The 144,179-nt window shown below is 39.9% G+C and overlaps 2 protein-coding genes across 4 annotated transcripts; both read left to right on the top strand.

The window, feature by feature from the left end:
* Positions 1-6,449: 6,449 nt before the first annotated feature.
* TLCD4 (TLC domain containing 4) lies at positions 6,450-66,087 on the top strand. Its single transcript, XM_060085578.1, has 7 exons — positions 6,450-6,507; positions 27,579-27,744; positions 31,943-32,032; positions 33,772-33,830; positions 36,241-36,335; positions 51,072-51,145; positions 65,769-66,087. The coding sequence occupies exons 2-7, from the start codon at positions 27,590-27,592 to the stop codon at positions 66,085-66,087; spliced, it is 792 nt and encodes a 263-aa protein (XP_059941561.1). The 5' UTR covers positions 6,450-6,507; positions 27,579-27,589.
* A 43,866-nt stretch (positions 66,088-109,953) lies between these two features.
* Positions 109,954-121,355, top strand: RWDD3 (RWD domain containing 3). Of its 3 annotated transcripts, none has more exons than XM_060090161.1 (4): positions 109,954-110,064; positions 118,034-118,515; positions 120,645-120,760; positions 120,859-121,355. In XM_060090161.1, the coding sequence occupies exons 1-4, from the start codon at positions 109,980-109,982 to the stop codon at positions 120,971-120,973; spliced, it is 798 nt and encodes a 265-aa protein (XP_059946144.1). In that variant the 5' UTR covers positions 109,954-109,979; the 3' UTR covers positions 120,974-121,355. The 3 variants fall into 3 exon arrangements, with proteins under 3 accessions (XP_059946144.1, XP_059946143.1, XP_059946145.1); XM_060090160.1 differs by having other exon boundaries at positions 118,028-118,515; positions 120,859-121,353; XM_060090162.1 differs by having other exon boundaries at positions 118,028-118,468; positions 120,859-120,946.
* The last annotated feature ends 22,824 nt before the right edge of the window (positions 121,356-144,179 follow it).

The raw sequence follows: 144,179 nt of genomic DNA on the forward strand, positions 1-144,179 counted from the left end.
TATATGTGTAATTATATATGTATATATACACACATGTACACAGTTATATGTATACATATATATCTATATATATCAGATTTCCACAAATTAATTTTATATCCTGCTCCCTTACTTAATTTTCTATTGTTTATATATTTTTTCAGTTGATTTTCTTGGGTTTTCCAAGTATATAATCATAATCTACAAATATTAACAACTTTATCATCTTTTCCCCCAATGGTTATTGTCTTTACTTTTTCTCTTTCACTAGTACCCTTGACTGATACCTCCAGTACCACTGTATTAGCAGTGGGAGAGTGGCCATCCCCCTTGTCTTCCTCTTTTTTTTTTTCTTCCTCTTGATCTGAGCAGGAATCCTCCAGTGTTTCCCCGTTAATCTTGAAACTGGCTTTGAATCTTAAAATTAATTTCTAGTCAGACATTACTACTTTACTGTATCGGGAAAACTGAAAATTTGGTCCAACAGTAAGGTCTATAAATGTCTAACAGTAAGAGATAGGTTAAATACATTATGGTGCACCCATTGAATGGAATAGTCTGAGCAATTACACATTAATATGTACTGTTTTAATTCGTTTTGTTGTTTAAAAAATCCTAAAGTATATGCAAGTATGCATGGAAAAGTATCTGGAAGGATATTCAACAAACTGATCTAAAAGTTATAAACATATATGTAAACTAGTGATTGTTAACATCTATTTAATTTAAAAAAATTTTTTTTAATTTGTGAAAATATTTTGGCACAATTAAAAATATAAGTTAGAAATTTAAGAAAAATAGATCCATGTTCTTCCCCTTCCTCTGTTTTGGGTCCCTTTCTGTTACTTAATTTTTTTAAATCACTTATTCTTTGCAGAGTAGCACTAAAATGATAGTGTACAAAGGGCTTTACAAGATATAAGCCACAAGAAAGAAGAGGACGGGAGAAAAGTACACAGCAGATGGGAGATCTCAGTAAATTTTGGAAGCCAGAAGTTGGATGGAGTAGAGATGCAGTTATACCTCGGTATCTTTGGGGGATTGGTTCCAGGACCTCCTTTGGATGTCACAATCCATGGATGCTCAAGTTCCTTACATAAAATGGTGAAGTACAGCCTGCCCTCCTTATGACTGGGTTCCATATCCACAGAAATGGCAGGCCGACTGTAATTGACTCGGCAAAGTGGGAGAGGGGCTAACTTAAGTGCTTGGAGGAGACATAGCATTTGGAGGTGCAGTGTATGGTGGAAGGCAGGTTGAGGAATAAACCTGAAGAAGGGGGATTGACCAAAGCTGTTTACAAAGCTCTTGGACCACTGGTTCTCCTCCCCACCTCATACAGCCAGCCTGCACTCATGCACACCACCCTGACTGTACCACTACCAACACAATCTTTCTGTGAAGTATGAAATTTCTTTTCTGGAGAAAGGAGTTTATTTTTTGATGGAGAGTTCCCATAACAAAAGAGCTAATCAGAGAATGGGAAAGAAAAATATGTTTGAAATAGAAACTTTAGAAGGTTGGAAGATAAAGTTAAGTAATTCTCCTGGTCCAGAATTTCTCAGTCTTGGAATGACTGACATTTCGGGCTGGAAATCCTTTGTCGTGGGAGGCTGTCCTATGCATTGTAACACGCTTAGCAGCCTCCCTGGCCTTTACTCACTAGATGCCAGTGCATGCCCTTTTTTCCTGTGGTGACAACCAAAAATATCACTAGACATTGCCAAATGGCTGGGGTGGGGAGAATCAACTCTCCCTCCCCCCATTTTTTAAAAATTATTTATTTATTGGTTGTGTTGGGTCTTTGCTGCTGCGGGCAGGCTTTCTCTAGTTGCGGTGAGCGGGGGCTACTCTTCGTTGCGGTGCACGGGCTTCTCATTGCGGTGGCTTCTCTTGCTGCGGAGTACAGGCTCTAGGCACACGGGCTTCAGTAGTTATGGCGTGCGGGCTCTAGAGCACAGACTCAGTAGTTCTGGCGCATGGGCTTAGTTGCTCCGCAGCATGTGGGATCTTCCTGGACCAGGGCTCGAACCCGTATCCCCTGCATTGGCAGGCAGATTCTTAACCACTGCACCACCAGGGAAGTCCCCCCCCTCAATTTAGAACCTCTGTCTTAGACAGTAGAAAAGAAAGATGCAGAGATGATCAATCAGATAAAAGGACAATAAATCTAGAGAATAATATTGAAGTCCCAACATCCTAGTAACAAGAGCTCACAAAGAGGGAACAAGAAAATGGGAGGGAGGAAATTAGCAAAGAAATAATAAAAGAAAATAATTGCAGATAAAATCAAAAGAACCCCTGAGTATCCAGCACAATCAATGAAAAAAGAACCATTCTAAGGTACATCACTGTGAACTTTTAGACTACTAGAGATAATGGGATGATTCTAGAAGGAAAAATAGATCAGATACAGAGGAATGGGAACTAGAAAGGTATTAGACATTGCAGTGGCAACGCTGGAAGTAAAAGACAGTGGAACAATGTTTTTAAAATGCTGAGGGAAAATGATCTTCAGTTTATCCAAATTATCAATCAAGGATGAGAATAGAATAAAGACATTTTCAGACAGTCAAGCCCTCTAAAAATTTACTTCTATGCACCCCTTCTGAGTAAGCTACTGGGGTCTGTGCTTTAGCAAAGTAAAAGAATAAATGAAAAATTATGTGTTTGGGCATTAGAAGATATTATTGATGGGCATTTGACAGTTAGATTGAAGCATCTGGATAAAATTCAGTTTAGGTACATTTTTTTTAAAGTGAAAAAATAAAGCAATTTTTAACTCCAGAAAGAACAGGAGATTTTCAAGAAAAGCATTATCATAGTAACTTACTTGATTCAGCAACACCCTATATTTGTATTGTCAAGATGATACAACCCTAAGTGCTGACTTGAACGAGAGTTGGGATGTGGCTATGTCAGAGGAAGGGTGAGGGCAAAGTGGGTGGTGGTGTGTATAAAAGAGCTAAATCCTCAAATACCATGACAAGAAGTCAATCAATAATGTCTAAACCTGAAAATCAAGAAACATTGGTATAAGTTTATCATTTAGGAAATGAAGAACACCTAGCAGGGTTGTGGGGAACTGGGTGAAGCTAGGTGGCGGAGAAGTTGGTCAGGGGACTGATGGGACTCCTGGGTATTTTTTGTTAAAAGCCTTTAAGAACCACTTGAATTTTCACTTAACTGTATTACTTTCATTAAAAATAAAAATGCAGGGCTTCCCTGGTGGCGCAGTGGTTGAGAGTCCGCCTGCCGATGCAGGGGACACGGGTTCGTGCCCTGGTCTGGGAAGATCCCACATGCTGCGGAGCGGCTAGGCCCGTGAGCCATGACCGCTGAGCTTGCGCGTCCGGAGCCTGTGCTCTGCAACGGGAGAGGCCACAAAAGTGAGAGGTCCGCGTACCGCAAAAAAAAAAAAAAAAAAAAAAAAAAAAAAAAATGCAGACAAATGTAAGACATATATATTATGGGAAGAAAGTCTCATAAAATAAGAGAACCAAAAGAACACAAAAGACATAGAATCTCACCCACCCAGAGATAGCCACTGTTAATATCCTGAAATAGTTTCTTCTTGAAAAATTCTGAAAACAAATGAAAGTACTTTTACTTATTTTAAAAAACCTTACAAAAAAACTTCTTAACATACTAAAACTACCAATTAAGGGAAAAGTTGTGCCCGGGGCTATTCATTTCTGACTAAATCAACTTTTCTATCAAAATGTTTGGTGCCATTTTGGTTATAGCTTCACTAACAGAGCAGAATGGAGAACTGAGGCAGTTTCCCCAGAATACTTTTGCTTTACTTATCTTATAATTTCAGGAAGGAGCAGCTTTTGGTCTCAGTTTTCCAAATAATTGGCTCTAATTAGAAGTTTAGGAATTTTTGGAAACAGACATTTATCAGGAAAATTTGCCTCAAAAGAATTTTAGTATTTTTTTTCTCTTTTTAAGTATGGAAAATTTCATTTCTCTGAACAGTTTCTTTGAACTATTTCAATGAACAAAAATATAAAAAGTACAATCCAGCTTTGAGGCATATTCAAAATGCAGAAAAACTGAGGTAGTAAATACAGAATTTGTGGGAACTGTCCTTGGAAAAACAGTATTGGTAAAACAAAGGTAAGAATAGTAATTAAAGATGTAAATGTGAATAACAAAATGGGTATTTTTGAAGAAATTAAGCTGCATTAAAAATTTGAGGAAAAATGTGCAGTTGATGTATTCTTCTACCTCCTAAGGTCATTGAGTTTTAATTAGTTTAAAAGCTTCAAAATTCAACTAATATTTACTGAATTCCTTTCATATATCAGGCCTTATCCTTGATGTGTTCACTTACGCACTCTCTATAATCCTAAAAACAATCCTGCAGATTTGAGGATGTATTTGTAGAGGTCTAACATGAAGGAGTATGGTGGGATAAGAGTATGCTGGATTCCTGTGGGTTTACTTTGTCTTGGCTACTGCTGTGGGTGTTAGAGAATATGCATATAAAAGATAACCGTGGTGTGTTTATCAGGAAAGAACAGAGCAACTATCAGCCACTGCAGACAAGCACAGGACAAGAGTCTGGAGGAGGTAATCTTTTTTTTAAAAATAAATTTATTTATTTTATTTTATTATTATTATTTTTTAATTTTGGCTGCACTGGGTCTTTGTTGCTGCGTGCAGGCTTTTTCTAGTTGTGGTGAGGGGGGACTACTCTTCCTTGTGGTGTGTGGGCTTCTCATTGCAGTGGCTTCTCTTGTTGTGGAGCTCAGGTTCTAGGCACATGGGTTTCAGTAGTTGCCGCACGCAGGCTCAGTAGTTGTGGCTCGCGGGCTCTAGAGCGCAGGCTGAGTAGTTGTGGCGCATGGGCTTAGTTGCTCCCCATGTCATGTGGGATCTTCCCAGACCAGGGATCGAACCCATGTCCCCTGCATTGGCAGGTGGATTCCTAACCACCTCGCCACCAGGGAAGCCCCTGGAAGAGGTAGTCTAGATGCAGATTCCTGAGATAATGTGTGTAATCTGTACTTGCAGGGCTGATCCCACTGATGTGCACCTACAACCATCCTGTCCGTGGATAGTTATGAAATACCTGAGTGAGTGCATAGACAGGTATGGGGCAAACCAAAGTTGTCAAGGACTATGCACACTGTGAAGCGACTGTGATGGGACAGATTGTTGTCAAAGGTCATTGGTACCCTGGTATGTCCTGAGAATCTTGGGGAGAAAAAGGGGAACATGCACTTGGGGGCCTGCAAGATCTTCCTCCCTGCTTGACTACAGGGCAGGTTTCTGTCACTGTAGCTTGGAATGGGTTTTGTCTTTTCTAAGTCAGTCTGAAGTCCATTTGCCAAGACACTTCAGAGATGTCTGTGAATTATTATCCCCATTATAGAGATGATGAAATTGAACCTCAGTGAGGTTCTTTCTAAAAAAAGTATTTGTGATTTTTTTTTGTGCAAATTTTAACAGCCTAAATGTATTTCTTCATTATTTTGTTCTATTCAGAACAATTCTATCTTTTTGATCCAGGACACCTGGAAGTTTTTGAGGCCGTATTTAACAGGTCAGAAGAGTTACTATTTAACAGCAAACTTTATGCACTGGGCAACTTGGAATTCTCAGCCAGCACCCAAAAAATTCCAAATCCTACTCCCCCCCCCCCAACAGCAGAGGGGCTCCGCGTGTAGGTGGTGTTTTTCAGGGATTCCGGAGGAGGCTGCTCCAAAGGAACTTGCCTCTTCCACACACGCCCCCTACCCAGTTTGGAACGCATCTGCAGCCCCAAACCAAAAACTGCGAGGGACTTTGGCTAAGAGAGACGTGGCAGGAAAAATCAGCAATTGCCCTTTCACCTCCTTTCTGATAATCAAATCGTGCGCTTCATTAACCAGAATTTGGGCATCTAAGGAAAAATGTAAACTCATAATCTGAAAAGAATTTTGGTTACGTGGCTAGTCCAGGTACTGACCGCTGCGGAAGTGGACTCAGACCAGTGTCCCACTTGCTAGTTTTTTACTTGCTTTGGAAAGCCGAGGAACCTTACGCTCTGTCCCTGGCGAGGTGTGCTCTTCCAGGATCCCACCGCAGCCCGCCTCGGGTGTTCCCGGTTTTGAGCCCTTTCCGGGACCCAAGTTCCAGGACCCGAAGGTCTGCCCTACTGCCGGCCTCGGGGCCCCGGGCCCCGCCCACTTTGGCCTGGGGTCGGAGCCTCCTTGAGCCGGAGCGGGAGCCTGAGCCCAAGCGCCGCGGCCCCTTTAAGGAGCCGCTCTGCGGTAACTCGAGCCCGCAGTCCAGGCGGGCGCGGCGGCCGCGGCGGCCGCGGCGGTAGCAGTATCCTCCGCGGCTGTTCCTCCCTGCGGCTCGGAGCCCGCGGCTCCCCAGGCTCCCCTGGCTCCCAAAGAGCATCTCGCGGGGCGCCTCTGGCCGGCGCCAGCCCTCGGGCCGGGCCGGGTGACCAGGCGACTGTAACCGCTCGCCGCCCTCTCCCGGCCCGGCGCACCGCTGCCCGCGCGCGAGTCGCCCCGGGACCCGGCACAGGTGACGCCGTTTGGAGAGGGCTCGGGAGGAGGGCGGGCTCGCTTTGCCCCGTGGCTCTCCTGCGCCGCCGAGCGCAGCCCGCTGGCAGGGGCGCCGCGGCTTCCCGCCCCCGGCCTAGCGCGGCCGAGAGCTCCGGCGCCTGGAGGTTGGGTGGGCGTCCCCGGCGCGGGAGGCGGCCCGGGGCTCCGCGGAGGGCTCCAGCAGGTGTGTGCTGCCGGCTCAGCATCCTCCTAGCCCGGCGGGCTCCGGCGCAGCTCTGGGCGCAGATAGTGTCCCGAGGCCCGCGGCCCCAGCGCTGCCCAGACGCCCAGCATTCCACTCGCGTTTCCCGTGCTGTGTGATTCGGGCTGCTGGGGCTGCCTGGGGGTGCCTCCCGGGTCTCAGCTCAAAGGGATGGGTGCTTTGGGCATCCAGGGAAAGCTTTCTTGTTAGAGGCCGGTACAGGATCAGGTGCATCAAGTGGGTAAGTCTCCCCCTCTTCCACCTTCCCACAACTAAATAAAACAAGAAGCTTTTATTTACGCTTGCAGTTCTCAAGTGGGTCCCATTTTTAGCTACCGAGTGCTGAAGAGTCTAGTGGGAGAGGGACTGGGCGCAGAATCAGAGGGAGAAATTGGTTTCTGTTTCCATCTCTACCACTGTATACCCGAGCAAGTTTATTGAACTAAGTACCTCGGTTTACCCAGCCATGAAATGGGATCCGTAATGCTAGCATTTTCCTATCGCCCTCCGTGAAAGCGCTTTGAGTTGTCTAATTTCATTAAAGGTTCACTGTTGCTGGCCAGTATTTTCTTAGTTGTACACATCTGAGTGTGAATGTGGTGCACATTTTTATATGAAATTATAAAATTATTCTTAAAGAGTGATCTTTGATAATGTTTAACTGAATCTGATTCCAATTTTGGGACAAGTTGGAAGAGTCTGTGTGGATGTTAGGAGTTGATGTGTAGTAGGAAAAAAGACTCACTTTAGTGAAATCTTTACCCATTCATAAACGGAGTTGAGAAAAATGGATCTTAGATTGTGTATTTTAAGTGAGATACTGCTGTGTGAGCACAGGGTATAGTTTGGAATACAGTTTCATCTTTTTGTAGCCAGTTAAGGTAATACGGTAGAATTAATGCCAGTCCCCTTTTAAGTGTGCTGTATGTGAAGTAGAGAGTTTTTCCCTTGTTTATCTTGTCCTTAAATTGTATGGGTGAAACTAAATTAGAAAAGTGGACTCCTGCGACACTAGAAAATTTGAAAGATTGGCTTGAGGAACCATGGATTTTAGTTTATTTGCCATCCTCCTTCCTGTGCCATTAGGTGATCCTGAGGATAATATATTTTGAGGATGCCTTTTTTTCCCTACCCCTGCAGCTCCCTTTTGTCACATTACCTCCCGCCAGAGTTTGAATCCTTACTGTGTGATCTTGCGTGAGTTTTACCTATCTAGGGTGGATGCCTCACACCCAGCTGCTCAGTCAGTCATGATTTTTTACACTATTAGCTTTCTGTTCCTGTCCTTTCACTCTAATCCTTCTTTACCTTGTTGGAAAGAAGAATGGCTTTTTGCAGCTCAAGCTGTATACTTTGAGGTGCCTAGGAATGGCAATGGTCAAGGGGCTGAAACTTTATAGTAAATTCCAAAGAAGGAAGCCTTCTACATAGACCCTAGAGTATGGATGCAAGAGTTGGCCTATCTTTTCCTTCATTTTCTGAAATCTCCATCGGAGAGAGATTCATTTGATTAACAAGGTAAACAGACGCCTCCGGAGCAGGGAGCCATCAGAAAAATAACTCAGTGCTAGATTGGTTAAGAGCTTTCCCAGCTAGGAGAGGGGAAGGAGGAAGAAAAGACTTGGGTGGGGCTGGAGGGCCTGTCCTCCCAATAACCAGGTGACCAGAGAGGTGCTAAAGGAGCCCTGGATTCCTGACTGGGAAATGGGAAAAGGGCCGGGTCGCAGAGAGCGAGTGGTGGGGCTGCGAGGAGAATTCTGGAATGTGCCCTAGATGTGACTTGCCCTTTTTACCTTTCCCTTTGAGAGTGTTTCTCGCCCTTCAGAGCCTAGCACAGCTGTCCTGCAGTTCTCAGACCTGTTCACTCTCTCCCTTGGTGCTCTAACCGATGCCCCACGTTTATGTTCCTCCCTCAAAGCTGGCCTTCCGTGTAAGAGAGGAAACTGAGCAGTTTGCTTCATAAGAGACCTTCAGACCTCATTGTCTCCCCACTCCCTTCTTGTCGAACTAATGTCCCACATCCTGCAGATTAAGGACTCATTTAGCTTTGTTATCTCTTGGAAGATTAAAAAGTGGGATACTCAGTTTGACTGAGAAAAGTAAACTGAACGGTCTACAGGAAGATACAGAAAACGAGTTTTTCTGTAGAGGAAGATAATGAATGAATTGTCTGGGTGAGAATTGTGGGCAATTGGACATGGGAGGGCAGGACCGGGGGTGGAGCTGTGCTGGACAGCTTTTGCCCTTGTCCTTGAGAGAGGAGAGGATGCCCCCACACTCCTACAATCACCTCGTTGGGCCTTCTCTCCTTCCATTTGCCTTGTGAGAGGAAGAAGAGAGCAACATGGAGGTGGAGTAGCCATCTGTTCTCAAGGATGGCAGACAGGCTTTAGGGATGAGTGAGCTCCTTTCACCTGGTGTTGGTATCAGGCACTGGCTGTATTACATCAGGGAACGCATTACATCAGAAAAGTGAAGTTAATTTTGTAAGAAAATCTAAGGTGTTTCAAGAGTGACTTTGGTGATGTTTTTTCTCATTGGAGATGAAAGGTAGCATACAAAGAAATGGAGTCCTACTGCTGTGGGTTTGTTATTCATAGTGAGACAGTTGGAGGTGCTGTGAGCAGATCCTGAAAAGAGGGCTAAGGATAGCAAATGGGTGTGTGTGTGTGTGTGTGTGTGTGTGTGTGTGTGTGGTGCGTGCGTGTGCGCGCGCGCTCAGAACATAAGTCTTTTCAAGGAGAAGGCAGTCCTGTGGCTACATGAGAAGGAGCTTGTGAGTCACTCTAAAAGGCCAAGGTTTGTGCAAACAGCCGATGAAGAAGACAGCTGGCAGTCTATTCAGAGCTTGAGCCGGCACGGGGAAAGGAGTCGCTGAGCAGCCGGCCCAGTAGCAAGGGGGAAGTCTGACTAGATGGACAGAGACTTGTTTCAGGCATTTCTGGATTACAACACAGTACAATTTTCACATTGACTCAGGGCACAAGTAAGTGTATGTGTATCTGAAACAGGTTTCATGAAACAATATGTACCCTTAACTGTGTATTGTTTCTATTTTCATTTCTATTTCTACTCTATTTCTGTTTCTGTTCTGTGTTCTGAAAAACTCATCAACTATTAATGGGTCACAGTCCACTCTTTGGAAACCATTTGTCTGCTGGATGGAAAAACAGGTTGCAGTGGAGCAGCCTGGGTCTTGGGGTTGGAGACACTGGAGGAAGTGGGGGGCGCTTAGAGTGGTTGGGAGATCTCTGGACCCCTGTCGGTGGGGACAGGGGGGAGTGTGGGAGCTCATCTGGTGTCTGGAGGGTCAAGGACTCACGTTAGTTAAAGGCAGCTGGATGGGCAGGTGCAAAAATAGAACTTCCTACCAGTTCTGTCCACTTCAAAGCAAAACAGTTCGTTTTGAGGGAAAAGGAGGCGTGGAAGGAGTAAGCTTCGATTTGAAAGTAGTATCCTTAGAGCAGTAGATTTTTCTCTGTAGGTTAAATAAGAAGACAAATGGATCCAGAACGAATTGGCTGATAGATTTAGGCCACTTTGATCAGCTGGGTAGGGAGCAAAGGGCATCACAGTGCAGAGTGGGTGGGTAGGCAGCACACGTCTCCCCTTCCAGCTTTGAGAAGTTCTTTGCAGAAGAAGCGGATGGATGTGTTGTTTCAAAACCCCATTTGCTGATCAAACTCCTTAGGAAGTTGGCTGCTTGCCTCACAGTGAATTGGAAAAGTATTCTCATTACATTTTATAAAAGGGTTTATCAAGACTTCCTTAGACATCTATTTCAAGATCTACAGTCAAACTGGAATCATCATTCATAGTCTTTGGCATTGCCAAAAAAGCTTCTTGGAGAAATAGGTGAGACAGCGTCCAGCATCCTTGAGCTAATTCCACTATCTGTGCCCTGGATGTTAATCAAGGGCAGAGTCTATCTGTAGGCCTCTGATTTCCTTTTATAATAATTAACGTCTGACTCCAATACCTAACACACTCACCAGTGGACAAATACAACAAAGCCGGGAGGAAAACGTACACAGGTATCAGAGATCACCCGGGTTGCTTGGTTACTGCTTGCTTTTATCATCCACATTCTGACCTAGTTGGATCCTTCCTTTGACCCATCCCTGCCTTGTCTGATTTTCTTAGTTGATATATTTTCAGTGTCTGACTTTGCTGCTCCTCCGCTGTCTGCTATCTATCTGATGCTTTCAATCCTGGTTTCTCTGACATCATCTCTGAGCTCCAGACGTATAGTCTCCACCTGACTGTTCCCATGGAGCCCAGGCTTGGAGCCCACGTTGGATCCCGGCCTGGACTGTGTTGGTGTCCACTGTGACATGGCCGCTTTAGAAATAACTGGTACATTGGTAGATTCATACATCGGCTTTGATTTAACTTTAAAATTTGGGGGACATGGAGAAACTATCTTGGTCAAGTTAATTTAATTAGCTTTCTTCAAATAGGCGTAAAAAAACCTTTAAAAAGTACATTTTGAAGGCATAGAAAACTTCTCTTTGTTTGGCACATATTTATTTAGTGGAAGAGGAGGAAGGAGGAATTTTCGTTTGATAAAAAAATTGAGAACAAATGAAAAACCACCCTTTACAAAGTGTTTCATTTTAGGGGTATAATTCCCCAAACTAGTCTTTCTCAATTAACATGTTTTGCTCTAATACATGTGAAAATATTGAGCCAATTATGAATTTAAATGCTTTATAATTTGTTATATGCTGTTTTAAGGACTTATAAATTCTATAGCTATGTTCCGATGGAGAAAGATTCTTTGCCTTTTCATATTTTAACAACCTGTATGAGTATTAACTGAACACATCAATTTCTTACAATTTCTTTGTACAGAAATCCAGGGCAAGATAAAGTCGATAGGGAGGAAGGCCAAGTTGCAGGAAGGGGAGGCCTGGCTGCTTGGAGCAAAGGCAGCATGTTTGGAGTATCCCAGTGGAGCCTCTCGGAACAAACCCTTAAGACATAAGGCATTTTGAGGATTTGAGAATGCATTATAGCCTCAAGTCTCTAAATGTTTCCTTCAGTGTTTTTTATTTTTGAATTACAAAAGTGACACTTGCACATTATAAGAAACATTACAGGCAGTCAGTGTTCAAGAGAATGAAAGTTCACTTCTTCCCCTTCCCCCAGCTCCCACCTCCTGGGGCTTCACCCCCAACCTCAACCAGTTAGCAGTTTGGGGGGTATAGCTCTTCAGACCTTCTTTCTGTACAAATGCCAGAGCGTGCCAAGCTATGTATTTATGACAAATGTATCGTTTCGCAGCCTACTTTTTTTCCTACTTGGTAGTATGTGATGGACATTTCTTTTGTATCCTCTTGTTCATTTCAGTGTCTGTGTAACTTGGGATAGTGTGCCTGTACCAATATATTTAAGCATTTCCCTAGCACTGCACCTTAAGGTTGCTTCTGATAACTAATGCTATAGTTAATGCTCTTGTACGTGCATCCTTTCACACTCATGTGAGCTTGTTTTGAGGATAAAAGATAAAATCATTAGTATACTGTGTATTTCATAGTTCAGGTAACATAGTGCTATCAAAATGTACATATTCTGCCATTTAATTCCCCCCAATATTTTTTTAGCAGTAAAAGCACAGCACTGGACACTGTAGGGATTTTAAAGTGGGGCAATGCACAGCCCTTGCTTACAAGGGCTCTCTCTCTAGAGTAGGGGGATTAGGCATACACACTGACTATAATATCTTTACTTTTATTTATACCCCACCTTGTTCCAAAAAAGATTAGGGAAGGGGCTTCCCAGGTGGCGCAGTGGTTGAGAGTCCGCCTGCCGATGCAGGGGACATGGGTTCGTGCCTCGGTCCGGGCAGCTGGGCCCATGAGCCATGGCCGCTGAGCCTGCATGTCCGGAGCCTGTGCTCCACAACGGGAGAGGCCACAGCAGTGAGAGGCCCATGTACCGCAAAAAAAAAAAAAAAAAAAAATTAAGGAAGGCTTGCAAAGATGCATACAGTATGACAAGATAAAGTAAACTTAGGATGAAAAAGAAAAATAAGTCAAAGGAAAATAAGATGGAGGTATGAGGGCGAGTGTACTTTGAAGCACTGTTCTCTTCTTCCTGGAAGTTCTGGCTATCAGCTTTCCAGCAGCCAAGGAAAAGAGGCAAACAATCCAGAACAAGCTTCAAGGTGTCCAGAAGAGAAACCAAATTGGAGAAGCCCATCTAGTCCTGATTCTAGGAGGTGAAACAAATTTCTCCTTTGGATTTGCATCAAGAAAATGCTGCATTTGCAGTGGCCAGCCTTCTCAACCACATTCCTGGTATTGTAGTACAGTAAAACCTAGTGACCTTGCTTTATGATGCATTTCATATCATGTTCCTCAGTTCTGGCCAGGGGTGTCATGCCTTGGCACTGAGCAGTGAAGGATCATTAGGATGAGGTGTAAGTTCATGGGTTTAATCCAGAAATAGCTTTCAGAGGATGCATGACCAATGAAAATAGCAATCTGATATTGTTCCTGGATAATTTTTTTCTACAAGGTAGTAGAGAGTATCTAATTTTAGTGGAATTTCTGTGAGTAGAACCCATTTGCCCAAGAATACTAGGCTTGCAACTTAAAAAGCAAGAAGTGAAGATGTTTTTGATGGCATTAATGTATTCGAACCATAAGAAAGATTGAACAAAAGGTTTTCCTTTAAAATAAAAGAGCGGGCTTCCCTGGTGGCGCAGTGGTTGAGAGTCCGCCTGCCGATGCAGGGGACGCGGGTTCGTGTCCCGGTCCAGGAGGATCCCACATGCTGCGGAGCGGCTGGGTCCGTGAGCCATGGCCGCTGAGCCTGCGCGTCCGGAGCCTGTGCTCCGCGGCGGGAGAGGCCACAACAGTGAGAGGCCCGCGTACCACAAATAAATAAATAAATAAATAAATAAAAGAAAAGAAAAGAGCAAAACTCTGCATTTGATCCATGTAGGAAGGATGGTAATCTTCACATAGATCAGCTCCACAAGTTAGAAAGGTCAGAGCCATCATTCCAAGAAGCCTTGAGTTCATCACCAGGCTTAAAATTGTTAATAGGTTATAGAGTGAGTATTTCTGGGATTAGGGGGTCTACAAGCTGGGGCAGCTTGATCCTGTTTTGTAAAGCTGGGGAAAGTTCAACTTTCCTGAGCCATCTGGATCTGAGCTTCTATAACCCCATTCACTTAAGTCTGGCCTCAGGAACATTGCCCCAGAACAGTTCTTTATTACCAAGTCTATGGGCCAAGCTTAGGTATTTGACAGGGCTTAACACTGTATTTAAACATGACGTTTGTAATAAATGTTAAACTTGAGGTCACCTGAAGCCACATCAGATGTGTTTTGTGCATCATCACCTCTCTGGCCCGTGAAATGGTTCAAAGAAACATGTCACTGCATTTAGATTTTTTGGCTACCTGATAGTGTCCAACCAGATACAGAGTCAGATAAGTACCATGTTTATTGGAAAATAGTGCAGTTGGAATCACTGTGAAGCAACAGCAGTCTTATGGGAGGAGGTCAGCAGAGAAACCACTCGCAAAGTACCCCGGGTAGTGTTTTAAGTTGCTCTTAGGTAACAGGATAAAAGTCTGCTTAGAGAATTTAGTAACTCCTTGGCTGTCTTCTCATTTAAGCCACCAAATTTCCCATTTGGATCATAGGTGTAGACAAGCTTCAGGGCCCCTAGGCCAAAGGTTAAAAGGAGGCGGATATGATCATATTGCTTAAGATACAGAATACCCTATCCCTGTGTGACTTGGTGCCATCGGAGAGATAGGTGTAACCTTTCCCCATTAGGAAATGTGTTAGGAAAGGGTGGTAATAATAAACGATATCCTTTATGGAGTGGTGTTTGGATCTATTGCCAAACGACAAACCACCCCAGCACCTTGTGGCTTAAGACAATTTCTCATGATTCTGTGGGTGGCTGGGCAGTTACTCTGCTGGTGATAGGCTCACTCGCTCATGTGTGTGCATTCAGCTGGGGGGTCAGCGGAGCTGGAAGGTCCAGGATGGCTTGCCACCATGGCTGGCAGTTGGGCAGCCTCAGTTCTCCGTGTGGCCTGTCATCCTACAATAGGCTAGACAGGCTTCTTTACACGGCAGTTTCAGGGCAATGCTCTAAGAGGGGGAAAGGCAGATGCTGCAAGGTCTTTTGCTATGGATGGTAGGATGGCAGTGTCACATTGCAAAGGAATGTGTGGTCATTAAATGATCTACCACAAGTGGCTGGATGTGCCAGGCACTGTGCTAGGTGTATTTAACTTGTCTCACTTAAGTCTTGCACCATTGGCGTTCTTATCTCCATTTTGTAGCACTTGCAGGTCAAGAGGTCATATTCCTCTTGTGCAAGACCACTTGATGAATACTGGGACTAGGACTGGGTTCTAGCTTGCTCTCTCTAGCCAAATGGAATTTGGCTTAAGAACTCAACAGGTGGGAGAAATTTGCTCAATTGCTCTTCAGCCCCTCTAACCCATTTAATGCAGTCTCCTGTTTCCTGTCGGGAGCAAGCAAAAGAGAGAAATGGGGGCAGGCAAGCAGAGCCCTGCCTCAGTCACTTCCTTGCATCCTGAGGACTTTCTCAGGGGTTATCAGATCGACAATTTGGAGGTGAGAAGACCTCCCTGTCTCCTTAGGTTCTGTCTTCCTAGGTTGCTTGGCAGGTGTCCCAGTGATTCCTTTAAAAAAAGAACAAAACATAGTTGCCCTATTATAAATTGTGTTATTTTAAGTTTATAATTAAAAAAAAACATAGTTGCAAAAATCTTGCTCTGTCCAGCTTTTCCTTGATTTCGTAGTGTTGGCAGAAAGCCAAGAGATGTCCCCAGCCGAGAGGCTTCTTCTGTGATCCCTCCAGGAAAGGAAGAGCAGAAATATGGAAATAAGTACATCAGAAGCTGGTAGAGGTTGAATGCAGAACCTCTTGCCTCTTCCGGAGTCCCCCAGGTGATATGGTGTCGCCCGGTCCCTACTTCAGCTTCAGAGCCCCTCACTCACACGGACCCCGTCTGAGGCTCAGGGAGTGTGTTGTATTTGAAATGTTGAGTTCCTTAAAGATGGGCTCTCAAATTATATAAACTTCCAGCACCTTACTTTTTATTTGTGTCAGATACTGTATTCGTGTGACCTTCTAATTGCCATTGTCTCTGGCTTAAGACATTCTGGTTTATCCCAAATCCAGTGGCTGTGGTTGGAGCTCATAGGTTTAAAAAACAAAGACTTCTTTATGAAAGTTTTGAGTGGAGTAAGATGCTAAGAAGCAACATTTACCAAGTAAATAAAATGTGCTGTCTGTGCTTTGAGCCTTAAGACCCTAGAAAATGAACTTTTTTTTTTCTTTTTTTTGCCTGCCTTGGGTCTTTGTTGCTGCGTGCGGGCTTTCTCTAGTTGCGGAGAGTGGGGCTACTGTTCGTTGTGGTGCGTGGGCTTCTCATTGCGGTGGCTTCTCTTGTTGCAGAGCACGGGCTCCAGGGCTCAGTAGTTGTGGCGCATGGGCTTCAGTAATTGTGGCACGCGGGCTCTAGAATGCAGGCTCAGTAGTTGTGGCACACGGGCTTAGTTGCTCCGTGGCATGTGGGACCTTTCCGGACCAGGGATTGAACCCGTGTCCCCTGCATTGGCAGGTGGATTCTTAACCACTGCTCCACCAGGGAAGTCTGAAAATGAACTCTTGAATTTCCTAAGGGGAGAATTCTTCAGTGGGTTGGGAGCTGGGAAAGAAGGGCTTTTTTCATTAGAGCCACACTTCTTGTTAGGCATTATAAAAACAAATTCCAAGCCAGGAGTCAGTGTAAAATGAAATAAAAAATTTTAAATAAGAACAACAAAAAAGTTGCCATGACAGATTAACTATATTAGATTTCATTTGATTTATTTTTAAGTTAATAGCTAGAACATGTAAAAAGTATCAGTAAATGTAAGCTAGGAGAATAAGAATAAAAGTTTTGTTAAGAATCTAATTAAAAATACCTATAATAGGAGGGAGAATTGATCAAGTGTGGTAGGCAATTAAGGCGAAACATTATTTCTTGAAAGAGCAGGAATTCTCAGGGAGGGTTTAAGGATATGGGATAACCCCTCACCCTTGTTTTGTCAGAACCTCTTGGTGGGGACCCTGGGCTATGTGAAAAATATATGTCAAGAAACCTTATCCCCCCCACCCCCTGCCCAGGAAACAAACTATAGAAAGGAGACTATAGAATATTCTTGACTGGTAGGAATAAGCAGAACACATACTGAGAAAATATTGTGTGATGCAGGAGGGGTTGGGGGAAGCTTTGGGATATGAACATTTTAAAACCACTGAATTAGAGATCAGAGATTCCTAGAAAGCATTTAGCATAGGATGTAAAGGGACAGGATTATGAGAGATAAAAGGGAGATCTTGTATGAGGAGATAGGTAGCAATATGAACTAACTGTCAAAACAGTTCTCTGAGTTGTGGTACAAGATGGGGCCACCCCAGAGCCCCTGAGTGAGGGTGTTTCTTGCTGTGGGTGGATGACTCTTACAGCCCGTTTGGGGAACAGAGTTCTCTCTTTCCTGTCCTAACACACTGTGATTGTAATTACTATGTAGAATTGTGGGGAAAATAAAGGCCAGTTAGAAATGACTATTTAACCTTAAATGTTTCATTCTTTGTTTTCATCAAACAATCGATAATCCAAAAAAATCGTTTCAGGGGAGTATCCATCACCAAGGTCTGTAACAGGAGGAATCAAACAGTTTAACTTGAATTCTGTTATATGCTTTTGGAAGAGAAAGGGTTGAAAGTATGGGAAAAATATAAAGGACACCCTTATTCAGAGTTTAGGATCTTAATTGACAGGGAAGAACCATGGAGAAATCTTTTCTATAGTAATGAGCAATTCCTTGTTGAATCTTAAGTAACATCATATCACCGAGAGAAGGAGTGTAACTTAATCATATTAATGTAGGGTTCCTTAGCCTTTCCTGGTTTAGACTTCATTTCTTTCCATTTGCTTCAGTTTAAAAAGCAGCACCATGAATATTGGAGGATTTATAGAAGTTAGGTTGACATTTATGCCCCTGGCTTCCTTTAGACTTCCACTCTAACGCTAATGGTTCTTGAACTTGATGCTCAGAAAAGAAAAAGAGGTGGAATTCTCCTAGCTTTTTTTCATATAGCTCTCAATGCAGAATTAACAACAGCAATGAAAAATAAAAATGGTGACTGCAGTTACCTGAAAACTTTGTACACATTTGATTAGATGCTTAAATTTTTACATGAATGAAAAGTCAAAAGTGGGTAGTATGATGAGTTATTCTTTACTAAGGGGTTTTAACGTCTCTGGTTAATTATTGACATTTCGTGAGCATTGAGAAAGATGATTGCAGTGTACCACCTGTATGAAAATGCAAATAAAACCAGAATGGGTGGGGAGCAGGTATTTTTCTGGTAGGGTTTTTGTTTGGTCTGGTAAATATCTCATTTTCTGTAGTCATGTGTTCATTTACAAATGATTTACAGTTTGCTAATAGAGACTTTTTTTTTTTTTTTGCGGTATGCGGGCCTCTCACTGTTGTGGCCTCTCCCGTTGCGGAGCACAGGCTCCGGATGCGCATCGGCAGGCGGACTCTCAACCACTGCGCCACCAGGGAGGCCCGCTAATAGAGACTTTTAAAAAACTTTTACGTGTTAGAGCTACTGACATGGTAGATAAGTTCAATAAATAAGTACATCTGTAACTGATAAGAGTATGAAAATACAGTGCAAATTACAGTTAAATATACACATGAAGCCTTTGAACATATATCACACGTTGTAAGGAGTTTGGCATAGACAAACCAAATATCATACTGCTGTGGTCTGAATGTTTGTGACTCCCCCCCACCAAAATTCATGTGTTGAAATCCTAACCCTCGAAGTGGTGGTACTGGTAGGTGGGGCCTTTTGGGTGATTAGATCATGAGGGTGGAGTCCCCATGAATGGGATTAGTGCTGTTGTAAAAGAGATGCCACAGAGCTTCCTCGCCCTTTCGGCCATGTGAAGTCTGTGACTTGGAAGAGGGCCCTCACCCAGCCATGCTGGTACCCTGATCTCAAACTTCCAGCCTCCAGAACGATGGGCAATAAATTTATGATGTTTATAAGCCACTCAGTCTGTGGTATTGTGTTACAGCAGCACAAATGGACTAAGGCACACACTCAATATTATTTCATTTATAACATTGGTACTCTTAGCTTTTGGATATTTGGAACTGAGAATCCTTTTGCAGTGAATATGTGTTCATACTATACCACTAGGGTTGTCAATTTAGAAAATTTTCCTTTCCAGTGTTCTGATTATACTGGTAAAATGAGGGACCTGTGACTGATCAGGTACTAGCAGAATGGAAAGCACCTGTGAGAATACGAATGTCTGTTGTTATCATTATTATATTTCATAGACATTTATTGAGCACATGCTGTGTGGCAGGCACTACGTTAGGTATGGGGACACCATGGTGGGGGGGAAATGTTTGTGTTTCCCACCCTCATGGGGCTCACATTCCACTGGGGGAAGGAGATGTTCATTTAAATTGCAGCTGTAAAGGAGAGGGACATGATGCCATGTGAGCAGACCAGGGCGGGGATTGCTCCCAGAAGGCTTCCCTGAGGAAGTGATGATTGACCTGAGAGCTGAGGGAGCATGAGCGTTACAGTGGGGGATGGAGGGGCAGGGTGGGAGTCGGGGCATAGCTTAGGCAGAGGCCTTGTAGAGGGAGGGAACATGACATCTTTAAGGGTCAGAAAGAAGGCCACATTAGCTGGGGTGCAGCAAGCGAGGGCAAGTGCCACTTGAGGCTGGGGAGAGCAGGGCCCTCATCAGAGGACTGGGCAACCAGTGAAGGTTTAATTTGGGGGTAAGTGAGGAGGTGACATGACCAGAGACAGCTTTTAGAGCCGATTCCCTTGGAGTCCTCCAGTCTGTTCTCCACACTAAGGAGACCAGTTTGGAGACAATTCAGAAAAGTGGTGGTAGCAGCTTGAGAAAAATGGATGTTTTTGAAAGCTGTTTATAAGAAGGGGAAGGATATGGTGGCTTAGTAGGAGGGTGCAGAAAGCAAGTTATCGGGGATGGCTCCTAGGTTTCTGGCTGTCAAATGGGGGATGTACAGTGGTACCATTCACAGAATGAAGAATCTGCAAGAGGACCAAGTTTAGAGATTAGGCCATGAGCTTGGTTTGAAATGTGTTTGAAATGCTGTGTGGTGCTGACAGCTAGGCAGTTGGGCACACATGTCAAGAGCTCAGAGAGGAGACCTGGGATGGAGATTAAAACTTGAGATTTTTCTGCATGTAAGTGATAACCTAAGCCACAGGTATAGGTGAAATCATACAGGAAACAAGTAGAAGAGAGTCTGGGACTGAGGCTTAGGGAATTCTGTTACTCATTGTCTGGGCAGAAGAAGAAGTGTGGTGTCATGGAAACACAGAGAAGAAAGTGTTTCAAGGAGAAAGTGGTCAGTGGCGTCTAATGTTGCTGAAATGTCAGGTGACACGAAGGCCACACATAGAAGTCATTGCTGACCTTAGCCATAGCTATTTCAGGGGAGCGACGAGGGTGGGGACAGGAATGGAGTGGGCTGAAGAGTGAGAGACCTGAGAAATGATGACAATACGGAAAAACCATTCTAGAACTTTGTCCTTAAAGGCGGGGTAGGGGGGGAGAGAGGGCAAGAGCCTATACTGGAAAAGAGATATAAAATTGAAGAAGAGGTGGTGGGTCTGTTGATTTTTGTTTTTACTGGGAACTTGAGCCTGTTTAAAAGCCAATAGAAAGGTCTAGTTGAGGAGAGAATAAAAGATAATGGGGGGCCTCCCTGGTGGCGCAGTGGTTAAGAGTCCGCCTGCCGATGCAGGGGATACGGGTTCGTGCCCCGGTCTGGGAGGATCCCATATGCCGCGGAGCGGCTGGGCCCGTGAGCCATGGCCGCTGGGCCTGCGCATCCGGAGCCTGTGCTCCGCAACGGGAGAGGCCACAACAGTGAGAGGCCCGCATACCGCAAAAAGAAAAAAAAAAAAAAGATAATGGGGAAGAAAAGTTTCCCAAGAAGGCCAGAGAGGATGGCTCCAAAGTGCACAGGTTAGGTTGTCTCGAGATGGGAGGACAGGTGGGTAGTTTGAATGGTTGATAGTATGACATTGAGACTTTTCATATGTTGACTTCTATTTTTTGTGAAGTAGGATGGGGGTTATCTGTTGAGAGTGGGGGTGGATGGTTGGAAGTTTGAAAAGAGTAGGGGCAACTTGGAAATTTAATTGTGGAGTGTGAAAGGATTGGTTGGCGAGGGCAATGTGTTAGGAGTGCAGGGCAGAGTTGAGAGCTGTTTGATCCCTCTGTAATTTCACACTCACCAGTATATGACTGGTATAAACTTTGGTATATGGCGTTTTCCAACAGTGCTCCGACTGTGTTTGCCTTGTCACTGAGTAAATTGTTGGACATATCCTTTGTTGGAGTTTCACCGGCTCTTGGCAGTGGAAAGGGGATGTGGGGTGTTAGAAAGACTGTTCTTGAAATGATGTGCTCTAGGATCTAAGCTGATTAAAGAGGGAAGTAAAAAGAGCAAAGGGCTACTGAATTGAGGAAAAGCTGAGAGGCCAATGTAACTTGAGAATGTCGTAATACTGAGCACACTTGAAGGAAAGGTCAACAAGGAGAATTCTAGAAATGTTATTTTGGAGGCAGAAAAAGGATGGGTAAGGGACAGCAAAGGTCCATGAATGGTTGAGGTGGCATGGAAGGGGTACCATTCCAGATGAAGATTAAGGGACTGAGTTGTTAAGGAAACCTGGGCCTTCTACATATATAGGAAGTCATTCAGGATAATGGCAGGGCTTGAGGACCATAAGTGAACCAGGACCAAAGTCTTTGAATGGGAGGAAATGTTCAGGAGGTTGGAATATCATATCAGTGAGAAGAGGGAGAAGATGGTATAACTGAATAGCAGGACCAAAACACCCTGCGTGTTTATAGGAGGTGAGGGAAGGGAGGAGTAAGCCCTGAAGGGAACCATGAGAGCAAAGAGGCTATAGGGCCACTCCTGATACTGAAGGATGAGGGCCTAGGCAGCCACTAGCTGAGAGGTTGCAGAAGAAGAGGGGTGTCTTCAGAGCAGGCCGAGGAGAGGCCAAGCATAGAGCATTGTTTTCTGGGTGTGGAGCCCAGTCCCAGGGGACCAGTGGAAGCATTTGGGAGGTAGAGGGGGTAATGGGCTGGGTCAGGTGTCTGGGAAGGAACGTTGGAGCATGACAGGGATAGTCCAGTGATGGAGGCTAGATCTCTGCAGTGGGGCTGCCTACATTTTGAGTGTTGACTAATGTAAAGGGGATGAGTTAGAGGCATAGGGCCTAGTGGCCAGAGAATGGTCTTGTTTCCCTGGGCTGGAGTGGTGACAGGCCCAGAAATTGCATGTCTTGCATGCTGCTGGAGGTGGTCGATGGTGGAAGGAGAAACAGTACTCCCGAGTGTGCACCGCACGCCAACTACTGTTCTAACCGCCCAGCGTTCTGTGGTTTATTCCCCATGTCAGATTAGTACTGTCATTATCTCCATTTTCCAGATGAAGAAACCAAGGTGCAGGTAAGGCAAGGCAAGTTACTTGCCCCAGGTCACACAGTGAACAAGTGGTGGAACTGAGGTTCAAACTCAAGACTGTAACAGAGCCTGTGTACTTCCCAACATGTCATACGTACTTACTATTTTCTTACACGCGTAACTTTGATTTTGTAAAACATAAGTGATAGACTGTTGAAAAGCTAATGTAGTATTTAATACAAAATTATCTTTTTAGATGCCACAATTAAGTTCAGTCCTAGAATCCCAGAATCTTACTTTGCAAGTGCTCTAAAGGTTAGACCAGCGCCCAACCCCTTTGCAGACCAACCCTCCTTGTGGTCATTTTACCACTTCCGTGACAGATGCTTGGGCACTTCTAAATTGTTAGAAGGGTCTTCCTTAAATTAAGCTGAGCTCTTCCCTTTCTGTAATTTTTGCCCATTTGGGCCATTTAGAGTGGTGCAGAGTAAGTTCCCTCTTTCACTTTTCCACATGACAGTTCTTTAGATGACCGAAGAATGCCCTTCAGTCCTCTCTAAGTAATCTTGTTCCCAAGCTGACATTACTCAGCCCTTCAACTCTTCATGGTATGATATGGTTTCTAAAAATCACCATCTTAGTTACACTGCTCTAAAGGTACTTTGACATGTGAGTAATTCAGAGTAAAATGGGACTGATACGTGTCTTGATCTATACTCTCTGATTGTAAGTGGTTCTGAGGTTTGTTTTTTGTTATTAGTATCTTCATTACATTATTATTTCTTGTTGGTTTGTGTAAATTAAAATGCTAATATTACGTGTGTGTGTGTGTGCGCACACGCGCGCGTGCGTGTGTTATATAGCTATTATGCTAAGTCCTATACTTGGGTATTGCCTTTTAAAAATTTATTCAGGTTTTTATCTTTCTGATTGGGATTCATTATTTCAGCTTCTGAAGATCATTTTGAAGCCTGATTCTGTTAACTGATTATATTAGCTATCTTTCCCAGCTCTGTGTTATATGCAGATTGAGTAAACATATAAATATTTGTAAAAATATTACTGAAAGGGGCTTCCCTGGTGGCACAGTGGATAAGAATCCACCTGCCAATGCAGGGGACACAGGTTCGATCCCTGGTCTGGGAAGATCCCACATGCCGCAGAGCAACTAAGCCCGTGCACCACAACTACTGAAGCCCATGTGCCTAGAGCCCGTGCACCGCAACGAAGAGTAGCCCCTGCTCTCTGCAACCAGAGAAAACCCGTACACAGCAACAAAGACCCAATGCAGGGAAAAATAAATAAACTATATATATATATATTACTGAAAGAGACCAAAAAGAGAGAACCTTATGGGATAGCAGGAGATATTTCTCAAGTCTCTTTCAGATCATTGATCTAAATGCTGGTTCTAGTTTTTCAGCTAACTCTAGATTTACCTAATTTTGTTATTCAGCCACATTTCTTTGTGTAATTAAAAGGATCTCATGAGAAACTTTCAGAACTTTCCTGGAATCAAGTTGTTCTTCATTTGGTATTCTTCGGTCTACAAGGATTTGGCAGTCAGTTAATTATGTGAGTAGGAAATAGGAAGGAGACCAGGATGACTGAGCTGTTATAGATTAAAGGTGAGGAGGTGTTTGCGGGTGATAGTGTCATCCTCTGAGATATGGAACCCTGAGGGGAGGACTGGTTTGGGGTTAAGTTCAGCTTGGGTCACGTAGAGCGTGTGGACCTCCAGGATGCCCTTATGGAGCCATCCAGAGGGTAGCTGACCATCCAGGACTGGTACATTGGGAGATGGTGGGGTTTGGTTGCATACAATGTAAACCATGTTGAATGTGTGGGGCATACACCCCAGCAGAGCCTATAATGTACAGAGAAAAATTCTGGATTGGGGCGAGGGGAGGTAGTAAACATTGCCATCATCAGGAGTTTATGCTTGATGGCCTCCATTTTTTGGTGAAATGGGAAGAAACCTCATCTACTGTAAGACAGGGAGAACTGGAGATTTGAGATCAATGAGTATTTGGAGTCAATGTGGGAAAAAGGAAAAGGATGGGAAAAGGACTGCTAAGCATGTGTAGGGCATTCTTCCTAGCTCCCCCTTCCCTGCTGCCCTTAAAGACAACCACATAAGACTTTTTCCCCCTGTATTTAAGGATTTTTACTGCTAATCAGTACAGCGGTGGTTCTTCCCTGGAAGTTGTATCAGAACGTGAAGGTTGTGTATGTGTATTGATGATTGGAGGTGACATTGGTGATTCCAACGCACTCCCTAAGGAATCCCTTGTGCTACAAAGAGATAATGAACATGGGGAAATGAGAGTAAAGGTTGTATTCCCAGGTCGGTATTTCTAGAGTCACCTGGCGGAACTGAATCTTCAGGCGTTTCAGCCTTAAAGCATCTTGTTGGGATTTTAATAGATGAGAAGGTGTTCTCTTGGTTTAGCTTGAGTACCTTCAGATATCTCCTCGCTGTTTATATGTCTTCTCTGCTGGGTATTTATTCCCAGGAAAGCAGGGAGTGCCCCCCTTAGCACCATGAATTTACCACTTTATGTGGGGGTGATCAGTTTCTTGCTTCCCTACTGGCCCATGAGCACGTCTCCCATTTTGTATTCTGAGTCCCAGCACAGTGCCTGGTATGTGGCGGACTCATGACAGGTATTGGGTGAACTGTTGGCGGAAGTAAAGACTGAATCAGCCTGGCTGGGCTGTTCCCAGTGGTCCTGCTTCTGGGAGTCCTCCTGGAGAAGGGCCCTCACAAGCTGGTGGTTGAGAGGCATCCTTCAAACCTTTTCATGGTTTTCTCTACCAAGAAACCAACTTGAATTAAAGTTTATGGAAACCATCTTGTGGGGAAAAGTACAAACATCCTTTGTATTCAGGAAGCCTCTGGAAGAGTTTCTTTGGTGTCCATAATTCCTGTGAATCAGGATGGGCTAATTAAATTTCATGTCTAGACACTCACCTTGTAAATTGGCATAAAAATATTTCCCACTTCTGTTCTAGCTGCTGTGTTCTAGGATAGTATCCAAGCCTTCTGCCAGCTACTAGCCATATGTAGAGGTGTATGAACCAAGTCTAATACTTTTCTACTTTTACAGTGTATTCCTCTACTTAATAATCACTAAACTCTACAAGGCCCTTAATCTGTGTCAGTAATGAGCATTATTTGGTTTTATCCATTTTCTTGCCTGATTCAGTGAATGAACAGGGGCAGTTGCTTCCTACCGGAAGCTTTGGTTTTCTGGGAAATTTTTTTTTAATTCCTTAGATTAGTCCCTGACTTGGCATGAGTGATGAAGCAAGCAGCTGTTTAATAAGAAGCAAAGGTGGGAGTAGAACAATTTAATTAGCTTCTGTCTGTTGAGCCTTTAATGGAAGCCATAACTTGAGTATGTGGAGCTTTTTAGTTTTAAATGGAACATTTTTGCAAAGGGAGATTCTCCACATGTACCCCCCAAACTCTAGTTAACTGCAAGTCTGTTGAAAATATAAGATACCCAGTATAACAAAGACTTAATAAAAACTAAATTTTTTTAGGAATGAGGAATTTAATAGTGAATTGTTTGATTTTTTAATGTATTGCTTAAATTAACAATTCATAAAATGGATAATGTTGCATGACACATACTATGTTTTATAACATAACTTTTAGCAAACATTCATGAAATAAATACTCATTGTATACATTGAATTTTAACTGAGGTAAATAAGCAGCTCTTGCCTAGCCACCCTCCATAACCTCCAGGAAACACACAGAACCCTCCAGGACAAATCATCCTCACAGTTAAGATTAGATTCTCCACTCACTACTGGTTACTGGTTTCATTGTCTTTGTTTAGCTGCCCACCTGACATGCAGATCCTTATTTGCTTCATCTTAGAAAAACATTTTCCTTTTTACATCTCACTTAGCAAATTACAGTGATGTTTAATTTATGTATAAAACTTACTTTTATGTATTATTTTGTTAATATTAAACCTAGGTTAAAAGACCAAGATAGGTTAAAATTAAATTTTGTAATGCCCAATAAACAGATGTTGAATTAAAAACAATTAAATGAGCAATAAAGTTAATGGAATCTCACAGAGAAGAATTGTGATATCAATATTTTTACTGTGCACACACACCAGAAAAAAAGAATGAGGAAAGAATTCATTACAGACACATGAATTCTGTCAGAAGAGGCCCTGTGGGAGACTGATTCTTATTATGATATCCTGGTTGGAAGGGAATGAAGTGGGGTTATTGCTAGTGCAGTCAATGATGTGGTTTTTCTCTAGTGAATTGACTTCAGTAGGTGACTTTATTTCTTCACATTAGGCAGCTGGAAATATGTATTGATTCATTTCCTTTTCATTTGAGGGTCAGCTCTATCAAAGATGGAGCCGTAGAAATGCTGTATTTGCTGGATATGAGCAAATGCTTCAGTGTCTTTTTTTTTTTTTTTTTTGGTCTGAATGTTCCTAAGATTTTTAGGAGCCAGATAAAGTTTAGCTCAATGAGATAGAAAACATACTTTGAATGTGTATATATGCATATTACCATTCTTTGCGCTAACTCTATCCTTAAAACTTGGAGCTCTTTTATAAAAATGTTTTCTTTTTAGAGATAAAAAGCCATGGAGGATTTTTGGTTCAAGGATATGTGTGATTACAAAATATTTTTTTAAAAGTTAAATACTAACTTAAGCAGTAACAGTGGTATGATTATTTTCCAAGATAGTATTATTCTTCTTAAACTTTAAATGTTTGTCACACTGTACAATTATTTTTTTCTTATATAATTGGTTTTTGTTTTGCTATAGCAGATAATGTTAGTTCTATTCTTATTTTGGCTTAATTGTTTCTTAGAAATTATCTAACCAACTTTCTTATTTTATAGATGAGAAAATTGAGGCATAGAGAAATCAGGTGATTTGTCCTTAGTTTAATTAAAAATATTACTAAAAGAATACCTTCAGTTATAGTACTTGAAATCCCCTCTTAATGGTAAACTCTAGACTTAGGTAATTTTGAGTATCATGATGTTAAATTTGTCTCCTGACATTTATCATATTGAAACCTTTAAGATAATAGATCTTCCCCTCTTTTATTTTAAGTACAAATATAAGATACATGACAAATAGCTGGTAAAGGCTTAAAATTCATATAGTTTCCTTGTATTCTTACATTTGTGCTAAATTAAAATAAATCACTAAAAATACAACCACATACTCTTTTAAAATTAAAAATTAATTTAGGTGTATTATGAGCAATTTAAAGGATTTTATAGCCAACATTTCTCTTAACAGGTTGAAGAAATATGGATACCAACACCATATTGGTCATCAGCGCTGGTTTTACCAGCTTTTTCACCTTTCAGCTTCTTTTCCACTTTGTAAGTTATTGGTTTTCAGCAAAAGTTTCTCCAGGTTTTAATAATCTCAACTTCGAAAAGAAGATTGAATGGAACTCAAGGTAAAGCATACGAAAATGTAAATGACTGATTAAAAAAAACCTAGTCTTATGAAATAAAATTATGCATTTAAAATATTTCCAAAAAGTCCTTTTCATTTAGGATCTAACAAAATCTTAGGTCAAATTTTTTTATTTGACATTAGGAATAAAAGGAAAGACAAGTTGATAGATCTCATACAAGAAAAAATTTTCAATTCTTATTCTGAAAGATGTTAGGAAAAATTTATTTAACTGTCTAGGGAAGTGTTAAGTAGACTCTGGTGGATTGTGGTGGAAGGCACTGTTTTGCATTCTCCTGTGAAATATTTATGATAACAAACACATGTTCTTTGGAAATGGTAACAGAAGTAACATTAGTTGGGGCTGTGAGTAGCCTATATATAGTATCAGGCTGGCTTAGCCCAACCTAGGACAGTTAAACACTACACACCAAAGAACCTGGTGCACAGTTAGCACATCTGTCTCTCTTTTAATGAACTTTTCATTTTAATTCATAGCCCTCCAGAATCTGTTCTTTTGTTATGTAATTCTAAAGTAAAAATTGCTTTTTAGATCTTTTAAACAAAAAAGTAAATGGAAAACGAATAAGACATCTAAGGATATAGAAACCTGCCAGAGTTTTAATTACTTGGTTTGCTAATTTTTTGTGTATGTGCAACTCATTAATCTCTCACAAGGTTTCAAACACAGACGGACTCTGATGACTGCTTCACTTGCTTTAGAGCATTTCAGATGCCCAAACACCTCTGTGCATTTGCAAACCTCAGTGAATTAGAGCAGCTATGGGATACTGTTTATTGTTGAAGTTAATGCTAACTATAAAATGAACTCAGCAGACCTCCAAAATTGCTATAATTATTTTTTCATTGAAATTTCCTTTTAGAATTAAAAACTTCTGCCAAAGTCTATTTATTTGAGAATGGTCATATGTGACCTGAAATGCCCTATCTGTTTGAGCCAAATTGTTTTACAGGCATTCACTTTTATAACTCAGACTGTGAAGAAGACTAGTTGTTTTCTTCCGCACCTTACACTGATTTGTCTGGTTCATACATGTTATATATAGCTCTTCTCCCCAAAAGTGAGAATTATTTCTCCACATATTTTTGAAAAATAAGAGATATGATTCTTTTGTCTAAATAATAGCACAAAAGTATCGTTCAAATGTGGGATACAAAAGATACTAACCATTATTTTGTAAAACCATTTCTAACGTAAAGATAGAATAGTTGCGAAAGAGAAGGAGAGGGATATGGAGGGGGACATAACATTTTCTGTGGCTAAATTTTGAACTATTTCCATTTCAACATGGTTAAGGTAGATAAAGGCATTTGAATCTTGGTGAGCCGTAAGCCAAAGAAACAGGGAGGGTACAGATAGATTGAAGCAAAGGTAAAAATGAAATGAAATGAAATGATGCAATTAAGAAATACTTTGCATTATTCAGTCTTATTATCACTGCCATTCTATGAGACATGGAATCACCATTTGGGAAACTGAGTTCCCATTTGAAAAAGGAGTCTGGGATTATATGATTCATTACGCTATTCAAATACTATTATGCTATGCTATTCTCTCTTAAATTTACTCCTGTTTCCCATTCCAGCTTGGTTTACATGGGACTTAAACTATGAGGTGGAGAGTGCAAAGAAGGAAAAACAGTTGGCTGCTTTTTGACTACACATATATGTCTTGAAATCCAGATTCCAGTCTTAAAACAGATCAACGCAACCCACATAATTCTCTCTAGTAATCAGGAAAGAGTCTCTGAACGATGAGTGGCCCAAATCATCTAGTAGTAAAAGGACAGAAGGCAGAAAAGCTCTCCAGAAAATTCACACCTGAGAGTAACAGTTGAGTTAATTATAAGTGAGAAAATCTTATACTTAATTGTTACTTTTCCTGCAAACATACATACTTATAGATGTTATTAGTATTATATAATTAAATAAATTTTTTATTTCCACTTGCTTTCCTATGGCATGGAAAGTCCTGTTGTGCTGAAATATTCCTAATTTTTAAATCTGTTTCTTCAAGATATAACTCTTTTGTCTGATTGAGCTATGTAATTTCTGTTGGTAATACTCATACTACTTGCGAGTGATTACATCAGTAATTTTAAAGTGCTATTCTAAAATTGTCATTACTTCCTTAAAAAAAAAGAAACCCACAAATATTCCTTTTTAACCTTCTTTAAACAAAATTGAAATATTTTATCTTGGTGTTTTTCTTAAGACCCTGAGGAATCTACATTTTGCTTTGCCAGGAATCTGATTTTAAAGAGTGAAATATGAAATTTTTACTAACAAAAGTTTCTGAACGTATAGACTTTTAATACAGAATAGCATGTAAGCACAGTGTGTTTGTTTCTCCTGTTCATTATAGTGGGAGCTATTTGATCCAAGTAACATGTAACTTTTCTCTTGTGAATTATATGCCATTTCCATCAGCTGAAGGCTTGTAATTCTTCCCTTTTACCATATAACATCTCAACAGAGTAGGGAATTTGAGGCCTGAGTATCAAGAACAAAAATTCAGATTTTTTTCAAAAGGAAACTTTTTGATAGAAGGTTACTAAGCCAACAGGTTAGTAAAAGGTTATGCTTTTTCCTTTAACAGAATTTTTGAATGGCAACAGAAAGCTGTTTGTCTGATTATTTAGATGGCCTGTTTTATTTGAGATCAAGGAACTTACATTTTTATCTTGCTATGTTCAAATGGAACACAGGTGTGCTTGGCGTGAAAATTCCAGACTTGTAAACCAGGTTAATTGCGCTAATTATCACACTTCAAAATGTATTTTGGTATTACAAAGGACTCAGTGCCTTTAAATTAGTGAGACTCTTTGAGCATTTAAAATATGATTTGATTTAATTTGATATGTTTACTTAGGACCACATCATATATTAGATCAGGTATATTGATTTTTCAAGTTACAATGAGATTTTTAAATATCAAACTTTGTATTGGTTGATATATTTCACTTTTAAAGATTTGGGTCATATTTTAGAGAGATTCATTGCATACCAATTAATTTCTAAAGAGAAAACTTTGCTATTCCTCTCATCCTTTATTCTAATGAAGAGAAGAGAAACTTCATTACTCATAAACTTTTTCATTATGTGAGTAAGCATATAGTATCCTGTATACAGTTCTTTAAGTAGGATATCATAGAACTTGCATATTGGTTAAGTCATTAAATTTTTAGCAAGATATGTTCATAGAAACTGATGTTTTTCAACTAAAAGTTATTCCTTCTATAAAGAAAATGCTACGTAGATCATGTGAACATTTTGTTTCACTTGGGCATTTCTTTTAAAAACAGATTTTTTCTGAATAAATTCATGGTCCTCCATTTTTCTATTTAGAAGTGATTTCATAATAATGATGAGACACTAATAATAGCCACCTTAGCTTTCTCACAGATTTGTTACAAGAATCAAGTACAATAATGTGTGTATTAAAACTGAAATTTCCAGGGCTTCCCTGGTGGTGCAGTGGTTGAGAGTCCGCCTGCCGATGCAAGGGACACGGGTTCGTGCCCCGGTCCGGGAAGATCTCACATTCCGCGGAGCGGCTGGGCCCGTGAGCCATGGCCGCTGAGCCTGCACGTCCGGAGCCTGTGCTCCAGAGCCGGAGAGGCCACAACAGTGAGAGGCCCGCGTACCTCAAAACAAACAAACAAACAAACAAAAAACCTGAAATTTCCAAGGGAATACATTTTCATTTCATGATCCATTCCAATTCTGATCCATGGATATAGAGTTCGTTAAGGCTAGTAGATTTGGAAGTCATTCCTAACTGATTGGAGCAGGAACTAATCCCTCAGTGATGCTGCTGGGGATGGAGCAGGGTGCAGGGTAGTGTGCTTACCAAATGTCATCTGTTTACACAAAACTCTGTCAACTGGTTCATCAGATATGCTTCTGCTTTAGACCCTTTAATCAATAAGTGATTCATCAGTTGTCTAGCAGGAAATTGTAGACCTGGGCATCTTTCTTGTTATTGATTCCAAAGTAAAGTTGTGGCCCTTGGATTTCTAAATAGCAATTTTGTATTATATTCTCAGATGTACTCCAATCCTATATTTAAATGCTTCCAGATTTAACTTCTTCAGAGTGTTAAATGTCTTGCCAGAATTAGTTAAAATTTATTGCACAGATTCTAAAATCTTTGTGTCTATTTCATCTCATTGCAGGGTAGTGTCTACGTGTCATTCTTTGGTGGTTGGGGTTATTGGCTTGTACATTTTCTTGTTTGATGAGGCTACTATTGCTGATCCACTTTGGTAAGCTGTTTCTTTCCAATATAGTCAATTTGATTTATGTTTTGATTTTAATTATTAATAAGAACATCTCTTTACTTTAAAACAGAAAACATATTGATGGTGTATTGTTTTTTAAAATGCTGTGTTCAGACATATTTCAGCAAGGTGCATTAGAATGATTTATTTTAGATTTAATACAAATAATGAGGGCCATTTTGCATTAGTATTGCAATTATTATCCGAAACAGGGAGAATATGATGATTATGTAAACGTTTATACCGTGTTAGTGAGTCACTAAGTTATTGTAAACACTTCTGAGCAAAAGTGAGTTATTATTGAGATAGGATAGTCAGATAGATAGGATAGACTTAGTCTTTAAATTTATGTTTGACCCATCATTTGATATCAAAGATAGGAAAATGAGAATTATAGATGTCCATGTACGAGGAATTTAGTACCACATGAGATGATTTGAAGCACGAATAATAATTATGTTTAGCCATAACACGACAATTTGTAAGATGATTCTTTTTGAAGAATTTAAATGTCATTCCAATGGCAGAAGTTTTACAAACTGTACTTCCTGACATTATATGAGAAGACTTAGTTCAGTTTAGTTTGAGGGATTGGGAGTGTTTTGAAAAAGCACTGCACAAGGATGTGATAGATGTGGGTTCTGAGGGATGTGGGGCAATTTGACCAGGTCTTTTGACCATCTCTATTTGACTGCAATGATGTTGTTTTTTATTCATAAATATGGAATTATGCTGGTCAGAGTTATACCAGTATTCATACATTTTCACTGAGAAGGTATTTTTCAAAGTGAATTAATTTAGTGAATTTCATTCCTTGACCAGGTTTTAATGTGCTCTACCTAAACAATTACTACTTTTTTTTCATATTTTTATTTTACCCACATGATTGTCAACAGAACCAGTTGTTTTGGGAAGTAAGTTTTATAACAAAGATTTGATTCGTTGACCAATTTGTCCTTATCGAACTTTTACCTATTATACTTTTTGATATTTTAACATTTTCTTAGATACCATAATTTATTCCAGGTCCAATTTTCCTGGATCATATTTACAGATCAAAATTTGTAAAGAAAACATGACTTCTACTAAATATTTCCACTTGTAGTTTACCTGTTGTCAGTTTTATTTTATGTTCATTTTACCAGTAGTTCACATTAAAAGTCAGATAAAGGACTGATAATTTGTATTTGTTTCTTGGAGCCAAGAGCATGAACAGGGCAAAAGTGTAGGATCTTGATATGTGTAAGGGTCGAAACAGCAGGATTAAATTGTTCTGTTCCGATCATTTTCTAACTTGTGATAATAGGCAAATCTCTCCAGTCCTCAGTAAAGTGAGGATAACAGTATAGTGCCTCTAAATCAGGGGCAGCCTAGATTATTTCTTGAGGCTGAGTCTCTGATTCAGAATAAGGAATCAAAACAACAACAACCAGCGTCTGGAATTCCATTTGAGTCCTTTCACAAACAAATCATATGAGAACACACTTAGAAAATGTCTTTTGGTAATATTATTTTCATAAAACTTTGGGCTAATAAGTATAAGCAATTATGATTATTGCAGTCAGAAGCATTACAGCTAACACAGTACCTTGTGCAAATGACAAGTTACCATTTGAGCGCCTATAGAGAACATTTAAATTATATTTAAATCTCAATAGAAAAAAAAGTAGCTGTCATCTATAACCATGTGCTAAAAAAAGGAACCTGTTTTTTAATATTTATAGGGGTGATCCATCTCTTGTGAAAGTGAATATTGCTATTGCTTCAGGCTACCTCATTTCTGGTATGTGATATGTTGTTCACTGTCTGTTTCTTTTTAGACTACTTATGGAATTATGCAAAGAATATATACATAGTCTATGCTTTTGGTTTATTTATTTAAGAAGCAACTTTTAGGATCCATACTGAGGGGAAAAAATATCTGCTGTAATGGTAGAACATGAAACATTTTTCATGTTGGCTCTCTGGTTCTCAAAGATCAGAGCTGCAGAGTGGGGCCTCAGTTAGGCCTGGATGTTTTTTTTTTTTTTTTTTTACTAGTGATGGTTCCTTTTTGGACTAAAGAGTCGCTCAGGTGCAATTACCATGACGCTAAGGAAGTTTAAGCCTCAGGGTCCTCACTTGCAAGGGCCCTTGAAATGTGCTCCCATGGTCATGGTTTTGTATTGTTTTGGTAAGGTTTGCAAAAGTAAGGTATTTTAGTCATAATCAGTTAAGATCATGGACTCTTTCTACTTCACATTTCCCTCTGTCATATTTTCTCTCATGTTGGATGAGGTTGGAATAACCTTTTACACAATGAGACAGAGGGGAAGTTAAGTTGAGAATATGCCATTTAAACTGCTCTTTGAAAAGACATTTTGGACTGTCTCAATAAAACAAGAGAGAAATAAGAGATCTCTGATTTGGACATTTATGCAGGGAACCCTATTTTGTAATTTTCAAATTTAATAAACAGCTGAAAGAAAATCCAAGTAAAAATAATGGACTATGAAACAAAAGTGATAAAGATGAGTGATGAACTTGGTAGAAAATTTTCTGCCATCAAGGAGTGAATTGTAGGGCCTCCCTGGTGGCGCAGTGGTTGAGAGTCCGCCTGCCGATGCAGGGGATACGGGTTCGTGCCCCGGTCCGGGAGGATCCCATATGCCGCGGAGCGGCTGGGCCCGTGAGCCATGGCCGCTGAGCCTGCGCATCCGGAGCCTGTGCTCCGCAACGGGAGAGGCCACAACAGTGAGAGGCCCGCATACCACAAAAAAAAAAAAAAAAAGAAGTGAATTGTAAAAAAAAAAATTAGATTAAACCAAAACACAGTAATTTATTAAGAGGAAAAAATACATTTGGGATAGAAATAATGAATAGGCTATTGGATTATTCAACGGCCCAATTAAAAGAAGAGTGAATCTTGTGGACATATTGGGAAAAAATTTGCTCTTTGGCACAAAATGCTGTCATTGACAAGGTTAACGCAAAATTTATAATATGCCTCATACACTGGTTAATGAGTATCAATTCAGAGAGTAGTTACTACCCAGGAAATCTTGTACAAAAGAAACTTGATAAAGATTTTCTCAAATAAGGTAATAATTCAAAACACTTAAAAATAAGTTATGAACTGAAACAAACTTTCTAAACCAAGCTGAATGAAAGGTGAATTCTTTTATTCTCTCTATAGAAAATATTATAAGATCATTATCATATAAATTGGTGACCAAAGAATATATAGCCAAATATAGGAAAAATGTATCTAGAGAAGCATATCAGGCAGTTAATTACTAATAGTTTTAAATTTTCTTGATTTCCACATTTGTGGTATTTTTCCCTCTCCTTAAAATTTATAATGTGATGATTTATTTTACCTTTATATATATTCACATCTAATTTTATATTCGTAATTTTTATTTTTTATAAAAGAAGCTCCTCATGCTATAAGCTCCAAACCCACAAAACCTGAATCATCCTCTGGTTTCCATCCATGATAGCCATTTGTTTCCAGGTTTAAATTTCATGTTTAACCATTTGGTAAAGAAAACACTTGTGTTCACAGTTTGAGATGTTTCTGTTTTATTAAATGAAACAATTTTCTGAATTGTGGTATTGATTTAGAATTTAAAGAAAAATTGATGCCTTGAGCTCTTTTTTAAGATATCTTTTTAATAGTTATAGTTCTTTGTGTTTTGGAGGGTTTTTTTTGCTATTTTGAATTAATATTTAACCACATTCTTTGTTAACTTTTAAATTTTTTGCTGAATTTGTGTTATAAACGAGTTGGTCGTTTTATACCTTTTCTGAGATCGTCTTATCCGTTTGAGTTATTATAGTGACAAAAATCAGTAATTTAGTCTTATTTTAAAATTATTTTTATTCTGTAATATTTTCATTTTATTTAACCCTTGTAACAAGTTAATTCGTTTATACTTTCAACAAATACGTTACATTACATAGCTATACGCCTTGCACTGTGCTGGATGCCCACACTTGGTCCTCTTCCTAGAGAAGTCCCAGTAGTTTAGGGGAGACAGTTATCTGGAAGCACATACTTCGTGGTAAAAGGGGTAGTTGAACTCCTGATGTACGAGATGAGTGCTGTGGGCTCAGAGTGGACTGTGATGTGATGTCAGGAGAAAGTTAAATACACTTGAAAAACAATGAAGCTTTCTTCCTGTGTAATATCTTATTTTTCCTTGTTACAGATTTGTTGATTCTCATTTGGTATTGGAAAGTGATTGGTGACAAGTATTTTATAATTCACCATTGTACAGCGCTGTATGCATACTACTTTGTACTGGTGAGTGCCAGGATTTACAGTGGTCTGACAAGCAGACAAGATTGGGAGTAATGACTCAAGGGTGAAGATAAATCTAAACATACAATTCTTAATTTATAAAGATCAACCCCAAATGCATTCAGGAATCACTCTTGTGATATTATCCTGTGTATTAACAAAAATAATAGCTTTACATACACGTTTGTATTAATGTGTCTGTTTGGATTCACAGACTTTGAGAAAGTCAGATGACCCCAATTTCCTGAATGCTCACTCAAAATCTTTAGGATCATGTGGCTACTGATATTTGTCTGTCTTTCTAGGTGCATGTATGTTTTAACAGCCGGAGCTAGGTATAGATTCCTGTATAACCAGCTGAAGTATTTCTTTTCTGTTTAATTTCATGTACAGTTCCACGTACATGCATAGTTACACTTAAGTATGCTAGAGCAGGAGGGGAGGGGGAGGGGGAGGGGGAGCCTTGTTCAGAGGCTTCATCAGAACTTCCAAACTGAGCTATTAGAGGATCCAGCAAATCTGGGGCACTAGTGCATATTAATGTTTATTTCTAACATTATTTTTCTACATTATACATTTGTAAATTAGCAATTTTATATCCCTTGCATCTTTGTTAGGTTTCTCCTCAATCAATTATTTTTCAACCTAGATATACCACCAAACCCAAGATAGATACTGGGAAATAATAGACGTATGTAAACTTGAATAGTATAAATTTTATGTAATACATGTGGTATACCATTCCATGTTTTTCCTGTTTTAAAACATAAATGTAACCACTGGCTTTTTTTTTTTTCTTGTTTGGTATTACTAAAATCTGTATATTACTGGACATTTGTGATGATTTTGAGGGCTTTTAAAAAACTCATACAAATGTGTATTAATAATATTCTTCTATTTTTCTTTATATTGCCCCACACAAAGATAGCTGGTGAATAAGACATCAGATTACATTATTTCTGCAAGAATAAGATACATCAAAGCATCTCTTTATATCACCCATTTAAGGTTATAAGTTTAAATAATTAATGTAAATGTTTTAAAAACTATGCTGGTTTTAATGTTATAAATAAGTAGGTATTTATAGGATCCCAGTAGGTATCCATAATCACTTTATTCTTCTGAAGCAATAGGCTATTTTTACTGGCATTTCCTACTGTTTATTTCCTTGTCTTCCTTTTTAGATTTTAATATAGGTAGTTATAACATATAGACTTCTACCTTTTACAGGTCTTAGATAGTTGCAATACATGCACTTTGTTTCCTGAACACTTTTGCTAAAAAGACGTGGAAACTGACTAACAAAATATTGGTTGACTCAGGGAAGAATGTGTGTGGGTACTCGTGTGAGTTTAATACCCTACTTCAGGTTAGGAGTATGGTCTCTAAACATGAGTCACAAATAATCACTGTCCTATGAAAAGAATATAAGCTGGTGAAAGATAACAGGTCATTTTCATGCATTTGTAAATGTGACTAGTATGAACTGCTGTTCTCTCTCGGCCACTGAAGTCACAGGCTTGGCAAATGGCTGCTGTACATGGAATGGCAAGTTGAATATTTCATTATATGGGAGGAATACTGTTTTCTCTTTGGATTTTTATGCCTTTATAAAATGTTAGTGAAGTGAATGCTGGATTTTTAAAAAAGAAATTAACTGTTGCCTTATTTAGTAAAGTTGATAAGAAAATCAACTGCAATTTTTTCAAGAGATGGTTGCTTTTTTGATATGTCTTCCTGTGTTCTATTGTATGAAATAAATGGTATGAAAGAAAATTATCTAATTAAAGTGAATCTCTTCATAGGGAAACAAAATAGAAACAAAATTGATGAAATAAATATTTATAGATATAGAGATCCTATGTCATTTATAGATCTTACATTTACTATTTGAATATAAGAAAATTTTTTCCCATGCAATGAATTCCCAGGTTACTTTGTGCATTTTAAGTAAGGCTAACAGAATACCAACAACAAGTACTACTACTATTATTATTTTGTATAAACTTTTATGAAATTCTTATCCCTTATGCAATGAGAACTGGCATTTGGAAAGCACTTCGACTTGATACTTCTGCAACTATTTAAGCTGTTTGTAGTAAGCTTTTTTTCTTAAAAGATTTTCTAACTGGAACTAATTAAAACTTAAAGTGAAGAATAGAGGCTAATTACCTGTAGGTTTTAAATGTACGCCCTACTGAATAGTTGAATGTAAATAACAACTTTACCTTATCTGACATAACAAAAGTAAGAGCCTTTTTTTTTTTTTTTTTAAGTAAGAGTCTTTTGAACTTAGGGTATTGTAGGTTGTAAATAGGTTATATAATGTCTTGATCCTCTCTCTAATATATTTACTGGAGTTTTAAAATTATCTCATGGAATAATTTAGAGCTTAAGAAATCTTCTCTTCTGCCTACATAGAAAGGTAAAAATCCTACAGCTTTTTTCTTGATATTCAGCTTTCATCCCTTGGGCAGGATACTCATTATCAGGGAAAATATGACAGGTTAATCTCTTATCATAAAGGAAGTGACACATTTAGGCTTTAATGTCCTATGTTTAGGGATAAACCATCCTCTTTTGTTCTCCCTTTCTGACTTCTTGGATAACGTTAGTTTTCTCCTGTATGCCTTGTGAATCACCTCCTCTCCCCAATCAAACCACATCTTTAGATACTGAGTTATAGTATATTTGGAAAACTTTTAAACTTGACAAGAAAATCACTGAGTCTCTGCGTACTTTACCAACTCTTCTGCATCTTTCCATTACCCTAGGATCTAATCATTAAACCATTCTGCTGCAATTTAAGAAGAAAATTTGGTTTCAAATGCCTCTTGTTACACTTATTTAAGGGTATTAGTATTAGGTGTGATACTTTGAAGGTGAAGATTTTTGATTTTTGTTTAATATTTTACCCCAGTTATCTGTGTTTTAAAAACATTTTGCAAGCAATTGTATATGAAGTGGTACTGAAAAATGAGATTCGTTATGTAAGATAAGGTAAAGTTGTAATTTACGTCAGGAGACAAGAAGTAGAAAAATACTGGTCTTATGTTTAGTCTAAACAAAAATTTCCACAGTGCTGTGAAACAAATGCCATGACTCACTAACATTTTATCATTAACAGTGTTAAAAAAGAAAAGCTGTTTTAAGGTGAGTTAAATAGTGTTGCATGTTCTCAGTTACACTTAAATAATGTATTTCCTTTTTTTCTCCCATTAAGATAGCCTTAAAGAAAAATTTTAGGTAACTATAGTGGCTGTTACAGCAACATTTTAAGATAACAAAATTTCAAAAATTAACATTTCTGTAGACTAGGTATGTATTAAAAATAGGTACTTAATATAGCTCACTAAAGCAAGATTCACTAGTAAGGTCTTTGTGATTTCTATTTCCCACTAAATTTATATATAATAAGACATCTTAAGTATTTAAATCAAATAAAAATATTTTTAAAAGTTGTATAATATGTTAGATAACTTTTTTCCTACTGAAATAAAAGATTGACAGCTTTCTTATACAGTAATAAGTGATAGACTAGCAGAAGTAAGTCTTAGAAATTGTTTTATTAGTATTTCTATAGTTCACTTACACAAATCCATATAAAAGTGCTATGATACAGTTAGTTTATTACTTTTACTACTAACTGAGGGATTAGCCATCGTAAAAATATTAAGTGCTCAGTTTTTTATTCATAAAATATGTGTTCTATATGTGTGTGTATATGTAAAGATACATACATATTCCATATATGTATGTGTGTTTTTGGTTATACCTGATGTGAGCATTTCCCATATTTCACGAACATAACAAACCTCCTCTAAGGCCTTCCTCAGTTTCGGTAAGGAGGAATTCTTCTCTTTCTTCCTGGTTCTGTGTTTACTGCTTCATGCTCTTTTATGGGCACAGAGCATCTCCTCAGATATGCGTAGTGGGATTACCTTAGCAGAGCTGTGTCCCTTTCTTTCTCTAAGCTGGCTTGATTTTTTGAAACCTATTTCCCTTTAATAACCAGGAAAGAAAACAGTTCATGTATTGGACTTGATGTGTGATGATAAAATAGATGTCAATGAAGAGGATTGCCATGTCCACTCTAGTCGATATTTTGTTCTTAATTAGGTTTTTTAAAAAGAAATCTTATCGTATGATTCTTCTTACATGAGGTAACTAAAGTAGTCAAATTCCTAGAGACAGAAAATAAGATAGGGGCTGGATGAAGGGGGTGTTGGGAAGTTACTGTTTGTGGGTAAGAGTTTCAGTTGGGAATATAAAGAAGTTCTGGAGGTGGATAGGTGATAGCAGCACAACATGAATGTACTTAATGCCACTGAACTGTACACTTAAAAGTGGTTAAAAGGGCCTCCCTGGTGGCGCAGTGGTTGAGAGTCCGCCTGCCGATGCAGGGGATACGGGTTCGTGCCCCGGTCTGGGAGGATCCCATATGCCGCGGAGAGGCTGGGCCCGTGAGCCATGGCCGCTGAGCCTGCGCATCCGGAGCCTGTGCCCCGCAACGGGAGAGGCCACAACAGTGAGAGGCCCGCATACCGAAAAAAAAAAAAAAAAAAAAAAGTGGTTAAAAGGGTAAATTTTGTGTTATGTATGTTTTACCACAATAAAATAAAGTTTAAAATATGCATGCTTGGGGCTTCCCTGGTGGCGTGGTGGTTGAGAGTCCGCCTGCCGATGCAGGGGACACGGGTTCGTGCCCCGGTCCGGGAGGATCCCACATGCCGCGGAGCGACTGGGCCCGTGAGCCATGGCCGCTGAGCCTGCGCGTCCGGAGCCTGTGCTCCACGGGAGAGGCCACAGCGGTGAGAGGCCCGCATACCAAAAAAAAAAAAAAAAAAAAAAAAGCAAGCTTATCAATTGACTGAAGCAAGGTTAGGAAGAGGAACTAATAATATGTTGGATGATGTATTACATTTTTTAAAGTTGCAGGCTGGAATAATCTGAAACAAATAGATGGAACTGAATAGTAATGAATGTCAAGTTTTGGACTTGACAATGTATAAAAAGAGGGGAATGACTGGGAAGTGGCAGATGACCACAATTGTAGTTGTACTAATTGCATGTCACATCTGCTAAAAAAGAAAGCTGTTTTTAAATGTTTATTCTATTAGGGGAGGTACGGTATCCAGTTCAAACAAATTACAGTTTCCTAGTTAGACCATACCCACAGCATCTGGAGTCTCTAAAATTGCATATGTTCTGGGTTGAGCTGCCAGATAACTGTAGAGGGGAGATTAGATTAGGTGGCTATTGCCCTGGGATAAACAACTGAAGGACCCAGAGAGGTCAGCTTAGAAAAGATAAGTTGTAGGACAACTACATGGCTTTGAAATGTCCTTGGAAATGTGAAAGGACTGTTAAGTGGAAGAGGAAGTAGACTAACTCTGATTTAATTCAGACATTGGAATTAGGACCAATGGGGATGGTAAAGAGAGGTAGGGGAGACTGCTGTTTTACAAAAGGGACATTCCCAGCGAATAGAAGATTATAACAACAACCTTTTAAAGTGGTTCTTTTTACCATAAGATATCTTCAGTCAGATAGATATAAAAATAGATATAATAAGTAGAAGCTTTAGGTCGGAGCTTATACTAAATCGTCTTTAAAGTTCTAAGTCTGAGATTCTGTGATTCAACTGTTTTGATGAAATAATTGGATTTAGTTCTAATACTGGAGAGCTAGGCAATGGGCAAGTAAGAATAAGCTACGTTTTGTCACTGATTCTTAAGTAACCCAGGGAGGAAGGGGTGAAAGCAGCTGGTCTGCAGATCCATTCACTTCCTTGGGAGAAAGGGAGGGGAAGAAAAGAAGGCAAGTGACCCAGGTCTAATCCCCTTGTCGACAGGACCTTTGGGTAAATAGGGTATGTACCGACATTTGTTAGGAGAAAGAGGTCTTAACTCTGGAATGCTCTTAGCCTGTTCCTGGCTAAGGATTCCCTATAGTAAAGAGAACCCAGGCTCTGTGAGGCCTGGCTCTTTGGAGAATGTCATGTAGTCTGTGCAGGTTTTTGGAGGTATAAAATGGAGATGTTTTATAAGATAAACTCTCACTGCATGTGAGGAACTTGGTCAACCTCACCTAGTAGAGCCTTCACATCTGGGCCAGTGCTGCTTGTTCAACACAGGAAGGACCTGGCTTGCCAACTGCCCTTCACGTCCCAAACCTCTCTCTACTTCCTCTGAATTATCTGATAGCCTCTATCCTTGTAGTCATTAGCAAAGCTTAATTCTAGGTAAGATCACTTTTTCACACGAGCCAGATTGGGCAATCCAATCCGGTCCTGTGTGTTAGCTCAAACCTTCAACTCTGTCTTATAAGTAAATCATCAAAAACCTTGAATGATTAAAGTTAGGCAAAGAGTAATTAAATATAGGGTGGATTTTGTTCCCAAATCTCATTTCTAGATTCATGGTGCTCTGAAAGGGTTTCCCGTGGAAATGTCCTAAGATTATGGGTCAGTCTAAATAGCCTAGAAAAAGTACCTCATAATTGCTACAGTAGAACATAGTCACATTTTTATATAAACCCCAGTGCCCATAACTTCCCTCACACCAATTACATAGCCCTAGTGGTGGGAAAGTGTGCCCATCCCACTCCAAGCCATTGATAGTGGCACGGTATTTAGTATCATGCTAGCAGTAGTAGGTGCGTAATAATTTTATTTATCTTTCTCCCTCACCTTCTAAATTCCTGACCCTAGCCACTCTTGGCTGTTAGAAAATTAAATGTCCTGTGATAAGAAAATCCAGATTTTCATAATCACTGGCTGAAAGGAAAATTTTCTTTTAAGCTCTGGAAGAGATCAGACAAATCTTATTTTGTTTTCCCTCATAGAGTCATGCAGAGGCCATGGCCAGTATGAATTTTACTATAGGCAAAGCTCCTTAAAGATAGATGGCAGAAGTGGAAACACCACATTGACCAGAGTCAGTTGTGAGTTTTGCCATAATTTACTAACAGTAAAGTATCAAAATGTATAATTTATTAGAGCTGAATTAAACCTGTCCTCTTACTAGTGTCTATCTCACTTGTATTTTAGTAGGTTTTGTTGGTGGGGTAAGGATAAGGTAACAAGGAATTATACATAACCTGAATCTTATCTAATGGCCACCTGTGCCTGTGGAAGCCTGTGCCACACGTGATGCTGACTCTCATGGGTGAACTGGATTAAACAGGTCGAGAGTCATTGATGTACAGGATCAGAGACTATGGAAGCCAGGCTACTGACGCATAGTTCACTGGCTCGCAGTGGTTTTGAACTGAGGAGGTGGTGGTGGGGAGAGGTAAGGAATAAGAATATGATAGCTACCTAATTCAGTCCCGTGGGTTCCAAGATTTAACTATGGGAAACTATCTTTAAAAATTCAAGTAACACATCACCCAGTGACAACTCTGTAATGCTATAGCAATCTAGGAAATGGAAAGAATGTGTTAATTTCCATTATTTTTTTTGTCTGAATATGCACGTTTATAAAAAAATTCCGAGTTTGTAGACATACAGGGCTTAGTAAGTATAACATTTTCTATGTCTGAGTCTCCAGAGATAACTACTGACAATACTTATGTATATTCTTGAAGTTTATATAAATTGTGCAGGAATTTTCATATATATGTGTATATATATATATATATATATATATATATATATATATATATATATATATATTTATATTTATATTTATGTTTCTTTAAAATTTTCCGAGAAAGCTTTTGAGGTAGATGAGACTTAGTCTTCCAAAAAAAAAGATAAAAGCATGTTTAGGTCAGCAGAAAAAAGTAGGGAAGGCTTTCTAGGTTGGAAAACATGAGGAGAAGAGGTCAGATCTTCATGGGTGGTAGGAAGGACTTGAGTTGTCAGCCTATGGGATTCATGTGGGCTCAGCGGTGGTTGTACGTTTGGATGAGTCAGATGGGGTTGCCTGATGGAGTGAACATTCTAACTCATCAGCCTTGTGTTTTACTTTTCACAGAATTGTTGTAGGACCTTTGGCCAAAAGATAACTTGATGCAGTTGGCATATTAGAAAAACAAATCTGGTGGTGATAACATAGGAAAAAGAAAGCTGCGTGGGAGAGGATCTCTTAGAGGAGGTTATTGGAATAATGTAGATGACAGATTATGAAGAACTTAGCTTTGGTGGTTTTATTAGTGAGGAAGAAACTAAACTAAAAGCCATTTTGTAGTCAGTAGGTCATGGTGACTAATTTTGGATTTCAGAGAAGGAAGGGAAAGAAGAGGGCAAAGTGACCCAGGGCACTAGAGAAATGTGAGACCCTGAAGGAAATGGGAGAAAGAGTTTGGGCAGGAATATGCTTGTAGATGTTGTGAGGTTTGTGGTGATACATGGTTATTCCAGGGGAGAAGGGCCCATGTGCCATTAGAAATAAGGTGTGTCTTGTGGGGGGAGGGCGATCAGGGTCAGGGACCAGAAGAAGGTTGGTCCTGTAAAAGAGGCAGAGGAGAATTTCAGAAGGGTAGAAAGAAAACCACAAAAGAATACATTTGGAAAACAGTGGTTAAGGGCCCTTACAGCAACACTGTAAGTTAAAAAGCTATGATAAGTAATGTACAAGCAGAGGGTATTTGAAAAAATTAATTAGGTCATTCACTGTTATTTGAAGATTAGAATATATTGACAAGCTAAAAAGAAAAAACAATGTCCCAATCCCACAACCCAGAGATAACTTTATATTTACTTAATTACCATTTACATTTAGGAGTGTATCCTACTTGTATATATGCATAAGTAAAAAAATAGCATTCTGGGTATGAATATATATTACAAAAATGGGATCAAAACTAAAAATTTTAAATTTGTTTTACATATTGAAGTATTGCATACAACAAAATAACTGGTAATCTTGTGTCAGAAAGCAAGGAACCTATCAAAGACTAATAGGGTCTTGGTGAAAAGACACAGGAACCAACATGATGGCTCTCACTTTAGCTAAAAATGTGACATTTTGATCATCAGTTAGAATACTGACTTTGGCCAGTGAAACCCATTGACTCGTGAGATCTTAATTATATTAAAAAAAAAAAAAAGAAAAGAAGAAGGAAGAAAGCTTGGTGGTCCTTGCACGAGGTCTCATGTGGGTGCTGTTAGGTAGCTGTTGGGACTGGATCATCTAAAGGGTCAACTGGGTTGAAAGGGGCTCATTTAAGTAGCTGGTGGTTGATGCTGGCTTCCTGCTTGGACATCAGCAGGCTTGTTGCCTAGAGCTCCTGTATGTGGCCCCTCCATGTGGCTTGAGCTTCTCACAGCCTGGCTATGGTGTTCAGAGAGAGAGCATCTCAAGAGTGAGTGTTCCAACAGACCCAGGAGGAAGTTGCATGGCTTCTTATGACCTAGCTTCAGAAGACCCAGAACTTCACTTCCACTGCATTCTGCTGGTCAAGTGAGTCACTGAGGCAGCCCAGATTCAAGGGGAGGAAAGTAAGACCACCTCTTGATATGAGGAAGGGAAGGAATTGATGGTGGTCACTTAGGTGACTGCCAGCCACCTCTTGATTTGTCAATGTTAGACACTCTTAATTATCTTCTTGCCATGATGGGTAAGAATTTAACACTCACACCTCTATTTTCCTTCCCTTCTTTTTTCCCATGTAGTTAAAGTAATTTGATTTTCTCTCTCCATTCCTTTGGAAACTTTAAACACTTTTATTTCTGGTTTGTGGCACCTCTTGATCCTTTAAAGTGAAAATGGCTGTGCTTCTGTCCTTCCATCCACTTCTGCCACTCCCACTGTGCTTCCCAGTTTCTGTCATTTGTACTTGTACTCTTGTATCACCAAGATTTTAAAATATTTGCCTTTTATTCTATAATCATATTGTTTTCCTTTATATCCAGTTGATCCTACACAGAGAAAATAAAGTGTTTATTATGACTGTATTAAAATAGTTCACTGCACAACCAGGATTACATTTCCTGTCTAATTTTTGCTTCGAGTTTCTAATTGCCTTCCTTTTTTTCTTGTAACATATGCCTTTGTCTTATATTTGAGTTGTTCCATATCTTGGAGGATAGCATCCCATCTCTGCAGTTGTCTTTCCCCCAGATACCTGCTCCTGGAGCTCTCCATTCTCCTGCTCTCTAGGTCTGCTACTTGATGTCCCAGGCTTCCTGCCATTACTCCCCTGGTTTGGGGTCACTGTTTCCTGCATCCCATATCTGTCTTGGTTTACTGACTTGTGCTGCAGCATATCCTCAAAGAATTGTCTAAGAAAGAGGGTAAAGGAAGTTCACTCTCTAAGCCTTCAGCAGGTTCTGAAAATGTTTTTATTTTCAGGCTATTTGGTTGTATCATTATCTCTGTTGATGGCATATGGATATATAATCATATTTAATCAATTCCCTATTGTTATGTGTTTGTTCTAAGTTTCACTATTGTATATAACTTGAGGAAACATTCTCATGTTTTCATATTTGTGCCTATACATAATTATTTTCAAAGACTAATTTTGTGGGATTTCTGGGCAGATGGTATGTACATTTTTAAGGGTAGTGACATGTTCTTCTAAAATTCTCTTTAGAAAGGTTACCCTGTCCCCTCAAAAAGATGTATGTGCATATGTGATTTAACTGGTTAATGTGTAGGGATTATCATGTGTAAATGGTTCTTTTCATCAAGAGATTGGTTGGTTTTTGTTGTTGGATCTGTTTGTTTTTGTTTTATGAATACTGGCAGTTCATAGGGCTCAGAAACTTTGAAGAGGGTGGGCCAGAATTTTCTGAGCAAATTGGAAACGGTATCTGGAAAGAAGATAGACATGTACTTGGACAGTCATTAAATATTTGAAGAGTTATCGTATGAAAAAAAGATTTTGGATAGTCAGGATCAGGAGTAGGACTGGCAGGTGGACGTCAAAGAGGGTGCAGTGTAGTTCTGGAACTTTTGGAAAACTGCTTTAGTGAATGCTACTCTACTCACCATGGAGTTGTCCATGCTGGGGGGCAACCTGGCAGAGCTTTTGTAGAAGGGATTTAAAAAATCTGTGGGTAATTGAAATAGGCAATCTTCAGATGCCATTTTAACTCTACCATGCTGTGATGGTCATGAGCATAAACTTGTGGTGAAGAATTAAGTTTGGGTTGGGTGCAGTATAGTTGTGCAAAGTGAGGTAAAAGGTTGATATAACCTATTGGGTAAATAAAACAGGTGAGTCTTCTCTTAGAAGTATTTATTTTCCTTTTCAACCTGGATTTTTTTCTGCAGCAATTAGAAAGTAACATTAACTATTTTTGAAGGAGTGATTATTAATATGATTTACCTTTTATAGTAAAATAGCAGTAGTGAACCTACATTTAGTCCTTACTAATTGTGATGGTGATCTGTCTTTCTTATCATCTGTTCATCATCATCATTTTAGGCGTGGCCCTTAGTCCTGTGTAGTCATCCAAGGATCAGGGATCAGTGACTAGAGGTGGAGGCTTCTATCTAGGAAAGAAGGAATAGGTCCTTTTAGGACTTGTTCAAACTTATTTAATCTTCTTTATAGCTATAGTAAGAAAAATTACCTGGTTCAATTTCACTTTTAACTTAATTTTTTTTAGAGTGCCTTTTCTGTTTTAGTATTTTTCCTGTTTGCCATTAGTATGCATTTTGTCTTTTTAAATTTTTTAAAAATCTATTTATTTATTTACTTTTGGCTGCATTGGGTCTTCGTTGCTGCGCACAGTCTTCTCATTGTGGTGGCTTCTTTTGTTGCCGAGCATGGGCTCTAGGCACGCGGGCTTCAGTAGTTGTGGCTCACAGGCTCTAGAGCACAGGCTCAGTAGTTGTGGTGCACGGGCTTAGTTGCTCCACGGCATGTGGGATCTTCCCGGACCAGGGCTCAAACTCGTGTCTCCTGCATTGGCAGGTGGATTCTTAACCACTGTGCCACCAGGGAAGCCCCTGCATTTTATCTTATTCTCACATCAATTCTGTCATAAAGATGGTATTCTGCCTGTTTTACAAATGGAGAAACTGAGGTTTTGGTCAGCTTTGCCCAAGGTCACTTAGGAGAGCTAGGGTTCAAATCCTGGCCTGCACACCCCAGGCCCATTATCATTCATTAACTATGCCTGCCTCCCCAAACTTAATTGCTTAATTATAATGAATTGCCCAAATAGAATATCTGCAGTGAAACAGATATTCATGGACTGGTTCTCCAAAACTGATGATCATTGAAGAGGCCACAAGGAGCTAGAAAAGGATGAACTCTCGGAACCTGCATTGCTTGATGTTATGTGCAGATTGTGACAAAAACTCATACAGTGAAATAATGGCTCATTTTTTGGAAATAAAACTGCTTCACAACTCAAAAATGGGGGCTTCTCTGGTGGCGCAGTGGTTGAGAATCCACCTGCCAATGCAGGGGACTCAGGTTCGAGCCCTGGTCCAGGAAGATCCCACATGCTGTGGAGCAACTAAGCCCATGCGCCACAACTACTGAGCCCATGTGCCACAACTACTGAAGCCTGTGTGCCTAAAGCCCATGCTCTGCAACAAGAAAAGCCATTGCAATGAGAAGCCCACATACCACAATGAAGGGTAGCCCCCGCTCGCCGCAACTAGAGAAAGCCCGTGCGCAGCAATGAAGACCCAATGCAGCCAAAAAAATAAAATAAATTAATTAAAAAACAAAAAAACACAAAAATGTTACCAGAAAAGGGTAGTTACATTAAATAGTACTTTTTTTTAAAACTAAAATTGTAACTTATTGGAATCCATCTAGGGTACTCTAGAGTGTCTTAAAATGATAGATATTTTAGAAATAGATGGCATATACGATGAATTTATACATACAAATGACCTTACAAACAGCTGATCTACCAGAACAAGCCTGTAGATACAAAGTGGATAGATACTCTTAGAGAGCTGGAAACTTAATTCTTATAATTCTAAAAGCCTGCTATTGCTAGTAAGTAAAATTTTATGTATTTTATGCTTAAACACCTTTCTTGAGAAAATATTTAGCTTGAGATCATCATACTGGACTGATAACAGTAATGTGGGCCTCTAAGAGCAGAGTTACAAGTCAAAGTGAATTTTACATTTAACTGTAGTTGTTTTACTTCTGCAGAAAAATAAGGATATCCTAAAGGCCGCAGGCATTTCAGAAAAGTATTATTGGAAAAGTAAATAAGGAGTAAAAATATCCTACTGTGTCATGGATAGAAAGATATCATTATTATTTAGTCCTATTGTATTTACATTCTCCTTTTTAAAAGTCTTACATTTATTCTTCTTAAAGACATAATAAAAAAAAATAATATAACCTACTACATTTAAATATCTGACAAAGAAAAGTAAAAGGCCAGAAAGAAACATTATAAAAATATTATATTTTTCCACAATTTTATTTGTTTAGTCCCACTATTAATTACTAATTGCCACCATTAACTGGTCCTGTTGTTTAAATAAATTCATTTATTGTAACAGAAAAGTAAATAGTACAAAATAATATATAATTTCAAATTTACACGTATTTCTGTGTTAAAGTAATAACACACACGCGTAGTTATTTCCCGTGTATTGTCATGTGGTTTTGGACTGCTGTGGCTGTGTCTGGTTGACTCTAAAATGTTGAGCATCCTCCTCTCCCGCCACCTCTGTGCACAGTGCTCGTCTTGGCCACTGTCTTTGTCTCTCTGCTGTCCTCCTCTTCTTCCTCATCACCCATTTCAGTTTCACTAAGGACAGTGAGTTTGAGATTATAAAAAGTTTTAGATTCATTTTGGAAAGCTAACTCTTGCAGTCCAGCTCTCAGTTTTTAATCCCTAAAATAATTTACACAGAGGAGAACTGAGAATCTTCAAATAAAAAGTCCATTCATTATTATTTTTTTCATTATTGCTTTATATTTTTCCCATTTGGAAGGCAGTGTGGTATAAACAGTAGGAAAAGTATTTCTGAAGTTCTGGTATATCTAATGTTTTGAGAGCAGGTTCTTTTGGTGTGTAATCATAATTGATTTAATTGGAAGTGCTAGAATGACTCCATTTACCTAGTAACACTTAAAATTACATAAAATTTTTGGAATGTATACTTTCAGTTTTCTTTCTGATGCTTATTAACTGTACTATACTTTTCCGATTATTAAATTAGTGGAAAGTACTAGGTATTATGTTTCTAAATTCAGAAAGGTCCCCAAAGTGTGTGTTTTAGCTATAGTATCTTCTGATTGACAAATATATTTTTCAGGTCAAATATGACAGATATGGTTTAACATGTGTTGTTATGTTTGACAAATGTGTATCTGCTCACAGGCTTATGTATTGTTACTTAGGAAGTGAAATACACTCTTGAGATTTTTAAGGTGCTCCTAATGGATATTAAACTACATTCCTATTTGATATTTAATTGCTATAAAATTTCTCAACTTCCTAAATGCACACTACTTTAATCATTATTTCTACGGTAATTTGAGAATGCTGTTACTAATGGCTATGTGCAGAATTCATTAGTTTAGCGTGAGACAACTGCTTGAAATCTGTTTTTCTAAGTGAATATGGTATACATAAGTGAACATAAGTGTACAATACGTTGTCTTTAAAAAATGCTGTAGAATTCTAATGACATTTCTGAGTTTTCACGGAGAAGAAAATCTGTTTAGCAGACTTGGTTTGTGTTTATATTTATCATTATTTTATGCTGAGAAGCTATTGAATGTTTCTTCGATGTTTGGAAATTTTGATAAGAATGTTTTCCCTGACATTATGTTTTATGTTTTATCACCCAGAGGGATGGAGTGCTGGGATACATTGGGAATTTTCGCCTGCTTGCAGAACTTTCCAGCCCTTTTGTGAATCAGCGGTAGGTTACTGATATCACTAATTATTTTAAACTTGGGCTGTTTGGTTTGGGGAAATTTTTCCCCAAGATCCTAAATATAAAAATGAGAGTATGTGATATGAATTATCACCACTGTACAAATGAGGAAGCTGAGCCTTGGAAAGGTTAGGGAAACTTATCCAAGATTCCCAAGCTAGAAGGTGGTGATCCTGGCTCTTGAACCCAGCTCTCTTTGTGGTATGATGATACTTTCTTTTACTGGATTTATCTTGGGTCCAGTTAATATTCCTGACACCAACTTCCTCCTGTTCCCAAATTCTGACACCAACATTATCTTATCATTACCTCTTTTAAAATAATCTTTTCATTTTATATTTACAGGAAAGTTACAAAGATAACACAGAAACTCCCATATACCCTTCACCTAGTTTTCCCTATTAATATCTTACATTATCATGGAACATTTGTCAAAACTAAGAAACCAGCATTGATACTTTACTATTAAGTGAACTTCAGGCTTTGTCAGATTTCAGGAGTTTTTCCATTAGTATCTTCTTTTTGTTCTTCGATTCAGTCTAGGCTGCCATATTGCATTTAGTTGTCATGCCTCCCCAGTCTCCCCTCGTCTGTAACAGATTCTTAGTCTTTCCTTGTTTTTCATGACCCTGACAGTGCTAAGGGTTACTGTCCAGTTATTCTGTAGAATGTCCTCCAGTCTGGATTTGCCTGTTTTTCTCATAACTGGACGGAGGTTATAGGTTTTCGGAAGGAATCCTATAAAGGTGAAGTGCCCTTCTCATCACATATCGGGCTACATGATATCCATGTGACATCACTGGGGATGTGAACTTTCATCATGTGGTTGAGGTGGTGTTTGCCAGGTTTCTCCACTGTGAAGTTTTTCCTTTTCTTTACTCTCTTTGAAAGCAAGGCATGAAGTATAGCCCACTCTCAAAGGTGGTGGGAGGAGAGAAATTAAGCTCCACCTCCTGGAGGGAGGTAGTTGCTCATTTTTGACAATGGGTTTATTATTATCCTTTATTACCCTTGTCATTTGACAGGGTCTGCTGACATTTTTTCTATGAAATGTTTAGCTGCTCCTTTCATTCCACATCCATGGTCCCAGTTTAGGGCCTTCGGGATCTCCACGGTTGATTACTGCGATAGCTTTCCAACTGACTTCCTAATTCTAATTCCACATTCACCCACTCTTCAGTCCTTTCCTCACAGTGCTACCAAAGTCATCTTTCTTGTGTTCCACTTTCAGTGCCTTACTTTCTTACTAAACACTGCATCCTCTTTAGATTCTTCTCTGAACTTTCGAAGTGCTCTGTGATGTGGGCCATGTCTCCAGCCTTATTTCTTACCACTCATTAGAGTTAGTTTTACACCCTTACTGTCTCGCACCTGTGGATTTTTCTCACTTTTCTTCCTTTATTCCCATCCTCTATTTTCCCTCCATCTTCTAAAAATTTACCTATCTTTCAAGTCTTAGGTCAAAATCCCAAACCCAGGGAAGGCTCCCACAATTACATGTAGCCTTTTGTCACTTAGTACAGAGATAACCCAGAGAATTGGGGGTCAAATCAGACTCATGTGAGTTAGGGAGCTTACCCTGTATCAGTCCTTACTAATTATCTCAAGAATACAAGTAATCATGAGATACTGGCAAAGCAAGGATATGTTCAGGACCATCAGTATGGCTCCCTAGGTCTTTTTTGCACTGGGCATGCTCTGGAATGAGGTTACCTATGAGGTCTCTAAGTGATATGTATAGTTCATATTGCTGACAGGGAAGGAGCTCTCTTGGTTATGAAGCCATCTCCATGTAATACTCAGATAGTTACATAGCTTATATAACTTTCCTGGGGCAGGGGTCAGACCCCATAAATCCATACATTCTAGGTTCATTTATCATAAGCAATACTAGACTAGGTATATCCTAAAAGCATTCCATGGATGAAGACTCTTCTACTACAAATACCATTAGTATGCTTACCAAGCAATTACCCTCATCACCCTTTTTTCTTGCCAAAGGTGGAAGGGATGGTCCTTCCACCTCCAAACAGGAGAGATTAGATTACAGATCTGCTGCTTTCCCAGGTACTTATGTACTGTTTTATATTGTTTGCCAGTGTTTCATATGTTATAATTTTATTTCTTCAAGAAGATACTAAGTTCCTTAGGCTTGGCCATTTAAAATTTTTAAAATAAGAGTTCTTTTGCAATTTTTAAAGACTCCGATGATGTGAAAGTATAGAGAGCAAAGAGCATGTTCTTTGAAGGCAGAAGACCTGGATTTAAATTCAAGCTCCCCCACTTACCATTGTGTGTGAGTGGAAGATTATTTAATCTTCCTGAGCCTTAGTTTTCTTACCTATAAAACAGGGATAATGATACCTATAGGCCTTACAGTTTATTGTGAAGATTCTATGTGGTTATATGTTTTGTTATATGTTTACATATGTGTGTAAAGCACCTGGCATAGTGCTTGTCATTCAGTACATATGCAGTAAGTGTTAAATGTAGTGTATATTCAATATGCTAAAATTTACTCAGCACTAGAAGTGCATAGTTTATGTTTGCTTTATCTACTTTGTAGTATCTTTTTTGTTCTTTAACCCATCAAAATTAGGTTTCCTCTTGTGTCATTTTGCTGGAACGATTTCATTAGAGGTACCATTGACTTCCAGATGCAAAATCCAGTGAACTCTCTTCGGTGCCTATCTTATTGTATCTCTCTGTGGACTTGATGCTGTTGGCCACCTCCTTCTTGTAATGCCATAACTCCCCTTGCTTTTGTGACCCTGCACTCACCTGGTTCTTGTAGTTCTCTGACCATCCTCTCTCAGTCTTCTTTGTTGAAGACAGTTCCTTAAATGCTGGTGCTCCCCAGGGTTCTCTTCTGGGCCCACCGATCTTCTCTGTGCTTCTCCCTGAGTGAGTTGTACTTTCAGGGTTTCAGCTATTACCCATTTGCTCAATGTGGTGTAATGGACTATGCATGAATTTTAGAATCATATAAGCTCAAGCTGCAATTTAACCTTGCCGCTTACTTGCTCTGACCTTGGTTGGCTAAGTTATGTAACATTCCTGTACTACAGTTGCTTTCTCTATAAAAAGAGCATATTTAATATTACCTACTTCTTTGTATTATAGTCAAGTGTTTTCTCCTCCCAGGTGGCACATCAGAATCAACATGTCTAAAATAGAATGCAACATATTTCCCTCTGTATTCTCTTATATGCTCCTGTTCAGCATGTGGCCTGGCCATTATCTTGGTTATCTCTGCTCAACATGTGGGAATCATCTTTGTTTCTCCCTCACCTGTGTTTGGTCCATCCCAGGTCCTACGTATCACCTCCTAAACATTTCTTGCCTTGGCCACTTCCTCTCCATCTCTGCTGTCAGTGCCCTAGTTCATCATCTCTTGCCTGGGCTCCTGAACCAGCCTCTAACCCTGTACTGTCCAGTAGAGTAGCCACAAGCCACATGTGACTATTTATAGTTAATTTAATTAAAATTAAATAAAATTAAAAATTTAATTCCTCAGTCTAACTTGTAACATTTCCAGTGCTTCCTAGCCCCATGTGTCTACCGAATTGGGTAGAACATCTATAGACCATTTCATTATTGCAGAAAGTTCTTTTGGACAGAAAAGAACTATTCTAGACTGGGGTTGGCAAACCAAGGCGTGAAGGCCAAACCTGCTGCCTGTTTCTACAAATAAAGCTTTATTGGGGCACAGCCATGCATATTTGTTTACCACGACTGCTTTCACACAATAATAGAGTGGATTAGTTGCCACAGAGACGGTAGAGCTTCCAAAACCCCTTACTTTGTGTTACTCTCTGGCTCTTTGTGGAAGAAGTTTGCTGATCCCTGCTCTAGGCAGTCTGCCTGCCTCCAGGCCTATACCCCTTTCATCCTCTCCTGTATTATTATCTTCCATGGTGATCTCCCTAAAACACAAAAATGAACACGAAGTCTCCTGGTTAGATCCTCTCAGTGGCACCTGCTGCTTCCAGTATAAAATATGGGCTCTGTAATGTGATGCAAGAAAGCTCTCCAAGTAGAGCTATCTTCTGTCTTTCTGCCATATTCCTCCTCAGAAATCTCCTCTCACCCCAACTTGTCCCTGTGCTAGAAAGGCCTCCTGGCTCCTTGCTCATCCTTCATGACTCAGCCCAAGTGTCATTTCCATCACAAAACCCCATCTCTTCCAGGCTGGGCTGGGTGTCTCTCACCCGTGCTTCCATAATAGTGACACACAGTTATACCATTATGATTAATAAATTAAATTATTGTAAAGTTCTCTTTCTCTTTTTCCTGTTTCTTATTTATCTCTGCATTTCATTAGGTCAAGAGCCAAACTTTGTTGAACTTTGCATGGTTCAGCATCCACACATTGTCTGGCACATAGCCATTTAATTGCTTTTGAATGAATGAGTCCCAAGAGGTGATCAGTTAAGCTTTAGCAATGTCTGTCTCTTGAAGATGATTCAGATTTGAGATTTTGAAGCAGGAGAAAATTAACCTTGACACTTAAAGGAACTTTAATTTGTTTCTGTTTGAAGCTCTTTTTGAAAAATCATAATATTAGAGAGTTTAACTTATTCTTTAATTTTGTAGTAAAAAGCTATGCTATACCTTTATTTAAAAGCTTCAAGTCTTTTGTAAATTAAGAAATTGAGAAGTGGGGTTGGAATATGAGCAAGAAATGGTATAATGGAACAGCAAGGAGATTATGACAAAATTTAGCACAGCTACTTAAGTACTGTTAGAGTTTTCCATAGTTTAATTGTTTTCTTTAGTTTGTGATATTTTATGTTCTATTTTAGAGCTTTGTATAATTTAAGAAGACTCATGGAATGCATGTGGTGGGGCACAAAGGTTAGACACCTGGGCTTCAGTTAATTTTCAGCTGCTGAGTTATACCCGTGCCTCAGGTTTCTTTTTGTAAAAAGTAATTTAATGGTGGTAACTTCTTTTTTGCCTAAATGCCCTTAACTGTTATGAGGACATGTTTTTGAATTGCTGTTAAGGTTAAATACCTTATAAAAACTTGTACCTATGCTCCTTAATATGTTCCTTCAGTATTTATTGAATACCTTCCCAGTACCTAAATGTTCCATTCCCTGCCTCAGGGAGCTTCACTAGAGTGTCTGGTGTCATGTCTATGTTTGAGAAAATAGGACTTAATAATACAAAATAATGAGCTAGTAAAATAAGACATTGTGTGAAAAAGGGCAAGAAGAAAAGTGCTGTTATTAATGGTTTAAAACAGCCATTCTCAGACTTGTTAATCTCATAAATTATTGAGGACCTCAATGAACTCTTACTTCCTATAGGCTGATAGCTATGGATATTTACCAGATTGGAAATCAGAACTGAAACATTAAAAAATATTTATTAGATCATTTAATATTAACAATAATATTTCACGTTAATGTAATTTTTGTGAAAAATAAACTACATTGCCAAAATGAAAAATTTTTTGTGGGAACAGTGTTGTACATTTTTTGCAAATCTTTTTAATGTCCAGCATGATAGAATTCAGCTGGATTCTCAAGTTTGTTTCTGTTTTCAGTCTGTTGTGAAATGTTATTTTGGTTGAAGCATATAAAAAAATCTAACTCTCAGGGTTAACAGTGTAGTAGGTAAAGGAGTATTTTAGTAGCTTTTTCAAATAATTGTTGATATCCTGCTTTAATACTACACCAGAATATACCAAGAGATAGCTTCTTAAAGATTAGTTAAATGTGGAATCTCAAACCATATCACTGGACTTTTGATACACTGTTATATTCAAATCCATTGGTCTGTCATGTACTTTGAAATCTTTTACTCATTCATAATTTTGTGTCATCATGCCTTGGTCATTTGGAAAATATTGGTTCACTGAGTTATGTAGGTCTTATGATAAATGCTGATACAGTTATTAGGTAACATTTTTTTAAAAACCCATTACTGACCTCATCAGAAAAGTTTTTAACTCTTCAGAGGCTATCCAAGAGTTTTTCTTGGATAAGACAACTGTGCTTTGTGCGTACTTCCCATTTTATCACAGAATATTAAAAAGACATGTACTCAAAAGACATGATTTAATATAATTGATCATTCTTACTGCTTCACCCAGGACATTCTTAAGTGAAACTTCTCCACTCAACCCCTCTTTTTTTGTTTGTTTTTAACTGCAAATATGTGGCATAGATTACAATGATGACTAGTACCATTTTGTACCACTGCTATGATTCGTGCTAAGATGCCAACGGTCTTATCCATCAGTACTTTACGTCATCAGAATAGAAGTCAGCACAATTAAAAGGCAGATAATATTTTAGTATCATTATGAAAATAGTTTTCCCTTGTAGACTCCCCCAAAAGTCTCAGGGGCCCATGAATCACGTTTAGAGACCTATTATTGATTGATGTTTGTCATGCAAGGCTTCAAAGGGAAATTGGGACACATTCTTAAATGTTTTAGGATTTTTTTAAAGAAGTGGATGGGAAAGGGAGAAGGGAGAAAGGCGTGAACATAAGGTTTTGAAAAGTGGAATAAACATGCCATGTGAAAGAGAAACTGCATAGACTTGTAGGATCAAAGAGTATGTCTTAGGAGGATAGAGGATAGAGAGGGTGTTGAGTGCCAGGGAAAGCTGATTGAACTTGACCAGTGGACAGTGAGAATGTATTGTAGTGGAGAAAGACATTCTGAAAATAGCACTGAGTAATTCTAGTTTTTGGTATTTGTGGGATATATTGTAAGATGGAAGGCAAAAGCTTGGGTTAGAAGGTTAGCATATAGCTCTTAGTTGTGTGAATGACTGGTGTAATTTCATTAGTCCAGGAAATAAATAGGAGCCCAAATTAGGCTGTCATGATAGAGTAGATATGATGGAATAAAGATTTTTGAGGGAAGAAAAAGTGAAATTGGTAATAATAAATTAGAGATAGAGAAAAAAAGACAAGTTTAAGATATTTTCTACAGTGAACTTAGAAGAATGAAAAAAGATGAGGATCAGGAAGAATAGACGGGAAGATGATGAGTTTGCTTTGGAGATGCTGCGTTAGAGGACAGAGCATCTGAGTGGAAATGTAGTAAGAGGTAGAGAGGGATTTTGAAATGATCAGATAGAGGTTACATTTGAAGCCATGAGAAAAGATGGTGTTTAAAAGGTGTAAAGTTGAATGTCTAGAATTGAGAAATAAGAGAAGGAAGAGTAGATACAATAAAGGAAAAGTTTAGAAGTAGAAGGGGAGCCAGAATAATATTGGGATGGAGGACAACTTTTCTAAAATTACGTTTTTGAACTCCTAAATTTCCAGAGTTAATATTTATTAAATACAGTGTTCACATGCCTGAAAGAATTACATTTGCAACCAAGATAAAACCCATGGGGCAGCTCACAACCCAGTCTCCATGTAGAGTCCCAGCAACAGTATAACATGTAAATCTTTATTGGAGTTTTTCCAAGGATGTCAACAAAGGTCCAGTTTGTTACAGCAACACTTCTTAAAAGTCTCTCCATTCCTCTTGAACTCACAGTATCTCCTGGACCCTGTAGCTTTCCCAAAGCTCACACTTCTGACTCTCAACTCCTAAAAGTCACCAAACTGGTCGGTACCATATAGGGGGATGGATCCTTTGCTCCCATCCTCTTTTTTTCTTTCTTTCTCTACCTGAAAGTAGCCCTCTCTCCTCTTTCCAAATGTGAATTATACCTGCTAATGCCTTGTTTTTACACTGCATGTGCTTAGTACCACACTCTGCACAATTAACTCCCAGGGAACTTAATCAAAAGCTCCAAGTCCCTTTAGAAGAGCAGGAGGAGGAAGAAATGCTAAATGACCAAAGACAGAGTTTTCTCTATGGGGTTGGGGAGGATTACACACACATACAATCAAATATGCCTAAAACCCAACATGCATAAGACCAATACCCTACTCTTTGCCTAACCTCCCTTTCCTCCATGACCACCACCACAGAAAGCTTCCAGTATGAATCAGTGGGATCACCATTGACTTAGTCATCCAAGTCAGAAACCTGGAGTCACCCTAGACTGTTCCTAGGCTGGAAGCAAGCCCGATCCATTTTATCTCCTAAGATTGTTCCTAATCCTTCCCCGACTCATACCACTCCACCTGCTGTCATTATAATTTTTGGTCCTCGGTGTCTTTTCTTCTTTACCCATCTAAGTAATAACTGTGGATGGTGGTGAAAGACAGTGTTTTCCCTCTCTCCTTCCATCCCACATGCATGTCTTCTTGCTTCCTCCTGCTCCTCTCCCTCTCGGCATCAACACATATATTCCCAAACTGTTAGCCCTTATTTGTTGGAATGAAGAGGTGTTCTCATTAGGTAAGACAAGGTAGATTCCAATAAAATAAGTGGTCCTTCTGACATGAGAGAGAAAGATAAGGACAATTATATAAATATTATTTCAACTTGAATTAATATGTGAGTTCTTTCCTTTGAAAGAGACTGGCTTAAAGATCAGGCACCAGTCACATGGAAAAATTGGCCGAAGATAAATGCAGTTGATTGTACAGTAAAGCCAAAGCACAAGTTCTTAAAGTCTAGATTTTTAGATAATCACCTTTCCAGACAACGAAAAATTTGGAAAATGCATAAAGTGCCGGAGAACAGGAAGTAGTCTAGGCTAAATATAATGTAGGACTTGTGGCATCGAAGAGAAAAGGCTAGAAATGTAGAGTTAAGGGAGACCAGTTGGGTTATTGCAGTCATCTAGGTAAGAGACGCCGATGACCACAAATTATAATGGCAGAAGGTGGAATGGAATGAGTCGGGGAAGGATTAGGAAGAATCTTAGGAGATAAAATGGATCGGGCTTGGTTCCAGACTAGGAACAATCTAGGGTGACTCCACGTTTCTGACTTGGATGACTAAGGCAATGGTGATCCCACTGATTCATAATGGGAGTTTTCTGTGGTGGTGGTCATGGAGGAAAGGGAGGTTAGGCAAAGAGTGGGGTATTGTTTTTATGCATGTTGGGTTTTAGACACATTTGAGAATTGGTGATTTGTCAGGTGAGGATGCTCAGCAATAAATCAGAAATATGGAACTACAAGTAGAACTTAAGAGAAGACTTGAAACCAGAGATTTCTGTCAGGGTGTTTGAGCCTTTGAGGAGGAAGAATTTTTCCTCTACTCATCAAGGTTCTTTGGTGGGTCTAATAATAAGTTTGACATAAGGCAGATTTACAGAAGAAAAACATTTAATTACATATATGTGAGGGTCCCACAGGACAATGAGACCCAAGGACAAGCTGGGCAGTAGAGGCTTATAAGCTGTCTTGAGCTAAGGAGTGGGATAGAGGCCGCTTGGAGGAGGGTGATTCACAGGATGATAAGAAGAGCAGATGTTTGGTAATTAGATGTTTGTCCTGCCATACAGACAGATCATTCAGATAAAAAGTTATCTCTTGGTAATAGCTCTCTTTGTGGGCCAGGACACCTATCTAAATTCTTTCAGGTAATTCAGGGAGAGGTAGGAGTTTTTCTTGAGTCTGCTGGGTCTTAGTTGCTTTCAGCTCAAAATATTCTGCATGCCAAAGTGGCACATTTTGGGAAGCTTGTTCTGAACCCCTTTAAGCCCATGAGAATGTATAAAATGGCCTTGGTAGAGCATATGGAAGGGAGTGTGCCTGGGAAGCACAAATATTTAAGGGACAGGCAGAGGAAACGGAGACTGAAAAAGTATAGGTAGGGAATCAAGAGAAAACAGTATCATGAAAATCAGGAGAGGAGAAAGGTTGGCAGTGTCATATGCTATAGAAAGGTCACCTGGGATGAAGGCTGAGATGAATCCACTGTCTTGGTTATGGGGATGCCACTGGTGACCAATTTCTTTTGTAGGGGAATGCAATCATATTGTACTGGGTTGTGAAGTATAGCCAGAATGTCTGTGAATACACTGTTGACTTCTCTTTTTAAGAGTTTAATAGGGAAGAAAAACAAAAGGAGAGATTTTTTGGATTAGAAAGAATCAGGCATGTTGGTAATAGAGAAGAAAGAATCAATCTGTACATGGGGAACTGGATGGAGCAAGGGAAAGGAGATAACTGATGGTCTAAAGTCACAGAGCATGGGTACAGAAGCAATTGGCCTTGGAGAGGGCAAGAGAAACCTCTTCATCTGAATATAGAGAAAAAGGTGCTTGAAAAGAAGATTTGAGGCCTTGGGGTCAGAGTTTGAGGAATTCATTTGATGGACTCAAATACCTTAGTAGTAGAAGAGGCCAGTTCCTCTGATGGGATTGAGAAATAGAAGTGAATAAGGAAGGGAAGTGACTTGATTGGTGAGACAGAGGTTGGGGAGCAATTCTATGGAGAATGTGGAGTTAAGTAAAAGGAATGCCAAGCAAATTTGAGAATTCAGTTGAAATTTAGAGCTCTTTAAGTTACATTTGTGCTATTTATGTTAATATCAATATTGGTGAGTAATAATAGCTATTGATTGAGCTCCTAGTACAGGGGAGTTCTTACGTGTCAAAACAGCTTCATGGTATAAGGGAGGTGCTATCATTATCCCCATTTTGTAGGGATCAAACTGAGACATAGAGGTCAATAACAGAGAGGTAAGACCACACAGCAGCTAAGGGGCAGAAGCAGGTTTGAACCTGGGCCTTCTGACTGCAGAATACAGTACCCACCTTCCCTCTATACTCTGCCTAAGGAAAGCTGGCCTGATGAGAAGCTGGGGATAGGCAGGGTGAGTGTGATGGATGAAGGGGCAAGAGAACTGAGGGTGCTGATGTGTGTTCTGAAGGTAAGTGAGTTCAGGTAGGTAGGAAAGGAAGTGAATCAAAGGCTGATAGTGAGGGATTTGTGAGTGGAGGTCAAAAAAGAGATTTAGATGGAATTGGGTAAAGAGAAATATGGGGTACTACCAGTTGTGCTTAGAAGGGGATGGGTTATTTGAGGTATAGCATTTCTGATTAAACCCAAGGCCACCATGTAATCAAAGAAAGGAATGGCTGAGGATCAGAGGGGAACTCTTTGAAGTAGAGAAGTCTGGAGGATAGGAGATCTGGATAGAGCAAAAGATGTTGACTTTACTGCTTTAGTGACATTTTTCCTATTCGTGATATTATTTTATTAATTTGAACATTGCTCTCTAAATAGTTTGTTTTTAACTGCGTTGAATAATTTAGCCCTTCTCTTTTCACACTACATATACTTATAAATTGTAATACCCCTCTTATCCTACAAATTATTTCTGTTTGATATTTTAATATCTCAGTAAAATATTTTAAGGTTTTTTTAACAGTCAATTTTTAGTTTCTGAAGTTGAGCAGTTTCTAGCTTAGTCATGACTAATTCTGTCAAATTGAATATTAAGATACATGGATACATTTTACTACATTTACAACTTAACCTCTAAAATATAATGAGGTAACATTAGGCAAGATAGTTTTTTTTAAGGGGGAAAAAGTAGAATACAGCAAATACTAAATTTTTTAAAAAATAAACTTTTTACTTAAGAATAATTTTAGACTTCTAGAAAAGTTTCAGGGATGATTCAAAGGGTTCCCATATACCCCACACTCAGATTCTCCTATTGTTAATATTTACATTTATATGGTACATTTGTCATAATTAATGAACAAATATTGATACATTATTATTAACTAAAGGCCATAGTATTTTCAGATTTCCTTAGTTTTTACCTAATGTCCTTTTTCTGCCCCAGGATCCCATCCGGGATACTACATTGGATTTAGTTGTCACGTCTCAGACTCCTGGTTGTGATAGTTTCTCAGACTTTCATTGTTTTTGATGACCTTGTCAGTTTTGAGGAGTCCTGGTCATCTGTTTTGTAGAATATTTCTCAATTTGGGTTTGTCTGATGTTTTTCTCATGATTAGACTGAGGTTATGGGGTTTTTAGAGGAAGACCACAGAAGTAAAGTGCCATTCTCATCACATTATATCAGGACTACATGCATAAACATGGATTATCACTCTTGTTGTTTACCTTGTTAACCTGACTGAGGTAGGGTTTGTAAGAGTTCTCAATTTTAAAGTTACTGTTTCCACCCCACCTGCCTTCTATACTGAACTCTTTGTAACAAAGTCCCCCCTTGAAGAGTGGGGAGTTATGCTTCACCTCTTTGAGGATGCAATATCTACATAATTTATTTGCAATTATTCTGTACAGGATATTTACCTTTTCTCCCCTATTCATTCACTCATTCATTCATTTATATTACCATGGCTTCATGGATATTTATTTTATACTTTGAGTTTGAATCCAATACTACATTACCTATTTTGTTCAAATTGTTACAACTTTTGCCATTGGGAGCTCTTTCAGTTGTCTTCTGTGTCCCTTTGACATAACTTCATCATCTTTTTGGGAGCACTTCTTTACTTTCTGACACTAAAAAAGTACTCTAGATTTATATTGTGTATTCTCTGTCCCAGTGCTAGAATCAGCCATTTCTCAAGGAGTCTTGTTTTCTTTTATTGGACAATGGTATTAGAAACCAAAATATGGGCCCTGGGTGTGCTCATTGCTAATGGGGCATCATTGTTTCTATGCCCTCCCAGCTGACAACTTGGAAATGTACTAACCTGTGTATACACACATATCTATAATTATTTCTATATATGTCCATCTGTATATATGTATTAAACTAAGCATGAGTTTATACTGAAGTTTCCAACTCTAATCCAGTATCACATGGATCAATCTAGTCTTTTGCACTCAATTATCTGTAACTTTCCACTCCCACGATGAGAAATCTGTTTCCCACTTCACCATCAGACAAATTTACTTATTTGTTAAATCTCAGTATACATGTATAATGGTTTCAGAATTGTTAACCTCTTCCCCCATGAGATAATAATTTTACCAGCTAGAGCAAAGTGCCTATGTACAGTTTCTTTTGTCTTTAGTCTTACAGTCTTAATTCATTTTCAAAGTTACTTAGGTCACCTATTTTTACCCCACTCCCTCCAGTGAGGTTATGTCATGTATTTGGAATGCAGTTAGATTCTTTTGTCACAGGCTACATTCTGCCTGGCATGCCCCAACCTCCTATTGATTTTTTTTAAATTTGCATACTCTCTTCATCTGTTCTGTGGGTTTTGACAAATGCATAATGTCATATATCCCCCCCTACAGTATCATACAAAATTGTTTCACTATCCTAAAATATTGCCTGTGTTTCACATTTTCTACCCTCTCCTGCTCTCCCTGAACCTCTGGCAACTGCTGATCTGTTTTTTTGTCTTTATATTTTTGCTTTTTCCAGAATGTCATATAAATGGAATCATACAGTAGGTAGCATTTTTCAGATTGGCTTCTTTGATTTACCAATATGCATTTAAGATTCACCCATGGTGTTACATGAATTGATAGTTTGTTCCTTTTTATCGCTGAATAGTATTTTATTGTATGTACATACCACAATTTCCTTATCCATTCACGTACTACATTGTGAATAACATTATGAAGCAACCTATAACATTCTGGTTGCTTCCAGTTTTGGGCAATTATGAATATGGCTGGTGTAAACACTTGCATGCAAGTTTTTGTGTGGACATATATTTTTAAATCAATTGAAAAAATACCTAGAAGTGTGATTGTTGGATTGTGTGCTATGAATATGTTTAGCATTATAACTGCAATGCTGTCTTTTGAAGTGGCTTTACCATTTTGCATTCCCACCAACAATGTATGAGTGTTCCTATTGTTCCACATCTTTGCCAACAATTGGTATTGTCAGATTTTCGGATTGTAGTCATTCTAATAGATATGTAGAAGTATGTCATTGTTTTAATTTACATTTTTCTAATGACAAATGATTTTTAATATCTTTTTATATGCTTCTTTTCCTTTTGTTTATCTTCTCTGATGAGGTGTTTAAGATCTCTTGCCCATGTTTTAATTAGGTTGTTTCTTTATTGCTGAGCTTTAAGAGTTCTTTATATATTTTGGATATAAGTACTTTATCATATACGTATTCAGTAAACAATCTCTCCCAGTGTTTGGATGTCTTTTCATTTTCTTTTGACAGTGCCTTTCACAGAGCAAGTTTTTAATTTTAGCGAAGTCCAACTTATATTTTCTTCTATGGATTGTGCTATACTATCATCAAACCCAAGACCATGCAGATTTTTTCCTGTTTTTTTTCTAGAAGTTTTACAGTTTTGCATTTTACTTTTAAGTCTGTGGTCCATTTCAAGTTAATTTTTGTGTAAGATGTGAGGTCTCTGCCTAGGTTTATTTTTCTGCATATGGATGTCTAATTGTTCCAGCACTGTTTGTTAAAAAGAGCGTTTTTTCTCCACTGAATTACCTTTACACCATTATCAAAAGTAAGTTGAGTATATTTGTGTGGGTCTGTCTATGGGCTCTCTATTCTGTTCCATTGGTCTGTCTGTCTGTTCTTTTACCAATGCTGTGCTGTCTTGATTATTGTAGCTTTATTGTAGGTCTTGAAAGTGAATCTATCAGCTTTATTCTTTTTCAGTATTATGTTGACCATTCTAGGCCCTTTGTCTTGCCATATAAATCTTAGGGGGGTGTTCTGAATTTTAAAAATGAAAAACTAGAAATTGTTAATCCTCAGAGATGCAGAATAAATGTGATGTTTCTTTAATTTTTTTCCCAGGTGGTTCTTTGAGGCTCTGAAGTATCCTAAGTTTTCCAAGGCTAATGTCATCAATGGAATACTCATGACTGTGGTGTTCTTCATAGTGCGGATTGCCTCAATACCTCCTTTTTATGGCTACATTTACTCTGTGTTAGGAACGGAAGCCTACCAGAGGCTTGGATTTTTAATTCAGTGTTCCTGGATCTCTACTTGTGTTGTTTTGGATGTAATGAATGTCATGTGGATGATCAAAATTTCAAAGGGGTGCATCAAAGTCATCTCTCTCATAAGACAAGAGAAAGCCAAAAAGAGTCTTCAGAATGGAAAACTTGACTAAAAGTGGGCTATTGATAAACATACTTCATTCCTACCCACGTTATATCTTCTGATAGGTTGAATTCTTGGCATGTTCTTGTGCTTCTTTATTAATTATACTTGTTATTCTCGGTTTCAACGTCCTTTTTTTCCTAACCGTTAGAAAAGAGAAACTAAAATTTAGTTTTTATCTGAAGATTTATTTTCTGATATTCTTCTGCATTATAAGCATGGATAAAATCTTAAAGGTTTAAATAAAAATGTATAAATATGGTGGTGAATCTTTTTAGAAATCTGTTAACCGGCATTGGTATTTTTCTCTGTGAAAACATGACTATGCTAATTTGGTGCACTTGGTTTTATGTCACCCATTTTGCTGAAAGAATGGGAACTGCTTTTAAATCTGTGGATAGCTCTCCACATTTTGTTGTATTGCACTCATTTCTTACTATGGCTGTCAATACCTGTGTAGTGTTTAATTTCCAAATTGTTGAAGTGTTCTTTTTCTTAGGCTGTTAGAAGTGATGTCTTTTTCATTTAGATATGCTGTCATCTACTAATAATGAAGTATTTTGCTTATTTTCGGAATCTTTAATTAGTTAAGTTATGGAAAATATTTCTTGCATTTTCAGATTTTTCTGACATCACTTTATTATTTCTATTTTTAACATTTTATCAAATTATTGCTTTTTTCTTTTGTAGTAAAGCTTAAGACCGATCTAATAGAGCTCCTTAAGAGATGAATTCTTCCTTCTAAACACGCATGTTCTAGATGACTATTTGGGCTAATAGGAGGAATCATTAAGAAAAAAGCTTTAACACTGCTGTCTCTATCTGCATCCCTTGCACTTTTTCTATGAAAAATATATTATTTCTACTTGCAAAACCTCCCGAGTTCAGAACCCAACATCATTAGTACCAAATCTTATGTAATATGTATTTATCATGCTCCTAAGGTAGGCCTCTTCTTGATGAGACCAAAACTACAAAAAAAAAATCAGTATTCATATTTTACTCACAATTTACACCCATGCTTTTGCTTAACCAGCACTTTGAGTGCTTTGAATTTGTGTCTTTCCTAAAGGATAGGAAAATAATAGATAATTTAATCCAAGCATTCTGATTATCAATATTATTGCTTTATCTGAGGATAAATGACTGGTGACTTATTTTTTCTGTTTGTGTGTGTGGGTATGTTTGTGTTTGCTTTGGTCCTTACAACCCAAATATAGAATTATATAGTTAGCTATTATTGCCTTTATTTATTTTTCTCAAGTACTTTAATGATCATTCTTACCTAAGGAAAAAAATTAATCAATGGTAAATACTTGAATTTAGTTGAACCCAAACCAAAAGATCTAATTCATTCAGTTTCTCAGTTTGAAGGAGAATGTGCTACTTACTCTTATTGTCCATGTTATGATGATGAAGGGAGGGTAGCTGGATATTTCAGGACTTTTGATTTGATGTGATTTGATTGATTTGGCTGTCCAATGCAGATAGGGCCTGACCTGATACATTGTAGAACATTTGAAGAAGGTAACTGAGATCTCGGTCAGTAACTAAATGAAAAATAGAAATTGATCTGCTTATACCAGGTACGTTTATTTTTGAAAGACTTAATTAAAGTAATATAAAATATAGGTATTTGTTTTTAAATCTGCTAATATTACATTGATAATTTGTTACTAAATTTAGTGCCTTCTACACATAGGCACTTAAACATGTATTGGTTGTTTAGCAGGGGTAGGAAAGCACGTGGTTTTATCTTGTTCTTTTCTTGCTCTTTTGCAAGAAAAAATGGCTTTTTAAAAGGAAAACATTTATATTAGAAAACTATTTTGGAAATTCATTCCTTTATGAAGAAACAAAACTTGAAATAAATATTTTTGACTTTGGATATTTCTGTAGATTCTGAACACAGATTTTAAACCCACCATCAAAAGGAAGACAATATAAAGATATATATTAGTAAATTTCCATATAGAAATGTCCATTTTTATAGTTATTTCATGCTTAAAACTTCATTTTTACTTTCACCAACAGCACCTTTCTGCAGTATAACCCCTCACTAAGTAAGTGTAATTAAAATATCAATGTGTTGAACTAAAGTTTGTTATTCCCTTAGTCAGCAATTCTTATTTTATGCTGGCTGCACGATAGTTAGTTTAATATCCAGATTCAATATCCAAAAATAGATTCTATGCATTTCCTCATAAAACAGACATGAAATGAAAAAGACACTGCAAGCTGCCATGCTACTTGAAGTCAGATCTTTACAGGAGCTATACTTTGCTATTCTGTGATTGTATCCACCTACGTAAGATACAAGTAGTTAACGACAGAACATTTCATTTATTAAATGATGAATTTTTCATTTATTAAATGACAAACTTTTGCTAGACATTTTACGTATTAAATATTTTGACTACATGGATTAATTTAAATGATTCTATTAGGCATTCTGATATTTAACAACTGTTAAAATATTTATAGAAAATGAAAGCAAATTGGTATAAATTTTTAAGCAACTCTATTTTTGTAGAAAAAGATTAGTGACAACCTGTAACTATAAAGATGTTCTCTGAACGTGTAGTACTCTAGAAAATAAAAATTCTTACAAAATTTTGAAAAGGAATGAAAATCAACTAAATAACATGCAAGATCATAGACTCTGCATTAGATATTTTATTTGGGAGAATTTAGAAATTATGAGCTTGAGTTTATAGCATCTGCATTATTGTGCCTAAAATCTTTTTAATGAATATTATTTGCATTTATTTAAAACAATATAGAGTTATATCTGAATGCAAAGAAATAAACTCCTGCTTAAATTGTCTTGATACATCATAGTAAGTTGAAATGTAATTTTTATTCCAACTGTTCATTTTGGTATTTCATGGATTAGCCCTATGTTAAGAGAAATAATGTCTTCACCATTCCTAAGAGTGACTGATACACTGTGGATGACCCAGTACTCTTGTAAAGGACTAGTTTTAGAAACTACCTAGTTTATAGGTGTTTGAATCAAATTCTTTTCTAAATTTTAATAACCTATTTGACTCAAATCAAAATTTTGCTAAAAGTATCCGTTTTTAAATTGTATGCTTTCTCTGAGGTGCATTGGGCATTTGGAGAATGGTTCTTCCCTTTACTGTTGGTTACACCAGTTGTTATGTATTTAGAAATATTCTTCTCATGGAGATATACAGGGGAAAAATGTGTTGTAATATTCATGTTTGTTTTGCTTCATTTTTAAGGAAAATAAACATGTTCCAAAAGGCACTATTAAAATAAGTGTTTGAACAAATCTCAGTTTCTAGGTTACTCTTCACTCCAAATATGTAAATATACATTTGAATTGGCTTTAAGTGGTTTAATCTGTTGGATGAAATTGAAAAGTCCATGTCATTGTTGACATCATCAGTTATACTTCATAGAAGACTATGTATTTATGTGTTTTGGATTCTATAAGAAGCAAACTGGTATAATTTTATCAGAAGTGTGGTACAGTATGTCTCAACAGGTACAGACCAGCACAGCAGCGAGACCCCTCCTGTGCTGAGAGGCCTGGGGCACACACACACCTTCCCAGCCTTAACCGCAGCTGGTTGACAATAGACACACTAAACCTACTGAAAGTGAATTCTCACATGAAAAACACGTGTGATATGTGTGAGAACAAGGAAAAGCCAGCAGGACCTGGGGTTGGAGGAGACAGCACCACTGATTTGCCCTTAAAAGCCATGATGCTCCTCCTTCAATCCAGAAGTTTTCTGTCTGAATCCTTTGAGCCTTCCATCTCTTCCTCCTAATACCCTAAAGACTTCATCAGCACCTCCCTCCTTTATACTAACACCTTTCTATGTCAACTTTTGAGACCTCCCCATACCTGTAAGCTTGCCAGTCTATTGTGGCAAATTTAAAAGTTCACAAGTGTGTCCTTTCACTGAAGAAAAACCCCAAAAAACATTGCAGTAAGTTTCAGTAGTGAACAAACCATAATTTATTAAGAGGCTATAGGAAGCCACTTAACATTTAATACTTATTTACAACAACAAGCAAAGCTTACAATGTTATGGTTTTATTGAGAAACATCCGTAGTCTCTTTCTTAAACTGGCTTAGCAATAAGAGCTTTATAATATGTTTCAGCTGGGGATTCATTACAAGCATGTAAATTATCTAAATGTTCTTCCTCAGACCCTCTGACAGGCAGAGGAGGAACCGAGGTAGCTCTGTGTTATGAGGAGGGTGTGCTGGCCTGTGGCAGCATTACTGAGTCCTGCTCTTTAATCAAGCAAACTTAGTTATGGTCCTGTTTCTTTTAAAAACAAGCTTATAGCGAGTGGATTACTCAGGGTGTTTTCCAAAGTACAACACCCAAGGATTTGAGCCCTGTCCCTTTTTAGCCCAGACCTCTTAACTATCTCTGTTAGCTTTGATAAGGTCATACCTTTCCTTGGAAGATATTTCGGGTGGCAGTGAAGCTAAAGATTGATTTGTTTGCATTGAAAATGTTTACACTGATTCCCTGTAAGCAGTAGACAGTTTTGAAATCAGGCCCGATATTTAAGACCAAAAAAAAGAAATTTCTAAATCTCAAAGATATAAATACCTCTGGCTGAAAACTCGTTAATTATTACCTGTATGTTTTGTCCTTTATATCTTTATGTAATTCTTTCTGTAATTAAGTGTGCATTAAGGTATTTGCTACTTCTTGGTTAATGAAGCATAAAAATATAACTGTAAATAAAATATGCTATATATTTTTCTGTTTCTTGCTTGGTTTGCTTCTAATATGATTATGTCTACTTTTTACTCAAGGAATTTTTGCATAGATAATACTCTTACTAACTTGTAACTGGGATGAGTTATGAGATTTTGGGGTAATTATTTGATTTTGTAATAATAACTTTTAGACATAGATTTAATTTGAAAAAGTTACTTGAAAACTGAAGTAAATGTGACAGCTATAGTGATACACAATTTTTCTCTGAGAATATATCACATTAATATTTAATTGTCAAAGATTTTAGAAGTCTTTCAAAATACATTTATTAACTTTGAGAACACACCTTCTAATGTATTTCCATAAGGCTGAAGAACTTTTATTTACAGAATGTATGACTTGGTAATTTACAAATCAGTGTTACTCAGATTTATCAGATATTAAAATAGCAACTTAGTATCCTTGTTTCTGGTTGTGCTTTGGAGGGATTAGTAGACATCTTTAGGTATTTCCCTTAAAAATTTGAAATGTCTGTGTACGTTGTATGTGTGCCATTTTAAAGTATATGCAAGTTCTAAGCAATAATCTGCATGTTATACAAGGTTGGCATTACTTTGTCATGACAATTTTATTATTTTAAGAATGTATAAAATCAATATCCTATATATAAATCACTCCAAACCCACCCCCCAATGAAAACACTGGGATTTTCTTGTGTTAGAACACTACTATAATGTGGTGCAAAGCTTTGTATTTTGTGAAAAAAATAAAATCACAATTATTTAGTGCAAAAGTTTGAGTCTACAAGGTGTGCGCTTGAATAATAATTAATGGGTGATAAAAATTGCTTTTCTCACATCCAATCATCTCTCCTAGCATCTGAATCCTAACGTTAATATTCACTCTTCATGATGCTTGTGGAGCTTGTTTACCCCCTTCCCTCCCTTCTTTCCTCCCTTTTCTCCCCGAGGCCCCATCCTTGTAGCAAATCAGAAGGAACAGTAAACATTTTAGTCCTGCTTGTTAAGGAAAGGAATGGTGCTATCTAATCAATAGGCTCCTTTAGATTGAGTAGAACTTTGGCAATTATGTTTTCAGTCTCCTTCCCTTTGTCCCTTAGGCCTCTCACGTGGTCTTTAGTGTTTTTCCCAAATGTCTTGGCTGGAATTCCTACCTTCCCAAATTGCCTATGGTCATAACGTTGCCTCTTGGTCTGAGACTATCCAGTAGATCAGGGAGCAGAGTGCTAATTGAATAGAATACTGAAGTGGTTTGGCCTTTGGAGAGTAGCATGAGTCATGCTTCAGAACATGCCTAAAATGTTGTGTCAGGACTGCCAAAGGAACAGCTGAATTTCAAAATTAAAATAGTCACAGCTGTCAGTGGAGGCAGGTCACAGGTAGAATTCCAAGGATTCAGAAGTCCTCTAAGCAAGTGGAAATGGGCGCTCTTTCCCCTACCTCAGGCTGTCTCAAAGATGAGTCACCCTTTATTCTGCTATTTTCCAGTCTTCATCAAAGCCTGCATACTGCTTTCCCTCCCTTTTGATTGTCCTTAAACATACACAAAATAAGCGATGATGGCAGATTGGCAACTTTTGCTCATGTGAGTAACTGATCATCTGACATGTTCCTGGATGCTCCCACAAAATGAGGCTCTTCATCTATGGCCTGTGTACCCCCTTCTGCCCAATGAGCCCATTGTTGCTTCTGGCACAGTGCTCCTAGGTCCTCCCCGCCCTGGCTAAACAGCCCCTTCCTCTTTTCATCTACCCCCAGCTAAATTTTACTGCCACATCTAGTTTTATTATTTTCCGCAAATCTTTGGTTTTACCACTCCAGAAAGTACCTGAGCAGAACTTTCAAAGAAGGTGACTTGTAGGAAGAAAGGAAAAGTCATAGCAATGGTGGGCTGCATTTCTGCTGAGGATAAAGTTCAAGGATAGATGAAATTTGGAAAGAATGACAAAGGAAAGGAAGGAAAAGGACTTCAGAGAATAGGAAGAATAAAGAAAATGCTATGTACGTGTTCACTGCATTGGGTGACATGAACTCATCAAGAAAAATGAATATAGTGAAATTCCTATACGTGGTATAAGAATTTTAATGTCTTTTCTGTATTAAGATAAAATATGTACATTATTCATTTTAGATGCCTTTTTATATGTATGTGTTTATATGTAGGGATATGTGTGTGTGTGTGTGTGTGTGTGTGTGTGCGCGCGCACATACAAGAGAGCATATCTTAGCAGTGTTTCACCCACTGCGGACAATCAGATGCCTTGGACGCAGGAATGAGGAGGTGGCCTTTGTGGAGCAGTGGTCCTAGTGGGCTGCCTGAGCCTGCAGGAAACTCCACGTCCTGAGCTGTTGTAGTTACCAAAAGCCAAACTATGCCCAACAATTCAGCTTCCTGGAATGATTTGTATTGTCAGGTAGCCTCATCATGAGAGGTTTTAGAAGATGATGAGCAGTTTCTAAAGTCTACTGTGCTGTGGACAGAAAGGAGGCATTAATGGATGCGGCACAAGAGGGTAGGATTTTGTTTGAATTGTAAATTGGAAAAGAACAGTTTGGAAAGAGCGAGGTGCCTGAGAGCCTAAGGGAACCAAGAAGATGTATCTTTTTATTTTTTTTAAAGAGAGGCATCTTTTTATTTACTTATTTATTTATTTATTTTTGGCTGTGTTGGGTCTTCATTTCTGTGCGAGGGCTTTCTCTAGTTGCAGCAAGCGGGGGCCACTCTTCATCGTGGTGCGTGGGCCTCTCACTGTCGCGGCCTCTCTTGTTGCAGAGCACAAGCTCCAGACGCGCAGGCTCAGTAGTTGTGACTCACGGGCTCTAGAGCGCAGGCTCAGTAGTTGTGGCTCACGGGCCTAGTTGCTCCATGGCATGTGGGATCTTCCCAGACCAGGGCTTGAACCCGTGTCCCCTGCATTGGTAGGCAGACTCTCAACCACTGCGCGACCAGGGAAGCCCTAGAAGATGTATCTTAATCTCTGTGAATCTTAGTTTACCTGTAAAAACATTTGAAGTATCTCTGATGTTTCTTCCAACTCTTGCGTCATATTTGTAAGAGCTTCAATTTGAACAAAACAACTAGGAAGGAGCAGAAGTAGCTGTAAGCTTGGTCATGTGATTGAAATAACATTTGAGGGAGATTCTCAGTGTCCAGTGAATGGGAGGACAGTGATAGGTTAGTGATGGAGAAACCGGCCAAGCAACTACAAAGTGGTTAGTTAAGCCAGATGTGTGCCCAAGACGAGGAGGAAAAAATAGATGGGCCAGATCTGATAAATATTGCAGAGGGAGAGCCAAAGAGATTAGAAAAACTCAGTGTGACTCACGAATGAGTCTGTGGAACTGAAAGGTGACAGATGCTAGTGGTTGTGACATCAGAATGTGGGGAGCCATGGACTGAGTGGGAGGTTGGAAAGTAGGCAGCTCTTAGGGGACGTCGTGGATGAGACGGAAAAGGGGGAAGTAAGGTCTGGGGTCTTTTGCCATGAATGAGGAAAGAGAAGGTATTATAGTGGAAGGGCAGAATGGAGCCTGTGGTGGGTGTCACATAACGGCAACGTGAAGAATTCAATCTGGGTGAAAGAAAATGTCCCTCAAAGTGCCTCACTGTTACTGTGTGGTTTCAATTGCTTTTCTCATTTCGGACCCACAGTCTTGCCTTGACCCCTCGTGTCTACGTTGCAGGTTCCTGACTGGTCACTGATTCAGGCTCTCCACTCCATCCTCATGAATCATTACTCCCCATGGTGTCTGCCCAGTGCCATCCAGAGTTTAGGAAAGGTCTAGAGATGATGGTAAGAGGCCCAAAGAACAAGGCCCTTCTATGGAGTCTGTCTGCAGGTCCCTGGAGAGGGCGCAGCCTTGCAATGGGGTTGACTCCTCAGGTGAGCTGGTCTTTGAATGGTGAGAGGAGGGGCAAAAGTTCCAAGAGTGGGGGGCTTCCCTGGTGGCGCAGTGGTTGAGAGTACGCCTGCTGATGCAGGGGACACGGGTTCGTGCCCCGGTCCGGGAAGATCCCACATGACGTGGAGCGGCTGGGCCCGTGAGCCATGGCCGCTGAGCCTGCGCATCCGGAGCCTATGCTCCGCAAGAGGAGAGGCCACAAAAGTGAGAGGCCCGCGTACCGCAAAAAAAAAAAAAAAAGTTCCAGGAGTGTAGCAGAAGCTGGCGTGTCCTGGAGCAGGGGCAGGGAGGCTGCAGTGATTGTGCTAGGGCTCCAGTCTTAGTTCATGAATCGCCAAGGGGTTCCCTCTCGGACTGCCGTAGTCTCCTGATTGGTCTCATCCACTCCACGCTCTCCCTGCTCATCCATCACCCCTGCTACTGACCAACACATTTAAAAACACAGCTTCAATTTGTGTCACAGCCCTCCTCTACTCCCAAGTCTAAATTCCTTAAACCAACTTTCAGGATTTCGGGGATTTTACCCGACTGCATCTACTCAAGCCCCACCAGCTGGGTACCATGACCAGCACCTGCTCATCCAGCCACAAGCCTTTGCACTTGCTGTGCCTCTTTCCGCTCACCCATCTGTCACCTACTTATCACCTACTCAGACACATATTAAGAGTACTGGTTCTTTTTTTACCAGCAAAAAACAAAACAGACGGGCTTCCCTGGTGGCGCAGTGGTTGAGAGTCCGCCTGCCGATGCAGGGGACACAGGTTCGTGCCCTGGTCCAGGAAGATCCCACATGCCTCAGAGCGGCTGGGCCCGTGAGCCATGGCCGCTGAGCCTGTCCATCCGGAGCCTGTGCTCTGCAACGGGAGAGGCCACAGCAGTGAGAGGCCCGCGTACCGCAAAAAAAAAAACAAAAAAACAAAAAAAAAAAACCAGACAAATGCGTTCAGGTAGAACTGAGAGGAATAAGCTCATCGAATCATTTTAATATTTATTAAGCACTGGCTAGATTGCTAAGTGGGTTCCTGGAACAACCGGGGTGAAGAAACCCATTCTTGCCTGAGTCTGGATCTCAGAATTTCCTATCCTGAGTAAGCCTCTGAGCCACAGCCAAGCTGTTATGTTTTCTCTCAGCCTAAAGGTCAAAATTAGTTCACCCACCTCCACTGATTGGGCAAGTTGTGGAAGCTCAGCCCTCTTCAGCCTTCTGCACAGACTTTGATGTTTTTGAGTAACGTAGAGGAAGGACTTCATCTGGGAGCCTGGAAAACTGAATCCCAGTTCTGGCTGTACCACCGACCACTAGCCATCTTAGCCAAGTGCTTTCACCTTGCTGGCATTTGTTTTTTCATCTGTAAAGAGAGGAGTTGAGTTGGGAATTGAAGGCCCCTTTTCTTTCGAATTCCATCGTTCTATGATGCTGGTAATTAGAATCAGGGTTAGGGTTTAGCCCAGGGTATGGCAGACCCGGCAGACTGCAATTCTAGTATATTGGTTTAAGTTGTGTACGTTTTTGGGAGCCGGCTTAGATTCTACTTTTGATTGTGAATGTATACCCTTGAGTGAGGTCCCTTGTTTATGATTCTACCTTCCTCACTTGCAAGAGGAGATGGTATCACTTGCAGTCAATGAAGCTAGCCAAAAAGGCTGAGTATAATATTTGCTGAGTGCTTCAACATTTTTAGGGGAAAGAGATAAAGTTTTAATGATGTTCTTTCCCACTATAATTGAAGCCAATTTTTAAAATGCTTTTCCTAGTGTTAACCTTTGGAAGATGTAAACATCTTGATCGTGGTATCCAAATATGGAACCCATTTTCTTTGTTTCCCACAATGAAATATCAGAAAGGAAAATAGATGACTGATGAAAATGTAAATAGTAAGTTATTTATTTCTTTCTCTCCAAAACAAAAAATCTGAAAATCTGAATCGAATTATTTTGAGAAGCCAGTTACCATCAATGGGTCAATTACCTTGATTGACTCAGTATTGTGTAATTAGACTTTCCATAAGATTTCTGTGTTCTTAGTGACCCTAAGTGTGGGCTGCTGGAGTTGTTTGGTGGACTCTGTGCAGAGGCCAGGATGAACTGGGGTGGGGGAATTATGCTGACAGTGTTTATTGTCTGTGACTTGGTTGGGTAGTATACTTGTTTCCTACAACTTGATTGGTCTTATCTGACTGGTGATGGAATTATCTATAGTAAAGATCCACTCCAGATTTTTCATTCAGTAGATGGACTCTCTAAGGCACTGTATCATGAAGAAAGTAATGTAAGAAGTAGCTCTGCATTGCTCTAGGGGAAAATGTGAATGATTCCTTAGCATTGTAATGAGCTAATTGTAAACACTAATTAGAATTTATATTCTAAAGAATGGAAGAGAAAATGGATGTGACATTATGTTAGTTTTTTACTTTAAAAATGACTAAAAGGGGGCTTCCCTGGTGGCGCAGTGGTTGAGAGTCCGCCTGCCGATGGAGGGGACACGGGTTCGTGCCCCGGTCCGGGAAGATCCCACATGCCGTGGAGCGGCTAGGCCCGTGAGCCATGGCCGCTGAGCCTGCGCATCCAGAGCCTGTGCTCCGCAACGGGAGAGGCCACAACAGTGAGAGGCCCGCGTACCGGAAAAAAAAAAAAAAAAGAAAGAAAGAAAAATGACTAAAAGGAAAACTTTTATAACCTGGGACCATTCTTTTTAGAAAGGGATCTAAGGTTTTTATTAAAAATGCGAAGCCAGAAGGAAGATGTTTACACTTCATTGTCTATCCCTTTCATGACTCCCCAATCATTAGTTTCAACTCTTAAATATCCTTATCCTGGATCTAACCAAATATATACATTTTCAGTGCTTAACTAATGCTTCAGAGACCTGCTGGAAAATCATTCAATCCTGTGTAATTGGAGCCGCCACAAACTCATGATCTCGGTCATTCACTTATAAAACATTTATTCTCTAGGTACCAGGCACCATGCAAGGCAGAGGATATAGACAGTGAACAACACTGTTGGGGGCCTTGCCCACAGAGAGCTGGACGGGAATAGAGAGGTAAGGAACAGGAAAGCATATGGTATGTCAAGCGACTCTGTAGGGCGTGCCTTCCCTCTTTGATCCCAGATCTCTCATAGTGTTTCACACATAGTGATTCACACAATCAAAAAACGTTTCACCAGCACTTACTATGTACCAGGATTTATTTCAGGCTCTGGAGATACATCAGGGAACCAGGCAGGCAAGGAAGTCTGCTCCCTTAGAACTTACATTCTAGCAGTTGGAAAATGGCAGTAAACAAGTCTGAAGAAAAGAAATAAATATACAAGGTAATTTCAAGTAGTCAAAAGTGCTAAGAAAGAAATAAAAGACAGGAGAGATTGGGGGCATTTTAGAAAGTCCACTCTGGTGGAGGTGACCCTTGCACTAAGACCAGGCAGAATCTGCAAGTATTGTGAAGAGTATTCTAGGCAGAGAAAAACAGCAGGTGCAAATTCCCTGAGGTGGGGATACTTTGGTGTGTTTAATGAAAAGGCAGCCAGTGTGACTGGGGCACTGTTAGTGAGGAGGAGGAAAGAGATAAGACATGGTGAGAGATAAGTAGGCACCAGACCACATTGGGCCTTTAGGCCATTGTGAAATGGTTGGCTTCTCATCATGCTTAGAATAAACATTCCAGGTTTTAAGCAATCCAGGTGAGAAATGAGGGGGGCTTATGAAGGCTTTCAAACATTTTTTTACCACAGTCCACAAGAAGAAACATATTTTTTATGGTAACTCATTACATAAACACATATTCATAAACAAAAATTTCATGAGACAATACTCTTACCATGAGTGATGCACCCTGAGATTTTCTATTCGATTTCTCTGTGAAAGAAGAAATACTGGTTGTTACCTATTAAACTGATTTCATAACTCACCAGTGGGTTGCAACTCACAGTTTGCAAAATGCTGGTTCAGACTAAAGTGCTGACAGTAGAGAAGGAGAGAAATGAACATATTCAGGAGGTATTTTATTATTATTTTATTTATTTATTTATTTTTATTTTTGGCTGCATTGGGTCTTTGTTGCTGCACGCAGGCTTTCTCTAGTTGCGCTGAGCGGGGGCTACTCTTCATTGTGGTGTGCGGGCTTCTCATAGCAGTGGCTTCTCTTGTTGCAGAGCACGGGCTCTAGGCATGCAGGCTTCAGTAGTTGTGGCTCACGGGCTTTGTTGCTCCTTGGCATGTGGGATCCTCCCAGACCAGGGCTCAAACCCGTGTCTCCTGCGTTGGCAGGTGGATTCTTAACCACTGCGCCACCAGGGGAGCCCTCAGGGCGTATTTTAGAAGCAGAGTTGACAGTGGTAGTTGATGGACTTGAGGGAAAGTAAGGGGAAAAGCCTGATAAATGATGATTTTCTATGATTTTGGCTTGAACAAATGGGAGAATGGTGGTCCTGTATCATAATATGGGGGAGACCAAGGAAGGAACATGTTTGAGGAGTAGAGGGGAAATCGAGAAATCTTCACTTAAACACTTCAAAAAACTCTGATCGTAAATGTTCACGTGCATAGAGATCTGTAATATTAATTGCTCAAATTACAAGCCGACAATAAAACAATCTTTTTATGTAAACTCTTAAAACTAAAAACACTTTTTAAATGTTAATTTTATTTTTATCATAGAAAAAAAATCTGCTTACTAAACTAAAAATGAAAGAAATGTGATCCATGGTCTACCCACAAAAAAAGGACCACGCTTAATTTTTTAATGTAATTTTTTTCATGCGTTTTGTTTGTTTGTTTGTTTGTTTGTTTTGCTGTACATGGGCCTCTCACTGTTGTGGCCTCTCCCGTAGCACAGGCTCCGGACGCGCGGCTCAGCAGCCATGGTTCACGGGCCCAGCCGCTCCGTGGCACGTGGGATCTTCCCGGACAGGGGCACAAACCCGTGTCCCCTGCATCGGCAGGCGGACTCTCAACCACTGCGCCACCAGGGAAGCCCTCCATGCGTATTTTTTTGGTCGTTGTCTAAGCTTTCATAAAGATAATTGTTTAGGATTGGAATTATATAAGCAGTTTAGAGATAATCAGTGGTTTTGGAGGCAGAGAAATTTATGATCATTGATGTTTAATGAGTAGCCTTACTTTTGTAATAAAATCATTTTAATGAGGAACCCAATATTCAGTCCAATGTTTTTTCAAACTTTAAAAATCCATATACATGATCACATCATAATTTATAACCAGCTTTGGATATGTGCCGATATTTGCACATCTATACTCATCCTTCCGTATCCTCAGGGGACTGGTTCCAGGACCCGCTTCAAATACCAAAATCTGAGGATGCTCAAGTCCCTTATACTGTATGCTGACACATATATATGGAATTTAAGAAAAAAATGTCATCAAGAACATAGTGGTAAGACAGGAATAAAGACACAGACCTACTAGAGCATGGACTTGAGGATATGGGGAGGGGGAAGGGTAAGCTGTGACAAAGTGAAAGAGCGGCATGGACATATATACACTACCAAACGTAAGGTAGATAGCTAGTGGGAAGCAGCCGCATAGCACAGGGAGATCAGCTCGGTTCTTTGTGACCGCCTGGAGGGGTGGGATAGGGAGGGTGGGAGGGAGACGCAAAAGGGAGGGGCTATGGGAACATATGTGTATGTATAACTGATTAAATTTGTAAAAAAAAAAAAAATGGCATAGTATTTGCATATAACCTACAGACACCCTCCCATATACTTTAAATCATCTATTACTCATAATACCTAATACAATGTAAATGCTATGTAAATAGTTTCTGGCCCACAGGCAAATTCAAGTTTTGCTTTTGGGGACTTTCTGGAATCCTTTTTTCTATGTATTTTCAGGCTGCAGTTGGTTGGATCCACAGATGTGGCACCTGTGGGTATGAAGGGCCAACTACTTCACACACTCTCCAACATCCATCTTTGTCCCCACTGAGAATCCTGGCTACACAGGCTTCCAAATTTTTCAATTATAAAATAATTAAATATGCTTGTCTGAATTACATGTGCTCTTTCTGGCCTCTTTGACTTCCCATCTGATGCATCCCTTAAAAAACTTCATGCTTGGGACTTCCCTAGTGGTGCAGTGGTTAAGAACCCGCCTGCCAATGCAGGGGACACAGGTTCGAGCCCTGGTCTGGGAAGATCCCACACGCCAAGGAGCAACCAAGTCCACGCACCACAACTACTGAGCCTGCACTCTAGAGCCTGCATGCCACAACTACTGAGCCCACACGCCACAGCTACTGAAGCCCGGGCGCCCTAGAGCCTGTGCTCTGCAAGAAGAGAAACCACTGCGACGAGAAGCCCACACACAGCAACCAGAGAAAGCCCGTGCGCAGCAACGAAGGCCAATGCAGCCAAAAATAAATAATAAATAAATATATTTTAAAAAGCTACATGCTTCTCAGCCTCCTCCAAGACTCCATTCCTCTATGACACATGATTACATCAAGCCCAGCTGGGCTTTCATACAACAAAGCGTATTTCACAGTTCTGATAAGACTGTCAGATACTGTGTTTGTGGTAACCTGAAATCCACAAAAATATTTTCTCTCAGACTCAGCCGTCTGTGAAGCATTGTCCTAGGCTTTATGTAAACAAATATGAGGGCGAACAAGGCCTCTGCCCTCAAGGAGTTTATAATCTGATCTCATTGCCAAGCAGCTTTTTGAAAAGAAATTTTTCATTTTAGAGCAATTTAAAATTTACTTTAAAATTATGAAGATAGTACAGAGTGCCCATATACGCCAAACCGTTTCCCCTATTATTAACTTTTATATTAGTATGGTGCATAATTTTACAGTCAATTTAAATCATATCATTGATAAAATTTTGAATTCTGACCTTTTCACATTACAGAATATCCTAAACATTGTTTCCACTTAAAATGAACATAAATGTTGGCCAGATACTCTAGATATTACCTGTGCCAGCCACTTCCTTTATTAGATGAGGAAACAGAGGCATGGAGAGATCTTATGTGTTTTGGCAAAGACCAGAGTAGTGTATAAAACCACAGCTGCAGGTCCTTCAGTGTCATGTGGCTGCTCCTTACCTAGCAGGGAGAAGACGTGAGGACGTAGGGGATACTTTGTGCATTCATTCAACCAAGTCACTGAGTGCCCACGGAGTATCACAGATTATTCAGGTGGTGGGGAAAAGGTAACCAAGCTGTTCAATCCCTACCCACCAGGAGCTGATGTTGTAAACGTCTTTGAATTGAGGTCACAGGGTACGAGGATATTGAGTGTCTGCTTTACTTCAGTGAAGTGGCCAGGGGAAAAGTGTACTGGGAAATGGAAGCCAAACATAATTTCAGAGGGTTTGTGTGGTAGGATGACTAATGGTCCCCCAAAGATGTCCGTGTCCTAATCCCTGGAATCTGTGAATGTGTTACCTTACATGGCAAAAGGGACTTTGCAGATGTGATTAAGGATCTTGATTATCCAGGTGGGCCCAATGTAATCACAAAAGTCCTTATAATGGAGGGAAAGAGAGAGGCATGAAAATCAGAGGAGAAGGGACAAGAGATGCAGCTGGCAGTGATGGGCCTCAGAAGCTCACAGGAGGCCAGGAGATGAGGAACATGGGCAGCCTCTAGAGGCTGGAAAAGGCAGAAAACAGACCCCCCTAGAGCCTCCAGAAGGAAGGCAGGCCTGCCAAAGCTTTGATTTTAGCTCTTTAAGACCCATTCTAGACTCTGACCTCCAGAACTATAGGAGAACAAATTGTATTGCTTTAAGCCACTAAATTTGTGGTAATTTGTTACAGCATCAATAGAAACTAAAAAAGTTGCTAAATTGGCTATGTAGAGACTACTTTTTATACAAAGAAAGGTTATTAAGATTATATGATTATAGATTATTAGACTCTAAGTTTCATCTGTGCTCTATCTAATCCAATAACCTCATCTTTTTAAAGGAAAATAATGATGAGAAAAAAAGTATTGCCAAACATTTCTTTGTTCAAACTGATTATGTAACTTTCGATTAGAAACTATAATGTGGGGCTTCCCTGGTGGTGCAGTGGTTGAGAGTCCACCTGACGATGCAGGGGACACGGGTTCGTGCCCCGGTCCGGGAAGATCCCACATGCTGCAGAGAGCAGCTGGGCCCATGAGCCATGGCCGCTGAGCCTGCGCGTCCGGAGCCTGTGCTCCGTGACGGGAGAGGCCACAACAGTGAGAGACCCGCGTACGGCCAAAAAAAAAAAAAAAAAAGAAACTATAATGTAGCAGCACGATTCATAATAGCCTTAAACTGGAAACAACCCAAATGTCATCAATAATAGAATGGAAAACCAACTGTTATATATTCCCATAATGGAATATTATACAGCAATGAGAATGCATGAACTACAATTACAAGCAAATATGGATGAATTACATGAACTCATGCTATTTTTGAGCAAAAGAAGTTCAATACAAATAGTGAATACCATATGATTCTGTTTACATAAAGTTCAAAAACAGGCAAAAGTGATCTGTGATGTTAAAAGTTACATTGATCCCAATCTGTTACTGAAACTCTAACACCTCCGTGAAAATTATATAATTCAGCAACAGTTTCAAAAATAGATTTCAAAAGCATGACAATTGTAATCATTGTATCCAAAACAAATATCAAAAAATATTGACAAGACAAGACAAATGGTTAACATGGTAAGGTGCAAAAGTATTACATGATGAGTGAAATTAAAAAAAAAACAACAGTTACACTGGAGAAGGGTGAGGGTAATGACGAGGCAGGGCAGGATGGAGGCTCCTGGGATGCTGGCAATGTTCTGTTTCTTGATCTCAGTGCTGGTTACATGAATGAGTTCACTTTGTGAAACCTCATATGATTTGTACAAACTTCTGTATGCTGCACATCAGTGAAAAGATTACTTAAAATAAAACTATATAAATGTGTGGCCTCAGTGGTTGTTTTAACATTGGGGTTGTGGCCCCAATGGTTGTTTAGCTTGATAGAAAGACTAAGAGCCTTTAGAGGGAAAATAATGAGCAAGCCCCGCCTCTGGGCCCTTCTTGGATTCATTGCCCCAAAACAAAGCCAACAGCCCTCCCTGGCTTTAGAATGTTAGATTTAAGATTTGTCCTAAAACATTTGAAACACTTGCTTTGTGCTGCACTTATTAAACTCTCTCCCCAACTTCCCCCAGAACACTTTATTTCCAACTGGTGTTTAAAAATATTATTTAATTATTGGTAAGTAGGCTGGAAGGAAAGTCTTTAATAAGTTAATGATAAATAACAATTGCCTAATTATGATTCTGTGGAAGAACGAGGCTTTCTGGTGTGCTTGGAATTTTATCTACTCTGGGCACCCCTTATTTTGAGCAGGCTGCTGGTGGAATGCTAAGCCTAGAGTCTGACTAAATGACCCTTCACGCTCAATGTCGTGGGGGAAGAATTTGTACAAGGCTGTTGAGTTCATTTAAAGAATGGTGAACAATTTAAATTTAACTACTAAACCATCTGTAAATTAAATGGTTTAAATAATAAGCATTTAAATAATAGATATCCTTTAGATGCCATGGAAAAAGATAATTTCCTATAACAAATATGATTTCTAAGATGTGCGGTCCTGACATAATTTTTGATTGCCTGTAAGAATCAAAATTTTGTAGTTAATAGTTGAATATCTTGGGGGAACTTCTTGCCCTTCAGCAAACATTGAGAACGGCAATTAAATTTAAGTAAGTCTTGGGCTTCCCTGCTGGCGCAGTGGTTGAGAGTCTGCCTGCCGATTCAGGGGACACGGGTTTGTGCCCGGGTTCGTGCCCCGGTCCGGGAAGATCGCACATGCCGCAGAGCGGCTGGGCCCGTGAGCCATGGCCGCTGAGCCTGCGCGTCCGGAGCCTGTGCTCCGCAATGGGAGAGGCCACAACAGTGAACAGGCCCGCGTACCGCAAAAAAAAAAAAAAAAAAAAAAAAAAAAATTAAGTCTTTACCTCTCCAGGGTAGTGCTCCTTGTTTATTCTGTTCTTGAGGTTGCTGCAGTGTGAGTGCTTCCAACATTCTCTTATCTTTGCTAAGGAGGAGGAGAGCCAGTGCTTGGAATTCTCCAAGTACCTATAGCAACAAGACTATTTCTGCACAAGGTTCATTATCAAATGTCATTGTGACCTCCAACATTAATTTTACCTAAAGATGAAAGAAATTTTGGAGGGTGCTTGTAATTTTATGGCACAATTTTAAGGAAGCCCAAATCCTAAAGTTGAATATTGACTTAATACAGTTTATTTTTGGTAACTAAGTTCCTACCAAAAAAAAAGAAATGAGTGAAAGTTGGTGCTCAATTCTGGTGGAGAATACTAACAACAACAAGGGCAACAACCACATCACCTTAAAAACATAAATCAAAAGAAGATAATATATAAAAACCACAGTGCTATCTGGGTAGCTAAAAAAGAAAAAATATCGATGCCCTTAATTTTAATTCAAAGCTGGCAACATTTTTATGTCAAATTAGTTAAGTAATTAAAAAGATGATTTCATGTACTACTTTATCCATACTAGCACTTACGTTAAAAAATTAGTTGGGAGAAATTTGTGACAATGATGTGAGATATTAGAGAACAAAGGAGACAAACAAATGAATACAGGAACATATTATGGACTGCATAAAATTTATACATTTTAATTTAAAAAATATTTTCCTATCTTCTCGTTGTTAAAGTCCTAAAATACTCATCGATAATCTAGTGTAAGAGCTTTCAAAATAAGATTGCTTTCCTTCCTTCCATCCTTTCTCTCCTTCAACAGTGAGTGAGGTATAGTTCCTGATTCAGGTTCTTCTCAATTTGCATACAAAACATCAAGGACTTTATTCAAATGCAGATTTTCATTCAGTAGGTCTGGGGTTGATCCTGGGTTGGTCCTGGGGTTGATTAGAATCTGTGCTTCTAATAGGCTTCTAGGTGATGCCAATGCTGTTGCACCGTGGACCACAATTTGAGTACTAAGGATTGGAGAGAACAGCCAATCCTCAAAGAGTTCATAGTCTAGTTACAGCCATTTCCATTCTCCACTATAGTTCAAAAAGTTTTAGCTTATTTTTCAGATTATGTATACAGCCCAGATGGCATCAAGGAGCTTCTTCCTCCTCTCAAGATCTAGATAAAATTAGATCAAAACACATCCCTAATTCTCTAGCCTCTGAAAACTCGAAGACTTTCCCACAATTTATGGAATGAGCCCAGAGACGAAACTTAGACCTTTTCCAATTTCCACAAAAAATCCACCTGCACTAGAATGTTGTCATTAGTAGAGAACATTTTGTAGGTATTGTCTGTTTATAGAGACAGAAGAAGAAGACAAAGGGAGAGTTGACCTAACACTAGTACAAACACTCTGAAAGGGACTACCGGCTCCTGCTTCCACAGGATTAGTTCTGCGTCTGGATCGTGTCACTACTTGAAGTGCCATGTTCATCCTGCACTGTGTGCTGTAAGTGTCACCCATAAGCTCATGCTTCATGAGGGAGGGAGCCGGTATTTGAGCTGTATCTGATCAGACACCTATTTAGAACTCTCCTTTAAACAAACAAGCTAAAACTTCCTTCTGTTTGGATGGATTCAGGAGGCTCCATTGTTTAGTATAAATGTTTAATATGTAATAAAATTAAATACAGGCACATCTTGTTTTATCACGCTTCACTTTTTTTGCACTTGCAGATACTGGGTTTTTTTTTTTTTTTTACAAATTGAAGGTTTCTGGAAATGCTGTGTCAAGCAATTTTCTATCGGTACCATTTTTCCAACAGCATTTGCTCACTTTGTGTCTCTGTGTCCCATTTTGGTAATTCTCACAATATTTCAAACTTTTTCCTCAGTATTATAGTTGTTATGGTGATCTTTGATGTTTGATGTGATCTTTGATATTCCTATTGTAAAAAGATTATGACTCACTGAAGGCTCAAATGATGGTTTAGCATTTTTTAGCAATAAAGTATTTTTAAATTAAGATATGTACATTTTTTAGACATAATGCTATTGCACACTTAATAGACTACATCATGGTATAAACATAACTTTTATATGCACTGAGAAATGAAAAAAATTTGTGTGACTCACTTTATTGCAATATTTATTATGATGGTCTGGAACTGAACTGACAATATCTCCAAGATATGCTGTTAATATTGAAAAACCAGTGAAATGATAAGACATGATAATAGACAACATAAAGCAATGCTTAATTAGTTGGTAAATGCTGGATCTATACCAATGGACAGGTCAAACATCAGGTGTTAGTAACTTCTTGTCATTCTTAGAGTCACATAAGCACATAAGCAATAATATAAATACATTTAGTATTTTACTTAGATATAGGACAAAATATTGCCAATGCCCTCCAGCCAAAGACCACCAGGAACATACTTGTGGTTGAACAAGGAAGGTGGATTTATTACTCATGGCAGAAAGGAAGAATGTACACCACGGGGAAGTGTGCATCTCAGTAAGATGGTGTTAGAAAGGGTTTATTGTAGGATTGGGGTTCGGGTTAAGTGACTTCAGGAGAGTCTGAGGAAGTGGGGCTTTGCTTAGCATTAAATGTTGTCAGAAAACAGGTAATTCTATGATTGGGTATGATGAATAAATCTTAACTCAAAGGAGGGAAGACTAGTTGGAGGCTAGCCTTTAATGGGTAAAGAAGCAGCAGTCACTCATATCAGCCAGGATAGGAGGATGTTTGGCCATTTTTGTGGTTTGGACACCGTTCATGTTATGTCTCTGTGCAGAGATGATTATGGAGTGGCCTTGTTTTTGTCCTGACCCATCACAGTCAAAGAGCAGCCTTGTCTCTTGCTGACGGTCTATGAAACTGTTTGTGTTCAACAGTAGAGCCTTAAGGCATAGCTGATAGTAGCAGGCCAGCTCCTGGAGGTTGAGGGCTGCTTTTCTTTTTCTCAATAAATTTTAGAAGAAAAATATCATTAGCCTTGCTTTTTTTCTCAGAGCAGTGTAACATGGAACGCTGTTTCAGATACACTACGTTGAACAACAGGAAAATAAATGATGAGTTTTAAGCTGTAGAGTAACATGACGTTTTAGAATCACATGTGGAGAATGGACTGTGGTGGATGGACTGGAGGGGGAAGACTAAAAGGCAGGAGCAAAAGTTAATGTTTATTCGTTTATTTATTCATCAAATTATTATTAGATACCTACTGAGTGCTAGGCACTGTGCTGGACTTTGGGGCTGCCATGGTGAATGAGACAGCCCCTCCCTCAGGAGCCCACAGTTTCCCAAGGACGACAAATAAGAACCGGGTACAGCGTGACGAGCACTGTGATAGGGCATCTCGCAAGAGAGGCCGCTAATCCTGACTTGGGAAGTGAAGGAAGCCTTCTGGAGAAACCAATTATGAGTTGGAAAAGACAGATGCATGGAGTGGGAAAATGGGAAGCATGTTTCAACTTGAGGAATTAGCATGCTTGGCGAAGACATCAAGAGGCAATTGCAAAGTCCAGGCAAGAAGCAGTGAGGGTCTGGATTAGTGCAAAGAAGGTGGCAAACAAGAGAAGGTGGTAAGAAGAGGAGAGATTAGATGTGGGAGGTGATGGAAAGGGGGCAACTAAGAAGAATCCCATATTTCTGTTTGGGGTAATGCCACTAGTAAGGGTAGGGGAATAAGTTTTTTGTGGGTGTGTGGTGCACTTTGGGGAAATACAATCATTTTTGGACAGGCTGCATTTGCAGTCCTATGGAACACCCAGATGAAGTTAAGAAGGCATTTGGAGGTAATAGATAGCTCAGAATCCTTTTTTCTAGATATAGATATGGGAGACGTTGGATAAAGGAGATAATAAAGATACAGACTGGATGGAATTATCCAGGTGGAGTACAGAATCTTCAAAAATAGCAATATTTAAGGGTTAGGTAGAGTGAGCAGAACTTGTGTGGCTGGTGTGACCTTCAGAAATTTAGGGTACAAATATGATCACATCTTTTGTTTAACAAACTGACTGAGTCCGTATTAGCAAGGTTTCATAATTTCCTTCCTCAAAAATGTCCATTAATGACAGGTACTGATTCAGCCCAAGGATCAGGAGCTTTGTTGGTCAGTCTTCCAAGCGTCAGGTGGAGAGAGCACTGGAATCTGGTAAGTCCATTGCCTTTGTTTCTTGAGTCCACAGGGTATTACCATTGAAGACTAATCCTGCAGTTTGATGGATGGTGTTGGGATGCCCTTGCTGGCCTGTTAGATGACTGTGCAGACCACAGCGGTGGGTATTAGGGTCACAGCTACCCTTAATTCACACTTATGCACAGCAACTTTCCCCCAACGTGCAACAGCAATAGCAGGATGGTTGGGGAGGTAATTCTGCCACCGTGTGCTGAAAACAATGTACCCACCTTCCACCCACATGAATTCTGGGGTCTTTGTGCTGATGTGTCTTATTTTCCTGGTATATTCAGATCTTGGAATCCTTGGTCACTTCTCCCCTAGCAGACTTTACTCAGGACTCCTTGATGGATCCTTAACAGGCTTCCCTGACTTTGAACCATGGAGTCTGGAGTTTGGGGCTCTGATGTCTTTTCCTCAAGCAGGCCTTGAGTTCCTTGTAGGGACTGAGTCACCTCCTCCCCAGTGTCTAGCTCTGCACACCAATGGGAGAGACAGTTTTTGCTAAGACAAAAAAGTGAGTCATGCATGTCTACTTGCCCTATATCTGCACAACTAAATGACCCTTCTCCAGACCAAGAAGCTCAGGTTCTATCAGATTTAAAAAGAGAACAGCTTGGTGCTTTGTGACCACCTAGAGGGGTGGGATAGGGAGGGTGGGAGGGAGATGCAAGAGGGTGGGGATGTGGGGATATATGTATATGTATAGCTGATTCACTTTGTTGTACAGCAGAAACTAACACACCATTATAAAGAAATTATAGTCCAATAAAGATGTTTAAAAAAAAAATAGTGGAGGGTGGATAGGCAGCTTTTTTAGCCAAGGAGAAGGAAGGTTAAGAGAACAGGAGAGACTGTGGCAAGGGAACTGGGAGTTTTAAAGAAGTGAGTGATCAATACTTTCAATCTTTATCAGATTAAATAAGTGAAGACTGAGAAGGGTCCACTGGATTTCGACTTGGAGTTATGGCTGGCTAGTCACATGACTGCAGTGGTTTGAAGAGTGAATGAAAGGTGGAGTAGAGGCGGTAAGTCTACACTCTTCTTACAAGAACCTTGGCTGTGAAACCAAAGTAGAAGGATAAAGTAGGAGTGGTGGTGATGTAGGAGGTGGGCTTCCTGAGAACCAGCAAGGGTAGCTCCGAGGAATTCCAGCCTCATTTTATCTGCTTCTTTAGGAATTTTGAATTAACTGAAGGCCTGGTGTAGTGCAATCACCTACTGAAATGTCAAAATGATAAATGAGTTATTTTCTTAAAACAAACTTCATTCTTTAGAACAATTTCAGATTGATAAAAAAAAAAGATCGCAAAGATAGTACAGAAGTTTTCCACGTACCTCACACGATTTCCCCTATTATTAACATCTTTCATTAGTATTGGTATATTTGTTACAATTAATGAACCAGTGTTCGTACATTACTATTAACTAAAGTTCCTACAATATTCAGATTTCCTTAGTGTCTACCTGATTTTTTTTTTGTTACAGGCTCCCATCCAAGATACATAACATTTAGTCATCATATCTCCTTAGGCTTCTCTTGGCTTTGACAATTCTCAGACTTCCCTAGATTTTGATGACCTCAACCATTTTGAGCAGTACTGGTCAGGGTATTTTTTTTGTAGAATGCCCCTCAACTGGGATTTGTCTAATGCTTTTCACGATTAGACTGGGGTTGTGAGTTTTGGAGGGGAAGACCCCCGAATGCCTTTTTTTTTTTAGGCAAGTAAAGCTGGCAGACCGAGAAGATGGCAGACTGGTGCCTCTGAAAAAACATCTTATCAGGGTTTGGATGCCAGTTTCTTTTATAGCACAGAGGGTGGGGGGAGATGAGGAAGTAAAGTAAAAAGGCCAGAAGTTTTGCAAATATCCCTGGAATGGCCAGCCTCGGGGAGGGGATGTGTTAATTTCTTCTTTCTTGAAGCCATCCACAGGTGGGCGGGGTCAGATCCTCTCCATGTGAGCTGAACAAAGGCACTTTAACATTCAGGCAGAGGGGCAGGGTTCCCTGAGGCAGGCCATTATGTATGGTTAAAATAACAAAAGCAACGTAAGCAAAGGTTAAAGTCAAAGAAACAGATTGAACATGGAGTCTGATTTAGCTCTTTCCTGTTACAATTCCCCACTGTCAATGTCTATTCCACAATCTTATGGAAAAAGGGGTGACAACGTTTTAACTGTTCAATCTGATGGATCTTTCTGGGAGTGTCCACCATCGGGTGTCAGTGACCCAAATGTTGAGATTCGTCTTTTGTTACACTTTGGAAGTGTCTACTTTACGCCTGTAGACTTGAAAATATTTATAACCTAAAAGTTGAGAGTTATCAGGAATTTTGAGGTCTTCAAGCCCAGGAGGCCACATCTCAAGTTAAGGAATTTAGCGTTTTTCTATATATGGGAAGATGCAAGACTCTGGCTCACTGAAATCATTTCTTTGATATGCACCGCAGCTATCTGGGGCCTGTATCCTGGATTTTCATATCTTGAGTTTCCTCAGAGCTCACCATAGGTAGTGGCTGCAGTCTGATGGCTGCTAGATGGCAGGTATTCTTCTCCTTCCTGCGTTTCCTCAGGGTTCACCGGCTCAAGTCGGAGGGCTGCAATTGCTGATGACTGACCCTCTCCTCTTCGTCACAAATTTGACCAATAGTTGGGAGACATTTCATGATCAAATTTTGTCCCACGGTGCTGGGAGGCTCATCCCAGGTCAGGCGAAAATTCTTGATATTCCACTCCAAGTGCTAATTTTCGGATTAGGCCTTATTGATAATTAAAGATTCTCTGGATCCTCTGTTTAATTATGATCCAGGAGACATTTTCCCTTGTTGCTTCTTCCCATACCTAGAATCGCATTATTACAATTATGTTATAAAAGTGATCTACTTCCTTAAGATGTTTAGCCATAGAAGTTTTATTGGAGGCCTGGTTACACACTTGGTACTGCAAGAGACAACAGTCATGAAATAGACAGGATATAAGTAATGCAGCTAGTAACATTGACAAAGACATAGTGCAGCAGGGAGATACAAAGCACAAACAATTTGGAGATAAAGAACTAATTAAAACAATGATTAACATAGTATGAAGTACACAGGAGAGCCAGCTGGAGAAAACAAATTCTGGCAGGGTCAGGTAGAGAGAAAAAGATAAACATTTCCTCTTTGTTTACAAAGGCATACTTTATCAACTGTTGTAGGTCACAGCATAAGAGAAAAGATTTTTCCGAAAAACAAAGATTAAAGCCAGAATATTTCCCAAAGTCATAAAATTATAAATCATGTTTACCAGTTCATTCATTCCCACGTAATTAATTCCCGTTGATCTGGATGAAATAATCAGGTTTCCCATTAGTTCTGTCATTTGTTACCCAGTCCAGTGATATTATCTAAAGGCTATCAGAAACTTGTATTTGTTAAAAAGTTCCTTTTTATCAGTCTTCTTGAAAAATCTTCATTTTGTAAAAGCATCAGGACAAAAAACTTAAAATAGCATGGTTAAAGATTTGAGTACAATGCAATCTTGGATATAACATTTTAGAATAACTAGTATTATGATTGATAACATATCAGGACATATCAGATATTAGGGATTCCATATAAAATTTGGAATATCTATATAAATGACATTTATCCATACTCTGTAATCTAAGGTTCATCTCCAGTCACTCGACAATGTTTTTGAAGTAATTTAACATACCAAATAAGCTTAGTTTGACATCTCTCTCTGAGATGTTTCAGAGGTGTTCTTTCGAAGTATACCGGAGTCAGATGGAGGCTAAAAAGCTTTAGTCAGATTACGATATTTGGGAATTTTGTTAAAAATATCAGAAAGGTTTTAAAATAAAACAGAATCGTAGGTCACTGTGAAAGAGTACTTATTCATTTAACCAAAGTCACAAAACGATTAAAAGAAAACAAATATGGATCACTTAAGGGCACTTATCTGTTATCAAAAGAAGCACTTCTAACACAGAGAGATCAAATTCCAGTCTCGTATTAGCTTACCTAAAAAAAAAAAAAATCCATTTACTTAGTTAACTTCAATCTAAATTTAGTTAATCCTGATCATGTACAAAACTTTCTCAGCAAAATGTAATTCCATTCCTCATACATTCTTAACTGAAAACACACATTCTACCATACTGAAATGTTTTATTATTTTCAGTAGCTTTAATTATTTATTTAAATTAGAATCCCCAACTCTTGAAAACCTTAATTTCTAGTGACAACCAAGAGGCAAGTAATAGTCACCAAAATCTGGAGAACCTATTTTAGATGATTTTTAGAACACAATTATTCTTATAGTTTACCTAAAATCTCTTATTTATATTTACTTTAAAGTTTCATCATATCAAGTTATTTTTCTTGCTGACAAATTTGCAACAGACGTAACAAGATTTCATTTAACTTCTATTAAACCTAGGTGCAGTGAAAGTACTATACTTAATGTTGATGGCTCTAAAGACATGTCTATATTAATTAGATCAACAAACTTAAACATTAATACCAGGCATTAATTTAATACTAAATATTTCCCAGTTCACATGAACCTGAAACTCATTTAGCTTAATTTCTCTCATATTTAGAATTGTTTGGTTTGTAAGCACTTTTCTTTAAGCCAATTAAATAGAGCTCATTTACAGACTAACCTCAGCAATGTTACCCAAAGACAAAAACACACACAGAGAGACATCATAGTTCTCATTTCAAAATTTCAGCCCGAGTCAGGTACAGCAATGTAAACCCCATCAGTTTACAAAAGAGGTTGGATTAAAGTTGGGTTTCTGGCAGATGGAAAAAATTAAGCTCACTTGTTTAGATGGTTAAACCCTTTCTACTAATATTTATGGAAAACAACTCAAGTTCTAAATTACTTTTTATTTAGTACCCTCTTTTTCAAAATTTGCATTTTAAAAAGATGGCAGAAATAAGCGTTTTTGAGAAGACCAGTTAGGACATTTGTATCTCAAAGATATAGGCAAGTTTCTCCTAGGATGACTTTGTTTCCCCTTTGTTTAATATTTCTAAGCCTCTTAAGATCACCCGTATTTATTAGAAAATCAATCACCTTGTTCCCCACTGTCAGTGTTACCTGGGGCTCCTGTGGGGAAATCAGAATCGGATGCCTTAAGTCCAAGGGAGTCCCCTGGCCTTTTACAGGATATCGGGGCACGGGAAATTGCCCTGCTGCAGAAGTGGCCCCGGTCCAAATTGGGTGCCCTGTTGGGTCTTAGATGGTGATACTAAACCAGGTCCCTGTGCCCTGGGGATTACCAAAGAAACTTGTATTTGATCCCCACAGGTAGGGGAAACAGGAGGCGGTGAATCTGTTGGCGGCACGGGGGGGGGGGGGGGGGGGGGAGGGGGCGGGGGCAGTTGGAACAGCTGCTGGTGCAGCCTGCTCTGGCCACTGGGGAGATGAACAGGCTGGGTTGGGGGGTTAAGTTTTGAAATACCATGTTCCCACTCTCTCTTTTTTTTTTTTTTCCTCTTCCCTTGTAGAACACGTTTCCCTTTGTGTTTCTTTTCAGACCACTGCACTATAAGGTGGCAGTCCTCTGACTCCTTTTCCTCCTGATGCAATAGCATAAATGCTCCTACATATGGAATCTTATCTCTTTTCCCTCCTCTTTTGCAGAACATTTCTAACTGTGAGATTGTATAATAATTGAGTGAGCCATTCAGGGGCCATCGTTCTTCTGATCCTAACATATATTGGGTCCACATCTTATTACAATAGTATATCATGTCTTTCTTAGTTATAGGCTCATGGCTATGTTTTGCCCATTTATCTAATATATTCCCCAAAGGCCTCTCCTTAGGGATAGATGGAGTATTTTCCACCTTTAAAAGTTTGATAACACCAAGACACAAAAGGTGCAGACAAATTCCAACACAAAAGGCACAAACAAATTCTAGCCTCGATGCACACAAAACCAAGACAAAACCAATGAACTAGTTCCAAGATCGGGTAGACTTACCCTACAAAACCAACGAACTAGTTCCCAGCGAACCAGTTCCCAGGATCAGGTAGAGTCCAACAAATTACCCCCTCCAACAGGGTACCCCAACCAGATTGGCTTGGCCCGTAAAGGAAAAGCCCAGATTGTGGGGGGAATATGTTCCCGGCATGCACGCCGGTTCGACTTACCCTCCAGAATCAAATCAAATCCATCGACTCATAGCCACAAACTGAAGTTTGTCGGTTCCTTGCTTCAACTGCCAAGCTCTGGGGTAGCCAGTGCCGCTTCAGGGAACTTTGAAGGGAAGATCCTCAGGACAAATGGTCCTGGCAGCTGCTAGGGCCTTGCCCCAGTATTCCCTGACCGGGGCCAGTTAGCCACGAGCAGCAAGGCTCCTGGCTGGCTGAGCCAAATTTGTTACCGAGTCCAAGCTCCCTCTGCTGGCCACATGATAGACCAGTGAATCGGAGACAAGGTGTTGAGGCCAAGGAGTAGGACTTTATTCGGAAAGCTGGCAGACCGGGAAGATCTGCGAGTCTCTGAAAAACCATCTTGCAGAATGCCATGTTAATCACTTCATGTCAAAGGTACATACCATTAATGTGACTTATCACTTTTTTAAAATAAATTTGTTTATTTTATTTATTTACTTTTGGCTGTGTTGGATCTTTGTTGCTGCGCGCGGGCTTCTTCTAGTTGCAGCGAGCAGGGGCTACTCTTCTTTGCGGTACAGGCTTCTCACTGCGGTGGCTTCTCTCGCTGTGGAACGTGGGCTCCAGGCGTGCGGGCTTCAGTAGTTGCGGCACGCGGGCTCAGTACTTGTGTCTCATGGGCTCTAGAGCACAGGCTCAGTAGCTGTGGTGCATGGGCTTAGTTGCTCCACAGCATGTGCGATCTTCCCAGACCAGGGATCGAACCCGTGTCCCCTGCATTGGCAGGCGGATTCTCAACCACTAGGCCACCAGAGAAGCCCGACTTATCACTTTTGATGTTGACCTTGATCACCTGGATGAAATATTATTTGTCAGGTTTCTCCACTGTAAAGTTACTCCCTGCACACCGGCCTCCCCCATTCTGCCCTCTTTGGATGGAAATCACTATGCACAGCCTACACTCAAGGAATCAGGAGACAGGCTCCGCCTCTGTGCGGGTGGAGTATAGTTTATGTGGAAGTCTTCTGAACCACAGCCTTTTCTTTCTAGGGTAAGTGAATTTTTAATCCTCCTATAAAAGACTCAATGACTTCATGCCTTGCTTTCTAAGATTAAACCTGTAGGATAAATTTCATCCAGGAAGTTAGCTATTTCGTTCATATTTTTCAATACAGATTAACATGCTGACAGTAGCAGAAGATGAGAGCAGTGAAGAAGAGCCTCACAAAAATATCACTGAAAGTGTCTTATGCACGTATTTCTTGTACTAGTCGTTAACATTTCCATAGGCCAAGAAAAAAGTCATTTAATAAGAACTGCTGATAACTGAGTGATTTGAATAACATGAAGCTGAAGTACCAAATCAACATTTTTTGTCACTTTTTATTTTCTAATTTCTCAATAGATAGAACAGTTAAAAAAAAAGTCAAGGTTAGTGAGTTTCATGTCCTTATAATTAGCCCTAAGAATGAAAGAGAAACCACAGAGTAAAACAGACTGGTTGTGTTAAGCAGCCGTAGGTAGTTTATCTAGGCTCTATGCCTTACTAGTTGTGTGAGCTATGGCAAATTACTTAACTTGTGTAAGGCTCAGTTTTCTAACCTGTAAGTTAGAATGATAGTAATGCCTACATAACATAATTTTTGAGGATTAAGTGACATAACGTATTTCAAAATATATTTGTAACCTATAAAGCTGCACTAGTCACTCAAGCTACTAATTCCTGGGGCTGACACTCAGCCAGGGTGCACTGCTGCAGCCAGTATAGATCTTGATGCCTAATGTTTGTTAGATTGGTCAGAGCCCAAGCTGCATTAGTGTTTAACATTTTGATTATCACTGCTGCTAGCTGCTTGTGAGCTGCACGGAGAGCCTGCTTCCTCCTGGCCCTCACAGTCATTTATTATGTACTGTTGGGACTAGCACAGTATCTGGGCCGCTCTACATGTGAATAATTAAGATGCTGTGATGCTTGGAGATCTGGGGGTGGGGAAGTTGAAAGACAATCTTTCCTCTTGCAGAACGTGTACTTGTGATGGCTGAGTCAGCAAGCCAGGTTGGTACAGCCCTTCCCAGTGTGTGGTTCTGTGGACCCCCATCTGTTGCTGTGAACATTTAAGGCTGTGTAGATTTAGTATTTAGGAAAGGTAGTTTTGTTCTTTCCTTGATTTCTTTTATTAAAATGCTACCCAAAGTACTGAACAGATGAGAGAAATTATGCCCCTGAATAATTTCTTGAGTATAAGCAAGTTAGATATCATAGAAGGCGATCAAAAATTCCAAACCATAGTTGAACTGAGTTAGGAAATAGCTGCTCCAGGGAATTATATGACACCAATAAATAAGAATAATATTGAGGAGTATCTCCTCAAATACATTATATATAACTTGAAGTTACTTTATTGAATCACTTCCACTTTTGCTGGAAAAAAATGCTTAGTGCTTTTGGAAGAAATATTTAATAATATAATTTTCCAATCACATTTCATGTTTTGTTTTTCCAAGTCACCATTTTGACTAAAGGGTTTAGTTTTTGATTTGTAAAATTATACTGATTGTCTGAGATTGAATACACAAATATTTTTTAACAATTGCAAATCACTTATTAATATGTTTTTTTTCTGGCAGTGAAAGCTCCGAGTCTTAACCATTGGACCACCAGGAAATTCCCTTAATGTGTTTTCTTAAGGGCATCACTTTGGGAAAAGAGTCATCATATGTTGTATTTTGTGCACATAATTGAAGGAAGAACTGTATCACCAGATCAAGGATGAAGCTGTCTTCAAGAATAACCTGAACAGAAACTGAATGATGCCCGGATTCTCATCTCTCTCTCTCTCTCTACCTTCTGTAAGCTTTCACTTTGAACTTATGGTGATGGTGGGGTTGGGGGAGAGGCAGGGGAAGAATCTACTATACAAAGATCAAGAACTTTGGGGGTCACTCAAAACTAGGTTCAGATTCGGTTTTGCAGACTTAACTTGGACATGTTATTTAATGGCTCAGAAGGGATAAAGGTCTGCTCAGTAACAACTCTCTCTCAGGCTTTTTGGGGAGAATTACATGTAATGATATACATAAGGCACTTAGCATAGCAGCTGCCCATAGTAGCCACTCAGTACAACGTATTGTTATTATTATAAATTTATGATATTATTTGATGACAAGTCTTTCTTGCCTGCTCTTCTATCATCCCCCTGGCTGAAAAGCAAGCATGCAAAAAGTGCAAAGATCAGCTTTCATAGATTCTAAGATGCCATCAGTTGTAAGATGGGCCATTATTTTATGTACCACTGCAAAACAAAACAAAATATGCTGCCAATTGTACTATGACTCACTTTCTTATCACTGGAAGTTTCTATTTTACACTTCTTGAAAAAGCTTTTTTAGACTTATGTAGATGTACATTATCAAATATCACTCTTGTGCACACATAAACAGGAAGATATAACCAAAATAACTAAAGTAATCCTAAAGCAACTTCACATTCTGTGTCTGTCGACTGTGAATCATACATCAACTCGGAGGCATTGGTGTCTGTTTTTTCCACATATGTCATCCTTTGTTCCAATGAAAGCATCAGTGAGACAACGTTTCTTAAAAAAAAAAAAAAAAAAAGATGCTCCACTAATGCTAGAATTCTAGGATTTTTTCCAAGTTGCTGATACCCATTCTGCCATTCTGCAAATTTTGATGCTGCTATTTTCATGATCTCACCAGAAATCAAGTCATCAAGGAAAACAACCAAATTAATGCACGTGCAAGCCACATCAGTCTTTTCTGCTACCTGGCCAATGGCCAACAGAAGGTGCCATCCATGGTATAAAGCTTTTCAATTCCAGAGATGCTAAAATGTAAAAAAAGGGCTTCCCTGGTGGCACAGTGGTTGAGAATCCGCCTGCCAGTGCAGGGGACACGGGTTCGAGCCCTGGTCCGGGAGGATCCCACATGCCGCAGGGCAACTAAGCCTATGCTCTAGATCCCGCAAGCCACAACTACTGAGCCCATGTGCCTAGAGCCCATGCTCCACAACAGGAGAAGCCACCGCAATGAGAAGCCCACGTACTGCAACAAGGAGTGGCCCCTGCTCTCCGCAACTAGAGAGAGCTGCGTACAGCAACAAAGAACCAAAGTAGCAAAAAATAAATAAATAAATTTAAAATAAATAAATAAATAAATAAATAAAATGTAAAAAAATATGTTCAGCTAAGCATTGATGTACCAATGGTAGATGGTCTATGTCATTACACATTCCTCACCTAGCAAAAAAGTCATCATAAAATTATTTGTAATAGTGAGCTCATCTAGTGCATTAGTAATATTTGAATAATTGCTCTTTAGTTTGTATAAAATGAGGTGTACTTTTACCGGTCATATATATTTTTTTTTACATCAACAGACAATGGTAGGCTGAGCTTTTAGGCTAAAAACAACTTGCCCTGAGTGAAGGGATGGTTTTCTTCATTTTTATTAACATCCTACTCACAGAGAGACAAGTTGGCCATTTGAAGATACTTGAAACCTGCAGCTTTTTCTTACCAAGATTTGTTGTTATACATAAAAATCAAGCAGCAGCAAGGTTTCAATATTTCAATTATTTCAAGAATAATTCCCTTCAACTTCCAGGTCGAGGGCATACTCAGGTCAAATTCAGAAAAATGAAGAAATCTTATAAAAGTATTATAAACTTTCTGTTCCCACCAATACTCTTTTTAAAAAATTGAGATATATTATACATAAAATAAAATGCACAGTTCTTAAAGGTATGGTTAAATGGCATAAACTCATGTAACTACCACCCCAATCAAGAAATAGAATGTTTCTATCGTGACAAAAATTTCCCTGGGCCTCTCTCCAATCAATTCTCTTGTCCCTTCAACATAATCTATCTTTTAAATTAAAGCATGGGTCAACAATCTATTGAAGTATCAGAAAAAGAAAAGAGAAAAGAAAAGAATCTTTTTAAGTGATCATGAGTTACACAGTGGAAAATCTGAGTCTCATAACTTTGAATTAATTACTACAGCTGCATTGTTATATATAATACCCTGTCGTCAAGTGACCTTTTTATTTTTAAAATGATGAGTATTAACCTGAATAATAAATAAAATATATACCCCAGTCACACATTCAGGTGGAAATATGATATATTTCTAGCCAGACTGGATCATGTACCATGTGGTGTCCCATTTCAGTTTGGGATGTAGACACTATATAGATTTACCTACCACATGACTTCCTGACTTAGTATTGTGTATTAGCTGTAATAATTGCTTTAAAATTCAATTTTTCTTTGTTCATAATATAGTCAAGCAAAATGGTAACTGTGGACTACTATTACTCACAGGTTAAAAGTTACTGTAAACGTGACAATACATTTCATCTCCCTTTTCACTCCCCTCCCACAGTATGAAACTGTGGGGCTTCGTTAGGAGTAATCCAGTCTTTCCTTTGCCCATTCATGCTTTCTTCATTCCTCTGAATGTGATTCAAGTAAAGACATGGGTAGTAATCTGCTTGCTTGATGTTGATGTGTATCAACATATTCAAGGGTGAAAAAAAACTGGTGGGAATCAGAGTAGAGGTAACAAGAAAAACAAAGCACAGTCTATTTACTTTGACACTATGACCATGCATTCACTCATTTTTGACTTATTCTACAAATATTGAGTTCCTTTTGTATGCCAGTCACTGTGCTAAGAGTCGGAGATACTTTCAAAGATGGAAGAGAGACATCTCCTCCTCTCATGAAAGTCATACCCTACCAGGATCGTAGATGCATGAGCAACTATAATATAGCCCGACAGGTGTGCAAATATGATAGGTGGAGGGGAAATAGAGGAGGGGTCTTCAACTCAGACTCAGAAGGATGGGTGGGATTCAGACATGAAGAATGAATAAGAATTCACCAGGCAAAGAGGTGGGAAAATATCTTACGAAAAAGGAGAACTGGAGCTAAGGACAAAGTATTTGGTAATATGATCCCAATAGTAGGAACGCTGGCTCTGCTAATTCCAGAAGTATAATGTTCCTTTTAAAAGTAATGAAGCTATCAGTGAAGAAATTTCTGGCCAATTAATGTTTCAAAGGGCACTAAGAATCACATAAATATAGTAGGATTTTATCTGAAACAACAATAGACAAAGTATTCTAGCCCAGTGTTTTATTCTCAGATAGCTTTTATATTCCAAAGGAGAGAGAGACAGAGACAGGAGACAGAGACCCTTCCAAGTGCTAATTGTGCCACAAAGGAAACTTTTTTTCTGTTTTCTCGGCTTGATTTTTCTCAGTAAACACAGAGTAAAACAAATAAATGAAAACAACGGGGAAATACATAGACACTACCACAAAGCAACTATTGTTCTGACGCAGATTGTGTTAGAAACTGGCAAACCAGTGTTTCTCTGTTCCAACTGCTGGGAAATAACTTCACCTTCATTGTGAAATTCTTGAGATGTGAGCAGACAATCTCATCTATTCCATGATTTCAACAGGCTGGCCATTGCCAAATGTGTGGTCTTTTAAGACCTGTCTCCCTCACTTCACTACAACCACAGTTTCACCAGGACCCAGTGTAATACTCGGCACATAGTAAGGCGCTCAATAAATGTTTGTTAAGAATGAAAGCAGAGGGCTTCCCTGGTGGCGCAGTGGTTGAGAGTCTGCTTGCCGATGCAGGAAACACGGGTTTGTGCCCCAGTCCAGGAAGATCCCACATGCCGTGGAGCGGCTAGGCCCATGAGCCATGGCTGCTGGGCCTGCGCATCCGGAGCCTGTGCTCCACAACGGGAGAGGCCACAACAGTGAGAGGCCCGCGTACCACAAAAAAAAAAAAAAAAGAATGAAAGCAGAGATCTCTCTCCAGTCATCTTTCCCTGTAGTTTTCCTCCTCCTCCCCTGGCCCTGTGATGGCTAACACAATAGCCAAACCAGGCTTTTCCTGGGCCTCCTCTGATGGCCTTCCGTTCACCTGGCAGGACACTCATCACCCTACCCCAGGAAAGGTTGATGTTTCCTTGACTGGATTTGGAGCTCCTGGAGGGCAGTGATGTGTCTTATTTAGCCTTGAATGCCTGAGACCTCACGAAGTCACTAGCATATAGTAGGCACTGTGTGATCCAGTTGAATATGCAATTGTTATGAAGAGTTTATAAACTTTGCAATGAGTTTATTTGTATTAAAACATATGTTTAGGGCCTCCCTGGTGGCGCAAGTGGTTGAGAGTCCGCCTGCCGATGCAGGGGATACGGGTTCGTGCCCCGGTCTGGGAGGATCCCATATGCCGCGGAGCGGCTGGGCCCGTGAGCCATGGCCGCTGAGCCTGCGCGTCCGGAGCCTGCGCGTCCGGAGCCTGTGCTCCGCAACGGGGGAGGCCACAACAGTGAGAGGCCCGCATACCGCAAAAAAAAAAAATAAAAATAAAACATATGTTTAGTGCGTTCCTGATTTGCCAGGTGCTGTTTTAGACGTGGAGGATACCGAGGTGAACAAGAATGATAGGGCCCCTGGCTTCGTGGGAGTTAGAATGCTAGTGGAGATAGACAGTAGACATGCCTGACTCTGTTTTTGATGTTAGACTGCCCACAGCTTTCAAGCCCCCCCCCCCACCCCACCTTTCCCCTCTGTCTCGCCTCTGGAAAAGTGGGTAAGAAAGCCTGGGCACTCCCTCTCTCCTTCAGACCACAGAAACCCCTGTGGTGCCAAGGAGAGCTCCAGCCCGGCCCCACCCTTGGCCAGATGAACCCCAGAGCCACTGGCCCCTGCCTTCATTCAGGCCCTGCTCTTCCCAGAAAATCTCAGCTTGTGAGTAACATACCCTCTCAGACTCTTTTGGGGACTGTGTGTCCTCGTCACTCTGGACATCTGAACCAATTTGGTGGTACTGGTGGGAGGCCGATCCTGCTCTCTCTGGGGCAACCATGAGATGCATGTCAGCAAATAAACAAGATTTCAGGTAATGATAAATGTTGTGGGAAAAATAGAATGGGACAGTGAGACAAGGAGTAAAGGTGGAGGTCGAGGGACAGGGAAAGGGTGAGCTCTACAGAATTATGGTATGTGACTACTTAACCTCTTGGTCAAAACTTGACTTCATGTGGGGACTGCCAGCTGTCTCCTGGTGCTGTTTTCCCTCTCTCCATAATAAGAAAGAAATAATAACAATAATACTTCATTTCTTCCTCCACCTTTAGCTGGGTACATGGCCTCCAAGAATAACAATGACATTTCCTCGCCCCCCTTTTAGCTGGGAGCACTCATGGGACTAAATTTCAGCCAGTGGGGTGTGCCTGAGCCCCATTCTCCTGACCACATGTAGACTTGGTGGTTGGGGCGCCAGTGGCCACCCCAGACCATGGCATGACCGAGGGGGTCCCAGCTGTGGGGAGCAGAGCCACAAGAGAAGAGTTTGGACAAATGAACTTATTTACAAAACAGGAGTCACAGATGTAGAAAACAAACTTATGGTTACCAGGGGATGGGCAGGGGGACGGATAAGTTGGGAGGTTGGGACTGACATATACCCACTACTATATATAAAATAGATCACTAACAAGGACCTACTGTATAGCACAGGGAACTCTACTCAATATTCTGTAATGGCCTATATGGGAAAAGAATCTAAAAAAAGAGTGGATATATGTGTATGTATAACTGATTCACTTTGCTGTACACCTCAAACTAACACAACATTATAAATCAAATATACTCCACTAAAAATTAAAAAACATTAAAATTAAGTCAATCCAAAAAAAAAAAAAAAAAAGAGAAGTTTGGAGCCTTACACTGAGGGGCCCAGCAGCTCTGCCTGCCTCCCTCTATTTGAAGGTCTAAGAGAAAACCACTTGTATCTTGTGAAAGACACCAAAGTTTTAGGTTCTGTGCTTCTCTCACCTGAACAAATTCTGAAGTCATGCATTTGTTGAACATATCACTTTAGAACCTGTTATCTTCTCTCTTAATGTCCTTCACCAACTCTGTTCTCTCTACTTAGCTCTAGTTCTTTTCTTCTTTTCCCTTCCCTCCTATTTTTCCCTTTTATTCCTGTCCTTTTTTCCTTAATTGAGTACTATGCAAATTTCAAGTATCTTGATATATTATCTACCAATCACATTTTAAAAATTAACTTTTATTATAGAGAGCATAAAATATACAAAAGTAGAGAGAATAAAATGCCAAATACTGTACCCACAACTCTGCCTCACCAATTATTAACTTACGGTCAAGTCAGCTCCATCCATTCCCCAGCTTCTTCCCCCTTCCTATGTTATTATTTTATTTTATTTTATTTTATTTTATTTATTTATTCTTGGCTGCATTGGGTCTTTGTTGCTGCGCGCAGGCTTCTCTAGTTGGGGCGAGCGGGGGCTACTCTTCGTTGTGGTGTGTGGGCTTCTCATTGCGGTGGCTTCTCTTGTCGCGGAGCACAGGCTCTGGGCACGCGGGCTTCCGTAGTTGTGGCGTGTGGGCTCAGTAGTTGTGGCTTGCAGGCTCTAGAGCGCAGGCTCAGTAGCTGTGGCGCATGGGCTTAGTTGCTCCACGGCATGTGGGACCTTCCTGGACCAGGGCTCGAACCCGTGTCCCCTGCATTAGCAGGCAGATTCTTAACCACTGTGCCACCAGGGAGCCCCTTCCTATGTTATTTTGAAGCAAACCTCAGGCCTTGCATTATTACTGAATAAAGTTTCAGGTCTCTCTATGTGTAAAAAGCTGATAAATCAATCTTCTTCTAGAAATAAAGTCGAATTCCTAACTCATGGTTTCCTTCACTTCATAAGAATCATCCTTTTCACATCACCTTCTGAAGTGTTCATCTTCCTAGTTTCCCTCTTTGCCCCACCCCCTTCCTTCTTTTCTCCCTTTCTCTCTCCCTTTTCCCCTCCCTCTCTCTGCAGCTAATACATCTGCTTATGGGGCCCTCACTCTTTTTTTTTTTTTAAGGAGATTCAGGTCTAATTTTCCCAGTCACAGTTTTGATTTGTTGATATACTCCCTTTTAATTGTCAACCACTGAGAATCTATTTTGCCAAAATGGCAGCATTTACTCATTTATAGTCCCTTTACGAGTTTGGAGAAAAAGATTTTTTATAAAATTCACACAGTCCCCAGCCCCGCAGACCACCCTCCAATCCCCCCAGATAATAAAAATTCGCTAAACTAGTAATATGCACTGGCAAAATACAATGAATAAAAAGAATACACTTACAGTAGTAACCAAAATTAACTATTGGGTGTTAGACAAAGTCCAAATCCCTAATGATACTGAAGACTTATTTTTATAACATTGATAAGGCATTGAACTTTTATGTCAGTGAACTTGGGCCATGTGGATGTTTTCCCACAAAGCAAGCTGAAACTGTTTTGGTATCACTCATGTGTGAGAATCAAGCATGTTTCTCCCAGGCAGAATGTGAGCAATTTTTTGGAGGGAGTACAGATTACTTGGACAAGGTGGAGGCAGATCTTTCCACAAAAGGGTATGATTACAGTGTCAGTATCAAATTCTTACATACTTTATTTGCTTTTATTTTGTTATCTGGGTGGAAAATAAATTTGTGACTCGCACACGGTAACGGAACACAAATAACTATGACCAATCAACACCACTGACTTCTTTTTGTACTTTTGGAAACCCACTATGCTCCTGAGCATTACAGACATATTTCTCCTCTGGGAAGTGGTAGGAGGTACATGTCACGCAGCACCCCTTCGCTTTCACCTCTACCATGATAGTGAGCATCACACCAGTCAGGGAATGTGGAAATTCTTGTAGCCTCAGCATGATGAAATAACTTGCAATTGCTGCACGTTGGGTTTACTTGTCTAGACCAAAGACTGAAGAGAGCAAAGGCTTGCTGCTTTCCTCTCTGTATCTTTTTTTTTTTTTTTTTAAAGAAGATGTTAGGGGTAGGAGTTTATTAATTAATTAATTTATTTTTGCTGTGTTGGGTCTTCGTTTCTGTGCGAGGGCTTTCTCTAATTGTGGCAAGCGGGGGCCACTCTTCATCGTGGTGCGCGGGCCTCTCGCTGTCGCGGCCTCTCTTATTGTGGAGCACAGGCTCCAGACGCGCAGGCTCAGTAGTTGTGGCTCACGGGCTTAGTTGCTCTGCGGCATGTGGGATCTTCCCAGACCAGGGCTCGAACCCGTGTCCCCTGCATTAGCAGGCAGATTCTCAACCACTGTGCCACCAGGGAAGCCCTCCTCTCTGTATCTTAAAACACCTTGTCGAGCCGACCAACAGTCAACTAGCGCCCAAGAACACTTATGAAGTGAGTAAATACAGAAAGCCTTTAGACAAAACCAGTAGCACACAGCTTATTGGAGTACAGGTTCATTTGGCAAATTGGCATTTAATGCCTCTCTTGTTCTTTACTCTTAGTGGTTCTCATTTATTTATTTATTTTTGGCTGTGTCGGGTCTTAGTTGTGGCATGCGGGATCTTTTCGTTGCGGGCCTTTTTGTTGTGGTGCAGGGGCTTCTTTCTAGCTGCGGTGCATGGGCTCCAGAGCATGCAGGCTCAGTACTTGCAGCACGTGGGCTTAGTTGCCCCACGGGATGTGGGATCTCAGCTCTTCAACCAGGGATCGAACCCACATCCCCTGCACTAGAAGGCGGATTCTCAACCACTGGACCACCAGGGAAGTCCCCTACTCGTAGTGTTTCCCCCCCCCCAATTCATTTATTTATTTATTTTGGCTGCGTTGGGTCTTTGTTGCTGCGTGCGGGCTTTCTCTAGTTGCGGCCAGCGGGGGGCTACTCTTCGTTGCGGTGTGTGGGCTTCTCATTGCAGCGGCTTCTTTTGTTGCAGACCACGGGCTCTAGGCACTCGGGCTTCAGTAGTTGTGGTGCATGGGCTCAGTAGTTGTGGCTCACTGGCTCTAGCGCACAGGCTCAGTAGTTGTGGTGCACGGGCTTAGTTGCTCCGCGGCATGTGGGATCTTCCCGAACCAGGGCTCAAACCCGTGTCCCCTGCACTGGGAGGCGGATTCTTAACCACTGTGCCACCAGGGAAGCCCTCTTAGTGGTTCTTTTTTTTTTTTTTTTTTTTTTTTTGCTGTACGCGGGCCTCTCACTGCTGTGGCCTCTCCCGTTGCGGAGCACAGGCTCCGGACACACAGGCTCCGCGGCCATGGCTCGCGGGCCCAGCCGCTCCGCGGCATGTGGGATCTTCCGGGATCGGGGCACGAACCCGTGTCCCCTGCATCGGCAGGCGGACTCTCAACCACTGCGCCACCAGGGAAGCCCTCTCTTAGTGGTTCTTGAAGGCATTTTTACTTGCCTCATGGTCTTAATATGATCACTTTTCTTATCACACCCCCACTCACTTCAGAATTAGAATTCTCAGCTTTTTTGACATGATACTAACACTTAACCTCTCTTAATACTCTTAAAATTGTGTGTTCTCATTTCTATGTCCAATTCTACAAGGTTTGACTTAAAATTGCAGACAGAGTTGAGTATTTAAATCTACATACTACACATGATAAAGTGAGTAGAAACGTTTTCCTAGAAAAGTTAAAATAACTCTCTCTTGGGCAAGTGGTTTTAACTGGAGGTGAGAGATTTAAAGCTACTCCTTTGTATGGTCTTGGGAAAGCAACTATCTAGAAAAGTTGCATGTATAAATAATATTGTTCTAGGAAACCATACACTACTGGGGGCAGGCGAGTGGAGAGAGAAAGAGAAATGTTTTAACCAGACATTCATCCACATGTCTAGACATCATAGCACATTTAGATATTTAGAATTTTCAGTAGCTTACGAATACAAGAAAACTTACTGCATTAAGGTAGGCTTTAGATATTTGACATGTAGCTGATATTTTCATAGTGTGAGAAATATCAAGCTGACATTATGCTTTCTCTGTGTTGATTACTTCCAAATGTCAGAGAGTAGAAACTTATTCATGGGACTTCAGGGCCTTAGGATAGTATCAATTTAAAAGACATTCATATCGACTTCTTTTTTATTTAAACATACTAAATGGAGTATGAGAAGTAGGTTAAGAAATCAATGAAGAAAGGAAGAGCAAAGAAAAAACCTACTGACAAGAAAATTTTAAATAGATTGATGTACTCTTACATCACCTTGCTGACAGCAGGCTTTAGGGATTGCCTCCAAATATTTCTGACAGCTGTAGTCTTACTGTTCACATTATTTCACTCATATCACTTATATTTAATTAGGGAAATTAAAAATAAGATATGAACTACTTGATTTTTGGTCAATCTTTAATAAATAAGTCAAACAACTAAATTAATATTTTCCTACCACTTTTAATACTAACATTGGACTTCAAGCTAAAATCAAAAATAATTTAATGATATTTTAAATTAAAAATTTATTCTTTTCACCAAACTCTTTAGCAGCTAATTATGAACCTACTGAACTGCTATTGTGGAAACAACTCAAAGGAGTTATTATTATTAAATAAAAATTGGCCACATCAGAGACAATTATGCGTTTAAATAAACCTTTGTCTTTCCAGTTATGTACACAGCAGTGTTCTTAATTGCTTGGGGTCACTGAAATCCCATGGCATCCTCTGAGAAGCATTTCTCCTGCAGTTTATCTTGTTGGATTTCCTTTCTGTTCTCGGAAGCCAGTATCTTTTCCTTTTTAAAATCTCTTTTTAGTAACAGTGGGAATGATGCTGATGATGGTAATATGAATCCAGTCTTCAAATCAAACCCGTTTTCCTGACTTCTGTAGGTCAATGTCAGGAGTCACTGTGTAGCCATCTAAATTCCTTTATTTATCTCAGAAAATGTTATCTCTGATACAAACAAAAAATTGTGGGACCTCCATGAGCTAGACCAGCTACTATCTGAGGCTGCAAAATTTTAAATTGTTACCTGACAAACAAAAGGACAAGCCAAACATGCTGACTGACAGAGTATCACACACAATCACTGTAACCTTGTTCACGAAATCAAAGTTGAAACAGAATGGATTGCTAATTCTGTTACCCTATTGGAACTGCAAACAATCTTAAAATTTAAGTGCCGAGTTCAAGGATGAGGATTTCATTATTAAACTTCAAGAATCACATTGCTTTGTATGCGTCAAGTATCACAAAATAAGTAATACTGAAAAGCTAGCGTTTGCTATATTGTCATACTTTTTGTACCCCTAAAGGCCCAGGAGTTCTCCTGGCCGATTTCAGCAGGTCTGTCCCCTGTGAAGGCGGGAGACAAATGGGAAATTCTGTCGTTGTTCCCGGCACCCGGGCGCATAGTTCCCCCAAAGGTTCCGGGTCACCCCAGTCACATCCTTAGAATGCCAAAGCTGGTAGGTCCAACCCTCCCCTTCTGCAACAGTTTTTAGGAGAAGGACGTCCCAGAAACCCGGTTCTGGTCCAGAGTCCGAGCTCCAGTTGCCGCTCAGCATCTGGGGGTTGCTCCTGCCCCGGACATTTTCCGGGTGTCCCAGACCGCCTGGGTCGCTAGTGCCTCCAGGAAGGCGGAGAATCTCGTCTGTTCTGTTAACTGCAGTACCCCCAACACCTAGTTCAATTCTGAGCCAGACAGGGGCTAACCTCTTCTGGTCACTTCGCTGCTTGTTTTTTCCTCTTAACCTCCAAGTTCCTTTCAAGGCCAAGTCTGGGCGGGAAGGGCTAGTGTTCAAAGCCCGAGCTAAAGTTAGAGAATTTCGGGCTTTGCTGGGAGGCCTCCCTCTGTCAGGAAAGCAGCGGGTGAGCTGCACGGTGACCTCTGGCAGACACCACGGAGCCTTCCCCCCTCGGACAGAAACCCCCCGAGAGGGCGCAGAGCCTCGCATCTGGAGTAAGTGAGCGGGAGCTTGCGGGCGGGGCTTCTCGGGGCCTCCCGCCCGCCGCGCGCTGAGGAGACGCGGGGCGCCCCCCGGTGGCAGCCCTGCAGCGCTGCTCGGGGCCGGGGCGGGGGGCGGGGGCCGGGGCGCGGGCGGCGGCGGCGGCGGCGGCGGCGGCGGCGGCGGCGGCGGCGGAAGGGGAGGTGTTGAGCCAGCCGAGCGGCGCGGCCATGGCGGAGCCGGTGCGGGAGGAGCTCTCGGCCCTGGGTGCGATTTTCTGCGGGCCCGACGAGTGGGAAGTGCTGAGTAGTTCAGGTGACTACCCCCCGCGCCAGACGGACCGGGCGCCCTCTGCTCCCCACCACCAAGGCTGGGCTCCCCGCCCCAGGCCCACACTTGGGGGCCGGGGTAGTTGAATGATGGAATGACACGCCCCGGCACTGGGCGTGTGTGGGAGCAGGCGGGAGAGTGCGGCGACCCCCAAAACGTGAATAGTATCGCGCCCCTGCTCGCTACTCTGCAGTGAACGGAGAGCATAATGCACAGGCTCGTGCGGCCAGTGGACCGGTTCCTGCTTCCCGCGCCGCACCACCCACTCGTCCGTCCCACCCTCCACTCTCCCGTCGCACCCGCACTCGCCCTTCCCTCTCCATCCGCCTGTTACCCCCCCCTCCCCACTCTGCCGTTGCACCCTCTAATTCGCCTGTCTTACTTCCTCAACTCGCTGAGCGCTACGAGCCAGCCGCGCCCTCCTGGAAAGCGTCCCCCCATGCTTTCCCTGGCCGTCCTGTACTTACCCGTCAGATGTGACCTTGAAAAGAGGTTTTTTCTGACACCCCTAGTTTAAATCCAGCTTCCCCAAATTGAACTATGTGCTTTGTAAGCACCATGCATTATGTCCTTCAGGGCACCCACCACAGTTTAACTGTATGGGTATTTGGTTGTCTCAAGTTGCAAGAGGTCAGGGACCCTGTCCGTTTTGTAATGCAGGAACCTACGACAGTGCCAGGCACGTGGTAGGTATGCAGTAAATGTTTGTTAAATGAATTTTTGAATTCGACCAGTGCTCAGTCAGGACTCTCAGTTTGATTGCTTTTCTCCTGCTTTTTCTAGTCGGCTGAAAGGTGGTTGCCAATTACAGGCTCTTGGGGGCGCATTAATCATTCAACTCATTTATTGAGTCCCCGGAAGCGCTGACAAGGTTTCAAAGACACTGACTGCTCAGGGCCTCTAGGAGCTTACAGTCTAGGACGGTTCTTTCGGCTATATTTTCATGATAGTGAAAACTTATTCTCTGCCTGTCTATGGCTTCTATTAAATAAAAACCAAAACTTCAGTTTATGAAAAAGTGCAGTGATGCACATAATTTTCAGTTTTCACTTAGCTTTCAAATACATTCTGTGAATTTTTTGGCATAAGGTTTAAACTTCTATTATGTTTCAGCTACTATTAAAATTGTCCTTTTGACCATAAATTGGTTGACCTTTAAGAAGGTAGTCTACAATGTTCTGAATGTTGTGAGAAAGCCATCAAGGGTTAGGATCCATTCCTGGTATCTATGTGGTGTGTTATTCACCTACAGAGCAGGAGTTGGCTCCTTTTCATATATTCTTTCTTGATCACCCGTGTTCATACGTTCATTGAGCACTGTTATGTTCTGGGCACTGTGAACCAATTCATGTAATGAAGCGGCTTTCTTTTCAGTGCCTAGCCTGTCTTGTAGCTTTCTGAAACAATTGTTTAAAATCCATATGAAAGGATGTGCTCACTTTTAGTGTTTTCTCATCACGTCTCTTCTGATTAGATAGCATTTGTTATTCTTCGTCATCTTACTTTGCTGTCTCTATGGCTCTCTTTATTGATAATTACTTCTGCTTGAGGCAGGCTGTTTGAAGAGGTCATCAGTTTTCTTAAATTCCTTTATTATGGCTCAACTAGGAATATCCTGGGAAAATGAACCTATGATTTCCCATTACACCTGAAAGAGGATGGAGTGGTGGTGGTCTGGGTCATGAGTATGTGGTTGAGCATACAATACTGCTGACAGGCCAGAGAAAACCCAAAAAAGTAAGCATAGAAAGAAAGAAAGAGCAATTTCTTAATATGAAGAGCACTGTGGACCCTTTATCTGCTGTTAAATTGAGCATGACTTTCAAGCCATGCCTCCTAATTAATTTAATTCAGTGTTCTGGCATCAGTAAGTAATTGAATTATCAAAGAATTCAGTGTAACAACTTAGGACATTTTGTTGCTGAAAGGTTCATTGGAGAATAGAACAATTCAGTGATTGAAATTGGGACGTTTGATGTTCACAACTGGGAATTAAGGGTAAGGTAAGGACTTCTTTAATAGACCTCAGTAAATATACAGTGGGCTGCTGGCTACCACTGTCATGGTCACTGTCAGCTTGGGTTGGAGAATATAAGAACATTCTGAACACCAGAACATTCTGGACACCATCAGTTCCTTCCTGGCCTTCCCCTCAGATAAGCTGCTCCTTGTTGCCACGGGAATCAGGTTAACATTGGGTAGGATTGCACTTCTGGTACGAGATAGCCCATGAAGGCTCAGGCTGCCAACTCTAGGGTCATCTATGAAGGTCATAAGATTGAAGAGTTTGAATAGTTGGATTCTTTAGCTGGACTAATTTGTGCTGAGAATTTCAGGGGACTTACGTACACTGTGGCCTCTTTGTGATGGTTGTAGAAAGGTCATAAGAGGCATCAGGTTTAACTGTTTCTGATGGGTGCAAGTTATGTAAGCTCCTATTTCTGTCCACTAGGGAGGGCTGTGGGCAGATCAAACCAGGGGTATTCTGCTTCTCCCTGTGCAGTGCAGTCAGGCAAGGTGCCAGGTTTAATGGGGTCACCTACCACAGACCTGATACTTTAAATGCATCTTACTTGATGAGGGGTATTCTTTTTTTTTTTTTTTGCGGTACGCGGGCCTCTCACTGTTGTGGCCTCTCCCGTTGCAGAGCACAGGCTCTGGACGCGCAGGCTCAGCGGCCATTGCTCACGGGCCCAGCCACTCCGCGGCATGTGGGATCTTCCCAGACTGGGGCACGAACCCGTGTCCCCTGCATTGACAGGCAGACTCTCAACCACTGCGCCACCGGGGAAGCCCGATGAGGGGTATTCTTAACTTTATTTTATAAAGAAGATAACAGATGCTCGGGCTGGTTGAGTAACCACCAGGCTCCAGAGTATATGGACTCTTGCACTGGGTCATGCTCCTTAACAGAGATGCGGCCATTGCATCAGGAAAACAGTTCTTGGAGAGCAAGGATGACACCTGTCCAGAAAAAAGAGAACAAGAGGAGCACCCAGAGCAGAGAAACGGGGATGACCCCACTTATGTTCAGAACGGTTCTGAAGGGGAGTGTGTGTGCATGCCTGTGTAGGTACCTATGAGGTAGATAGGATTGGTATTGTTATAAATCTTCATTTTCCTGATGAGGTAATTGAAGGTCACAGAGATTATATTGCCATAGTTAGTGCTCATTATATGTGGAGTTGTGTTTCTGGAAACCATCTTACAGATAAAGAAGTTGTAAAGTGGGAGGTGTGTAAGACTCAAAATCATATGATATGTTCACACAGTAGCTTCAGAGTAGCTTTTTGTATTCTGCTAACACTAATGTTCAGATTGGATTGGGCCGTCTTGCAAAATAAATCGTGACTGTCACCCACTGACCCCTCTAAATCTGCTCAGCCCTGTTTCCTGCTGATTGTCAGTACTGAGGTCATCTCTAAAATCAAATCAGCCTTGAACTTCACTTCTAAAGGATGGGATTGCCACTTTTAGCTTCACTTACTTTTATTTCTTTTTTTTTTTTGCGGTATGCGGGCCTCTCACTGTTGTGGCCTCTCCCGTTGCAGAGCACAGGCTCTGGACGCGCAGGCTCAGCGGCCATGGCTCACGGGCCCAGCCGCTCCGCGGCATGTGCGATCTTCCCAGACTGGGACACGAACCCGTATCCCCTGAATCGACAGGCGGCCTCTCAACCACTGCGCCACCAGGGAAGCCCGCTTCACTTACTTTTAGTTTTCTTTTTTTTTTTCTGTAACCACGTTAAACATATATAAAAATCCAGCTGTAACATAAAAAGAAGCACTGGTGGATGTATACTTGTGGGGAGCCACCTGGGAGCGAGAGGAAAAATATCCTGTGCAGTGAGGTAAGAGAGGGTGTCGGGGGCTTTTTAGTGGTTTTCTGAACAAAGTCTTACCCTGAGGACATATAAAACTGCAAAAAAGAAAAAAAAAAACCAAGTATAGGGAAATTCAGTTGTATATGGTATATAAATGATTTCTTAATGGGCTCTAAATGAATCTTGAAGAACTCATCCTCTTAAATTTTGTTTACATTTTCCACTCTCTTCTGTTATTGGACAGCATTTATTGAATTTCTATTGCGTGTGATTATGAAGTAGGGTAAAGTCTTAAAAATAACAGTATGGAATTTGGGGTTCAGTTCAGTTTCTCTAGTTTGAATTTCTGTTGTTTGGAGTGTGGTTAGGAGCATAATTTACTTCATGTACTTGTAAGGAAGAATAAGGTTTGAAACTAACCTATTTTAGTTATGAAATTTATATACTTATTTTAAGGTACAATGACTTATTAAAAGAAAACAAAAAAAACCCAAACTAGGGAATATGTATGCAAGCTTCAACCAGAGGCCAGACTTACATCTTTTGGTAGGATCTTTAGAATAGATGAAAATAGTCTTGGAACTCATGAAAATTTTAGATTTGTAGGGCAGGCATAAATTTTCTAGGGCATAGATGTTTATTGAGAATGATGAGTTTGTGAGTTAAACTTAATGACTAGAGTTTTTTGGTGCCAGGGAAGGCCAGAGATTAGCATTAGATGTAGAACACCATTATTTTTCTGTTAATCACTCTGTTTCTAAGCTGTTAATAAACTTAAAGTAGATAGGGACAACCTTGTTTTCTTTTTTTTATGGAAACCACCCCCCAAAATCAGACTGACAGTACATGTGATTACATGAAAAATTCTGAGACAAAAAAGAGCCAGTTTAATTGCATGTATAAACAAGGCAGATGAGAAATGGAAGGGTAATATACATACTTCTAGAGTTTTCGGGAGAAAATGAGGTTTGTTTTTTTTTTGCGGTATGCGGGCCTCTCACTGTTGTGGCCTCCCCCGTTGCAGAGCACAGGCTCCGGACACGCAGGCTCAGCAGCCATGGCTCACAGGCCCAGCTGCTCCGCGACATGTGGGATTTTCCCGGACCGGGGCACGAACCTGTGTCCCCTGCATCAGCAGGCGGCCTCTCAACCACTGCGCCACCAGGGAAGCCCAGGAGAAAATGAGTTTTTAAAAGAATACGTAATTTTATTCCTGCATTAAATATCAGCAGAATGGGGTATGTTGTTGGGATTTTCATTTTCTTACAGAGATAGCGTCGTTTTTTGTAATTTCAGCTTGCAGCTCCTGTGTTTGTGTGTGTCTGTGTGTCTGTGTGTCTGTGTGTGTGTGTGTGTGTGTGTGTGTAGCTACGGAGGGAGTCAAAGAGAACACCAAGTAGGAAGGTTGTTAATACTTTCCAATTCTTGATAAAATTAAAACAGTTTTCCTTCTAAGCTTATAACTAATAATTTCACGGTTTTCTAAGGCGGAAGTCAGGATTTTCTCCTATTGCTTTTTTCTTTGCTGACTAGGGCCAGAAAATCACTAAGAGAGAAGAATGAAAGTTGGTAAGGATTTGAAGAGCCAGCTCAGTAGGCTTTCAAGACCTTCTCCCTGGACTGCCTGTTTCTGTCAGTTAGGTCACTGCCCTGGGGAGGAATAGGTGGCTGTTTAGATGGCAGAGATTGGAGGACACTCTAGGTTTCAGGGTTTTTACCAGAAAGGGAGTCTTGCTTGTGGGGAAAAGCTTGCTTTGTGAGCACAGATACTGTGTTAGTTTCTTGTCGCTGCTGTGACAAATAGCCACGAATGTGGTGTCTTAGAACAACCCATATTTATTCTCTTACAGTTCTCGAGGTCAGAAGTCTGAAATCATTTTCACAGGGCTGTAGTCAAGTTGTCAGCAGGGAGGCACCCTTTGCTCAGAAAACATTAAAAAATGCCATTCCCATGGATAGTTATCTCCATGGAAATAAAAAATATATAGAATACAGGTTTATAGAAATTATATGTATGTATGTTTATAAGTAAAGACATTTTTAGGTGTAGAAGAGAAGTTGAGGAAGATCACTTTGGCTCTGTCCACTTTTTCATGTTATGAAACTGGATTGACTTAAGAGGACAGGATCTGTGTCTTACCTGTTGTTTTCTCTCAGACTAGTACAGTGCCTTGGGCCTAGTAGGTACTCAGTGAATGTTTGTTGAATGATGAATGAAGAGCTTTAAAAGTTATGCCTCCCCCTTGAGAGGGAAAGTGGACCCTCTAGATGATTTCTGATGGGTTTATTTAGCCTAGTGGTCACATGTCTGTAGGTCTATTTATAATGCCCATTTTATCTAGTGAAATGCAGTGATCTAACTGATATCTAGGGAGCCTACTTTACTAATAAAATATTTTTTACAAAGGATAAGTAACAGGATAGAAGAAAGAAGGGTTTTGAGAAACTGGTGATGGATTTTAGAGGAATGTACTAAGTTGTTTGGAAAATCTTCCATTATGCAGCATATATTTTACTTATGTAATACAAATTTAAGTTATATCACTTTAATATGATCTTTTTTTAAATAAACTTATTTATTTTATTTATTTATTTTTGGCTGCATTGGATCTTCATTGCTGTGTGTGGGCTTTCTCTAGTTGCGGCGAGCGGGGGCTACTCTTCGTTGTGGTGCATGGGTTACTCATTGCGGTGGCTTCTCTTGTTGCAGAGCGCAGGCTCTAGGCACGCGAGCTTCAGTAGTTGTGGCACACGGGCTCAGTAGTTGTGGCTTGCAGGCTCTAGAGCGCAGGCTCAGTAGTTGTGGTGCATGGGCTTAGTTGCTCCACGGCATGTGGGACCTTCCCGGACCGGGGCTCGAACCCGTGTCCTCTGCATTGGCAGGCGGATTCTTAACCCCTGCGCCACCAGGGAAGTCCTAATATGATCTTTATAATGGTTACTGCCTGGGTTTCGGGGTGGTGTCCTAAAACGGCAGTGCTTTGCAGCTGATACTGAAGATTCTATTAGAGAAAAACCTGGTGTAATGGATGTGTTTGGTCCCGTATGAATCCATGTCTGTAACAACAGCTTCTGTATAAATGGAATTGGATGGCTAGAGAGCCATTTTAATGTTCTGTTAGGTTCTTTAAAATGGGAATGCACTCAGGTTTCCATGGTTGAGGGTGTTGAGCAGCGATCCAGGTATGAAAATTAGAAAAATCTGCCTGCCTGTCTTGTGAAGGAGAATGAAACAAGGGCTGTGGAGAAAGAAGTAGGGTAGACGGAGGCAAGTTAGCTTCAAAGAGCCTCGTCAGCACCCAGTTCGGTTCTACTCTGCTCTTCTGATCTGTGTGCTTCTGCCCCCTGCAGAATGAATCAGCCTGACGTTTTATCAACTTTTGAAAAGTGGGGTGAAGTGGTGTGGAACACATCAGAGGGGTGAAGTGGAGCAAATCTGAAAGAGAGCAGAGTGTTTCATCTCGTATCCTGTGTGCGCTTTCCCCTTTCCCCCTCCTCCTTCTGGAGCCAGAAACAGCTGAACTGATGTCTGCCCAATTTTAGTTCCTCCCGCTGCCTTCATGTTACACTGATACGAATATATTTGAAGTGAGAAAGAGCGGGTGCAGGCAGTTACTGTGTACGCACAGTCATGGTTTTCTCTGTACCCCTGCAACCACACGGGATCCAGTATTTGGTTTGATTCAGACTCACTGCAACATGACTTTCACCAGATTTAGTGTATAACTTTTAAACTAATCACTGATTTTATAAATACACAATACTGTTTCTTTGAATGTTCATATGAGTTTATCAGGAATTTCTGAATTATCAACTAAGTCTGGGGAGGAAAAAAATCATATGATGAGAAACCTTTCTGGTAACCTTAATAAAAATGGGATAATGGCAATTATAAATGCCAGTGAAATCCTGGGTGCTGTTGAGCATGATTCTATGAATATATATGTATGGCTGAAAGTAAGAATCTGTAAATCATGGCTTTCTTAGAGTGACGTATCGCTTCATAAAATAACTTAGTTTTCACATGAAAAATAAATTGACACTTGAAACAAAAATTTTAACGTGTTAGTGTTCCATTCAGATTGAATTAGGTGCAGCTAATCATTATTTTTGGATGCTTTCCAGAGACAGATGGGACTGTGTTCAGAATTCTCTCAAGAGCCGAAGGATTTATGGATGCGGATATACCCTTACAGTTGGTGTTCCATTTACCGGTCAATTACCCGTCGTGTCGGCCTGGTATTGTGGTTAACTCCGAACACCTGACCAGGGCTGAGTGTGAGATTGTGAAGGAGAAGTTACTGGAGCAAGCAGAGACCCTTTTGTCGGAACCTATGGTTCATGAGCTAGTTCTCTGGATTCAGCAGAATCTCAGGCACATCCTCAAGCGGCCAGAAGCTGGAGGTGGCAGTGAAAAGTGCATTTCTGCAGCAAGCACGACTGTGGATGATGGATTGTGGATGACTCTTTTGCATTTAGATCATATGAGAGCAAAGACTAAATATGTCAAAAGTGTGGAGAAGTGGGCTTCCGATTTAAGGCTGACAGGAAGACTGATGTTCATGGGTAAAATAATACTGATTTTACTGCAGGGAGACAGAAACAACATCAAGGTGCCAAAAAGTTTTAATGTTGCATATGAATTTGGCTCTTTTCTGCTAAAATGGTGTGTCTATAAGTGTTTGATAACAGTGGGACAGATTAATCATTAAGATGTTTCTGCTTTCACTCTTACCATGTCAATGGATCTTTCTTTTTAAAGACTGTCTTTAACTTCTAATTACAACTACAGACTTGAAAAGCTTGAAGAATAAGTAGAAGATTATGTTTTAAAAATCATGCCACTTAATGAAAGTGATAGGTTATTAAAAAAATCTCTGGTACATCAGTGTTTGTTTCTGTAATCAGCTTTGAGCCTAAATTTTATAAATTTGCACTAAAAGTTTGTGCATATTTATAGTTCTTTCCTTAGTTAGGCACACAGCAAGGTGTATATTTGTGGGTAGCCTGCAAAAATTTTAACTTTTTGGAAGTTAAAGATATGTTCTGACACTTGAACTTGGCGTCTGTTATACCTGAAAAGAGGAGCTGTTCCCTCCTAACCAGGATTTAGTGTGAGTGGAAGTAGAATCACTAGGGCTGTCAGCTTGTCACGTCCTCCCTAACTTTTGCTTTCCACCTGACTTGTCTCAGCAGCTGCTTTCAAAATCATCATCTTCTTCAGAGTTTTCAAGTTCTCATTCTAAACTCATCTAACCTGCTTTATGTGGGACCGGACAAAGCTGCTTATTATATTTTAAATCTTAAAAGAGCTGCAAATCACTTAATAGGTTTTGTGCTTTCAGGTGGGTTGGGTCCAGAATAATTACAATGGAATTTATTTGAAACAGATTTATCTTGCATAACCTATCATCTTAAAGATTTGTAGGATAACTACCTAGCTTTTTTGTGATGGGCTCTTATCACAAAACTTGTTGGTTAATAACTTCAGTTGACCAGAGTAGTGCTGGGTTAAAGTGTATAGGTACAACAGATTTTCAGATTTAATAAAGATATTGGGTTGGGGTCTGACCAAGGAACCACATATATTTTTTAAAATTTAATTAATTAATTAATTAATTTTTGGCTGCATTGGGTCTTTGTTGCTGTGTGTGGGCTTTCTCTAGTTGCGGTTAACGGGGGCTGCTCTTTGTTATGGTGTGTGGGCTTCTCATTGCGATGGCTTCTCTTGTTGTGGAGCACGGGCTCTAGGCGTGCGGGCTCAGTAGTTGTGGTGCACAGGCTTAGTTGCTCCTTGGCATGCGGGATCTTCCCAGACCAGGGCTCGAACCTGTGTCCCCTGCATGAATCTGGCAGGCAGATTCTTAACCACTGCGCCACCAGGCAAGCCCTGGAACCACAAATTTTAAGGTGATTTACAGTGTATCTATAAAGCTTGATCCTTTTGGATAAAATACTGGCTGACAAAATGAATACAAATTAATTTCTTTGCTCATATATCCCCAAAAGGCTCAGATTTTTCTTTAAGCCAACTTGGGCGTATTAGGCTAAGTGTAGCTGTTTTGCAGATGTTGTTTCTCAGATTGGATCCATCAGTTAATTAGTTTATTTAATCATATGGCTTGACCTCTGGTAATGTAGGGTACTTTTTAAGGAGTTCTTTCTTTTTTATTAGCTGTCCCTAAAATGCCATTTAATGTAAATATCCCTTAAATTTTTATAAGATTGTATATCAGGATTGAGAATTACAGGTACATATTTATAGATGCCATCAATTTGGAGTGTTCGGGACTGTGTGCCTGTTAACTTCATTCCGACCTTGAGGAAGTGATAATAATGACAGTAGCTGGTACTATATTAAGCACTGTTGTGCCAAGCACTCCTCTAAGTGCTTTATATGTATGAACTCATTTAATCATCACAACTTCCCCATAAGGTAGGTGTTATGAGTACCATTTTATGGAATAGGTTACTGAGGCACAGAGCATCTAGATAACTAACCCTAGAATCAGATCTAGTCTAGATTTAAGCCTACGTAGTTCGACTAGACCCTTTACTCCAGCATTCACCAGAATGTTATGCTTCAAAGTATGTGAAAACACTGTAACTCTCTTACTGCTTGATTCAGAAAGCGAGTACTCTGTAAGCGTGGAAATAAGCCTATAGGTTTATGGCTCCTTTCAAACTAGGACTTTGAGATTCAGAGTAAGATATGTATTTAACGTACTGATTTATCATTTAGGAGTACCTGATTCTTCAGAAAACCTGCAAAGTAGATGTGGACTCAAGTGGAAAGAAATGCAAAGAGAAAATGATTAGTGTACTGTTTGAAACAAAAGTACAGACAGAACACAAAAGGTATAATTTAGTACTATTGCAGATGGAAAAGCAACTGAATCGATAATTATACTCTGACAAATTTAGGCATATTCATGAGTTTCTCTTGTATAATGCAGGTTTCTGGCATTTGAAGTCAAAGAGTATTCATCGTTGGATGAGTTACAAAAGGAATTTGAAACTGCAGGACTTAAGAAGCTTTTCTCCGAATTTGTACTTAGGCTGGTAAAATGAAGTGGAAGACAGGTATCTTTTAGTGAAACAACAGCATTTTTTGTTTTGTTTTGTTTTTGTTTTTTTGCATTAGATTTTGAGAGTGGCTAATTGAAATACTCATAAGGGAACAATTTTAGAGTTTTCTCTGAAGCAAAATGACAGACACCATCATAACTTCAGGACAAAAGCCAATTCTGTTTATGGAATATTAAACAGTAAAAATATCCATGTATTCTAATTTTGCCAGTATAGGCTGGGTTCAATAGATGGAATGTTATTTGAGAGATAAATACAAAAAGATGATGGTGAATGAGCCCTTGTGTTTATACAGAGGATTTGTTTGGAACTGTGCAATTTTCTGGCTAATTTTCTTGTAATTAAATAAATTTTTAAAAAGAGATTTGTTTTCATGTTTACTTCCTTCATGTTTACATTTTTAGCATTTGATAATGATTTTTCCCCCATTCAGATTATTCTGTCTAATGTTTTAAGTTGAATGTTAAGAAAAATATAACACTGATTTCATTGTGGAATTGGATAAATGGTTAGTTTAAATACAAATTAAAGAAGTTCTATAGAACTTGATTTAAAATTGCTTTCTTTGGGGGTCCCAGAATTGCATGATGCTTACTAGTGATAGGACTGGAGAGTCAAATTAAAATAAAATTCTTCAATTTAAATGAAAACTTACAAGGGAAGAAGTGTTTTACACAAAATGAACTTGGCTTACCAGAGGGAGGAAATCATCTGGAGATACTATTTTTTTATTTCTGATGAAATTTGTTAAAGTCTGATAATCTCAGAATATATTTATTATGACATAAAGAGAGAAGCCATAAAATAAAAGCTTGTGTTAAAATCTGTACCAAAAGTATAGACAGGCATTTATGTTTGAGAAAGGATATTTGTGTTCCTGAAGCCACCTGTGCTTCTAAAATAAGGGGCCAAGTGATGGAAGAAAGGCCAGGCAAATCTCCCTCGCTGTAATCTGAGGTACAGTGATGTCATTATAAATTATAACTGATGGGAGAGAGAAATAAGGAGATGCTGTGGCATGCCCAGTAGCGCTTCTTGGCAGTGCTTCTCTGTGACTGTGGCAGTACCGTCTGATTGTCTCGTTTTCAGACACCCTTGTAATTAAATGAGACCTACCTGTTGATCATTCCATTAATTAGAGGGGATTTTTGGTTCGTTGTATGTCATTCTAGGGTGTTGATGATTTTTTTTCCTGGAGAACTGGTAAATGTAGTTAGGTTGTTCTACGGGAGGGTGATATTCTCAGAGTTCAGAAACTGCTAGGAGCCTGTACCCGCCGCTGCACTATTGGAGACTGTTGTAATTGATCCTAGATCTGCTCAAGTGGTGCTGCCTGGACCAGAGCTAAGGTTGCTGATAGGTACTATCTGTGGTCTGTTGGCATTCACAGTCGCTCCACCCCTGCTGCGGCTGCAGCCATTGCCAACAACTACCACGGTGCTAGAACCTGTGCTGCCTCTGACTTCCCAGTGGTGCCTCCTATTGACCAAACCTAACAGGAGTCCAGTTGGCAGAGAAGTCGGGAAATGCAGTTTGCATGTCCCAACCCCAGGAGAACAGAGCAGAATATAGGAGGGAGGGTGTGTAAGTGAGGGAGCTGAGTGCCTATGGCGAGTAACGAGCACAACCTTCCCTTTTAGCTATTAAGCAGCCACGCACACCCTTCTACCCAGGTTTAAATGTCTGTACAACAGCAACAGTTTATGCTTCAGTCTATGCAGATTTTACTATCTTTTGTACAAAGGAAGAAACTCTCACCTCTCCCCCAAAAGGGGAAAAGTAAAGTTCCATCAGTTACTCTAATCCTTAGTGGTGTTACTTATTCTGGTTCAGTCACAATCCCACCTCGATTAAACTGTCAAGTGCACTACGACCAACATTTCTTATATAACTTGATAGGGGGTAGGGGAAGGAAAAAATGGTTAATATATACAAAAATATACAGAACAAACAATGAAGTAGATTTGCTTAAGTACTTGTTTCTATAACTGGTCATGAAGCTGTAGTTGATATTTATAACTTCTTCCTCTACTCCATTTTTCTTTGCTCCTGGCCACCTCTTTACCTAGTAGCATGGGCGAATCTTCATTCTGGAAGGTCTGAGTCCTTAGGAGTTGGTTGTTTCTTAACTTTCACTCTTGAATAAGAGAATATTAAGAGGCAACCCAGAGAACCCCTGGGCTCCTGACATAGTTCTTATTGACCCCATTGTGTAGCAGTAGATCCATTTCCCTGTAATAATGTGGATCAACCACCCCAGCGATTATAGGAACCTCTTTTGTTGCTTGTTGGTTTAGTGTCATAGGGACCCTAATATATTCAGGTGTCAGTCTCAACTTCAAATTCACTTGAACCATTTTGTGTGCCCTGGTAGAAACATTTTTTTCCATGGGAACTAAGACCACCAAATCAGCATAGCCCCTTTATAGGGATGGTGATAAAAAATTCTGTGAGTGGGTTATTAAACATAATACTGAGAGAAATCCATCCTATTTTTATTCCACGATTCCTGGACCCATGTATTCTGGCAGTGGGAGAAATAACATCATATATTGGTCACTGGTTCAAAGTCTTAGTAGGTCATTATATTATTCTATCAAGCCAGCCACTTCTGGGTGATTTGGTACATGGAAAGACCTATGAATTTCATAGCTATGAGCCCATTGCTACATTTCTTTTGTTGTGAAATGAATTTCTCATTTAGAATTTATGTTGTGAGAGATAACCATATCTGTAAGATTATGGTTGGTAGTCTTAAAGGAAGAGACTTAGGATTCATATCCAGAATTAATATTTTCATGAGAACAGTTGCTGACCCTTCCACTGGAGAAGGGATCCAATGTAATTAATTAGCCACCAGGTGGCTGGTGTCTCCCAGGAAGTGAGGCCCTACTGGTGGCTCAGGATTCGTCTCTGTTCTTAGCAGGTTAGGCACTCAGCAGTGACAATAGTAAGATCAGTATTGGTGAGAAGAATTTCATGTTGCTGAGTCCATGTATAATGTCTGTCCCTGCTGCCACAGTTACTTTGTACATGAGCCCGCTGAGCAAGCACTGGGATGCTAGGGAAAGAGGATGACTGACATCCAGAGGATGAGTCAGCCTGTCCATTTGAGCAAGGAAGTCATTCACTGCAGTGGTTGCCCTATGAACATCACATGGGACACGAATATCCTCACATTTTGTGCTCATCCTGAGAGGTCCATTCACATATGCCTGCCCCAGATTTCCTTGTCATTAGGCTTCTGATCTTATTCTTTCAAAGTCCCTGACTACCTGGTCAACCCATTAGCCACGGCCCATGAAATACTGTAGATCTACACCTGTGGACATCTCTTTACCTAGATAAGTAGACAGCCAGAAGTACTGCTCAGAGTTCTGCGCACTGAGAAAATTTCTCTTCACTACCTTTCAGAGACACTCTAGATTGCAGTGATAATTGCCAAAGCACATTGTGAAGAACCATCCCTATACCAGGCCTGAGTTCTTTCTTCCTCAGTAAATAAGTTATGGGTATCCCCTTGACAGCATAGGTGTGGACTGAGGAAGAAGCAGCAGTGCAGGAGTAGTCGCTATAGGCATTTGAGCCACTTGATCATGCAGCTTACTCGTGCCTTCAGGACCTGCTTGAGCCTGATCATGTACATATCACTTCATTTGTACATGTCCAACTTCATGATTTCATGGATGAAATAATACCTCATTAGTAATCAGGAGAAATGCAAATTAAAACCACAATGACACCTCTAGCCACCACTAGAATACCTAAAATTTAAAAGATGGACAATAGCAAGAGTTGACAAAGAAGTAGAGTAATGGCAACACTGATACACCATAGGCAGGACTATAAATCGACCCAAATGCTTTGAACAAGCAGTTTGGCATAATCTAGAAAAACTGACAATTCCATACCTTAGAACCTGGTATTTCTGCTTCTAGGCATATACCTTACAGATGTGTGCATGTATGTGTGAGGTTACCTGTACAAGAATACTCATAACAATATTATTTTTAATAGCCCAAAGGAAGCAACCCAAACACCCATCAACATAGAATGGACAAGTAAGTTGTGGTATATTCATGCAATGAAATACTGCACAGCAAACTAAATGAGTAAACTATAGCCAACATGGATTCATCTTTAAAAAGCAATATTGAACAAATGAAGTAAACACAAAAGATACCCTATGATTGTAAAAGTTCAAAAGCAAGCAAAATGATATTAAATTATGGATGCATACTCAAGTGCTGAAACAAAGACAAGAAAAGAAGTTGGTATAATAAAAGTCAGGGTATCAGTTACCTATAGGGTGAAAGGATGGGGTTGTGGTTGGAAAGAGGGTTTTTTCTGGGGGGTGGGTAGGGAATGGCTGTGTTCTACTTCCTGACCAGGGTGCTGTTTCTCAGACGCTTCTTTTATAATAATTCATTATTTTTTATTTTTATTTCTTTGATGTATTCGTTTATTTTTGCCTGCATTGGGTCTTCGTTGCTGCACGTCGCCTTTCTCTAGTTGTGGCGAGCGGGGGCTACTCTTCGCTACAGTGCGTGGGCTTCTTACTGTGGTGGCTTCTCTTGTTGTGGAGCGTGGGCTCCAGGCGTGCGGGCTTCAGTAGTTGTGGCGCATGGGACTAGTTGTTCCGCGGCATGTCGGATCTTCCTGAACCAGGGCTCAAACCCGTGTCCCCTGCGTTGGCAGGTGGATTCTTAACCACTGCACCACCAGGGAAGTCCCTATAATAATTCATTAAGCTATAAGTTACTTTAATGCATATTTCTGTATTTCTTCCCCTATAAAAGTAGGCTTGGCTTAAAAAATGCCAGTTATTATATTTTTGGTAAATAAGAAAAATATTGAGGGTAATTCTTAAATCTTTATAATTAATAGCAATTTCTTTAATCCTGAAGTTTGGTTCAGACAAAATTGTAAGTTACCTAAAGAAGGTAGGTTATTTCAAGCAGAGTGGTTTGGGAAATCTTCTGTAAGGGGATGCCATTGGAACCAATAGCTGAATGAAATGGACCAACCACAGGAAAAGGAGGCAGCAGGAATTCCAGGCAGTAGGAACAATAAGTGTGAAAGAGCTGAGGCCTGAAGGAGCATGGCCTGTTTGAAATAGTCAAAAACAAGAGTGACCTGTATGGGAAAGAATGATGTATGAGGTGACATCTACAATCTGCATGCACAGTGATAAGTTTGGAGAGAGACAGATATAGGAGCCTGATCCTGTTGAGTCTTAAAACCCAATATAAGCCTTTTTCTGTTTTGCTAACTGCAGTGGGAGTTAGTTGCACTGGAAACAGGTGTGATATCTAATTTACACTTTAATAAGATCATCTGGCTGTTACAGAGCAAATGAGTAATAGGAGAGCAATAATGGAAGAAAGAAGGCCAGTTAGGAACCTGTTGCAGTGGTCTAGCTGAGGGATGATGGTGGCTTGGTTGTGATGGCACTGGAGAAAAGTGATCAGATATTAGATACATTTTTGGAGATAGAGCTGAATATATTTGATGCCAGATTGGATGTAGAAGATGAAGGAGAAAGAAATGAAAGACAATATTTAGGTTTTTGTCCTTAGTAGCTGGGTGAATGATGGTACCACTGACTTGTGAATTAAGGAAGTCTGAGGAAGGAGCCTATTTGAGAGATATATTAGAAAAAGTCATTATATTTCCTTGCCTCTTCTTTGCTGCCATTATAGGTCTATAGCTCAACTAGTGTTGGAGGACGTCATTGAGAGGATATGAACCGCCGCTTGACCCAAGAGCTGGACCTGGGCAATCAGTGGCTCCTCACCCCTCCCCTGTCCTTGGAATGTATATTCTGCCCACCATTCCTACACTAGGAGCCATTCAAGGATGCAGCCTTGAGACAGTAAGGTGGTTGAGAGCACCTGGACTGAATATGTGACTGAACCCACTTAAGGCCTCTATATAAACTTTTAAGATTCTGGTGGGGTGCAGAGATCTACTCATATTATGGCCATCCAACACAAGCCTCGTCTGTAAGTTCACTTGCTTATTAAAACCACCACCTCCCAATCTGGAGTGATCTGCCTCTTTCTTGGGTCCCTCCTTGCCCTCCATGTATGGGGGCAAGCTACGAGCCAACAACAAGTTAACAAATGGAAGTTTTGGCAGCAAATGAAATAATTTAAAATAATTTTTCCAAAAGTAGATTGGTTAAAAAAATTGGTTTAAAATCAATTGTTTTGATTGAGTAATATCAGTTACTGGTTTTTCATCTAGTGGTACTTTTTTTTGCTGTACAGGGGCCTCTCACTGTTGTGGCCTCTCCCGTTGCAGAGCACAGGCTCAGCGGCAATGGCTCATGGGCCCAGCTGCTCCACGGCATGTGGGATCTTCCTGGACCGGGGCACGAACCCACGTCCCCTGCATCGGCAGGCGGACTCTCAACCACTGCGCCACCAGGGAAGCCCCATCTAGTGGTACTTTTGGTGAACCATGGACGGAGTAATTTTTGCAATGTTTGTATGCACCTTTGAGTGTGAGTCTCCTGTAACCATGCCACTCATGGTGTGGTTCACAGACACAGTCTCATGCACTACCCCAGTCCTACGGAACTAGAATCTACAATTTAACAAGACCCCAAGGTGATTTGTATGCACGTTGAAGTTTGAGAAGCACTATTCTGTCAACATATCTATGTTCTTAAAATATGTGAGGGGGTCATATGTGAAAAGATGAATAATAGACATACATGTTGTAAGGGGCATTCTAGTCCTGGAAAGCTAAAACTTATAAAATTCCTAATTACCTTTGTCTATCAAACAATATTTGATCATATATTTGTGGCATTTCTTACATATTCTTAATTTTGTTCTCTGTTCATAATTAATATGCAGTTGCGTAAAGATTAACAATTGTATGACAGAAGCTGTACATCCACCTTTCTTTGCATGCCAAATGATCTCCATCTTGTCACAATTGTGCTAACTTTATGAGACCTTTGCTTGCTAGCATTATTTTTGGCCCTTTAATTTGCTGTTTTCCATTTATTTTTAAACAAAAGGGAAAATGTAACATTTAAATAATTGTACAAATCCAGCTATATAAAAAGATGCTGTTGAAATCTTGGAATTGTCATAGGATAGCTGACTCCTTTGTCACTTGATGAACAAAAGTCTGAATTTGATTGGTCAGGAAAATGAATTTAAAAAAAAAATAGGAGCAAATCCCTCATCTTGTGAAAAAGACAAAAATGTCTAAAGGTTTCAAAACTGCCAGTGATGTATAAAAATTATCAAGAAATAGGGCTTCCCTGGTGGCGCAGTGGTTGAGAGTCCGCCTGCCGATGCAGGGGACACGGGTTCGTGCCCCGGTCCGGGAAGATCCCACATGCCGCGGAGCGGCTGGGCCCGTGAGCCATGGCCGCTGAGCCTGCGTGTCCAGAGCCTGTGCTCCGCAACGGGAGAGGCCACAACAGTGAGAGGCCCGCGTACTGCAAAAAAAAAAAAAAAAAAAAAAAAAAAATCAAGAAATAAAAAAGTTGGGGAGTGGCATCTTTATTTTTGATCAGTTTGCCATTTTAACGAATCTAATGCCCCAATCAGTTTGCTTTTCACCATTTGGTTTTTGACTACATTGCTTTTTTTCCAGACAACCCAGATCACAGATTTCAGTTTCTCCAGTTTCTTCAGATTACCTGATGCTATGTAGCTTTATTCCTTCTATCCCTCTTGTGTTAGGATTCCCCAGAGAAACAAAACCAATAGGATATATATTTATTTATTTTAAGGAATTGGCTCAAGCAATTATGGAGATTGGCAAATCCAAACTTGGCAGTGGGCCAGCAGGCTCAGGAAGCGTCCATGTTGTAGTTAAAATCCCAGAGCCGTCAGACAGGAGACCCAGGAAAGAGTCAATGCTGCAGTTCAGGTCTGGAGGCCGAGGCTGGAAGAATGCACTCTTGGTCAGGGGAGGTCGGTCTTTTGTTCAGTTCATGTTTTCAACTGACTATCTGAGGTCCACCCACATTATGGAGGGCAATCTACCATAAAGTCCACAAATTTAAATGTAAATCTCACCTCAAAACACCCTCACAGAAACATCCAGAATAATGTCTGACCACATCTCTGGGCAATGTGGTCCAGCCAAGCTGACACATAAAATTAGCCATCACACCTCTAGAGAACTATCCCATCTGTAGCCTTGCTTTTAGAAGTGAGGAATGTGGCTTTCCATTTGTATCTGCTTAACTCATTGCAGTATATTCCTACCATGTTTTCACTGCTACAAAACATTAAATACTGATATGAATCTGTAGCAGCATTGCTAAGAAAGATACTATTTTCACATAAGTTAACAACTCGACAAATTGTAGTTTACCTTGGCTGGAATGACCCTCTTGAGACAGGACTGTCCACAGTAATACACTCCACAGAAAGCTACATTTCTACTAGCCTGGGAGTATTAAAAAAATGTAGACTCAATGACATATATTGATTTTAGAAAAAAGTGAACTCATCTGCTTTGGGGCATCTCAAAATGATGTTTGCTCAGTTCTTTGTTGGCAGCAGATACCTTGAAGTGTTATTAGGAGGGAATTCTGGAATTGTGCTCCTTCCTATAAGAACCTGGTATATTTCTGATATGTCTGACAATGCTGCTTCTCCATCATTAAGAGATGATTAACCTCTGCTAATCTTCAGCAGTAGACCTTTCGTGCAACTAAGAGAACTATGTAGTAAAGTGCTAGTGATTTTCCAAAATTCTGTGCATGTGTTTTTTCACTTCTATGTTTCTTGGGAATTTCATCCATTTCCATAGATTTCATCATCCCCTCTATGTGGTTGAGTCTCAGATTTACACTTCAGGTACTGACCTCTCTCCTGAACTCTAAAACACTCATTTCTAACTGTGCATAACATCACAACTTAGATGACAACTTAGATGTTCTGCCAACGCCTTAAATCCAGTATGATTAGAACAAACTCATTAACGATTCCATTTTCATTGTTGTTGATACTGAAACTATCACTAGGCTCCCAGGATTTTCCTTTGACTATTTCCTCACTCCCTTGCATCCAGTTAGCTGCCAAATCTAATTCTCAGTGATTCTTACATTCACCCATCTTTTCCATTCTCACGGCCACCATAATTTACTTTTTTTTCTAGCCAGGACTATTGGAAGTGTCTAAACTAGTCTTCTCACCTCTGTTCCCCCTGTCCCATCTTATACATAGCTACAGTTCCTAATATCTAATATTAAACAATTGGGGTCAGATATACTTTATTTTAATTAATTAATTAATTAATTTTAGATATATTTTAGAATACAGACTTTTCTTGTTAATTCTTGGAGTTTTAGAAAGGTAATATGGAGAAAATACTGTATATTATAAAATCCCCCTAATGGAGACTGGGGCAGCATCCTGTAATCAACCACTGTTATTTCTTCAGTGAAATGTATGAATACTCACATTAAGTAATATAAATAATGATATAAATGGTATAAATAAATAAATGGTATAATTGGTATAAATAAATAAATGGTCTCTCATTGTTCATGTTAAACTTTAATACCTAATGTGTTCAGATCAGATTGGCTTTTGTCTCCAAATACATTATTAAAAAACCACATATTTTTGATTTTTAGAACTTTTAGACTTTGGAATTGTGGATAAGGATTGGTAGACCTGAACTAGATAAATCTTCCTCAAATAACCGTATCCTTTTTCCTGCTGGATTAGTTGCAAACTCTTCACTCTGCTATTTTCATATGCCTTCTCAATTTGATTTCAATCCATTATTTCTAGATTAATCTTCCACTCATCCGCTATATATACTTTTGCCCTAGCTAAACTGGATAAATACTCTTTTTTTTTTTCTGCATATACTCAAATTCATCCTTCTCGCTGAAATGTCCTTTCCTCTTGTCCATTTTTCTGTCAGCTATCTGTTGACATTTTTTTCTGTTTCCAGAACTTTTTCCTCTGATCCCCATTTTGGGATCAGTAGTTGTTTTCTGGTCTAAATTCTTGTAGCAAGCTTCAGTTGTCCCATATGTAAAGTAAGAATAATACCACTTTTTTACCTCTTAGACTTGTCACTGGATTAAATAATGTACAAATGCACCTAGCACAGTGTGAGATATATAATAGGAACTTAATTGAGGTTAGTTCTTTCCTTTTCCTCTCCTCCTCCTCCCTTCCTTTTTCTTAGTATATACTGTACTTTATGTTATAGTTGTAAAAGTACTTTTATTGTCCCCACTACTAGATAAAAGGTTTTTGAAGATAGAACCTTGCTTATTGGAAGCTCAGTAAATATTCAGTTATGCGAAATGAATACAAATGGTGTTACTTGAGGAATTTCAACTCCCCCTGTGGATTCGGGAAAGACTGGTTTGTGTACATAGGAATATATATTTAAAAACTTAAAACAAAATGAAAAAAACTATGATCACTGGACCCATCTTGATGCTAAATAGCATAATTTCTGCTTCAGTGGTCCTCTGGTTGTCCTAAGCCATTGTAAGGGAGATTGCTTACCCAGACCATGGCAACTCTCAGAGCCTAGAGGAGCACATTTATTTTTGGTGCATTAATAGGCCATTGAGCTCTTGGGGAGCTCTTGCCAGAAACCAGTGGGCAGGGTGACTAACACAGCTCCTCTGCACTCATGAGTTTGGTGCTCACTTGCATGGAACCTGGATAGTGAGAAAGCACTGACTATGCTCCCACATTGTTCCCTGGGGCTCACTGGTCTGTTCCTGGGCTCACTCTGAGGGGTCTCTGAACACCACTTTTGCTTTTGCCCACTTGGTCCTTTCAGGTTGGTTCCATTTATCTTTAGTCTCCACTCTCTCTCTCTCACACTCAAAACATCTCCTCTAAAGCCCCTTTAACCCCTAGCCCAGAGAATATTATGTCCTCCAGAGAGAGAAAAGCTAGTGGTGTTAGAGATCACTAAGTGTTTACCTAATTTCTATTCTAGCTTTCTTTCTTAGTAGTTTTTCATTAGTAATTTCCAAGTAATTTCTTACCTGGGTACATTGCTATCTAGAATAAAAACTATATTTTGCAGCTTTCCTTGAAGCTCGGTATGACCATAAGACTAAATTCTGGGTAAATGGAGGTAACCGTATGTGGTTTCCAGAAGGGCTTCTTGAAGGCGTTGACTCACTGGGAGCTGCTGCCTTTTCCTCCCTTCTACTGCCTAGAACGTGGACAGGAGGGCTGAAACTCCAATGGCAATCTTGGGTTATGAGGTGAGCATGAGGGTAAAGGTGGAGCAGAGAATAGGAGCTACCTTCTGAACGTGTTTTATGTGAAAGAATATACTATTGTGGCTTTAAGCCACATTTGAAGTTTTCTATCATATGTCATCAAATCCCGTCCTGATGGATATGAAGTTTGATACCTAGTATAAATCATAGAATATGAATTATTTGAAATCTATTATTTAAGGCTTAAACTTTTGCTTGGAGCTCTTAGAATTCTAGATTTTCTTAATTCAAAGTAAGCTTTCAAAACATGTTGTCTAAGAATTGAATTATTTTGTTTACCTGTGTCCAGCTTCAACAGCCATTCTCTACTGCAGAGAAAGTGGGACACTCTAATTGTTTGGGCTGAGGAAAGGATACAAGAAAATGCCAGGGGAGAAGACTTGTAAGTTAGTATTTCTAAATACCATCTCACATCATATCCTATAGATTAAATATTCCTTTGACTCTTTGTAGGGGAATAGCAACTTATCACATTCTTAGTTTATGTTCCAGTGTTTCTAATTAAGTACGAGCTAATTTGGCATGCTTTTATTTTTATTATTATAATCCTTCTGTTTCCCAGACTTATTACTAATAATTATTAGAAATCTGCATGGTGCTAAGGTAGCCAGTAGACCTAGAATGACTTTAAGCTTTTTGCTTAGAGTTCTCCTGAAAACACAGATTCCTGTGAAAATAACACACAGGGGAAAAAATGGAGAAATCTGCTGTGAGTTTAATTTATGTGCACTTCATGGTTTTCATTAAGCCCATTGCTGGATTTACATCGTCAGCCCACACAAATGTGAATTCCCAAGAAATCCAAGTAGAAAGAGGAGAGAGAGAAGGGCAAAATGTATTTGAGTTCTTTATGGCTAGAGCTTTTCTCTAAGCCCTCAAGTATGAAGTTGTTTATATCTATTTATAAATCATCCATGTATATATATATCCATAAATTCACTCCACGTACCAGGGAGCATCTCAGTTAACTTTGGATGAATGAGGTTCCTTACAATCCAAAGGTCAGTTCCTTAATTAACAAGACTCTTTTGGAAACATTCTAGAGGTGAAAACGTTTTAAAGTTGTTGTACACTCATCTGCTAAGCAGACCGGGGTGAACACATACTAAGCTCAGTGTATCAGGGTTGTCACCAACACCACGACTTCACTCTGCTGTGATGGAAGGAAGCCCTCTCCTGGTCTGTGGAGGTGAATGAGCCTCAGCTTCCACTGCTACTAAGGGAACCCTGTTGTTTCATGCTCCAGCAAGTGTTTGTTTCTTGCTTTTTGCTCTCTCTGCTCTATTTCTCTTCTCTCTCTCTCTTTTTCTTGCTCACCATTTCTGATGCTTTTTTTTAAGTCCTGCCATTGAAGAGATTGGCTGCTTATCGATTCCTTTCCTCTCTTTTCTTCCCTCTGTTTTGCTTTTTTTCTTCTTTGTGGTCTCTTCTCTCCCTTTCTTGCCACTTCTTCCAAATTTTATGACTTTAGGGTAACAGGGCTTAGCTTTTATAGCCATCATCATCCAGTGAGAGTGCATTTTCTTTCCATCAGTATGCCAACTGATCACAATGTGTCCTCTTAAACTTTATCTCTTTTTCCTTTATGTTATTTCCATTGGGACTCGCAATTACAGGCTTTAAACATTGCTTTTAGGTTTATAGTTTGTTCCTGAAGGTCGACAGTGCTTGACTGCATAAGTGGGGCATCATATATGCAGAAGTAATAGACCTTAGAACCAGAAAGAGCTAAAATGATTTTAATCCAACTGCTTTTTTTTTTTTTTTTAAAGTGTGAAACTGAAGTAAGTTACTTACCCAAGGCTATGTATCTGGTAGCAAAACTGGGACTAGGACCTAGGTCTATAAATCTCCTTTGAAAGAGAATTGGGGCTTCCCTGGTGGCTCAGTGGTTGAGAGTCCGCCTGTCGATGCAGGGGACATGGGTTTGTGCCCCGGTCTGGGAATATCCCACATGCTGCAGAGCGGCTGGGCCCATGAGCCATGGCCGCTGAGCCTTCACGCCTGGAGCCTGTGCTCCGCAACGGGAGAGGCCACAACAGTGAGACGCCCGTGTACCGCAAAAAAAAAAAAAAAAAAAAAAAAAAAGGCTTCCCTGGTGGCGCAGTGGTTGAGAGTCTGCCTGCCGATGCAGGGGACATGGGTTCGTGCCCCGGTCTGGGAGGATCCCACGTGCCGCGGAGCGGCTGGGCCCGTGAGACGTGGCCGCTGGGCCTGCGCATCCGGAGCCTGTGCTCCGCAACGGGAGAGGCCACAACAGTGAGAGGCCCACATACTACAAAAATAAATTAAAAAAAAAAAAAAGAGAGAATTGTATTAGCTCTTTCGTCTTATATATGATCAAGGAGGACTCAGGGAGCCAAGTGAACAATTGTTGTCCAATTGTTACAGTCTCCTAGGAAAACATCTGCTCCATTCTGTTCTGGCATGTTAGAGAAGAGAGAGAATTTCCTATATTCTTGATTCATAAAATTATACTTAAGTTTACACTTACTCATAGTCAATTTTATATGGCTTCCTCACAAATAAAAGATATTTTCTTATGATTGCATTAATTTATGTGTGAATAGGACATACAGGGCCTGTTGCCTGAAACTTGTTATACTTCTTGTTTCATACATTGGATGTTTTAAAGACCAAGTGATTCTTTTTGGTTGGAAGTAAGCATTCTGTGTATCGTAGAATCTTATATTTATTTTTAAAAATGTAATTGAAGATATTTAGCTGTTAGAGAAATGAGCATACAATAAAAATCTCATTTTGTACTGTGTTTATGTATTTCATTTTATCAAAATTAGAATCTGAGATTTAGAAAGAAACTTAGAGATTTTTAGCCTAATTCTCCACCTGGTATAGTAATTTTTAAAAATTGTAACTCTGACAGACATCCACTTCTGCTTGAAAACCTCCAGAGATTTGTACTGCCCTCATGAGGCTGGTGTTATTGTTATTGGACAGCACAAGCAGATTAAAAGTTCTTTCTTGCATTCAGTCAGAATCTGCCTTCCTTTACTTCCAGCATTTTATCCTAATTCTAGCCTCTGGAGCAACACAGAATTAGTATACTCATCTCTCCATGACAGCCCTTTGAATATTTGAAAGCTGATATTATGCCTTTCCTTATTCTTCACTTCCCAATTTGCTTGAATAATTTATCACAAATTATAGCTTCTGGGCTTCCCTGGTGGTGCAATGGTTGAGGTCCTCCTGCCGATGCAGGGGACAGGGGTTCGTGCCCCGGTCCGGGAAGATCCCACATGCCGCGGAGCGGCTGGGCCCGTGAGCCATGGCCACTGAGCCTGTGCGTCTGGAGCCTGTGCTCCGCAACGGGAGAGGCCACAACAGTGAGAGGCCCGCGTACTGCAAAAAAAACCCAAAAAACAAAAAACAAATTATAGCTTCCCCTATTCACCTGGACATTTACTTTTTAAAAAAAAAAATTATTTATTTTTGACTGCGTTGGGTCTTGGCTGCTGTGCGTGGGCTTTCTCTAGTTGCGGCGAGTGGGGGCTACTCCTCGTTGCGGTGCACGGACTTCTCATTACGGTGGCTTCCCTTGTTGCGGAGCACAGGCTCTAGGCGCACGGGTTTCAGTAGTTTTGGCGTGTGGGCTCAGTAGTTGTGGTGCATGGGCTTAGTTGCTCCGCGGCATGTGGAATCTTCCCAGACTAGGGCTCGAACCCATCTCCTCTACATTGGCAGGTGGATTCTTAACCACTGAGCCACCAGGGATGCCCCTGGACATTTGCTTTTCATTACACTCTAATTGGTCAATGTCCCTCTGAAAATGTGGCACCTAGAATTGAATTCTATATTACAGATGTGGTTTAACCAGCTAGAAATAGAATAGAACTGTCATAGGTAGTGATTTGTGGATAGTAATTTCTCAGGGAAGCCTCTTTTAAATCCCTTAAAAGAAGGTGGCTTGTATGAAAACACTTGGTAAACTGTAAAGTACTTTATAAATGAAATACTTTGTTATATTCTATTTAAAAACTTTAAAAATATAAAAAACAGCAAAAGAATGTGTGGTTTTTTTCTTGCCAGTAACAATGCTGATTTCAACCTTTAGGTTAGCAAAATTAGTAGAGTGAGCAAAAAGGCTGATGTTTTTTCCTTGTGGCAAAAATGTAAAAACAGTTTTAATCTCAGCCATCATGTTGGAGTACTGGGCCCTTTCTGAGTTGAACGAGTTTTAAATCATCTAGTCATTTTTGGAACATGCTTTTTGTTGACTCATATGATAAATGTAATGACATTTTATCGTATAATAAATGTCTGTACATACTTATTTAATGAGGCAATAGCAGAGTCTCCTATTGACAAGACAACTTAATAAGTAAAACCATTTTCACATTCAAAGTAGAGTTTTAAATATGTAATCTGTATTCCTTCCATTTCAAAGTATACTTTTAAGCATTTCTGAATTTTATGAATTTTGAGTAGAATGGGAATATGGTTTAATATTGTCATCTAACCATTCGCTTATTCTCAATTGCTTATTGAGTATCAATTACATGTTAAGGACTTGAAAAAGACATTGATGAATTGTTTATCCTTCTTCCTTCACTAACTCTAGAAGAGTTTTTGAAAAGAGTAACTTTTTACCTAGTGTGTTTGGCATGAGTTTATACTCTGAACATTCTGACTAAGAATTTAACACACTGCTAGATAGAATAATCTCAAAACTAGCTGTATCAGGTTATATTTGGTGAATATGAATGTGAAATATAAATATGAGGCCCAAATGGGATAATGGTAATGCTGGGAAGCCCAACACACTCCCTGGCACATACTAGATTCTTAATCAGTACTTGCCGTATGAATACTGCATATTAAGAGAGTATTACTCCTAATCAGGTAGTGAACCCAGTGTTACAGCTGGAGGTTGAGTTCCATAGACTGATGTGCCATTGTTCAAATGAATGGGACACATTTGGGACTGCACTGAATTTTAAGACCTCATATCTCTTTTTAAGAAACATTTCTTGGTCGAAAGAAATTACTACATTTTCTCGAACTTGACAGTGTGTTATGGTGGTTATAGTTTGATTTGCAACATGGGTCAGATACTCTAAAGAACATAAATTATTTAAAATTATTTAAATATTCAGAATAAAAATCAGTTGTTCTGTACTGTCTACACTGGAAAGAAATTTATTAAAGAAGATAACCCAGTAAATCACTTCCAAGGATTAAAGTATTCTGATATTTATTTAGAGAAAAATAAGAAAAAATTAGAATTCTGTAGAATCATTTATTTGTTGATGTACTTTTTAACTTTATTTAAACTTTATTATTGTTTTCTTGTTACAAGTCTTTGGTGACTGGGGCCATGTAAATTGGAGGGAGCCTGCTTTGTAAATTTAAATTTGGAATCAGATAATTTAAATTTATACTACTAGATCCAGAATTTCTCTTTTTATTGGATTTTCTTTCTTTTAAATAGTTTTAAAAAGTTACTATACAAATAGGTAAACCTTTCTAGAGAAAGACAGTGTTTTCCCTTTTTATTTTGTAAACTTAATCTTCCTAAGCTAGGTATTATTTGGTTAAACATACAATTTATAGTCATACGCAGACTGAAGAAATATAAATATTCTAATAGCACCTAGTTGTTATTGTTTCTGGCTATGTAGATGTGTGGGCTTTTATATCAATATTAGTTAGTGTTTTCTAAACTTCATAGTATTTTCCTCCAGGAAAGAACTGTCTCTTTTCTGAGAGGGGGGGAAAAAAAACCCTGCTTATGAAATGAGGCTATTTTGCATATTAATCAGGAGGTCTTTGAACTCTAAGAATAAAATTCGTCAGTGCTTTGGGTATGGAACAATTATGCATTCAAGGACTTTAATTTTATGCTAATAATGCAACAAGCTTTACATTTTTCTTTGTTTTGTTTGTATTTCCTAAAGATAATTTAATGCAAATAATCCATCCATATACTGCATAGAGCACATAGGATGGTTTCCCTATAGTTAAGATTGTATCAGCACTCCCATTATAAATCTCTATTACCCATGGTTTATAATTTAATTGAAAAAAACCCACTGCAGGCAAAACTCAACACTTAGGGTTTCAGGCTAAAAGTTATATTGCTCTTTTAAAAATTGCCTCCTCTATTTAATTTCATAGTTAATGGAAATATAAGAAGGATCATCCTGGAGCTGATTTTGAACAAAGCCAAACAGATCATTGTCTGTAATTAAAATAATTTCTAAGTTAAAGTAGTTGATATGTTAGAATTGGCCTAATACTACGTTTAACAAAATGAGAAAAGACAATGGGATCTGTTTATCCTTTCTCTACACAAAAATATACTTAAGGAGAACAGGAAAGTTCTGTAAGACCAGACATTTATAAAATATACATTTGACAATATTGTGTGAAGTGTTATACTTTATTTTATTTCAAAGTGCACACCTCACTCCTCTCAGTGGATCTGGGCTCAGGCTGTGGAATCTGCTTTTTGTCAAACTGAGATAGGAAGGGGCATAGGGTGGGAGAAGCATGCTCTGGATTCTTTATCTATCGTATAAATCTTATCTTAAATTTATGCTTCAATTACCTTGAGGGGATTCAGGGGTTAATTAACAGGCATAGCAGTCTCAACCTGCTTACACAGTAGAATTGAAAAGATCAGTTTTTAGACACAGGTGGTTTTGTCATCATCTTTTTTTTTTTTTTTTTTTGCTGTACGCGGGCCTCTCACTGCTGTGGCCTCTCCCGTTGCGGAGCACAGGCTCCGGACACACAGGCTCCGCGGCCATGGCTCGCGGGCCCAGCCGCTCCGCGGCATGTGGGATCCTCCGGGATCGGGGCACGAACCCGTGTCCCCTGCATCGGCAGGCGGACTCTCAACCACTGCGCCACCAGGGAGGCCCTGTCATCATCTTTTGAACCCAAATCCTGTAGAAGAGAAAGGTTAACCTGCCGGGTAATATGCAATCTCCAATCAAGACTTCACTGTAGCTTTATGAAGCCCAATGAGACAAAGAAAATATGAGTGAGTTAGAACAAAATGTTCTCTATTTTTCTCAAACCATCAACCTTTTCCTACTTAATTCCTACCTGTAATGCTGCTCATGAAATATATGCTATGCTTTCTTAACCCTAAGCAGTCCTCAGAAGCTTAAAAATGATCTGTCTCTATGTATGAAATGTACTGTGTTTCTAAATCAGTAGTCTTTGAGATCCTAGGGACAATTATTTAGGACAATAATACAAACTCACATTTCTTACAGCACTTAGTAGTGTGCAAAGGGCTTTAAGAGACATTAATACACACAACCACTCAACAGTAAAAAAAGTGGAGGCTAAGAGATTAAGTAATTTGCTTAAGCATGCAGCTAACAAGTGGTGGTCACCCCTCTCATTGTGTCTTCAGTCTAGTCCTCCTCTGGTGGCTCAGTGACTCCTTAGTTCTTTTAGGGGAACTCAGATTTTTAACCTTGAGAAATAGAGTCTAGTGATACCATGATGAGAATGCCTTGTACTTACTTGACATCTATTGTCAGAAACTGTAAGGGAATTCACAAAATTTGTAAGCCTAAGTCTTTAAATATTCCATAGTAGCTTAGATTCATAAGTAAAGAACTTAGAGCCTGGGTAAGAGTCATATATATCTAAGCTACACAGTAGATCAGTGAAGAAGTAAAAGAAAGTCATGGATTTACTATTCCATCTCTGATTAAAAATTATTCTCAATGGTGATGTTTTGATTATATCAGAAACATCACTTATGTATAAAGGTTATGAGAAAAGATTGTGTGAACACATGTGGTTGTACAGCCTTAAGAGATTTTTGAGAAAATAGTAGATAATTATTTTCCAAGGATGGTATAATGAAGCAGAGAATTTATTAGAAAACCCCCTAGGATCTCTTTACATCTGGAAGTCCATATTTTTTATGTATAGTGAAAAGCAGACTATCTTCTGATATTTATAAACTGATTCAAAGTTTTTTAGTTTTGATTATAAGAATTTTAATAGATCACTTCTTACCCCCACCCCTTTTATTTTTGTTGCTTTTGGGTTGTGTAAATTTATAATAGTGCAGGGTTTACGTCTAAATTTTTTATTACAAAAAATTTCCTACCCCACTAGGTGTTGTGAATAATATGTGATATTGAGTTCAGGCATTCAACTTGACAGCGTCCTGTCGGTGGACGGTCACTCCATGTGGGAACTGGTAATGTTGTTTCCTTCCCCTACCCTGTCCTAAGCAGATGTCATCATTTGGTGCAGTTTTTATCTCCCATCCAAGTACTAACAGGCCCCAACCTTGCTTAATTTTTTTAAAAAAAATTTTATTGATTGATTGATTGATTGATTTATGGCTGCATTGGGTCTTCGTTCCTGCATATGGGCTTTCTCTACTTGCGGCAAGTGGGGGCTACTCTTCATTGCGCTGCGCAGGCTTCTCATTGTGGTGGATTCTCTTGTCGCGGAGCATGAGCTCTAGGCATGCGGGCTTTGGTAGTTGCAGCACGCGGGCTCAGTAGTTGTGTCGCAAGCACTTAGTTGCTCCTTGGTGTGTGGGATCTTCCCGGACCAGGGATCGAAACTGTGTCCCCTGCATTGGCAGGCAGATTCTTAACCACTGCGCCACCAGGGAGGCCCCCCTTGCTTAGCTTTTGAGAACTGGTGCATTTAGGGTGGTATGGCTGCAGACACTTTTTTGCCTCCTTTATCTCTCTGCATTCCCCACAATTGCTCATGCTCTTCTGTTTTCTTGCACTGAAATTCTCTTGTTTGGGCCACCAGAGATTCCTAATGACAGCATCCAACCGATAATTTTTAGGCACTATCAAGGAGAGGCAGTGAGATGTACTTGAAAGACAGTGGATTTTGGATTTCGACCAGGGTTGGCACACTTTTTCTGTAAAGGACAAGATAGTAAATATTTTAGGCTTTGTGGGCCATGTGATCTCTGTCCCAGCTACTTCCTTCTGCCACTGCAGCACTAGAGCAGCCATAGAGAGGTGAGAACAAATGGGTATGACTGTGTTCCACCAAAACATTACTTATGGACACTGAAATTTGAAGTTCATTTAATTTTCATATGTCACAAAGTATTTATTTCATTTGTTTTGACAGTTAAAAAGTGGAAAAGCCATTCTCAGTTCATGGGCCATAGAAAAACAGGTGGCAGGTGGGATTTGGCCCACAGGTTGTAGTTTGCAGACCCCTTTAGACAATCCTGAGTTTACACAGCATCTCTGTTAATTACTGGTCTGTGTCCTTGGTATATGGTCAGGCCACTCAAGATGGCAGTCCTCTTGCTTTCTGTGCATCCCCTGCCTGACCAGTGCCTGCTGCGCCTACACCCTATGCACCTGACTGACCTTCCTGAGTACTTGCCCCAGGCGTGCCCCTCTGCTGGTTTCCCTGGTAACTGATAAGCCAACCTGACATCAATTGCCCCTATAACTGGTAACCTTTTCTTTCCCAAAGGCTGCCACCATATCCTGACAACAGTCTGCTGCACACGATGGGGTGTTGCTCCAGGACCTTGCTTCAGACGTGTAAGCTCCCCCATCCTTTAAACCACTGATGTCTCTGTCACTGACTCCCCACTCTTTCTTCCATCTTGAAGCTGGGCAAGTACAAGCCTTGTAGGCCTGTGGGGTACAGCCCAAAACTTGGGTAAGTTACTTCTTTGAGTTTCAGTTTGGTCACTAAAATGGGAATTGTACCTACTTCATGGAGTGATGTGAGAATTAAACTTGATAATGTAAAACACAGAATGTGGTAACTGTTAATGACAGTTACATTGTAAATGGTAGATATAAAACTTATGCAAATTTTAAATAATTAATGATTAACTTGCCTGTTGGCTTTTCCTTAATTATATTGTTGAACTCTCTGCTCAAAATGGAAATAGCTTTCTTATTCATAAATAAAAGTACTACATGTTCTTTTAAAAAATAAAATAATATGGAAATACAAAGATAAAGAGAATGATAAAGTAATAAGAATAAAATTAACCCACAATGTTAATCCCACAACAAACCTATGATATAGGTACCATCACCTCCTTCATTTTATCCATACATATGAGGAAACTGAGATCCAGAGATGTTAAGTAATTTGTCCAAGGTTACTATGTATATAGTGTTTATTTACCTTTTTATTGTCCAGAAGAATATTTCTCTTTTGGGGAGATCGTGTTTCCTCTATCTGATACCTGTAGTTGCGGTTAGGGCCAAACAGAATACTTCTGTCCTTTGGCCACAGAGTGGACATTGCGCCAGACAGGGCCAGTCATCACGCCCTGTTGCCCTGGCTTGCTGTATGATTCATTCTTTTCTTTTTAAAATTTATTTATTTATTTTTGGCTGCATTGGGTCTTCGTAGCTGCGCGCGGGCTTTCTCTAGTTGCGGTGAGCGGAGGCTACTCTTTGTTGCGATGCGCGGGCTTCTCATTGCGGTGGCTTCCCTCGTTGTGGAGCACGGGCTCTAGGCATGTGTGCTTCAGTAGTTGCGGCATGCGGGCTCAGTAGTTGTGGCTCATGGGCTCTAGAGCGCAGGCTCAGTAGTTGTCGCACACAAGCTTAGCTGCTCCGTGGTATGTGGGATCTTCCTGGACCAGGGATCGAACCCATGTGTTCTGCATTGGCAGGCGGATTCTCAACCACTGCGCCACCAGCGAAGCCCTGATGATTCATTCTTGGTTGGCCATGTGATCCAGGCTTGTCTGACCAGTGCCATTTCCTGAGACAGTTTGAATTGAAGCACCAGGAAGCTCTTTTCTCTCTGGCCATGAAGCTTGAAGAATATATTTTTAGTATTGCCAGTGACCATGGATTGAACTTGTGGGAACAGAGGGCCTGAGAGAATGAAACCAACTCTAAGGAGCAGAGCTGGTAGACTCTGGGAGGGGACAGTCGGTAGGTGAGGGGAAGAGAAAGAAAGAACCTGATGAGGTTCCATTCTCTGGATCCAGGTGTTTCTGAAGGCTTCCTCATGGTTTGGTGGTGTGAGTCTTGACCAAAACTTTTTTCTCAGGTCAGTTTGATTTTCTCTCTCTTTTTTTCAGTCAAAAGAACACTGACTGAGCAAGTCAATGGGATACAAACCCAGACCTGGCTGACCCTGGAGCCCTGAGCTTTCTTCCCAATCCTCCTCATAGAGAAACACAGCTAATAGTTTGAATTTTTCTTACCAACTTCTTTTCTTTTTTTAAACGACTAAACCAATATTATAGTATATGTGAATATTTATATATATATATATTTTAATTGAAGTGTAGTGAATGTACAATATTATATAAGTTACAGGTGTACAATATAGTGATTCACAATTTTTAGAGGTTTTACTTCATTTTTAGGTATTATAAAATATTGGCTATATTCCCTGTGTTGTACAATATATCCATGTAGCTTATTTTATACGTAACAGTTTGTACCTCTTAATCCCCTACCCCTATCTTGCTCCCCCTCACCCCCCACTGGTAACCACTAGTTTTGTTCTCTATATCTGTGAGTCTGTTTCTTTTTTGTTATATTCACTAGTTTGTTGTATTTTTTAGATTCCACATATAAGTGATACTGTACAGTGTTTGCCTTTCTCTGTCTGACTTATTTCACTTAGCATAATAACCTCCAAGTCCATCCATGTTGTTGCAAATGGCAAAATTTCATTCTTTGTAATGGCTGAGTAATATTCCATCATATATATATATATATATATATATATATATATATATATATATATATATATATATATATATATATATATATATATATATATATATATATATATATATATATATATACCACATCTTCGTTATCCATTCATCTGTTGAATAAACACTTAGGTTGCTTCCCTATCTTGGCAATTGTAAATAAAGCTACTATGAACATTGGGGTGCATTAGTGTTTTTTGTTTTTTTCGGATATATCCCCAGGAGTAGAATTGCTGGGTCATGTGGTG

Source organism: Mesoplodon densirostris, chromosome 2, assembly GCF_025265405.1.
Source record: "Mesoplodon densirostris isolate mMesDen1 chromosome 2, mMesDen1 primary haplotype, whole genome shotgun sequence".
NCBI lineage: Eukaryota > Metazoa > Chordata > Mammalia > Artiodactyla > Ziphiidae > Mesoplodon > Mesoplodon densirostris.

Excerpts from the sequence above, each read along its gene's own strand:
- TLCD4 (XM_060085578.1), top strand. The coding sequence starts at position 27,590 with ATGGATACCAACACCATATTGGTCATCAGCGCTGGTTTTACCAGCTTT. Across the intron at positions 36,336-51,071 it reads ATGCATACTACTTTGTACTG|AGGGATGGAGTGCTGGGATA; the intron begins GTGAGTGCCAGG and ends TTTATCACCCAG. Across the intron at positions 51,146-65,768 it reads AGCCCTTTTGTGAATCAGCG|GTGGTTCTTTGAGGCTCTGA; the intron begins GTAGGTTACTGA and ends TTTTTTTCCCAG.
- RWDD3 (XM_060090160.1), top strand. The coding sequence starts at position 109,980 with ATGGCGGAGCCGGTGCGGGAGGAGCTCTCGGCCCTGGGTGCGATTTTC. Across the intron at positions 110,065-118,027 it reads GGAAGTGCTGAGTAGTTCAG|AGACAGATGGGACTGTGTTC; the intron begins GTGACTACCCCC and ends GATGCTTTCCAG. Across the intron at positions 120,761-120,858 it reads GTACAGACAGAACACAAAAG|GTTTCTGGCATTTGAAGTCA; the intron begins GTATAATTTAGT and ends TGTATAATGCAG.